Source organism: Prosopis cineraria, unplaced genomic scaffold (genome assembly GCF_029017545.1).
Source record: "Prosopis cineraria cultivar Desert tree isolate PC_DT_omini unplaced genomic scaffold, ASM2901754v1 PC4, whole genome shotgun sequence".
In the NCBI taxonomy this organism is placed as follows: Eukaryota; Viridiplantae; Streptophyta; class Magnoliopsida; order Fabales; family Fabaceae; genus Prosopis; species Prosopis cineraria.
Window position 1 is genome coordinate 3,722,950 of NW_026555335.1, and position 121,896 is coordinate 3,844,845.

Genomic DNA, 121,896 nt, shown 5'->3' on the forward strand with positions numbered 1-121,896 from the left:
TCCCTAATATTTTCCACACCCTTCCGGGCTCTAGAGACGAGAGTATGCCTCACGGGTCTTGTCTAATTTGGTGATAATATTTTTTATAGCTTGATTGATAGGGATCATTATGTTAAAACAAATTTTTCACTGAATAGATAAATATATGGGGCTCTCATGTGGTGTATTTAAAACTTATTATATATAATATAATATAAAATTATATTAAATAATTGTATAAAACATTTACTGACTTCAATAATGAATATTTGTTCTGGAAAAAGTAATTTTATTTTATGTAATTCATTAACTTATGGAGGTTGGCCGAAAGAGCTTACGGAGAATTCGAGATAAATAAGTTATTAGCTTCCATTTCAAACTATCGGGAATTTCGAGTGTTTGCAAAAAAACTCGAAAGTCACAACTTTTGTTTTGGTTGCGGGCTACTAGAACTAGTCCACTCAATTGCTTCGCCGTTACTCGGAGGAGGCCGGGATTTCGAATTAAATTCCTCTACACATACCAGTACATATTTATTTTTTAAGATGTTATGAAATAAAAAATATAAAACATTTTTAATATTTTAATATAGGTTTATAATAAATAAATTACTTTATATTTATTTTATAATAAAACGTTTTATTAAATAAAAATATAAATAAATTGTGTTATTTTAAAGAGAATTAACTATTTTATTGATGAAAATGAAATTTCATTAAAAATGCAAGGTATTTTTAAATTAAAAAAGTAGTAAAAAGTTATATATGAATGTGCTTATCTATAATAATAGCAAATAAAAAAAACCAAATAAAAAAGTCAGAATTTTGTTTATTAAAAGGCATTATAACTAGCACTATTATAAAAAAGGATTTATCAAAAAGTTATTTTTTTATATTAAACGGTTTTTAGTTGTTAAGTAAAGTAGCACTTTATATTTCCCGAGCATTTACTTAAAGGTTTTTAACCATTTAATAAAGAGATATATAGAACGTTTTTTGGAAAATAACCTTTGAATGAGGGGATCTATTGTTTTATTAAATAATTGGTAAATAATTGGGGCTTATTTATCTGTTATTTAAAATAACCATTTAATATTTGAAATTTTTAAAGCAGCCCCTGCATCGTGCTCCCAATATCCAAAAAAATGGCCAACGATGAGTTGAAGAAAATGTAGATTTGTATCACTTGGATCTCTAATCTCGGCTATGTATTATTCACATTTAAATGCAAATTATTCAAGATTTTAATTCTCACGCCATGACATGAGAATAATAAGTAATATTATAAGTGAATTACTGGTACTAGAAAAATTAGTTGTCAGTATCATCAAAGATCTCATACCCCAAAACAGAATGCATTTAAATCGCAAGAGTAATCTCTTCCTCTAACGTTGTGGAAGTTTTCAAATTTTACCCAAACAAACCTCTGACTAAGCTCATATTGTTGAAACTTTTAGATCTAAAACCTTAATTGCCCTTGACTTATTCTCTTGGATCTAGCTATCTCTAGCACCATCGTCTTCTTAGTCGTGTACGGAAGAATGAAGAAGGAAGTGGGTGACGTCCGACAAGCATGGTGGCCTGCTGAAACACTCTATTGTCGCCGGTGATGTGGGTGAAAGTGACGCTTGTAATATGCCGAATATAACTTAAAGATTAAATTGATTAATCAGATGATTTGATTAAGTAATTGGGATAATTGGAAGCTTATCTTTGGGCCCGAAAGTCAATTGGGTCCATGGAAACCTTTAAGAGAGTCGAATGGTGTAAAACAACTGTTTCTGGGCCCACAGTTACAGGCTTTAGTGAAACTGTCTTCACCACAGCAGAGTTATTGCATGAAAGCTTTGGAAATGGAGATGCAGTCATAGTTTTGAAGTTAATTTTCAAAAGCCTGTTAACCCTTTGACTGCAATCTTTGCTGCTTGGAGAAATTATATTAACAATAATAATTTGACTGATGAAAGCTGCTCTAAACCTTTGAATCGAGGACCTTCTTGGACCTTTCTACCATATGGTTGGGTTAAGTTTAATGTAAATGGGATTGTGTCTACCTCAAGTGGTATAGCAGGGTGCGATGGAGTATTAAGAGACAACACTGGGCACTAGATAATGGGATACTGTCATCATATTAGGCTTTGTAGTACTTATGAATCTGAGGAATGGGCCATCTGGAAAGGTCTCCATTTTGCATGGGATTTTGGTTTTAGACATGTCATTATAGAATCTGATTGCAAGAATCTCCTAGACAATTTGGCTGAAAAGAGAAACTGTCATTCTTCGGAGAATCCGAGGGGAGGCACTTAAACTCTACTAGAGTTCAATTGTAGTGAAGTTTTGGAGGCATTTTAATGTTCTTATATCTTGGTAAGTCTTCTATTTCAATGTTCTTATTTCTTTCTAAATCCTTAGCTAGTTTTTGGAGTATGATGGAGCTATCCGAAAATTAATGAATGAGACATTTAATCTTCCTAAATCCTAAGTCCAAAAATTGCAATGGGATATTTAATGATTTTTATGGCGCCTTAAGGTGCTCATAAATGTCATTAATGAATGAGTTTTGATTGTTGCTATCATTAAGTGTCATTATTAAGAGTTAAAGTGTTAGCCTTAATACTAATTAATTAAAGTAAAATTTATAAAGGAAGCCAATAAGGATGGTTGAGTCTAGTAAAAGTTAAACAAGCCAATAGAAATTAGTTTTGGGGTTAAATATGTAATATCCTAAATTTTCAACTTTAAAATTTTAAGTATTTAAGAAGGATAAATTAGTTAATATAAGTGATTTATAAATTAATAATGTTTATAGGTTGTTAATGAGGTTTTTGGATCACTGGACAATTTTGGAAGAATGATAAGTTGGAGTTCGTGCGGATCATCACACAGAGAAAGACCCGAATGTGTGATTATTGCATTTTAAAATGCTTTCCTAAGATGACATGTAAGAAGCAAAACACACACACACACACATATATGTAAACTGCTATTGTGAATAATGAATGTTGTTAATGTGATTCAAAACTTGTCATACAAATTTATACGCGCTTTAACATGCTATTTTTCTTGGTTATGGTTGAGTTGTTTGGTAATTGAGATTCTGATATATCACTTTTTATACTATATGTGCTTTTCAGGTGTCTATAGGCAAAAATGGAAAAGCGCCATTGAGGCAAGGGATTGAAGTGTTCGTATTATCACCTCCAATTTGACTCTGTGTAAGGTAATATACATATTTGCCAACATTAAGAACTTCATCAGAGTTGCATAATAAGTATATTGTGGTCATTTATGTCAAGCACATTAATGAGTTGAGTCACGAGAGGAGACACATGTATACGTGCATGGAACTTAATTGCTCTTGATGGTGTGTAGTATTATAGGATTTTCAGTTGATACTGGGTTAGGTTGGAAAGGCATCGGCAATGAGATAATTTAATTATGTGTGTGTAAGCGTTTGGATCACCTTCATGAAAGGTCTGAGTGTTTAAATATGCAGGCATGAAAGTTTTCTCCACGTGCTATATCATGATTTCACTAATAACGCAGGGTTTGTCGTGGTCAATGCGTGTTGTCTGTTGACACACCACTCAATTATTGCAACATTAAGATCCCTGAATATTTGTGAGGTTTTCCTTTTTTTATTTTTCTTTATTTTATTGTTTTTTAAAAAAATTAAAATCTTTTTAGCTTTTTCCAAAAGATGGACCATATAAAATTCACATATTTTCAACGATTCTTCCAAAGAAACTATCTGAAAGGAGCCAAAACATGGGCGTCATGGATGATGCGGCATTGCCCAGGTTCTTCTGGCTGAAATTAAACTTCATCCAATCCTTTTCTTTAACCACGAATATTCCATTAAAGTGTACCTTTCATTTTTTTAATTTTATATAAAACTTAAGTTTGATTTTTTAATTTTATAAAATATTTTTTTAATTTTTTAATTCTAATATTATTAGTTTCAAAGAATTATTTTTGCGTGAATCATTATTATTTAAAAAATTAAATTTAATATGTCAATATTTGTAAAATTATTATTTAATATTTAAAAGTTTAATTTATAATATTTTAATTGATAAAATTAACGATATTAGAATTATAAAACTGAAAAAATATTCTATAAAACTAAAATAAAATTTTTCATAAAATTTAAAGATCAAATATATATTTTACTCCGAATATTCTGTCGTCCTTTGGGTCGGCATGCTAATTAACTGTGGACGCAGTATTTAGGATCCTCAGTCGATCGGCTGCCAATGAAATAGTCTGCTTCCATATCGACTTTCCCTCCTGGCCCGAAGCAAAATACACATATATATGAAATTAAATAATTCAATCCATTATTCTAAATATTCTTTCTCCTTCACTGTATATGTTCTTTTATCTTCTTCCACCTGGATGCAATAAAAGCACCATCCCTCTTCAGTCAGATATCAAAGACATTCCATTTCCATCAAAGTCCCTCTGAAGTCTGATCCGTCCGATTCGCTGCATTATGTTTATGTCCCCGCCTATTCAATCTCGATAACCTCTATAGATATATTGGAATTGAATAATTAATTATATTATAATAAAGTTATTCTTTAGAAGCATCCCTTAATTCAAGGTATAATATATTGGATAAATTTTATAATTTTTTTTTGAGAACTATACCCTTACTTAAATGAAATTAATGTAATGAATGAGTAGCATATCTTCTGAAAATAAGGATCATCATACACGGCGCGCGCGCGCGCACAATGCGATGCAGTGTCAGGAAGCGACTTGCTAGATGGTCCTTTCCTTGACCTCTTCCGAGGCTATGTACTACTTGTTTCCAAAGAAAATGTTTTTCTGACCTAGCAAATATCCGATTTCACGTCTATTAATTAAACCCACAAAAACAAAAACAAAAAATTTAAAAGTACTCAATTTTTTAAAATTATCTCACTTTTCTAAAAATATTATTAATCAATAAATTTTAACTCAATTTCATTCATCTTTCCGTCCCTTATGTTTTGCTTAAATTAGAGACCTTCCCTTCCCTCCTCTTTTTTTAAAACTTAGAATGTAGTCCAATTATTAACACCATTAGAAATATTTTGTTAAAGATTCTAAAATACTTAATTTTTTATTTATAATTATATTAAAATTTTAAAATTACTATTTTACCTTTATAATCTAACTGTCCATTCTCTCTCTCTCTCTCTCTCCCAATTTTAAAATATTTAAATAATTTTGTCAATATTTAAATAAAAATTTAAAATTAATAAAATTTTAAAAAATGAATATAAATTATATTGAGGAATTTATCATGTTAGATCCTTATTTAGTTAAGTTTTTTTAACTGCATCTTTGAAATATATATTTTTTCCAATTTATGTATTTAAATTTTAGAATTACTAAATAAATACGTTGTTATAGCTAAAAATTTTAAAATATAAATAAAAAAGTAAATATATATCCTCTCAAGTTTTTTGGTAATTTTAATTATTGTTAGACAATATTTTTATTTAAAAAAGAGATTTTTGAATTCAATAAATGTGACTTGATGATCAATTAATATTTAAATAGATGAAAATAAAAAAAATGTTTGCACTTTATAACGATTTAAAAGGGAGGGAGTATGCTGCTGCACATTTTTTTCTTCGTCAAAAAATCAGAAAAGCCTGACTCGAGTTAGGACCACTATTAAAGTTATAGAAGTTAAAAATAATTTAATATTTATAAATTGCATTACTTTCAGTTTTAAAGAAACTTGCTATATATGGAAAAAGTTGGTGGGGGGGGGGGTCCTATTACCATTATTATTGTATATTGTATGGCTATATGATATCTCCGTGTCAGAATCAGAAGTGACAAGTCACTTTCGTTCATTGTAATGGGGCGAACCAGCTCCCGAGGGAGGAAGAGAGCCCCAGAACCAGAAGAGAACCCCGATCCTTCACTTTCGGCTCTCGAGTTCCTTCAATTGCCAGTCCCCACTTTCATTATTGCCTTGCTCTCAACTCTCAAGTTCTTTAAAAAAAAAAATTAATAAACATTTTTTATTTTCTCAAGAGGAGCATATTTAAATTAAAACAATTAATGCTACACAAATTTTTGCAAAATGACTGATATTTAGGATCATAAAATTCTTCTAGATGGCTATGTCCTATTCGTATATGTGGGATGAAAAGATATTTAGAGAGCAAAAAATAAATGAATAAATGAACAGCCATATATATGCTATCATATTTCGAGAGCATGTTGTTAATAGAAAATATACAGTGGAATATGTAAGACTTATACTTATGACTGTTGTATACATCTATATTTCGTCAGTTCTACCCTTTAAAAGAATAAAAGCTCCATGTTGCCTTGTTCAAAAAATAATTTAAACCAATCCTGATTAATTACAATTAAATCACCATTTAAATAGTATAAACTTTTTTCATACTTTAAATATTAGATTATATAATTATCTAAATTTAGTGTCAATTATTCCAATCATCCTAAGAGAGAGATAGGGATACAATAAGGTGGAGATGAACAATACACTGACTCTCTGAGCATACCCATATGTGACTGTGAACGCAGGCGGACATAGGGGACCCCAGAAGTTGTGGCTGATACAGAATTGGTTGGTCCAGTGTTGCGGACCCAAAACGAGCCTTCGTTTCTGACTTGAGCAGCAAAAAAGAAATGGTCCTGCACAGAGAGTTCTTCACAGTTGCTAGGGTTTTGTGTTTTATTCATGACTCACATTCCGTGTTATCCCCTTCTTTGAAACGATATAAGCTAGATTGATTAAATATTGTTGAAAAGTAGTCCCTTAAAATTGAAGAAAATATATTTCAATATGCAAATAAGAAATAGGTATTGATATGTGAAAATTATTTTCTAGTTTCAAGGGCCTTGTTTGTCATCTTAGCTTTTTGAGAAATGACATATTTGTCCATCGCTCAATTTCAATTTTCAATGTTCTTCTAACTGCTCGATGGAACTCTATCCATGAAATCTCAATGCCCAGAATATCCATTTGTACTTTTCAATTCCAGTGAACGTATTTAAAGGGTTCTTAAATGTTATCTCATCCCTAAAACAATCAAAATCCCAGTTTCCTCTGAGAAATAGTAGTGTGTATATTATTATTAAGAAAAACACAATCTTTAATTTTTATAATTTTATCGACTTTTATTTTTAGTCATTGTAATTTTTTTTTTGTAATGTTTTCAATCCTTAAAATTTTAAAAAGATTGGATGATCTTTATTTTTTAAATCCTATAGTTTTTATTTTTTAAAGGTTTTAGTTCCTATAGAAACTGAAAATATTAAAAAAATTATAAAAACTAAAAATAAAATTTAATAAAACTATAAAGAGAAAAAAATATGTTTTTCCTTATTATTATTGGGCTTTTCTATTTTAGTATTTTGTATCTGTTGGGTCTTCTTATAGGCTGTATAAGCTGACGTACAGTGTTTTGTAAAGTTGACTCAAATATAATTAAACAGTTTGATTCTCTTAAGGTTTAAGTCGTCCAGGATTACATCCTCAAAAAAAAAACAAAGAAAGAAAAAAAAAAAATTTCATACCAAAAACATCTTGCGCACTTGGGAGTGTGTTATCTTAAGCGACTAGTACAGTGTAAGTTTGAAAAGGAGGAGGGGAAGGAGGAGAAGGAGAAGAAGCATGATAGAGGATAGTGAGGAGTGGGTTTTGAAAGAGAAGGGATTTGAGCTAAGGGCTTTTCCTTGGATTTGGTTTGGGGTCAGGCAAGGGAGGTAAGGTAGAACAAGAGTAATGGCATTTATTTCACAATGATCCCCAAAGAAATTAGATAGTCATCCGCAAAATTTATGAATTGTGCAGCTTGTAATTCTCAATGGATCTTAAACCCTGAATGAGATTCGGTGGATGGTGGCATGCAAAAGCACAGTAATTCATCGGCAACTACTATGTTGAACAGCGGCTGCCACTAACACATTAACAGCTCAAACCCTGTGGAGAGGAACCTGGAATTTTTTCTAAGAGAATGTCATTTGATGAGATTAATTCAAAGCTCCAAATAACCAAGTTGCTCTTATGATTAAAAAAAAAAGTTGAGCAAAATCCTTTGCTACCAATATGCTACATAAGGTCCTTTGTTATCAATAAGTTGCACAAGGTTCTTCGTTGTTAATAATTTTATGTCAATACTTAATGCAAGGTCTTTTGGTAAAAATTTATTAAACTCTGAAGCACAGTTGAATTATATGCTATATATCTTGCATATTTTTTAATATCATTTTTGTATATTTAAATTTGGATATATTTGCAATGTTTCTTCCACAATATATTGTTGCCCTTTAAAGAAATGTGACTTTCTTCAATCCATTCAAATATTACTCTTGCATATGCAAATATCCCTTGTTAAAATCCTTTATAAACTCCTTTATATGCATATGCAATGTTTCTTCCAAGATATGATGCTAATCTTCAACAAATGCAATTTTCTTTCATACATTCAAATATCACTTCTATACATTCAAATACCTCATGTTAAAATTCTTTATGGATACCTTTGGATGCAAATACAATATTTCTTCCATGATATGTGACTAATCTTTAATGAAATGTAACCTCATCCCATATATCCAAATATTACTTTTACACATTTGAATATCTCTTATTAAAATCCCTTATAGGTACCTTTATATACATATGTGATGTTTCTTCCACAACATGCGACTACTATTTAACAAAATGTAATTTTATTTTATATATTTGAATATTATTACAGAATATTCAAATATCCTTTGTTAAAATTCCTTATGGAGACTTTTAGATGCATATGTAATGTTTTTTCAAGACATGTGACTGATCTTCAAATGCAAAATTCTAAAAAATTAACCCCTGATTAGTCAAGTTAAATGAGATTAATTAAATAAATTAATGTGATATGTGGTTATATAGAGTTAATGAATGTTTTAAATTGTGTTTTTAACCCTATAATTGAGTCCAGAGTGAAGTTATAACACATAAACCTCAATAAAGAAGAAAAATAAAGAAAAGTGGCTTTGTGCCGCATGTTGCGTCGTGTGTATGAGATGTCCACATCGTGGCACACAAGTCATAAAAAACAAGGCACATCTCTCTATATCACATGCCGCAACATGTGTGGCAAGCTCCATAGTGCATGATCGATTTCTGATTGTAATAAGGGCTAGAATCAATTTGAATAAGAAAAAGAGAAGAGAGAACGCCTCTTGCCCTGCCAAGGCTTACTATTTGGAAGGATTGGGAGCAATTTAGAGCTTGATAACACTTAAGGTAGCTCTTCCAAGCTTCTTCCTCCCTTCCTCTTTCACTTTTTTTTAGATTTTGAATTAAGGTTTGAGCTGAGAAAGTAATTTTCAATCCACAGTGGCTATAGATTCAAACCCATTGATTTAAATAAAATTAATGAGAGTTGTTTAAGTTATTTAAACCCATTTTTTATTGATTTATGGATTTTGTTTGTTAAAGGTAATTAATACCCAAAAATTGCACTTAATGAGGTTGTTAGGAGTGTTTAAAGGTCATAGTTGGGTGATGTATTGATGTTATTATGAACTAAAAGAAATAGTGGGTGATGTATTGATGTTATTATGAACTAAGAGAAGTTAATAAACACAATGAGTATATTTTAGAAGTAAGAGATTATGATTTTGGGAGTTGGAATTGTTGAACTAGAGAGTCGAGGTTGTCCTATTGAGGATATTAATGACTTCTGGTGTAATTAATTATAGATTAATCAATAATTAATATCATTCAAGCTTTGGAAGAGATTGTATTGAGGCACAAACTTTTAATCTCTCAAAGATTTAAGGTAACAAGGAGAAATTTAGTTTGTTCATTTTCTTATTCGATTAATTATATGTGTTTAAGAACTTGTTTTGAAAACCATGTGATGCATATAAGCTTGTTCTTTTAATGCAATTGTGGCAATTTGAGAAAAATTTTATAATATGTGTGATCGAGATATTGATTGTGAAAGTTAACATAGTTATGGGATATGCAAGACCTATGAATTTTAATTATGAAAATGTTTTGAAAGAAAATGTATAGTGCCTTTGTACTTGTATGAGTTAATGAAGACATGTGTAGATGCTGTGAGATACCTTGATGTGTGAGATAGTATGTGATGTATTGAGTATGGTGGTTGAAAAATTATATGCTATATATATGTTGTTGCAAATACACATGCAATTTTCATGTTTGAAAAATGTGCATATGTTTTGTTTGGATATAAGTTTTTTTACATGATCATATAAGGTGGGAGTTTGCCTATAAAGAGATGAGTAGATATTTGAAATCTATGTGGTATGATCACTATTCAATGCTTGATGGCTTACCTTTGATTATTTATTGTCCCACTTATTCTTTGAGGGACTATTTCACTTATTCAATGAGGGACTCAAATCTAATTAGTTTTCACCCCAGTGCATGAGAATGCTAGGTTAGGGATATGACACTTCATGATTGTTAGTATTGCAAGAAACCACAACTCATAGGTAAATGCAATAGCCTTAGCCAAGCAGCTCTTCACAAATAAAAGGCTTAGGTAGTTCGATCAAATGAACGAATCCCACCAAGTAGCAAACGATTTCATATTAAAGGTATCTGGAAGATATAAGAATGGTATTAATTATCTATATTATATGACCACATAGTTTTTATTATTATAGTCTTGCATAAATTGACATAGACACATGATTATTAGTATTATATTCTCTTATATGCATCGATGATTATTATTAATGTAAGTTTTGTTGTATGACTGTGCTCGACCATATGGTTGTTAATATTGTGATCATGGCAAATACTTTGAAAGAAAAGCATGAGCTTGTGAAATTTGAGTGAATGTTACATCATTATAATTGATTTATATGCATTTATATAAGTTAGATTAACCTTGATTATTGAGTGGTTGTACTTACCTCTCTTTCTTCAATACTTATTGGAGCTAGCTTGAGTTAGGCCGAGGGAAAGCACTAGAGGTTTAGGATCTGTCAATCCTAACTAAAGGCCTCTAATAGATTTAATGGGTTAAGGGAAAACAATGTCATAAAAGTTTTTTCAAAGGAGTACTCAGTACCCTTACCTCTTAGAAGGAGCAATGTTGGCCCGAAAGTGTTAAAAGTGGAGTAATATCACCCCTTTTAACCTTTAACCAACTTTTGGCTAAAAGAGGTTGAAAATTCTAATGTGGCATTGTAATTTCCATAGACTCTTGGACGCAATTTCAGATTTTGCTTTCTTTCTCACCCTCTCCTTCTCACTTCAAGCTAATCAATGTCCGCTCCTGTCGCTTCCAGTAACCCACGCTATCATCAAAAGTCTTTATAGACAACACCATTAAACTTCATCCTTCTCATATTTATTAAGTCATTGAATTGGGTACCCTTACCCTTAAGTTTTGTGTTGTTAAATAGCGTGATAGATAGAATGGTAGATTATGGAATTCATCAAGGTGTAAGTTTTTGCTTTGCTCTTTCTATGGGTTTGTGTAGTTTTGAAGTAATCTGTTGGTTATTTTTGTTTTGAACTATATCTGTTTGATTTTATGACACTAGCATAGATTTTTAATTCTCTTATTGCCTCTTCACTAGAGCTTTCAATATCTATATATGTGTTATGATTTTGCATGAAGAGAATAATTTAGGTGCTTTGAATTAGGATTAATGTGTTTCGAACAGTTTCTTATCTTTAGTAGAGAAGTATTCAGTATTTGGTTGTGTTGGGTGGAGGAGTTTTATGCGATACTAAGGAGGATGAAGGAGGTAATAAGTTTTGGACAATTGCATGTTTTCAACTTAAAAAAATTTATTAGTCAAACATTAGTCAAAGGTTGGGAAAAGGTGACATTACTCTGCTTTTAACATTTTTAAGGCAAATTGCTCCTTCTAATAGGTAAGGGTACTAAGTGCTCATTTGAAAAAACTTTCGAGGCATTTTTGCTCCTTAACCCTAGATTTAATTGTGTATTTTAGTTTGATAATTTTATAGCTAGTTATCATATTATTCTAACTTATTTACACTATTAGTTGATTTGATTTAAATGTGTATTTTGAGCCCTAAGTTATATATGACATGTTTGCAAAGTCTAAATAGGGTCAAAATATTAGTGCAAGTAAGGAAATATGTAAATGTATGGATGTAATAGCTTAAGAGTTAATTTTATGAGAATTTGTTTGCCCTTTTTTGTTTTTGTGATCAAAGGATTGAGCAATAAAAATATAACATGTGAGTTATTGGAATGCTATAGTGTGTCGCATAGGTCATTTTCAATCTACTGGGCGTGATCTGAGGGTGATTGTGAGTTCTTAATACTTGGTTGAGAACTTTTGCATCCTAGTTGTGTTTCAAGTGTAGAAAGGAATGATTTGCAAATGGGTATTCAACTTTTGATTAAGAAATAATTTAAATGTAAAACTAGTGCCATTAATTAAGGCTCAGAGAAAGTTTTTTATAAACCCCTAGATCACATCAATCAGATATCGTATGGAGAATTAGAGCGTATTAAAAGTTCACCTATAATGTTATCAAATGACAGCAACAGAAGCACCTTGTGCAATATGCCACGATGTGTGGACAATAAGGCAGGTGCCATTGTGCGTTGGTCACATGTCTCTGTACACCTCTTGTTCTTTGCACTAATGATGTTTTTTACTCTTAATGCAAATACTTTGATACAATTTGGTATCCCAAGCTTCCATAATCTTATTTTCCTCTAATTTGAATTTATGAAATGAGGTTAAAGTGTTAGGAGAATTATGTTCAGGTCCCACACAAGAAAATTAATTACTATAAGATTTATTAATTATTGTAATATGTGAAAATGGCCTTACTTCAATTATTAATGGACCTTGCTATAATTAATTTTTTTGTGTAGGACTTCAATATAATTTTCTCTACAGTGTTTTAAAAGTTTAAAAATTTGGAATCCCATTTATATGATTTTACAAACTTGATAATTATTTTGGGTTATTTTCATAATTACCTTGGTTTTTGAGTTAATTGTGAATTAGTAAAGGCAACCTTATATCAACAAAATGCAATTTCCTTTAATATATTCAAATATCACAAATGTTGAAATGCACATTTGAATAAATGAAAGCCAAATGCATTTCCTTAGAGGTTACTTGCATATAATTGAAGAAGGGTTTTATATGATTGAAGATACATACATACTATCTTACAACATAACATTAAGTATAAATTTTTAGATATCCAAAATGGTTATTGATATAAACAAAAGAAAAATTGCTCTTCCTCGAAATTTGGTTGCATATTATGAAAGAAGAGTCACATAAGATTAAAGATACCAGCATATGATCCTAAAACATGAGACTAAATATAATTTTTTATGATATCCCGAATGGTTATTCGAATAACTAAAAGTTAAGTTATATTTTTAGAATATTCAAAATGCATATTTAAATATGGTTTAGAATTTGTGGTTAAAATATTGCACTAACATTATGTTTTTAGAAAAATGCAAATTCTGAATTTTTTTTATTTTTCATGAAAACATCCATAGATATTTTAAAAGTGTAAATAGATATTTAAAAAATTTACTCATTTTTCATGAAAATACTAAATGATATTTTGAAAATATAAATGAATATTTTAATAATTTGCTCATCTTTTATGAAAACATGAAAAAATATTCTCATTGGTCACTAAATTTATATGCAAAATTCAATCATACCAATTTAAGACATAAAGAACAACAATTGAACACTGATGAATCCATTTATCATTATACAATAACACATTTTTACATTCCTTAACAATACAAACTACAGTATTTTACATTACAAGAATCCAAACTTATATAATGGCATGAATATTTAAAAATTGATACATGTATTAACACAAGAATCCGAATTTAACTTAACACAAGAATCCGAATTTATTTTTTCCTTCTTGACTCCTTTCCTGGGTGAAATACATGCCAGCACCTTCTCTAAATTTTATTCTTCCCATGTTATGTACTTAAATGGTTGTCCTTCTTAGTTGATTTGCTTGTTGCAAATCTTATATGAAGACCCTGAAATTGTATGCTTGCCAGAATAATCAATATCCCATGACGGAATAGCTACACAGAGCTTGTGCTGTAAAGAAAAGTACTGCGAGAACCAACATTGTCTTGAACCAAAAATAGGATGGGATACACCAAGGTATCTTCCTCATACACTATCTCCAGACCTCAAGAGCATGAGTGCGCTTGGATTTAACACCCAATGTCCCTTATCTTATTTCCTGGACCACGTGTTAATTAGCAAACCCACATGCTAGAATTCATATTGCCAAAAAGTAATTGAATTTGCGCACTACATCCTTAGTTTTTTTTCACCTAGACTGCATAATTTCAATTTGTGCATTCATTGCTTGATCATACATCAAGGACATATGTTTCTTACCAACTACGTATAAAGATGACTAGTGTAAATATATATGTATGTATGTATAGCAATTAAACAACTAATAGCATATATTTATTTTTCATTTGAAAATATTGGATTCATATATTTTGGTAAGATTTTGCTGTTATTTTTTAATTATTTGTCATTATTAAATAAATGCCACCTGCGACCATCCTTGCGTAAATATTTTTTTTTATATTGTTTATGAACTAAATTTTGGATCACATTCATGATTCACCTGAATTCGATTTGATCATACGCCAGACTACTTTTTTCTGTTGTTCTGGATATCGAAAGCCTATGTTGAACAATTTGCTGCTTTGAGTCAGGCCTAGATTCCTGTCAATTAGACATCTGGAAACTCTTCCTGGACTGACCCAGTTTGAACAGCCCGAGATGGTCCTTTTGAGAAGTGGACTAAGTTATTAAAATTTGGGATCAAATCTGGAGAGGCCTGATAGTTACCCAAGCCCGAGTAAAATGCTAGCAAGTAACAAACTCAGATCGAGTTATAACCTGACATGTGTGCTGGTATCCAGATTTTTAGTGGCGCGTGTGAAGAGTTATATGTAATGAAAAAGGAAATATTAAAATAGGAGTACTGGCCAAAGAGATAATAGAATTAATTTTATGGGTAAGAAATATATCTCTATATATTTTTTGGTCTCCCATGGGCATCCTATTGTTAGAGATAATCATATTCAAAGCATTATTTATCATTAAATGTGAGCACATATATTAATGAGGATTTAAATATTGATTTACTATTTTATAAAAGACTAATATTTTTCACTAAATTCAATTTCCATTAGTGGATAAGAGATATATTTTAAGTTTTTAATATATCATGGACAGTAATGGAGTCAAGATCCTAGATTGGAGGAGCTAAGACCTTGGTACAAAAAAAAAATTATATCTTTTATAAATTCATCATTTCTTTTTTTTTTTTACTTTATCTTTGTTTCTTAATTCAATTTTTAATTGCAGCCTTACAGGTGCAATGAGTTAATGAAAGGTGTTTAATAAACTTACTCTTACATCTAGATTTTTTATTTTGTGTTGCTTTTTTTTTATTAATCCTTGACTAATATTTTTAGAACAAGGATGACATAGGTCTTGTTTAGTTGGATTAATTTTTTTTCCTTTTATTTTTAAAAGATTAATAAATAATATTAGTATTTAAGTATGGTAAAATTATGAACTAATATTTTTTAGGCTTTGAGTTAAAAAAATTAAATTTTAGATATGGACTTAATATAAAATTGAAAGAGTTTAAAGTCTAAAATATCCAAAGAAAGGTTGAAAAAAAATAAAACAAAAGGGAAGCAAGCTACAAAATATGAAAACACATGTCCTTATGCATATCATTTTTCCCCAGGTGATGCCCCCTCAACAACATGTGGCTACGCTGCTTATCGTGGGAATTTGAACTTTTAATTACTGCCTATATCCCACCACATCCTTACTATCCAAGTTACTCCTGGGTGGAAAAGGAATGTATTCATTCAGGATAAAAAAAAGATAAGGAATATATTTTGGGCTCCTCGATATGAAAATGAAAGACAATAAAAGGATATATTTATTATTAAATTATAAAAAATATAGTAAATATTTCCGATCTCCGCGTAACAGAACGACTCTTTTCCCTGTAAGCATACTAATGGCGCTAAAGTATATCTACTTGAATTAATATTGATATTATAATAAAGGAGTGGAGATAACAACTTTTCTGATAGAAAAAAATATCTCACAAGAAAATGGAGATTAGTGATGTTTATTTCACTCGGAGTTTTAAGTGGACTCAAGTCTTAAGGTTCCTTTAATAATATAAAATTGCAACAATAATATACAAGGGTTAGTGACTCGAAGTTTTAGTCTTCGATGGCAAGAGTGAGATGAAATATGGCGAAAGATCCCATCTCCGAGACTTCAGGCAATTGTATAATTTAAAAAAATATATAAATATAAGTATATAACTGCTGTATGTTGCTTTGCTTGATTTCTCCCTTCAAGATTAGGAAAATTTCAGTTAGTCTCCTTGACTCAATTTAATTTCAATCAACCTCTCTGACACTCTTAAATTTCACTCCATGTATGAAGGATTGAAATGAAATTAAACATATAAATCAAATGACCTTGTTATTTTTAGTGAAACTAGATTTATGAACAATTTATGTAGGAAAAATGGACAAGTAATGTAAATAACAGCACAACACCATTATAAATTTATAATTCTTATTCCACCCGCATTAATTATTCATTTTTTATATATTAATTATTTATTTTTTTTAGACGGTTGCTCATGTGTTTAATTTCACTTGTTTATATTTATAATGTTATTATGCTATTAATGAGAGTTGTAAATTTTATTTATATCAGTTGTTTATTTTACATATAACAATTTATGTAGGGAAAATGGACAAGTAATGTAAATAAAATTTGCAAATTTTATTAATAGCACAACATCATTATAAATTTATAATTCTTATTCCACCCACATTAATTATTCATTTTTTATATATTAATTATTTATTTTTTTTAGACTCATGTGTTTAATTTCACTTATTTATATTTATAATGTTATTATGCTATTAATAAGAGTTGTAAATTTTATTTATATCAGTTATTTCTTTTTCATATATCAACTCTTTACTTCATTGATAATAATAAAGGTATTTGAGCCAATTCTTTAATTTTATTTTAAATTTCAGCATGTGGAATAAAATTACAGAATTTTTTAAAGTTAGCTAAAATTAATTTGGTCAAGAGGGTTAACTAAAATTTTTAAATAATGACAATAATAATAACAACAGCAGTAATGCTGGCTTCCCGCCATCTGGAGGCATCTAAACGATTGGTGTTAAAACGCCCAAAGATAAATGGGGGAAAAAAAAGGGAAAAATCTTCCATCTCCATCCATTCAAATATCTCCATGCTCCAAAATCATACTTCAACAGTTTTACTGGCTCCCACAATAACGCCTCCTCTCAGCTCGCTCTCAAAATGTCCTCGTCTCCCACACTTGCTCTCAGTCCAGCTGTGCCTGTCAAGTGCTATTTTCTCCGAAACCAATCGGCTCTTTCTCCGTTTCTCAGACCTTGCACCTCACTTCATGTTCCCTTCAGATCCCTCATCTGCCGCTGCTCCACCGATCGTGAAGAGGATCGATGGCTCCGTGAAGAGCAGCGCTGGCTTCGCGAAGAGCAGAGATGGCTTCGCGAGGAGCAGCGCTGGGGTCGCGAACGCGACTGTCTCCTCTGCGAGATTTCTGACCTTAAGCTCCAAATTCAATCTCTAGAACGCCGGATTTTGGCCCCTGAGGTGTCATCTTCTTCCTCGTCTTCGGTCTCCGATGCTATTTCGAATGTTTCGGCGTTGTTGCAGGTTTTGAGGGATAAGAACAGTAATTTGATTGCAGAGAGTGGGTCCAGTTCGCGGGAGATGGTGCTGGAGGAGAAGAAGGTCGAGCAAAAAGAGATTGTGAAGGAGGTGATGGTTGACGACGCCGCTAGGATTTCAGATACAAAAGTGGAGAAGAGGGTAGAAAAGAGGAGCGCCTTGAGGACGGGATCGGAAGGAGAAGAGGTTAGAGAGATGCAGGTCTGCTAGCAATATGTATTTCTACTTCTCTCAAATAAACGAAGGCGAGTTTGTGTTTTATATGCCCTGTTTGGGTTGATACTTAGGAATTGATACTGCTGGATTCTCAATGAAAATGCCTAGGATAGGAGGTCTTAATGACAAGAGTAGATGGTAAGTGCAATTGGAGATATAGAAAATGTGTTCAGAGTTTAGTCGCTTTAAGTAGGTGGAGCCCTTAATTCTGAAGAACTAACCATAGTTTTTTTTTTTAAATTAAAATTGATTTTGTTTTTATTCGTTAGCTGGCATGGACTATATTAAATTTGAGATAATAACTGTGATGGCTGAAGTTAGTTTCAACATTTTGCTTTTGCAATGGGTTGAATTTAACATAATAAACAATCATGCATAGTTTTGTCAACGTCATCTTTACTGCTTTACGCTAAATTTTTCTGGTTCATTGTGGCAAGTGTTCTTTTTCTTTTGTCTCATTGTAGTGTTAGTTCTATAGAAAGAATTTAATGTGTCGTCTCTGTGAAACTTGCACTGTTTTAGTTTTTGATGGTACTTCTATTATTTGTAAGATGGAATTAAGAACTAATGTATCTTATAATCTTGCATGATCTTAAACTCCTGCACTTCAACAGGAAGCACTGCTAAAGTTGGGATTTTACTCAGGCGAGGAAGACATGGAATATTCCAGCTTTTCAAGTGGAACTGAACGTGCTGTGAAGACTTGGCAAGTTAGTCTTATTTTGCGTAGTTTATAAATTGTCATTGGAGAGAGGAAAAAGATTTTTCCCCTTCTGTGCTTACCTGTAGAGTAATCTTAGTAGTGTTATACATGTAATTTCACTACATGAATTTCATGGTTCTAATCAGTATTATTTTCCAACAGGCAGCATCTGGAGTCCCTGAAGATGGCATCATGACAGCTGAACTCCTTAAAAAACTATATATGGAGATAAGGATTGAAGATTCTGGTGGTGTGAAGGAGAAAGAACATTATAATACTGTTTTATCCAAGGTATGCTAACTCTGTCTCCAGAACTATAATGTTACACTTCCAAAAGTCCTTGTATTGGATATGCATTTTGGCATGTGAGAAGTCTATGGCTTTGACAAGAAAACGCAGAAATGAAGCATATTCTTTATGTGGTCCTATTTTATTTGGAAATTTCTGTGAAGATTTTAAAGTGGTCCTGGCACTTGTGCCCCTGAACACATCTATAATCTATTATTAACTTACAGAATTTCCCTCCATAGATCCATAAAGGCTTCTATTTATCAACCTTCTTCCTCCATTGGCAGCAACAAGAACATAATTATCATATCGTCGATTAACCTGGCATTCATTGAGTCTCTGAAACTGTTGTATGCAATCTCAAGATTTTCCAAGACCTTCATTGGTCGGCAGATGATTTTGGCTCCTGTGAGAGCACTGTGTAGCGTTGAGCTCTTTATGATTTATTCTGGCTACAAGAATTCATGATACTTCAGAAAAACAGATTGGAATTGCAAACTAAGATTCTATTCACGCGCATGCCTACCACCTGTTTAGCATTTAGTGTACATTATTTTTTATTAGAGGTCCATGAAGATGCAATGTGTCTCAAAGAAGACACGAGACATTCAGTGAATTTGGATGGGTTGGTAGAAGTTTTCTCTTCCATACATATTTTGGGTAAATTCCTCGCCAGTTAGAGTATCTTCCATTTGTAGACTACATGTATTGTGCTGATACAGAGATGATGTAATGTGTGTCATCTTCTGGCTTGTTTTCCACTGTGATACAAGTATCTGATCATATTGACAATCAAACTTCAATATGTATAAGATGCTGAACTATACCAAGAGGTGAGTTACTTTTCATGCAGGAAGTTGCAAATGGAGCACCCGTTACTTCCGTGGCAGAAACTGAGTTCCAGGAAACTGTTGTGGGAGATGGTGATACAGAAATAGATGTTTCACATCGGCGGGTCTTCCTCCTAGGAGAAAATCGATGGGAAGAACCCTCGAGACTTGGTGCCACTAAAGCAGTTGAGAAGGGGAAGACCGGGGATGTAACTACAAAATGCCTTCAATGTCGTGGGGAAGGTCGCTTGTTATGTACAGGTATTATGTTATTTTCTCATATACTCTTAATCTTGCATATTTAAGTTAAATATTCACTGCCCTTAGTAAATCTATGTAGATTGTTATCCTGGGAGAGGAATGTCTCTGACTGTTTCTTAATTCACTTGTTCAATGCAAGTTGCAAAAAGGAAACAAAAGGCTACTTAAATGCTATAATATCCAATGTTATGATCAGCGGCAACAATTTTATATTTCTCTTCATTTAACTTCCATTTCTTTTGTTGCAGAATGCGATGGAACGGGCGAACCAAATATAGAACCACAGGTAAGAAATCTTCGTGCTGTTATAGAAAATTTACTTGTTATTTATTTCCAATGTCATACAAGATTTTGAAACTCACCGGTGAGTTCTATTCCGCAGTTTTTGGAATGGGTGGACGAGGGCGCTAAATGTCCATATTGTGAAGGCCTAGGGTACACAATCTGTGACATTTGTGCTGGGAAAACCGTAACATAGGTATGATATACGTTTCTTCAGAATTCAGATACATGTATGTCATTGTCTACATCAATGCGACTCATTATGTGATGTGATAAAAGTTTCAGCGGTAGGGAAGTGATCTATTTAATTTCATAATAGAAGGGGTTAAGTGTAGTATATATTGTTGAAACAAAATGTAGGATATTATGTTATCGTGTTTATAAAATTTTAGTGAGGAGTATAGAAGACTTGCTTAAATTTGATGAGTTGTACAGGCTTTTGCTCTTTAAATAGTGGTTAGGGGATTGATTTCTTGCCGCGATGGATTTAGAAATTCAAACCTCGGGGCAAATTTGGAAGTTACCTAAAATAGAAGGGTTATAATTAACTTTGACAATTTTTACAAATAAAATAAAAACAAATTTGAAAGAGAATTGAAGCTCCCATCTTTATTCCCTTTAGATTCGTCAGCCTATGTGGAGTGGGAGCAAAGCTTTTACAGTAAGGATCCATAAATTTTTATAAAATGTTTTAAATATTTTTTTATCATGTTATTATATTTTTAAAACATAAAATTTTCTCTCTTTCTTAAAGAGACAAACTTTAAAAAAATTATGAAAATCATAAAGCTTCTACCTTTTAGCGTTGGGGGAAGTATCACAATTTTTAATTTTTTTTTTAACCACAGTTAGATGCCAACAAAATATTAAAAAATAAGTTGCAAATATTTAGATAATTATAAACAAAACTTTCACGAATTATATTTAAAATTTAAATGTTATTATAATTAAAATTCTTAAATTTGTAACTATCTAAATTAACATTTATAATTTATTTTACTCAATTGCTGGCTGAAGTTTAGCCACTGTGCCTTTCTTGATACCTTTTCTTTCATCTAATCCATCGGGCAACATAATAATCAAATACATATAACCTCCTAAATGCAAAAAGTCAATTTTTAATTTTCATCTTTAAAGTATCACCAAGCATGTAAAACAACGCATTTTCAACTTATGATTACAAATTTGTCTTCGGCTTGCCATGACCAGCAACACGCCTAGTCAGTGATCGCATGGTCACGAATTCCTCAGCCGCAGACGGGTGTAATCCCACCTACATAGGCACATGTTAATACATACTTTGCAGAAAAGAGAAACTTTTTTCCCCAAAAAGAGAAGCTCTTCAAAAGACGAGAATATTCCGAAACACCAAATCTTGGTCTGCTTATTCATATCATTTTTAAGTATGCTATGAAAAACTACTCAAACACGAACGTGAATTTTATGCTAATAAAGCCAATAGGCGTAAAAAAAAAAAAAATCGAAGCCTGATACGAGAACCGGTACCTAATTTCAGAAGCTAGTGATTCAAAAGAAAAACCCTTGAGAATTAAACTTCCATGTACTCACTTCATGTTACCTTTTTGGTACAGAAGAGATCCATCTTAGGCAAGGAATGAAGGTGCAAGGATCAAATCATCAAAAACCTAAGGCGCATCAAGCTTACCTCAACCTTAGTCTTACACTCAGATTGGTCCCGTGAAATATTCGCTCATTAGTGTGCATGATTAAATTTCATTGTAATCTAAATAACTTGCAATTGAATTAGAGGCACATCTTTTTAATTTTTCCAGGGTTCATGTATAAAATAAAATGAATAAAAAATTAATAAAATCTTACCAAGAGATCCCAGGGCAAGGTTAGGCTTAGGAAATATAATATTTTTGAGAAAATTAATTTGTAGATTCTTATAGTTTATTTTATTTCAATCAAGCTCTTATAATTTTATTGATTAAATATGTAAACTCTGAAAGTTAACATTCTTGAATTTCTTGAATTTTTCTTTTTTAAAAAAATAAGTGTATAACTTTGGCATTAATTACATAATTTTTATACATATAGAATTTTCGTAAAAATTTAATAAAATGCAAATATTGTATTAAAATTTTATTTTTCTTTTTGGCCAAAAGTATTAATTCAAATTTTCTATAAATTTTGAAAGTGTTTTTGTTTCGAGAAAGTTGATCATTCATTAATAATTTTAACCTATCAAATTATAAAGGCTTGATTAAAACAAAATAAAGGAACTTAATTCAAAATTGAGAAAAATTACAAAGCACGCAAATTAATTTTCCCTAATTTTTTTTTAAAAAATCGGACCTTTCAATTGAGCTCACATGCTCAATTTTCTAGCTCTAGGTAAGGTCCTCCCCTCCATCGCCCAAATATTCGAGATTCTAGCCATGTTTCATCATAGCATTTGAACTTTGAAGTAAAATAGGCAACCACCGTCATATCCAGAATCATAGGAATAAGCAATAAAAGCTGTGTACTTACCGTGCTATCAAATTGTGCCTTAGTAGCTCCACACTTCAAAGCAACAGCAAATCCCTGGAGGTGACCACCAAATTAAGATAAGGAATTCATGGTACAAGAAACCATATTCAAATAAAGTGAAGATCACCAAAAGGCAGAAAAAAAATCTAGCCATATAAAGGTTCGCAGAAACAAGCACAACACAGTCCCACGAGTAGTACATTACAGTTAGCTCAACCCCAAAAAATGTATGCAACAGCTGGCGTGAAACCATACCTGAATAATTTCAGGGGCATCGGGTCCACACATTGATGCTCCAAGAACTAGATCTGTCTCAGCGTCAACAACAAGCTTCATAACAGTTTTTTCTTGCCGCCTAGTTAAAAAGAATCATCAGAATTTAACATGACATATTGATAATAAGATTGTCAACCATTAATGTCCAGCACAGCAATATAACTGCATGCCCTGGGTTCTTAAATTTTATGTATCTATCATTATTTTAACAACTGGTGTTTTCTGCTCTTAGAATCATGAATTCAGCATAATATTTGAATAAATGTTCGAGTGGGCGCAAAAATCCACATCAATGCACATACCCAGAAATGGTGTTCTTCATTGGATTGAATGTCGATGTAAAAATTAAAATATCACCATTTGCTTGTTCCAATGCCTGTTCCTCGCTGAGACCAACAACAGAAAGTGGTGGAATGCTGCAGAGGAGAAAAGATCAGGAAGATGATGTGGTGCAGAAGGGAAGGAGACATAGCGTTATCACAGGTTTCCCATATTCAGAGCTTCTAAAGTCTGTTACCCAAGGGGAACTGTACCTGAACACTGCACAGGGGACATTACTGTAATCTGGCTTGCTTGGCTGCCCATTAAATACTGTGTTCTGCATGAGGCAAAATAAATGAACATGTCAAGTGTCAGCCCCTACACAATATACTAAGCCACATGGAACACTTACAGCAAAGCATGTTCCCTCCATCAATGCCACAGGAGTAAGGTTCATTCGATTCGTTACATCTCCCACAGCCCATATGCTAGGAACATTGGTCCTTGAGTACTCGTCTACCTAAATGGAGTGGAAATGGAATGTGATAAGTTTGGTCTTGAGAATGTCACAACTTACAATCACTGTTTACGAAGTCGTCATTAAATTCATCGTCCAGAAATTGGCTGAAACAAATCACTTGACGCATTTCAAAACTACCATGAAAAAAATATAAGGCGTATTGGATCCACTAACTTCTACCTGCACACACGCATTTTCTTACCAGTCTATGTTCCTACACATGTAGAAACTAACAAGAGAATATTCAGTCAAACTAGGAAATTGGGCAAGATGCCATACTTCCCTAATCCTTCTTATAGGCACATTAAAAAAAAAAAAAAGTGAAGCATCTGTTTTTTTTTTTTTAACTGTAGAGACACATAGCCTAACAAACTTATTGTAACTCCTTTCTCTTTATAAAGGAGGACAAAGAGAGCGACAAAGTAACCAACATCACAACAACATCATAGCCATTTGCAATTCTATATTGCCTTCTCAACCAAACGAAAAGATAATCCTGGGAGAATTGAGACGTGACATGTCTCATGAATTTCAAACAATATGCAATATGAACACAAAAAGATGCCGAACCTTTATAGCCCGAGTGTTGTCAAGCTCCACACCAACTGCTTCTAAATTCAACCTCTTAGTATTAGGAGTCCTACCTGCAGCCAAAAGAAGACGACTTAGCAGTTCCAAGAACTTTGAAAACTTCTAATACAAGTTTAACAAGCTGCATGATGCATTTGGCTTCCAAAGCCTTTTAATTATGCAAGCATCATTTTTCAACAACAAGCAACCAAAAAAACACATCAACATGGATTCGGGTTCCAGTGCCTTTAAATTTCAGGGTTTCAAAGCCCAAAAAAGCATATGAATCTCCTTTTTTTTTTTAACTAGAGATTATACTTGTTCTTACCGGTGGCAAATAGCACAACATCAGCCATCAGCTCCTCACCATGGTCTGTAACAGCCATAATTCCATGCTCTGTTTTCATCAACTAGAAAATAAAATTATTGGCATTAGCTGAGCCTCAACTAAGAAACAACTGAGATTTGAATATTCACAAAAAAATTAGTTCACTGTAATGAGAGTCCCAACAAAACCCCAAGGGAAATACCTTTGACAAATTTGTTCTTGGGTGCAGATTAATTCCCCGGCCTTCAAGATTTCTGGCAACTACTGCTCTCATTTCATCATCGAAGCCTCTGAAACAGAACTCATTTTCCATTAGCAATATGTTTGGGTAGAGAGCAATGAGGTGAATTGGAGGGGCAGGGATCACAATCTGCAAGGCAAATAGGCAAAAGTTCCCCGTGTAATGGAGATAAAAATTTATGAAAGCAAAAAGAAATCAAGGGGAACGTTCCCTCTCCTTTCTCTACAAACTCGCTTGAAACCCTTTCCAAATTAGAGGGTATAACAGGAAAGAAAGAAAGCAAGCTTATTTCAAAAAATTGCAATTTACTTTGGTGGCCCAAACTATGTATGATAAAAAGAATATTATCGGTTAATAGCAATCTTATATTGGCGAACATCCTCTTTGAACATCACCCTCATTAATAATCCAGACCATTCATTTTATTCCCATTCCATTCCCCTTCTCTTAAACTTCCAGCGATATCTTTAATGGGACGACATGACAGAGGAAGTGATGTTAATGAATAATTACTAAACCTGTCTGTCATTCCTCCGTTTGGACTTTGCAGGGGAAAACTCTTCCCGTCTGCTAGAAATAAACAAACCTCCACTGCCCCATCTCAACAATCAGAATACATGCACAAATTCTTTATTCTCATCTAATCTCCATTTACCCATGGATTACGGCATTCTATTATTCACAAATGGCCCAAATCTGCACATAACTTTCCAGATCTAGGAAACAAGCTCAACAAAAGCATACATTAACTGCAAAAGATAACCATGAGGCCAATTATGACATTAAATCTTACCTTGACTAATAGCCAAACACCCCCCCAAAAAAATAAATAAATAAATAAAATTTTGGGGGTGGGGGTGGGGAAGGCAAAGCCAGAGCCAAAGATTCTCTCTCTAAGATTACAGTAGACAACATGGAAATTAACAGTGAAGAATGCACGTAAGAGCCAAACCTTAATGGAAGTTCTTTTCTGAAAACTAGATCAACTGTGGAACCCATTCCTCTCCATATAGAAGCAAACTCAACTGCAATATAACTGACAGTACAGAATATAAAATCAATAACTATACACCAGAATGCTTGAACTAACACACACAGGATGACAAGAGAGACACACCCTCCTCCAACCACCACAGCACGCTTAGGCAACTCCTCCAAACTTAGTGCTTCATCAGATGTTATAGCCAACTCCTGCAAGATAAACCCACCGCCGAAAAAAAGGAAGGAAGAAATAGTGTGAATGAGACATCGAGAACACTCGATTAAATTGTTAAGAAGTAACATGTTAACAACATGATGGCAGATGAAGTAATATGAAGCAAATACATATAATAATGATAAAAGTTGGGAGGCAACTAACTTGTCAGAAAGATTATTTGCAAAAAAAATATCAAAACATGAAGTTCACCTTTCCAGGAATATTCAGACCCTGAGCCCTGCTCCCAGTTGCAATTAATATGTGCTTGGCAGAATAGGACAATTTGGTGCCATCCAATTGTGTCACCTCAACTTCATTTGGACCAGCTACCTTACCCTCACCTTCAAATAATTTAACCCCAGCATTGGATAACAGCCGCTTGTAAATTCCATTCAATCTGTTTATTTCATCAGTCTGAAGTTTGCACAAGACTTCAATTAGTTAATGAAGACAAATTTAATCTTGATTAAGTTCTGAAAAGAAAATTAGAGATGCTACTCTTTTGCCACTGGAAGTGTTGTAAATATAATCATAATAACATGAAGCCTTAGATAGAAAGCTACTAATTTCAAAATCACAGAAACCTTAAAGCTACCTTCTTTTGTAATAGTTTCTTCCAATTGAAATCAACCTTCTCACTCAATTCCCACCCATAATTTCTGGCATCCTACAGAGGCAGTTGTGTTCATTAAATCGTCAGTAAACAGAATAAACACAAATGATAATACGGGCAGCACAATATTTTTATATTAGAGATTATAGAGAACAGCTACTTACTTTCCTATCTCATTCACTGTTCACTTTAGTGGTGGCATAATTTGTTGGGAAATTTTCTTAGCATGGCCATTTCAATAGTTCTTCATTCCAATTTCGATTGATCTTTATATAAAATTTGGAAAGGTGTTTTAAAAAAAAAAAAAAAAAGTTAAGAGGGCACTGCCATGCATGCACTTGCAAGCCACATGCAAACTACTTACCATAAGCAGTTAAGAACAGAATCGGATAGAAAGAATGCATAATGCATAAATGTATATTTTTTCTAATTCAGCTAAACATCAGAATCTCTGATGATATAAATCACAATTACAAGCTCTTTTAGGTTTAAACTCTTATGAAATTCAGAAATCATAACCACACAATAAGGGGGGAAATAAGATTATAAAGAAACTGTAGTTTAAAAATCTTTTTGACAGGGGTGATTCCAAAGGAAACTAAATGAAAGAACCCATTACAAAGCAATTCACTACCATGCTTGGTACTGTGAGCTTACAGATCAAATCCTTACCTCAAGGTCACCTCCATAAGATGCTCCATAGACCAAAATCTTTTTTGGAACACAACCACGAATAACACACCTGAGAAATAAAATATAAATGGTTCTTCATGAATCACTTTGTGGTTACTAGATTAAAATTTCTGTTTCTTTTCAGGGAACTTAAAAGAGAGCGGGAGAGGGAAGTGGAGGAGGAAAGACAGGAGATTGACAAGTTACATTTAATTATGCATCTAAAGTATTAATTACTCCCTCACAGAAGAAAATATTATTATGCAAGTTTGCAAAAATTAAATATAATTAATCCATCACTTCAGCATACTCTGCTGGCTATAGGTCACGAATAGACCACAGTACATCTGGTTGATTGCGAACAAAAAAGGCAGCACATCAAATAGCAGTGGAAAATTAGGGCATGTTATTACAATCTATAAAATATGAGAGGAGGAATGATATTGGATCCAAAGCTGTATGACACAAACAAAAACAAGTTTGGGGATATAGCTAAAAACAACACAGCCAGTTTAACTTTAGTTGTGATATCAGAAAGAAGCAGACTACAAATAAATGAATTAACAAACACTTATTGGGTGAATCCTAGTTTAGAGTTTCGATTTCCTACCAACAACATTTCCATCTAAGGAACAAACAGCCAAACAAGTGGTTAATGACATTAATATACATAATAAACACATCTAGATCTTTTTGGAATTTGTAAATTTCACCTAAATGTAAGATGCTTTTGCAAAGAATGCATAATTCATGAATCGTGATCCTCCCTCTTTTCAGGATAAAAGAATAAACAATTAGAAAAAAGAGCTTAACAAATCAAGAAAGCCAGGAAAATGCTAAAAAAAATAACAAAATAAAGTCAGAAACACAACTGATAGCTACGATAACCTAATATAGAAGACAATTCAAAGGAGAAAAATTTGACAAAGGAAGGAGTATTGAGTGCATAAGTTTTGATGAAATGAACTCACGTTCCACCTACTCCTCCAATCGTTTCTGAGCTAATCGGATGAAATGGAAGTTCACAAATCCCCACCTTGTAAGACAGATTTCAAGATATTAGAAGGTGACAAAACAATGGAAAACATTCGAAAAAATTTAATCCACCAATGATCGCTAGAATAGCTGGCAAAATTAGCAATAATAAGCATATTACAAGCACTGCTGCTTCTAAAGTTAGAAATCATAGAGAACAACCAGTAACTCAAAATTATCCATCGAACTACCAGGTTATTTACTGAATAAGAGAATGTTTTTCATACCTTGGCCCCATAATTAGCCGAAAATCTGGAGGCACGAACTCCACCGCTTCCCGCTCCAATAACAAACAAGTCGAAGTCATAGTTCTTGTCATCTTCACTAGGCTTGGCCAATTCCCCATCGATAAGCATCTTTCGCGCCATCCCTACTGAACTATCGAGATAAAACTGCATGAGAGAAATCATCGTCACATAAAAAACAATTAAGAGATCAAACATCATGCGGCAGACTGTTTGATAATTGACAGACAATAAACAAAATCGATACACGAACCAGGAAAAAATAAATTGATATGAACGCACCACGATCACTCTGTTTCTAAGTTTAAAAAGGAATTAAGAGCTGAAATATTTGCGCTGTAACGCACTAACGGGATACTCGTATAAGAAAATACAAATTCAAAATTTCGGATCCTACCTTGATTTAATATGCGAGATTCCAGGGAAACGAAATGGAAGGATTGGTTGCGGAAGCGTTACTTGGATGAAGAGGAAGACATGAACTATGGTTTTCTAGGTTACAGTTGTGATTACGTGTGTACTGATGGGCACAGAGACACGACCAAAGTAGAGAGGTCAGAGATCTAGAAAACAACGAAAAAACTAGAGGGAGGCACGGAGGGCGAAGCATTAAATGCCTAGACCCCAGAGGCAGGAGATCCGCTGAGGCGCTAATAACCACAGCAATGTGTTAGGTCCATGAAGGAAGGACTTCCAAAATTGGATGTATTAATTCCTCATATTGATATATGGTGAAAGAGTTTTTGAAAGGAAAAAAAAAAAGGAGTTGAAAGCGATCTGATGCTCCATTTTGTATGCTGGAATTGAGGTCAAAGAAGTGAAAGTGAAAATGAAATCCTTAGGTTGTTTGGTGCAATAGAAATCACTTCCATATAAAACTCACTTTCATCAAATTTAATTGAATTGGTTTCATAGTTTATTCTAAAGAATTGGCTTGACTTTTTTGCAAGTAAAATTTTTTTACTATTATACTCTTAAATATTTTATTAATATACAATTTTGTCCCTCGATAATTATAACCTATCATCTTCCTCTCAAGTCGACGGCCACCCTCTAACCATTCAATGTGACTTATGCCTCTCCTTCAACATTGCGCTTACTCCCACTTCTTCATCTTAAAGCTTTTCTTTTGGTCTCGTCTATCCGTGCTTGATTTTCTCCTTCTTTAGATCTTGAACCCAAGTGTCCATTGCTTTAAAGCGATGAGGAGATGCTATTGTCAATATCGATGATGAGGATACTAAACTCAACCTTCGACACGAAGCTTGAGATAAAAAATCTATGCAGGAGATCAATGATAAAAAAAATGGTGTCTGATGGCTACTCAATCGATTTTTGGATGTTTGTGAAAATGGGATTAGGGTTTTTTTTTTTCATTTTCAACAAATCTAGATTTGATTAACGTGAACTAAGATTGATTTTTCAATTTGATTGTTGTATTGTAATGGATATTATGTTGTTGGGCTTGATTCCATCGATGATGGAGGTTTTTCCAATGGCAATGAATTTATGCTAGAATAGAGATCCTTCTAGAAGGTTAGGGCCATTGAGGAAGATTAGTGGAAGGGGTGGCTTGGTAGCAATTCAAACAACAACAGTGACTCCCCACCCTACAACCACTCATGGCCATTATGCTGTCAGAGCTTCTTGGGGAGATCCCTTGCCGTGTTGAGGCCGCCGATCTGGGGTGGTGGGTGAGGTTTTTTTCGGCAAGGGTATATGAGTCTTTTTATGTTATAAATGGTTGTATTAATTAAAAATTTTCTCACACTTCCATCAACATATCAAACACACTTTTAATTCCACTTCTACTTCCAACTCCACTTTAATTGGTGCACTGAACATTTTATTTTACTAGTCTTTTAGAAGAGAGTAGTGATCATGTAACAAAATAATATTAGAGTTAGATTCAGGTTTGTCTAGTTAATAAATTCTTCTAGTAGGCCACGCGTGATAGAGGCATTACAGATTGGCTAGGAGCTGCTATGTCTCACAATGGAAAGACTTGGGAAATATTTTGACTATATAAGTAGGTACGCTATTATTTTATTAAAGTATTTTTTTTTTGAAGAAAAGGTAATAATCCTGTGACAATTGGCTAATTTTACATTATGTTTTCTCATTTATTTTCATTTCTCGGACACCAATACATTTGTTTTCGTTTACCCCTTTTTTTTGAAAAATGATAATAAAATCTTTTAAATTATAAAAATGATAATTTAATTTTTTAAAATGTCATAATTTTATTAAAGTCTATAAAGACTTCTGTGTCAATAAATTTTAAGTTGAAAAGATTATTTTGCATTTATTGACAAGTTATGCTTTATTGTTTAATTATTGTGATTCTTTAAATAAAAGTTATTATTCTTTAAACAAAAATTATGAATCGAGTTTGTTATTTTAAAAATTTATTTTTTAATAATAAAAATTATATTTGATAAGTTGTGATTTTTTATTCAACTCTTATGATTTACAAAACAAAAGTCATGATTGAAGTTTATTTTTTAATAATAAAAATTATATTTGATAAGTTATAATTTAATGTTCATTTATTATGATTCATAGAACCAAAGTTATTATTTCTAAAATAAAAATTATAATTAGGATTTTTTATTTTTAATAAGAGTAAATTGATTTTTTCACTTTAAAATTTATTGATACATAAATTCTTAAGAATTTTCATGAAATTATGACATTTTAATGGACTATATTGTTATTTATATAATTTAAAAAAATTTTATTATTATTATTATTTTTTTACGCCACTTTCAGTACATGTACTTAAAAAACAAAAGATAAGTATACGATTCATTGTTTATAAAAATGATTAGTATACGATTGTTTTCATATCTAATAAGATTTTGTTCAAACATCAATAAAAAAAGAAGGAAAAATGACAAAAATATACATCTAATATATATAAATAACAATTAAATATTGCAAAATATGATAATTATTTAATCTTGAGACTTGTCTAATATTTTAATTTTTGATGAAATAACATGTTTACACTCATTGACCATTATATGAAATGATTACCTTGATTGAGTTATTGGCTAAAATGGGATAGAGAATGATTGCATATATTTTGTAGATTTGTTTATCAATAAAGTGTAATTAAAATAGTAATTTTATAAAAAGAAACTAGTTATTTTCAAGAAGAAAATAATCATTTTCTAATCAGTTTATAAATCACAAACTTGCATAAAGAAAGTACTCACTTTTTATTTTGTTTTAGTCAATAACATTTTAAAGTAGTCATTTCTTATAATAATCACTTAAAATAAATAGCATGTCATTTCACCAAAAATCAAAATTCTAGACAAATTTGAAGACCTAAATATTAATAATTATAATACTTTGTAGTATTTAATTGTCATTTGTCTATCAAGAGCTTTTTTTTGTCTATATCCATAAAATTTTTAAAAAATAAGATACCAATTTTCAATTTTATACATACAAAAAATTGCAGTCATAAAAGAAGCTTTGACATAACAGAAATAACTATACTTTTAATTTATCATGTGATGGATGGAGATACTTTTAGTGCTTGAAATATAGAAATGGGATCAAGAATAATAAACAATTTATTTTATTTTAGTATTTGTCACTTCCAGTTATACTTAAATACAAAGGACAATTTATTCTCCAACGCTCCAACGATGGAATCTATCGCCAACAACGGGATTTACAAAATTACAATATATATTGACATTGAGAGAAACTAACCCTGGTCATATCATTTTTTAGCCTCCGACTGATAATATAATTTTAAAATTATGCAATATGTGAACCAATGTAGCATTACAGACTACAGTTGACTTGCATATTAATTTAAAATAATTAATAAATAATGGCCATAACAGAGGCACTCGATCAAAATATTAGCCAGCGTGTGAGAAACGATAGTTCGAGACGGGGTCAACGCAGCCTATTCTCTCCCTCCATCACCTGCAAAAAAGGGGGGAAAAGGAGTAGAAACGAGTTCACTAAAGTTGGTTAAATTTGCTGTTTGAAACTTTTTGTTGATATGAAATGATAAAAGGGGACATAACCAAAATTATGGACTAGGTTAATGACAAAGGCTTAGGGCAAAAGTTCTGAGAGGAAAAGGGAAGATTGGGGTTAATTGGTTAAACTGATGATGACATATGCGCATGCGTAGGAGTCATGAGAAACTGCTTTTGAAAGCAACAAGGTCATCGATCGCCATGCATTGCTATCCACAAAAAGCGCAACTACTAGAAAGATGATGGCTGAGCTCTTGGAATGGAATACGAATACAATTTGCCTTTCACAAGTTGTTCTCTTTGCTTTTTGTTTTGCTTTTTTTCAATGATTCTGACAAATTTGTGTTCAACTTTTGCCATATTGTGTTTATTTGTTTATTTTTATGAAGTGTTGTGGTTACTTTATTTACAGACTCTTCAACGCAAAATTGGCCCACGGCACGAAATTGAGTGACATGAGACTCCCACCATCAAATATGGACCCTGAATATTAAACTCTTTTTCTTAAAAAATTAGAAGGTTTCTATAATCATTTTTAATTCAAAAATTAAATCGACTAAAGGCATTATTTATATTATATCAATAATATATATGGATTATCAATTACCAAATATTTCTAAACTCAGTAACCCTTGTCATTCGCCTAAAAAAAAAAACGATATTAAAAGTTAAAAAAGCGGCACATCAATTTCGTTTTTATTTGGATGCGTAATATGAACAATTCAAGTTTTGTTTCAAATTTATTTTATTTTTACTATTAATAAGTTTATATTAAAATATTCTTTTCATTCTATCTATTAATTCTTTTATAATAATAATAATAATAATAATAATAATACCGGTGTCCTGCATTAATAATAAGTTTAATCTACGTTTTCTTTCTCCTTTAACCTTATGCCATCGCCAATATTCATTCGGCCCACCTAGCAACTTTCTCGTCCTTAATTTTTTTTTTCCGACCTTTTCCATGCAGAATGGAATAAAATAACAAAGCATTAACTACATAAAACCACATATATTTTCTTTGATGAAAATTAATAAAACAACAATTATATAGATATAATAAATAAGAAAAATTACATATAGGTCTTGTAAAATAGTCAAGTCCCTTGAGACTTGAATATAACTTAAAATTAGGTTGCAAAGACAATAATTCTCTTATAAAACATATATCACATCAATCAAATGATTAATTTATAACTATTTTATCAGTAATTTATAATTATAATTTTAAATTTTAAAAACAACTGTCACTTCACATAATTACTAACAAAGGTTAATATTAATTATTTACAACTATTTAATTAATAATGTATAATTATAATTTCAAATTTTTACACTTATAACTTCACATATTCAATAGTTAAACAATTAATTTAATTATTATATATATATATATATGAAATTACAGTTATAAAATATTAAAATTATAGTTGTAAATTACTAATGAAATAGTTATAAATTATTTAATCGATGTAATATAAATATATTTAATAGGGACATTATCATCTTTTTATCTCAATTTTAAATTACACTCAGATCTCAAGAGACTTAATTGTAATTTCTCAATTTTATAAAATTTATTTATAAATAAATTTGTTCTATGAAATTTATATGTAATTTTTCCTAACAAATATTACATCTAAATCGTTCAGGATCTCTTCTTTCGTTGTTTATACCCAGCGGCCGAGCCTGCACTAGCCAGAGATACAAGAGCCCAAGAATTTATGGATTGTACGACAAAATAAATGGTGGGCGAAAAACAAACAACCAACCAACCATTTTTTTTAAAAAAAACATGATAATAAAATTCTTTTAAATCATATAAATAATAATTTAATTTCTTAATATATCATAATAAATCTCTCAAAACCCCTTTATCAATAAATTTTAAATTAAAAATATCATTTTATCTTTTATTAATAAATTATAATTTTTATATAATTCTCACAATTCTTTAAATAAAATAAAAATTATAATTCTTTAAATAAAAATTATGAATGAAATTTATTATTTTAAAATCTTATTTTTTTAATAATATAAATTATATTTAACAAATTATAATTTTTTATTCAATCCTTATTATTTAAGAAATAAAAAATTATTTTTTCAATAAAAATTGTGATTGAATCTGTTTTTTAATGACAGAAATTACACTTGACAAGTTATAATTTTTTATTCAACTTTTACAATTTACAAAATAAAAGTTGTGATTCATCAAACAAAAATTTTCAGTAAAGATAAAATAATTTTTTCACTTTAAAATTTATTATTTATTATCACATAAGCCCCCAAAGACTTCATTAGAATTATAACATTTGGTGAAACTAGATTGTCATTGATATAATTCAGATATATTTTATTATCATTTTTTTCAATTTGTTTTTAGCAGAATTCTAATATTCATACGTAAACGACAAATTTGATTTAGCACCATTCGAACCCCTTGCATCTCTGTAGGAAAGTGCTGGTACCTTAAAAGAAAAAATCCTACGTTTGGGCGTATGCAAAATACGATTTAAATTACCTTGAAAAGAATTGAAAGAAGAAAAAGTGTCAGAATTACAGAGACAAGCCTACATGGTTTAAACTAAGGCCACCAAAATGACAACTCATTATTTACGCAATGACCACTACCCAGAACTTGACCATCATTACTAACAGGCAACATAGCTGGACTGGGAATTGTTTCAATGAAACATACCTGTACAAAACTGTTAAATATCAGCAAGCACAATGAAACACAGAATTTCCAAAGCAGCCGGATTTTGGCGCAATCTTTCTCACAGTAGTTTCATTATGAGAGAATCCTCCAATAGCAGGAGATATGTGGATCCTGTCCATGATGTTGATTTTTGGGGCCTCAAGAATTGCCTTAGGCAGATTCAATGCATACTGCATACCCCAAATTGCGAGGGGCCTCATATATATAAGGGACCGGTAGTGCCCATCAATCGTCCATCCCTCTGGTGTCTGGAACCAATACCTATTATGGAGCAAAGGATATAAATTAAGTTTTTGAAGAACAAGAAAACCTAATTATATACACAGTGAGTTATGATTTAACCCCTCATATTCTGCCCAAAATCAGTCTGTCACCATGTACTATAAAGGGAGTTAATTATCCGATATTATAAGTTCAGAATCATAATAGAAAATCATGTGTACATTAAAATGATATTCATTGTCCAAAGCCCGTTGTTCCTTCACAACATAGTACAAGTCATTGGTGATATTAAGTTGCCAATTTGAAATTGAATCTGTCAACTTAATTGTAACAATAATCTCTGAACACTAAAATTGTACAGGATACAAAGTGAAACATTTAACAATGCAACTGAAATCACATAATAATTATGTGATGACATAACAAAGTAGAGCAGGATTAAATGACGCATCCGAAATCATAAAGGAACAGACTAATTTTGGGCCGAACCATCAGGAGTGAAAGTGAAACTATAATTCACTCGTACACAACACACACCACGTTTATATGACAAACAAAAGGGAGTTACCCGTATCCTTCTTCAGACCAGCCTGCTATAAATATACCCTCAGCAGCTGTGAAGGCGTCCTCTTCCATACCTGCAAGGATCATTGTAGCAGCAACACCATATGTCACCCCTGTCCATATTTCTCGAGACTGCATGCAGGTCTCATCCACCTTTCCGTTGGGATGCATTCCATTCACAGCACCCATCCTGCCACCTTTAATTTTCATCACATTGAAATCGAAGATTTTCTTGAGAGCACTTCTAATCTTGAAATCATCGAAAAGGGGAGACAACCCTGAGGATGCAGTATACCACTGCCCAGCCAGTTGATCTGCTTGAATGGATTTACTGTTACTACTTGACCCACTGTCATAGTTAAAATAAGTGCCATTCCAAAGTTTTTCTTCAAATGCAGGTTTAGCCTTCAAAAATTTTCTTTTGCATGTCTCAGCAAAATCTGTGTCACCTAATTGAAGAGCCATTGCAGCTGCAGCTTGAAGAGCCGCAAGCCAAAGACAACCACAATATGCACTCACCCCATGAACTGTCCACGTATCATATGTTTGATCAGGGAATCCATCGTTTTCAACAAGACCATCACCATCCCTATCAAATTGATCCATGTACTCCATTGCAGTTCGAACAGCAGGCCATACATCAACTCCAAATGACATATCACCAGTTTTAGCAAAATCTCGGTACACTTGAAGTACAAATTTTGGGTTCAAATCTTTCCACTTACTAGTATCATGGATGTTATATGCATTCATTTCGTTCCATGGATCATGTGTCCCCAGATCATGAGGCACAGCTCCTCTAACTTTACGAATCCCCCAATTTCCCTCCGCCAAATACTTCACTTTTCTTCCATCTTCACACAGGACAGCTTTAGCAAACTCACGTTGAATATTCAGCTCAATCTTAGGAAAGAGCTCAAGAAGGGCAAATGAAGCATAGAAGTGGACATCATATGTGCACCACATGATATATTCCAAACCTTCCAGGTACAAGAACCTGCCCACATCCTCGTCATTGCTATCACATTGCTGGTCCATCATCGTTAAGGTCTGCAAAGTGCCAGTGGGATTTTCCTTTCTGAGAGGAGCCACAAACTCATCCTTGTGATTTTGTCCTGTTGTAGCAGTATTTTGGGCACTATCTGTTGTGCACTCAACAACTGCACCTAGTCTGTTCACTCGAGCTTCAGTTACTTCCACATTTGCATTTTCTGACTCTGTTACTTGATATGGCTCACTTTTCACACAAGCAGATCGCAAAGAAGAATCTGGCACAAAGATCAAACTAATCTTAATGCTTCCATGAAAACCAAATTAAAAAGAAGGATCCACAAGATCACATAATGCTATCATGAAAATAACTCAAAACAGCAATACAACATGCATAGGTTCACACATACCAATCCAAATTGTTCCACCAGCAACCAGAAAGTAGAGTTCATTAAACAATGTGAACTTGTACCTGAATAGAAAATGCCTTATTAATCTGCCATTGACAAAATAAGGTAGAAAAGAACAAAGACATTTACAACAAAAGAAAATACAGTATATTTATCTAAATGATACAAAACGAAAGCTATGGCCTGGTAAGAACTAGAGTTATATTTAGCCCAAGGACTACTAAAAATGAGATGTTTAGATCAGATGTATGGAGAGAGCACTTTCTGATATAACAAAAGACAAAATGAAGGAAGAAATCTCTCTGCTTTGAAAGTGAGAAGTTTAAGCAATCATAATGCAGCCAAAAGCTGTAAATTAGGCATATACAAAATGCAAGTTTTACTTTATGGCTTCAATTCAGCACAGTTTTTTATAGTGGCAATTAATTTATTACTGAAGTTATAATATTACCATTCTGGAAGCTTTTCATCCTCAAGAACAGGACTTTGCCATTTCTCAATCTCTTCTTCCCACCGTTTGTAATCTGTCCAGATACAAAAACAAAAAAGGGTTTTAAATAATATATCTTAATCTAAAAACAAGTTTGGACATGTTTTCTTTTCAATATTCCCGCCTTTCTAGATCTCGCAATATAAAAAATTCAAGCAGGCATGGACAAATAGCACGATTGGCAATGCAAATAAACCAGAAATTAATCATGCAAGTAAAACAGGCCTGATGAATATGAATTTAATTAAAATCAGAATGCATACTTGTCAAGGCATCATGCACCAGGTTCATTGCAGCTTTCTCAGAAGTTCCATAGAATTTTGTGTATCTCCTGCAGTAAAAGATTTGAACTCATCAGGAAAAAATGCTATAAAAAGAAAATCAATTCCATTCCAGTAGTTTCTAACAGTAATGTTAAAACTCCTAACGGTGGAGGGAAATTTTCTGTTTGCTGTTTTTAGTTTCACTAGTAACAGTAAACTAAAGAAGTAGTTGATTCAGTCAGAAATTATAATTTAGAGAAACACTCTTGGACATTTCAAAATACATGCATGGAAACAATAGACTTTTACGATAACTAAAAAGAGTCAGAATTTAAATCCCTCAGATTCTTGCTTGAGCAACCCCGCGTGCTTTAGAAGAAGACTGTTGGAATAAGTGATATGTGTAGAAATTAGTGAGCCTAAGCACTCACAAGCACTACCAACAGAATTCAACATATTGCAATTACATCAACTCAAAATGCAACCCATGATACTTCTCTCAAACTAGTATTAAACCAACAAAGACCAGAAATAGCTCTCCTACATATGTATAACAAAAACACATGCAAAACATTTATTTATATTTCACACATCTTAAATTTACATGAATTTCTTTCAAAAATATACAAATGCCTAAACAATATCAGAACCTGAAATATAGTACCTGTTGAAAGTGCTGCCTTTCACAAACTTTACTTTTGGAGATGACCATGCAAGAGCAAACGCCACAGTGCACTTTCCATGAGGTTCCACCCATGTAGAAGCTGAGACAGCAGCACAGAGCGTCTCTCCTGGTGATGAAGGCATGCTAGGTCCAGCATTAAAATTCTCCCGGTCAAATTGTCCATCCTTAGCATACAATTACTTCAATTAGTATCAACCCTACATATATCCATGCTGGAGATATCTGGGCAAAATGCAATGAACAAAAAGAAACTAATTCAGGAAGCGCAAATGCTCGAGTAACCAATACCTGCACCATTTTACCCCACAAATCTTTTGCTGTTGTGATACTTCCTTCAGACAGCCCAAAACATGGTAAAACAGAAACGCTTACATTCTGTGTTTCGCAAGCAGCTATGGAGAATGTAACAGGAGGGTTTCCCTTTGCTGTCCTGCAATATTGGAATATCCTTAAGAAAACTTCCGCCATGAACTTTAGTTATTTTGTGATATGTGAACCCAATCATAAACGCATAAGAAAAATCCAGGCATGCTCGTCAGGACTGAAACTTCCATTAGAAATTAGAAAACAAAGTATAAAGTATAGACAATTTAATTGCTTTAAAACCACTTAACGTGGTTGAAAATTCTCATTTCATTTGCCAGAGCGTTGAGCAACAAAACCCCCCCCCCCAAAAAAAAAAGATCAACTATAGAAAAAATCTCATTAACTAATTTATGCCAGGAATGATAGAGAACTAAATTTTGATCTCTTCATTTTTGCAAACGCAAGGCACTTTTGATCCTTATGTGGATTATAGATATTTCGAAACAATCATTTATCATTTGGGGGATAACTAAATAGCATTTCAAGCCTACAAATATGTCAGGCAGATCAGCTTATTATTATCCCTTTATTTATTTTTCTTCATAAGTAAAAAGTTTTGGTGAATTTGGTTTTAGGACTCACTAGAGCCAATGTAGGTCTGTTAAATCTTAATAACAAAGTAGGGAAGTTAATCTTTATCTAAATCTGAACAAGGATCTCGTTCAAATTAGATAAAGCCAAGAGGCAGAATCTCCAAATAAAGAGTCAGAAATCATCCATATCCATTCCTTAATTAACTTACAATTAAATAACACCATGAAGTGGCAGTTACAACCATAACTTGACAGCCCACACAAACTGACGTCCTAACACTTGACAACTCAGCATTCTTAAGATAAGAAACATAAACTGCAATATTAAAATACTGACAGCACATAAGTAGTAGTTATTCAGCATGAATAACTCCCTTATCAACTAACTCCCTTGCTGTATTTTGATTTAAATCCTTCTTCCGTCTTTTATATACCAATAATGGACTTCTATCAGTATCCCCCCTTTAAAAACAGCCTTGTCCTCAAGGCTGAAATCAGGAAATTGGTCCCGAATCAGGTCATATTCCTCCTAAGTTGATTCATCTTGAGGACGGCCAAGCCAAGAAACAAGTATTTCAAGGATGTTGGAGCTGCCTGAAGAAATCCAGCGATGAGAAAGGACACTGTGAGGTTGTAACTGAAGCTCCCAAGCGTCTGAAAGTGGTAGAGGAGGTGATGTGGAAGAAGAAGGAGTGCCATGAGCAGGGCACAGCATTGAGACATGAAAAATTGGATGAATTTTGGCATCAGGAGGTAGGAGCAACTCATAAGCAACAGATCCCACCTTACGAACAATCTGATATGGGCCAAAGAAGCGCGGAGACAGCTTCTCATACTTTCTCTTAGCTAAACTGAATTGGCGATAATGCTGGATTCTTAGACAGACCAAGTCCCCGTTCTTGAAGCAAATATCATGTCTGTGAGCATCAGCTTGAGCTTTCATTCTGGATTGAGCTTTGAGGAGGTTATCCCGAATAATCTGCAACATGGCATCTCGTTCCAAAAGTTGAGTTTCTAAATCAACAACTTTGGTTTCACCAGACACATAAGGGAGAATAGGTAGAGGAGAACGACCATAGACAATCTGGAATGGAGTGAAGCCTGTAGTAGTATGAAAGCTAGTATTGAAAGAGTAGTCGGCCCAATGAAGATATTTACTCCATAATTTCGGTTGTTCATGTGCAAAACAACGTAAATAGGTTTCGACACAACGATTGACCACTTCTGTTTGACCATCACTTTGTGGGTGATAAACTGTACTCATCCTGAGTTAAGTGTGACTAAGACGGAAGAGTTCTTGCCAAAAACTACTTAGGAAGACCGGGTCGCAATCTAAAATGATGGAAGTAGGACACCATGAAGTTGGACCACTTCACGACTAAAAACGGCAGCGACGGACTTGGCAGTAAAAGGATGAGAGAGGCCAATAAGATGAATGTATTTGCTAAAACGGTCAACCACAACAAATATGATATCTATTCCACATGACTTAGGTAATCCGGCAATAAAGTCCATGGAAATATCTTCCCAAATACGATGTGGAGGGGGAATATGCTGAAGTAATCCTGCTGGAGACAAAGTTTGATATTTTAAAATTTGGCACTCATGGCAATCTTGAACATGCAGCTTGACATCTCGCTTCATATGAGGCCAAAAGAAATGAGTTTGTAATTGTTTGAGAGTACGAAGGTATCCTCCATGCCCCCCTATAAGAGATGAATGTGCATCTACCAACAACTTGGATTTAAGAGTAGGATGATTAGGAATGACTAAACGCCCATCATAAAACAATTTCCCATTGACCAAAGCATAATGTTGAACAGCAGTAGGGTCTTGAAGAATGGATCTTTTAATGTGTTGAGTGGAAGGATCTTGATCAATCCATGCTTCAATGTCATCAAAATCTGTACTATGTGGAATAGCAAGAGCCATAAAATCAACATGTTGAGGTTGGCGTGAAAGAGCATCAGCACCACTATTATTACAGCGACTCTAATGTTTGATGGTAAAATCAAAGGGTAACAACTTCATTATAAGCCGCTGTTGATCCAGAGTTGAAAGTCATTGATCCATTAGATATTGAAGGCTGTAATGGTCAGTATAGATGTCAAAATGGCGACCAAGGAGATAATGACGCCACTTTTGCAGAGCTAATACGAGAGCTAATAATTCTCGGTCATAAGCAGATTTGACACGATTAGAAAATGTAAACCCTTTACTGAAGTAGGCAACGGGATGAGTATCCTGGATAAGGATGGCACCAATACCTAAAGTTGAAGCATCACATTCTACGATGAAGGGCTTGTTGAAGTCTGGTAAATGGAGAACTGGTGCATTAATTAATGCATGTTTGAGTTTATGAAAAGATTGTTCTGCCAAAGAAGACCAATAAAAAGCACCCTGTTTGGTGAGGTCATGTAACGGACGAGCAAGTTGGCCATAATGATGCACAAATCTTCTATAATAACCTGTAAGACCAAGAAATCCCCGCAATTTAGTAATAGTAGTTGGATTAGCCCATTCCAACACAGCTTGTATCTTGGAAGGATCCATAGCAACCTCTCCAGATGAGATGACATGCCCTAAAAAATCTATCTGAGGTAGACCAAAAGAGCATTTCTTCCCATGAGCAAAATAAGCATCCTGTTGTAGTCTTGAGAGGACGGTACGAAGGTGTACTAGATGGTCAACCATTGTAGGACTATAGACTAGCATATCATCAAAGAAGACAAGAATAAAATGCCTTAGATATGGTCGAAAAAGATCATTCATAGCAGATTGAAAGGTACCTGGAGCATTAGTGAGACTAAAAGGCATGACTGTAAATTCATAATGTCCTGAATGAGTCCGGAAGGCGGTTTTGTGAATGTGCGTTTAACTCTAATTTGATGATATCCGGAACACAAATCAATCTTTGAGAAGACAGTAGCCCCATGTAACTCATCAATGAGTTCATCAATATTAGGAATGAGGTATTTGTCAGGAATAGTTAACTTATTTAATTCTCAGTAGTCAATGCAGAATCTCCAAGAATCATCTTTCTTCTTGACCACTAATACAGGACTTGCAAACGGGCTTTCACTGGGTTGTATAAAACCCTTGGCTAACAAATCTGCCACCTGGCGTTCAATTTCATCCTTTTGGTAATGTGGGCATTTATATGTGCGAATATTTGGTGGTGTAGCCTAAGGTTGCAAATTACTAGAATGGAATTTGTGCCGAAGAGGAGGAAGAGCCGTAGGAGTATCAAAAATAGAAACATACTCATCAAGAAGGTGTTGTAACGACTGTTGAAAGGCGTCTGAGTCTATAATAGGTTGTTGAGACATCGAACGCAAACATGCTTCTGCTTGGTTGCCCGTGCGGACTCCTTAGAGTTTGTACCTTTTGCCATTGACCCAGAAAACCATGAACATCCGTTGCCAATTTGCTTGAACTGTATTCAGAGAAGATAACCACTTGATTCCCAATACTAGATCAACTCCACCCAAAGAGAAGGGAAAAAATTCTTCAATAATTTCCAATGATTGAACTCGTAAGGTGACTTGAGGACATATGTTATTACAATAAATTATATGCCCGTTGCCAATTTGAACTCCAAAAGAAGGAACCGGTTTAGTAGGAATCTGCAAATTTTGCACCAATGTAGAAGATATGAAGTTGTGGGTGGAACCACTATCAATCAAAATAAGCACTTTATGATGATTTACAATGCCTTCCATCTTCATGGTAGTACTCGCAGGGTGTCCTAAAATAGCATGAAGTGATATCTCTGCATGCACTTCTTGTTTGCCCTCTAAGTTCATTTCTTCAAACCTCTCTGCTTCTGTATCAGGTTCTTCAGTGATCTCCATGAGAGTAAAATTAGCATTTTTGCAGCGATGGCCTGGAATAAATTTATCACCGCAACGGAAACAGAGTCCCTTATCTCGTCTTAACTGTTTTTTTGCATCCCAGTTCGTGTTTGTGCGGTGTGAAAAAGTAGAGGAATTAGCCGAAGATTGTGCTGTTGCTGTACCTGTCGTGCGAGTGTCTTTTGAAGGCCATGTGGTTGCTGCGTACGTGCGACTGCCCTGGGAAGTTCCATAAGTCTTGGGAATTTTTGCAAATTGTAATTTGGACTCATATTCTAAGGCTAAACTCAAGGCTTTGTAAATAGATCTAGGCTTTTGAATTCTAACATCAACCCGTAATTCTTCTTTAAGCCCATTAAGAAAAACCCCCAACAAACAATGTTCTAGCCAATTTTTTACTCTAGCAGATCTCTTTGCAAATTCAAGTCGATACTCTTGTATTGTTCCAGATTGCTTAATTCCACACAAGAATTCATCAGGGTTTTGAAATTCTGCAGGACCGAAATTCTCCTGAAGAGTGCGCACAAGATCTTCCCAATAAATTATTGAGCGTTCAGAAGTTGCCCATGCAAAAAGATCTAATGCGTCGCCTTCTAAGTACATGGCCGCAACATCAACCTTCACATCCTCGGGAGTTTGGTAATATCTGAAATACTTTTCTGCTTTAAGTATCCAACCTCTAGGGTCGCCTCCATCAAACTTTGGAAAATCAATGTGGTCTCCTTGTGGGGTTTCGAAGCCACTAAGGTATGTTTCTCTCGTCTTCTTCATTTGCTGCAGAGTATGAGTTCTCGGGTTGTTTGCCTTTGTTTCGAGAAGATTGCCCAGCGTCATCTAAGATATGTTGCTGCTGTAATTTTACTGTTGCTATTTCTGTAGAAATCTCATCCACCACATTCAAACGAGAAGAAAGTTGATTTAGTTGCTAGACTATAGATTCTAATAAATTGGAGGTTGCTGGAGGAGCAGTAGGATCAATAGAACTGTTTCTAGTACTCACCATCCTGGGGAAAACCAGGCTCGGATACCAAAATGTTAAATCTTAATAACAAAGTAGGGAAGTTAATCTTCATCTAAATCTGGACAAGGATCTCGTTCAAATTAGATAAAGCCAAGAGGCAGAATCTCCAAATAAAGAGTCAGAAATCATCCATATCCATTCCTTAATTAACTTATAATTAAATAACACCATGAAGTGGCAGTTACAACCATAACTTGACAGCACACACAAACTGACGTCCTAACACTTGACAACTCAGCATTCTTAAGATAAGAAACATAAACTGCAATATCAAAATACTGACAGCACATAAGTAGTTATTCAGCATGAATAACTCCCTTATCAACTAACTCCCTTGCTGTATTTTGACTTAAATCCTTCTTCCGTCTTTTATATACCAATAATGGACTTCTATCAAGGTCTCACACCTTAGAACTTTTATAAAAATACTTATAAATTATCCACCAACAAGATCCTTATATTAAGTATGAAATTTGAACACATGCCCTCGTGGGATATAAACTAAGTCCTTAGTCTTTACCATACCAACAAGACCAACCTCTATTGATATCACTATATCTTTATTATTTCCCTAGTATTTAGAAAACAGAAACCAATTAGGATAGCAGACCGTTTATTGATTCTCGATAACAACATGCCAAGGACAAGTCAGATATCCCAGGAATGATAAGACTGCAAGTATATCCCAAACAACCGTAAATCTCTCGCTTTGGCATAAGATTCTAAATGCCCATTTGGAGCAAGTTGGACTAACTTTTGCATTGAACATTTTCAATATAAAAGTACACCTAAAATCCTTAGACCAAAATACCCTCACTTTGCAACAGATTATACATAAATGAACATTGAAAATATTGAAACACGGCATTACATGGCTCCACAACCATACAGAGACTCTCTTTCAGTTCCAGGTGCCTTGATTTTGCCTTCGCTACAGTTATTTAGCAGCTATTTTACCCTGCAAATTACAGTCACCCTAGTTGTCTCAATGAGACTTTAAATGCCCATTTGGAGCAAGTTGGACTTGCTTTTGCATTTAACATTTTCAACATAAAAGTACGCCCAAAATCCTTAGACCATAATACCCTCACTTTGCATCAGATTATACATCAATGAGCATTGAAACTGTAGAAACATGGCATTACATGGCCCCACAATTATACAAAGACTCGTGTCCTTGTGATTTGAGAATTCATCTGCACAGTGGAATAATGCATTACACACAACATTTAATATTGGGTAAAATGGAAAATTTGTCCCTAAACTATAGAGGTCCAAGAGCATTTAAAAACCTAAACTCATTTTTGATGCAATATTCTTCCCCAATTTTTGAAAACGATAAAATATTAACCTACCATTAACAAAAATTAACTTTAACCATTAGTTGACCAAAAAACAACAAAAAAGGAAAACAACTATAGAAAATAACCACAAAATTATAGAAAAGGACCCAGAAATTATAGAGAAAGACCAAGAAATTTTCTTGGTCCTTTTCTGTAATTTTTGAGGTCTTGTTATGCCATTTCCTAGTCAATCAACGGCCAAAATTAACTTTTATTAATGGTAAAAGTGACATTGTACCATTTTCAAAAGTTGAAAGGAAACATTACACTAGAAGTAAATTTATTATCCCAAAGGCTCTTGGACATATAGTTTAGGAGCCAATTTTTTCATTTAACCCTTTAACATTTTTAATATTGAAATTTTATTTTCTAAATTTTGTATCAAAGAAATTTAACTATAAATAGCTTAATCATTTGATATTATATATTTTTATATCTATATATTTCTCATCTAAAGCTGTATACAAATATTTATACATTGTTTATTTGACAAATCAAATTCTATATCATCAAATCCACGCCCATTTTAGTAATTATATATTTAAAAGTACTTTTGATTTATAATATCTAAACAATTTTCATTTCACCAAACTAACTGCTTAAAAAAATATCCAAACATAAATCTTGTTATAATAACTAACTTTTACCCAAATTTCAGTTAAGCAAACTTCAGTTTGGCAAACTGTAAACCAAACAGACCCTAAATCCTCTCACTTAAAATGGCCTGAAACCTAAGTTTTTAAGCTGAAAGATTCTTTATTCAGCTGTTTATATCTCTAAAGATTGAAACCTCCAAACAAACATTCCAATAACCAAAGTACCAAAGAGAGCAATAATATTCCATTCAACCCACTACATTGAAGCCCCAAATATGAACCATACATAGGAACTATAAAAAATTGTCCTTGAAATTAGAGGTAAACCACAAAGAAATCTTCCTTATAGTCCTATTCTTTGTGTGCTTCATCACCAAACAAGATAGATATCAGATGCTTTTTCATACATCTCCACTATGCGTTAAAAACTACAAAGGTTTAATCATTTTGACCAATGTAATGTGACCTGCGCCAAAAATTGAACAGCATAACAATGACATGCAGAGACTTATTTATCAGAAAGTATCTGAGCCTCTGACAATTTGCATGATCTTCTTTATCATTTTCAAGATCAAATGTAAAAACATAAACATTTCAACCACACTGCAAGTTACCACAACAAAGCCCAGATGACATCAGATTTGAGTCTTTATAAGCATGTTTTTCCTACATTCCCATCAGTAGATCATTAGGCTTTGAAACCCTTATTCAATACTATAGGGAGAAGGAGCCTATTCTAGTTCATATTGGGCTCAGCTTGCTAATAGGGAGCAGAGCCACACTTAAGTCTTAAGCCTGAACAGTGAGAGCAACTTCAGACTTCAGAACCTTCTCAGTTCTCATCACTGAAAACCTTGCTTTCACCCATTAATCATTTAGGTATAAAGAGAAATCTGCAAACCAACCGTCATATATAGCTATAAGGTTTGATGACTTGCTTGTGATGTAGAAGTACACCAGAAACTCCATCTTCAGCTCTATGAAAGAGAGGGAAAACAAGTTAAGAAATTGTACACAAACGCATTTCATATACACAAACATACTTCAGAAAAAAACACATGCATATACTCACATGAATGGTTCATTCACATGATCTCCTGACAAATGTGAGACTCCACCAATGGAATTCTGCAGATTACAAACAACAACGACTTACTATCCAAGACCCAGCCAGTGCATTCTTTAGTTTGAAAAAGAATGTTAATTGTATTAGTTCCTTTTTTTCCCTCTTCCTATATCTTTTTGTAACAAGTGGGTGCAGTAACACTTCAACCCGAAATAAAATCATACCGCCCAAGTAAATAGAAGGCTGACTTTAGCTCTCTCCTTGCCAGTGTTTACCAACTACATAAGAAACAATTACAAGCGTGTGAATCTAGGAATAACAGTTAAACACTGATTCAACAGATAATATGAATGAAATGCATAGCCACAAGATATGTCAGCATTGTAGAAGAAAATTACAAACCGTATAAACAAAAACAGCAGTAGGAAGACTACTTTCTTTATAATTGTGTGGTATGAATGGGGATATCTGCCGGCAAGACACTTTTAGTTCTGGGTCCGGCTCACCTAAAAGAAGACAACAACTATTAGTCAAGAATTTACAAAAATCACATATATTAAGTAAAGGAAGAGGAAATGCAATACCATCATATATCGTCCAAGCTCTTGGGAATAGAGCATGATAAGTTGAATGCTGGCCACTCAGATTCCAGCCCCATGATGATATACCATGATCATCGCCCTTCTTGCGAGACCTAAAATGAGACTTAACATAAGCTCTTGGCTTTTATGTATACTTATCTAGATACATCATAAAGCACCTGCTTCTTTCAAATAATAAAGCCAAACAAAAACATAAAAATTGAAACAGTTGGCTGTTTCTGAAATATAATTGCCAGACAAAAATACATGTAGAAAAGTGTCTTGCAACCCCAACTTAGAGAACAAAATAATATTCTGCAAAGCTTGGTAAGAACAACAGTCACCTCAAACTTTCCTCCCAAACGGAATTGAAAATTTTGTTTAGTACATCATTAAAATGTCATGCAGAATTCTGAGTCAGTTTCTTTAAGGTTTACTTATTGTCAAAAACAGTAGCACATTTCCACACTCAATGCTAAAAATTACTTGCAAATGATTGCCCAGCCATTAGGAAAAGAAAATCACTCGGGACACATCTGATGTAACCATAAAGAGAGCATTAACAATATTATTATATTAATAGTTTCAAGCTACCATTGCACAATCATCACTGCAATGTTACCAGCATTCTCAAAGAACCTATTGAACTTTCAAATTAATTGTGTATTATCTTGAGCTCTACAGTCAGAAAAACAAGGCATAGGTGTAAAAAACGAAAAAAAAAATTATCCATGAAAATCGAAAACACAAAATGAACTAAACTTTTGGCAACCCAGAACCAGTAACTAAGTGAGCCTGGCTGTTTGATAGAAGTAGCCTCACTTATCTTCATATTTTTTTAAATAAACATATACAAAAAGTTGTTTTTATAACGAGGGAGTTAATGCTAAATTTATCTAATTAAAAAATCTATGCATAAAAGTTGAAATACATTTTAACATCCTAACTTTTAAGGTAACTTTTCAACCAGTGGTTCATGCGGTCTCCAATTAAATAGCATAAGTAATACCATGTATGGAGCATTGCAGCACCCACATAGATCGAGAACAATTGTTTCCAGACTTTGGCAGATTTAGATTTTCCTTACCCTAACCCTTCATGCTGACCAGGAGCCAGAACCGATGCAAAGCTTTTGTTCCCTCCATCTCTGCTAATAAAAATCTGAAATATAGATAGATATATCAGATCTGAACTAAAAGGCTAAAGGAATACAATAAGAGGAGTGCATTGCAGATTGATAATAAGTGAAAGAACAGGGCTGTACAGAAAACTGGTTAGCCATGACAGGTGAAGCTTCACATAAACCAGGTAAAATTTGCCATTGTCGGAACTCGCCTCTGAATCCTCTTGATATGCTGCCGCTCCTGTGTAAGTGACACAGGCATGTCTAAATCAATAACATTGAGAACAACAAAACAACACAAATCAGGTGAGGGCTGAGGGTGGATGAAGAACCACAGCATACCCCATCCCTCCAAGTGGAACTCCTTGAGATGCAGATGGCTTGCAACTTTCTCGAGTGAAAGGATCTATAGGTGCTTTCTGCAAGAACCAGAACATGAAATTTATACTTGAGATCTTGTGTTTGCATATTATAATCTCAACTAGGTTTATAAACTCTGCTGTCTTACAAAATAAGATACGCGCGCAAGCGCGCAGAGAGAGAGAGAGAGAGAGAGAGAGAGAGAAGAATAGCCACCAGACTAATGAAAATGAGAAATATACCCTTCCATGAGAAGCCTCTTCCCTGACATATGACCATATCCGTATGCCTAGTCGAACCTGGAATATTAAAATTTACTTGGCAATCAGAAAAAAAATACGAGACAAACTAAAATAAGAAAAAAGAGGATAAAGGAAACTAGTCATGGACATCAATATATACGAAGGATTCTACCAACTAAACCAGTCAGACCAAGCATATAGGTCGTATAAATAAATTAAATCACTTGCCATCTTTATTGCTTCCATAAAAGTCACACTAAATTCTTTAAGGATATTGGCATGGCTGTTTAGTCTTCTCCTCCAAGCTTGTTCGGGTGGGGCAGCACTATCAAAATCAAGCTGCAGAAGCAGTGTAGGAAATAAATCAGTCAACGAAAAAATCTAGCAAAGTACTAAATACAAGTGGAATCAGCTAAAACACAGTTAACTTCACAATTTTCCGTTCTTAATTGCAAGGGTCCAATTAGACTGGCTTTAGCCTCAATTTTAGCAGTCTGTATGAAGCATAAAGAATTTTAAAAACCCTAAAAATATTGTGTCCTGATCCTTGGTCGTTGCTTCACTATACTACTCTAAACTTCATACTATATAGTTTCCAAACTGAAACAGGTTCGACTATAATAATCACTCAAATAAAAAAGAAATGCCTTGAAAAATGCCCCCGACTCCTAGGCTCCTAGCTTGCATTACTAAAGAACTCAATCTGCATGACAAGGCAGGATAACTGCGTCACCATGCAATAACATAGAAACTTTAAAAAGTCAAAAAATTAAATAACCAAAAAACTATGATTTGAATGTGTCGTAGAGATTTAAGAAGAAGAAGTTATGTCTATGTTTTGCGCTGAAGAGTGATATGCAATTAACGAACCCATAATCCAAATTCCAAATGCAATCATCTTCAAGTGCAGCATGAAAAAAATTGATCAGCAAGTATTACAGATTTCATGAAATGCAATATTTTGCTGATTCCCCGGAAATATTACATATACAAAAGCTGTTTCATTATTGAGGAAAAGGTAAAACATGCAGGAAATACGAAAATTCTGTGTCTACACTTTATATCACATTTGGCTATAAAAAAGCAATCCTACTACATATGGATTCGTCAAGTTTTTTTCCCCTTTATTGAAAATAATCGTATTTCAAATTAATCAAATTATAACAAATCAATCTGCAACCACCCTTCATGTCATATTTCTTGCGTCCCGCAAAACTGAACAACCATGCAGAAGCCAAGAAATATTAAAATTCACAGGTATCTGATTGGAAGCTTACCAGCTGTAAAGTGAATTTACTGATATACTCTTCAGGCGGCCACGAATTCTTTCTACAGTGAAAAAGATTAGTGGTCATCATGTTGACAAATAGCAAATCTACACAGAACCAAGAACCAAGGAAACCTCCGATCACTGACAGATCACAAATCACTAGGAAGAAGCCGTCGTGGAATTTTATCCAAATCTATTGAACCAAATAAACAAGCCCCTTTCAGCGCCGTCCAGACAGAAAAACACCAATGGAAGCGGGGTAGTGAAGCCACACAGCAACCATCGCGGATGAAAAGACCCCACTACCCACCACTTACCTATCCGAGATCTTATCGTCCAATTCAATCAAAATCTTCACAGCTCACTGAATTTCCCTCCCAGAAATTCAAAAAACTAAAAATAAGTTTGCCTTCAAACTGATCAAATCCGTACCCAAAGGCCTCCAAAACGAAGCAGTTTCAACTTTCGAATCGGACATTGACAACAAGGATCGAAAATCTAGCGGGCTGACATCCCCCGTTATAGAAAAACAAACTCGATTGGTACAAGAGAAAGGAGCGACAATTGAGGGAATAAAAAAATGCCGAACAGGCACAGTTGCGTAGATGCGTGGCGAGCAGAGAAGAAGCCGCCTGTATCACCGAGTCACTGGATTTCGAAACTCGGATCGCCAGGAGTGATTCGAGAGACCTCTTTCCCTCCCAATAAGCTGATAATCCCTGGCCTTTTTCTATTTTCTCGCCCTAAAATATTTTGGGGTGTTTTGCATATGGGAGGGAGGTTTCGTTGATTTGGACTGTAGCGTGTATGTCAGTTGGCGCCGATCTCTTTCATGCGATGATGATGGATGAGAAGAGCGTGTCGGCTTGCGACTTTTCTCTTTTTCGACAATTAGGACTATAATCTTTTCGTTTTAATTTGTTTGTTAATTAATTTTTAAAATTTTAATTTTTTTTATATTTATGATTGTATTAAATTCAAGCATTGTTGGTCTATCGAGATTAGTTCTCCCAAATTCATTTTCTAAATACTCAAATGCCATAGACTCAAACTCGACTGGGACTGGTTAAGATAACATAATCCCTTATCAATTAAGTTGTGTATTCAATGGTGTAACCTTGTTTTATTTTCATTACCTGCACATAAAATTTTTATATTAATTATTTAAATTTAATAATAGTAGGAGAGAATATTAATTAAAATACTAAATTGAAACCAAAATAAATAGATAAGTGAAATTCAACGTGGATTAAAATAATGAGACCAGGAGATAAAAATAAAATTTTAATTTGAATGAAAAAATTAAACATGTACTTGCCACTACCTTTTGAGTCACTGTTTGAAATGGACAGTTTTTGAAGACTAGACTTTTACTTATCCGAAATATACGGTGGAAAATTTTGGGTGGCTCACAATGTGGGAGAGCGCATGGCGCATACGAAATGAGTCACGATCCACTAAAATATGAGTTAGAGGTGAGATGCTCTGGAGCAACCCAAAAAAAAAAAAATTAGTGCACTCACGTTGTTCTCTTTTTTGAATTCCTCACCCGGCATCTGACCCTTCGGGCCGACTAATCCAAATTGGAAGAACAATTCTGGGTGATTAGGTTCCAGCCCCTTTTCAATTGGCCCTGCAGGAGATTGAACTGTAGTCCGCCCTACCAAGCTCAGCCCCAATCACCACTGAGCCAAGAACCCTTTGGTGACTCACGTTGTTCTTTGAGTAACTTTCATGTTTCCTCGGGAATCAGAAACACAAACACCTTCTTTGTATAATTGATAATTGATTATGGCTAAAAAACAAACAATAAATGGATGAACCCAAATAATTCACTCCATTTTGGCTCTGTTCGGCACCTCCGTCGACCGTACAACTCCACCGACTTCCTATTAAATTAAATTTTACATATTACATGTTTTGCAACTCGGATCATCTCAGCTGTTCTGTCGGGCAGTACCTTATTTTTGGATCTCTCCTCCCAATTATTGACTTTTAAAATAGAACTAAGGGATCGCCCTTCAGGATATATTATCAAATGAAAATGAATACTTTTGAGGTACAATTAGTATTCTTTTTTTTTTTGAGTAAATATTGGGGACCTTCATTCGAAAAGAAAGTGTACAAAAGAGCAATTTAGGAAAAACGGAGCCTAAAAAACATCAAAACCAAACGCCCAAAAAGAAAACAACCCCCAATGAAAGGTTGATAGTACAAATTGAAACCGTCATTATTAAGACTAAATGTTAATTTAACTAAGAAATCAGCCATCCTATTGATTTTTTTATACAAAAAATTAATCTAGACCTCCCAATTTTTGATCAAAAGTTTCTTAGTAGATTCGATAATTTGTTAGAAAGGATGATAATTATGGTTGTCTCTTGTAATTGCAGATGTAGCATTCGCTCAATCACAAAAAACCTCCACAACTCGAAAACCCTTTTGCCAACAAATTTCAAATCTTTTGAAAATGCCTAAGACTTCGATAATAGTGGGCGGTAATTGCCCCACTTTTCAGTTAAAATTCAGGATTCAATCTCCATTAGAATCACGCAACACCCCACCAATAGCACTATTGTCATTCGAAATTGTAGAACCATCAACTTCTAACCTCATAACATAGGAATTGCTCGTTTGTTGGAATTCAGCCTGTCTAATGCTATCTTGCTGCGGTAATTGGGATTTCAATTTTAAATCTGTAACAACCTTAAAAAAGTACAATTAGTATTCTAAAACTTTAAAAGGTGCAATGTTTATCCTTAACTTTTAAAACTAATGCAATGTTATTCAATTTTAACAAATTCAAACATCTGACCATTTGTTAACTTTGCTAAGCTCAGGTGAAATGTCCATGTGTCATCCCCCTCTCCTTTCTAAGTAAAGTTGACAACCACGTGGCATGATTTGATAATTAAAATTAAAAAGAACCAAGGAGGGAAAAAAAATAGATCCATTCCACTTCAACTTCTTGTCCCTTCCTCTTCTTCATTATGCAACCCACGTTAATTTTGATTGACGAAAACAAATAGGTCGATTGAATGAGGAATGGTAATTAATGTTATCCTCATCAAGAGATCTTCAAAAAATAAAAATAACACGAGTGACAAGGGAAAAAATAATAGGGCAATTGAATTGAAATGTTTTGCATTTTTATTGAGGAATAGGATATGTTTTGGGAAAGAGATTTATGCTTTCAAATCACAATTAGATCTGGACAGGGAAAAATGTTTAATTGACATATGAAGGGTTTCAAAAGAAATTAAAGGGACGATTGTAAAGAGGATTACAGCTTGTAAGACCAATTAGATAGGGGTAGGAAAGGAAATCCATAATGTATTCAAGATAATAAATAAAGATGACCAATATGAAAATGAACATGACCTTTGAAAAAAAGTGAATCAATAGCACTGCAAGGTTTAGCAACTCTAACTAGCCAATTTGATTGCATCTCACTACCTCACATATGATTATTTTTACTCTTTAACTTATTTGCACCTGAACTAGAAAGAAGGTCCAACTACCCCAAACCCTTTAATCTGAAAGCAGGTGCATCTTTAGCCCCCGCTCTATGTCTCTTCAAATTTGACTTGATGTTTTCATACGTCCATTTTAGATCTAGACTTATGCATGTGCTCCTCCTTTCTCTCCCTCCATCTTCATTTCAAATCTACCAACAGTGTTGTATGCTTCAAATCTATTAGTTTGATGTTTTCAAACTTCATTTAAATCTGGACTTGTTGCATATGTTCCTGGCTTCCCTCCCTCTATCTTCATTCCAAATCCACTGATGGTTTTGTATGCTCTTCATCCTTTCCTTTTTTGGGTAGAAAATTTGGTTTTTTTGGTCATGAATATGTTTTAATAAAGGAAGAAAATGACAAGTATATGACCAGCCAAGCATTCACAAGGCATGCCAACAAAGAATGGATAATCAAAAAAATGTATGTTAACAGTCAACATTAGACGTCTATCAATTTTGGGCAAAATTACACTATTTTTAAAAGTATAAGGAGAATATTGCACTTTTTAAAATTTTAGGATACCAATTGCACCTTACAAAAAAGTTCAATAATAAATTTACATTTTAACCCTTAATCCAACCATTTCAACATGCATAGTTTAAACATCTAATTATTATTTCTTTTACAAGAAAAATTTAGATGAGTCAAATCACAAAGATTTATTAAAGTTAAGGCATGTCCGTAAGTTGAAAGAAATACTTACAAATCATCAAGCAATAAGATCTTTGCATTCGCAACATGATTTGAGTCATAACTTCATAAGTTATGGACATATCTTACCAAGTGGTATAACCAAAAACAAGTGCCAGCACTTATGTGCCTTGCTCACATGGGCTCAAACCCATAAAATTGATTAGACTGAAATCAATCAATTTATCAAGTCTGACCCTTTTTAACGAGTTGAGGGCTAAGATTGCAAGCCATGTTTTTTAAAGTGTTTATTTTCTTAAAAAATTAAGTTTAATATTATAACATTACGTATTGAAATCTTCTAAAATCCATACTTGTAATCAACAGGGTGAATAACAAAGTTGCAATGCTTTGAAATGGTAAGGGCGATATGGGGCTAACTGTTGAGCTTTTTGGCAGTGTTAGGGAACATAGCAATGCAAAGGCAACTAGGATTTTGCTTAAAATTCTCGACCGGAGCATATTAACTTTGAAGACCAAGGGACACTAGCACTTCCATCTTGGGCTCATTACACAAGGACCCTGACTGAGACTTGGTGAGTTGGTGGGAGGGTGGCTGAGGTTTGACAGTTTGAGAAGGAGACATAGGAGTCATGCGTATATGATGGAGGGTGGCTCAGTAGGAGTTGGCTTCTCTCTTTTGAAAAAGGCCTCCTTTACCTCAACCTTTGAGGTAGAGGTAAATCCAGACCGTTCAGATTAAAATCTGGATGGTCCAAATTTAATAGTTTTATTTTTTATTTTTTATTTATATTTTTAAAATAAAAATATATCATGGATGGTTCAAATATAATATTTTTAATTTTAATTTTTAATTTACATTTTAAAAATAAAAATATATCATGGACGGTTTGAATTTAATATTTTTATTTTTTATTTTTAATTTATATTTTTAAATTAAAAAATATATAAAAATTCTAAAAAATAATAAATATAGTTATGAATTTGACAATCCAGATTTAATATAGATTCTCTAAATTTAATATAAAAATTTAAATTAAATTTTTAAATATATTTTGGACAGTTTAAATATATTCTGAAGAGAACAGTAAATTTATTCAAATTTAGAGCATTAGTATTAAATTTGGACTATTAAATTGATAAGTATACTTATCAAATTTTTTACAATTTTTACATATCTTTTATTTTTAAAAAATAAACAAAATAAATCTGGATGCCTCTGCCTCATAGGAGAGAAGCCGAGTCCGGCTTAGTGTTGGTGGGAACAACAACATGGAGAGTAGAAGAAATATATATATTAAAAAAAATCGTGCAAGATGTCATCAAAACATGGATAGCACTTTTCTTTAAGTTTAGCGCACTTTCACCTATTATAGTTTTCAAATGCAAATTGGGTTGATGGTACACTTTCTTCATAATACATAATACAATGAAGACCCAACACAATATTTTTTGTTTCAAATGACAATATTGGTTGTAATAGTTTTAAAAGTATTGCTTAACGTAAATATAAGCAATAACTATTATATGTTGCCATTGATCTATACTTCAAGTAACAAATACTTAGTAACATTTATAAAAATTTTCTTAATATAGTACAGGTAATGTTTTTTAAGTGTTGAAACAAAATTTTTTAAATAGGTGACATAAAAAATTGTTGTCTATAAAGATATTTTTCTCACAATATTTTAAAATTATTCCCTATTCTAATCTGTAGAAAAAAATAAAATTGCTTATAAATATTCTTTTTGTCAATATTTAAAAACTGTTGCTTATTATTTTTCTACTATTAAGAACTTATTTTCATTTTTTTATAACTTGTCTATATTTTTTATTTATTGATCAGAAAAATTTAAAATTTAATTTAACAATTATCTATACATATAATATTTTGTATTATAATAATTAAAAGTTATGTTGAAAAAATGGTTAGAGTCATTTCATTTCTTTGAGAAGATCAATGTTCAAATTCCAAGCAAGGGATGAAATATTAATTTGTGACTTTTTAATATTTTCACAATAATTATTAAGTGTTGCCTATATTTATATGACAAGCAATAGGTAAAAATCGTTGATTGTTTTAGCGTGCCAAAACCATTGCCTATTGTTTTATTATAAGCAATGATTTCATTATTTGTGCATACAAATATGAAAAGATCATTGTCCTGGACTATAAGTAACTAAGGGGCAAGTTATGCGATCAAAAATTGTTGCCTATACTCAAAGCAACAATTTACCTGTTGTCACATAACAAAAAAGTTTGACTATCCGTTGAATATGTATTGCACCTTCAAGACACGAGAAAAGGCAATAGTGGCAAAGCCAAGAGTTTAGGTTGGGAGGTAGTAGCATAATTAGGATTATCAACATAATAAAAGCCTTTAAGTTTCTTTCAAGTACACTATTTGTTTTTTCTTGTTTCTTTTCTCTCTCTTTGTTTTTTAATTCAACTAGTTGTAAACTTGCAAGTGCAGTGAGTTAGCAAAAGATATCCAACGAGTTTACTTGAACCTTGAATTTTTACTCTTCATTGTTTTTTTTTTTTAACTAGTCCCTAACTAATATTCAAGACAAGGACAACTCATATCTAGTTTAGTTAAATTAGGTTTTTTTTTCTGTTTTTAAAGGATTGATTAATAATATTGTTATTTAGGTATAGTGAAATTATAAACTAATATTCACTGGCCTTTGAATAAAAAATTGAATTTCAAATCCAGGCTAAAAGTAAAATTGAAATAAATTTAAAGTTTAAAATATTAAAATAAAGGGGTGCAAAGTATAAAGAGAGAGTGCAAATTATAAAATATAAAAACTCATACACCCACACGTCATTTTTTTCGATTAAGCCCCACTTGAATTACATGTAGCTTCCCTATGCAAGACAACAATTTTTTCTTTTTAAAGTGACAATTTGACTTTATTTTTGGTGCATTGAAAGGCAAATACAATGAGTTTTAATATATGAATCTTAGTGTGTTAGATACTGATTTTGATCATCAAAATGAATAATAACAATGAATATTTATAGATACTAAAATAAAGTTTTGAAGTGATACCTTTTAAGTTGATGAATATTGATCTTGATTATTAAAATGATCGATGATAAGTGATATTTATTGATATCAAAGTGATACTTTAAAAGTGTACCTCTTAAGCAATGTAACTTTACTTAAAAGTTTTAACATATGTTGGTTTATGACTCTATGTTGGTTCATCAGCAATCCTATGTTAGTTCATTAACCATCATAGTTTAATAAGCAATATTAATCAAAAGTTACTTATAATAATTGCTTATGAAAATAAACATAATATGTAAAGTTTTTTTTTGAAATACACTTTCTTTTATCAAGTGATACACTTTAGTTTTATAATCTATCAAAGATGCAGGTTGAAAGGAACAAAATAAAGAGAAAAAAATAAGCATGTTTATACCTACCGTTATAATATGTTTTCCGTGTACAAAACTATGGGTAACAAATTATTTTTATTACAATATATACTTAAAAAAAACTCTTATTTGCTAAAGAGACGTGATTCATATATAATTATCCTTAAACCAATTGAAATATAATTCATTTTGAAATGTCAAATGAAATTTATTCTTTATACTTACAAGAAAAAACAGTAGGAATTAGAAATGATATTATTTAAGTAAATGAGAATTTTAACCAAATTATCTGGTATAATAACGGATGGGCATAAATCCCTTCGAGGGCATGCAATTCGTGAGATCGAGGACGTGTAGAGGGTTGCGTCGTCCGTCAATTTCAGGAAGCTTTTTACTCCGTCTTGAAGCGTCCAATTTTATTATTCCGTTAGTGCAAATCTAGAAACTTTTCTTTTTTATTTTTTTAAAGGCCAGAAGCAAATATAGAAAGCTTTTATATGTTCCGTTTCATATGTGTGTGTATAATGTTTTCCTTGTTTTATTATTGCTTTAAATAATTCTTCTTATTTAAAAAATAAAGATAAAACAATCGTTTTTATATGTTTAAACTGTCTTTACTAATTTGTTTTGTAATGTCAAATAATTTGTCAGCGTCCTCTGGAATTTAAAAAACAGCAATAAAAATCTTGTTCTGTTTTAATTAATGGAAACCAAGAATTCTGAGAAGGGCCGAAAAGGATGATTTGGAAAAGGCCAAAAGAAAGATCAACTTACATTCATTTGATGATATTAGATGCTCAGTGCATGACCTTGATTTATGACTTTTATAGTTCTATTATGCAAATGAACCCTTTTTCCAGCAACATTGACCCAAAATTTATAAAGTACTTGTATTTTTTTATATGACTACCTAGCTGGATTAAATTCAAGCACCATCAAATCCAAATAGAGATATCTCCCCCAAAAAATTTTCTTTACATTTGTATAAATTTAAACTCGAGATGCTTGTGCTAAGTGGCCATGGCCCTCCTGTTAAGAACAACGTCTATTGGTATAATGTAAATTTTTTTTTTTGAAATACAATATAAAGGTTTCTAAGGTTATAGATAGATGTTTCTTGCCCGATAAAAATTTATAGATGCTAAACAAACAAATAAAAAAAAGGTAAGCGAAAAACATAAAAATAAACCACTGAAAAATATTCATTTTGGAGGTTGAGAGGCATAAGACTATTGAATAAATAATAAATCCGAAGGAATTATTTTCGAGAGATTACAAATGTTCACGCATATAACTTGTTGTTTGCAGCAATTCTTATGCGCACACATACCGGCGTTGCTTTCTTTCAATATTATGTGTGTTGCCATTTTAACTAACGTAAACCCAAAATGATACACAAATTTTAAAAAAGATTCACACTATCATGATTTATGAATATTATAATATAATATAATCTGTTAAAGTTTTTTGTATCATGTATACATACAGACACTGTCAACCCAATATGCAAGGTTGTCACACTATCAACCCAATATCAAACCAATATGCAATATTATCAAACTCATGACAAATATGTAAATTTGAAACGTAAATTTAAATTATAAGCTCTCAAAAGAGTTTATCTCTATTAATAATTAATCTTTTAAAACATATGATTAAATAATTAAAATATAAAATATGATCATAATTTAATTTAAATATATTTCAAGTTTATATAATTGAAGTTAAATTTATCTATATTCATAAATTATTATACTCAACACAGAAATTTTAAAATAAAGCAACCTATTTTTGATTTTTTATTTTTTTATTAATATTAGTTTTTGTTTTTTATTGAATTGGGTCTTACCATTTTTATAAATTAAGTTTTGCATAGTATATACCTATCTTGCTTAACAAATTTATGAGTGAATTGATATGATTTTAATTATAAACTAAAAATTTAAAAACAAAAAATTTAAAAATTTAATTCATGAATTTAATCGAGTTTTATTCAATGTGAGTTTATGAGCAAGTTAATGTAATTTTGTAAGTTAAAAATGTAAAAATAAGAAATTTAAAAAGTTAATTTAAAAATTTGACAACAATGATTATATGCGTATGAAATGAATGTATTTTGATTAAATAAAACAAAAAAAATGCATTAAGAGTGCTTTCCTCTTATTATCCAAAAAAAAAATGCAGCAAGAATGGCGAAATATTATCTAGGCTTGAACTTTGAAAAGTCAAGCTCTGCGAACGAACAAACAAGCAAGTAAAGATATTCAAGATCACGAGAGTAGTTTTTCTATGCTGGTTGAATATAAAATGGTCGCAATCAAAATGAAGAGAAATCGATTGACTAATCTTTCCAAACCATTTCATTTACTTAATAATGTTATTAATATTAATTTATATGATCACGGTATTAAATTCAAAGTGCTGGTTGAAAATGCCGTGACAACTTTTTTCAAAAGGTGATGAACAAATATCTGGAATTTGTAGCGTTACTGATGAGAAGAGATATAAGATTTTTAAGGTTTAAGTATTTTTAATATAAAAATACCATTTAGAATTTAGAATTAAAACAGCGTGAGGAAAATCTAAAAGACAATTTTCTAAGAGAATAATTTATGGTAGCTACTCTGTGACTCCGTGAAAGCTTTTTTTTTTTTTTTTTTTTGGCCCGTCGAAAGCTGGCATTTAAGGGAAAAATAAAAGAGGCGGAAGAATAATTGAAGGGGAAGAATTTCAGAATTTTCTAAGTTCCCTTGTGTCTTGTTGCATAGATTCGCGTCCAGCCTTTAAATGCATTACATCTCACGCTTCATTCATTCCTGTGGCTTGGCAGCTGTGGAAGTTGTAGTGTAATCAAATATATCAATTTATATATAATTGAATATAATAAAATTAAGTAATTTTGTGCATACTTGAGGAATCAATTAATTGCTTGAGAAAGCTCGATTATCTTGAGTGTAAACATATACACAACCTACTAAACTTCAGAGTTTTCAGAGAATGCAGAGATAATAAAATAGAGAAAAATGTATCGTGTGTTTATAGTTATCGACTGATCAATTTATAAGGATCAAATCAGTAACCGCCTTATTAAATAATTATATTCTATTATTTTTGACTCAGTCAATTAAGAGATAGAGAATAACTGATGGCTACTGGATTGTGGGTTGGGCCTCTGCCTATTAAGCTCACTTGTGTGGTTTACCTATCACGATCCATATAAAATTATAAAGATCAATTTGTTTGAACTTATTAATTAATATTAATCCATAAACAAATATTTCAATAATCAGTGTAAATGGAAATTGATGTGTTTTATGCTTTCGTTACTGAGAGATGAAAAGGAATTGGGTGTGTGGGTTAGGAAAACAAAAACCGATTATTTTTAAAAGCAATTCAATCCACTGTATCTCCAAACTTCAGTTAAAAAGTTTGGTTATTTATATATTTATATATAATAACCTTGTTAAAAATGACCTACCATTTACTCTCACACAGGAAGAATTTTAATTGTTGGTAGATCCACTCCATGTGCTCAAAAAAGAGAGAGAAGTATGAATCTACTTTCTCTACTATATATATATAGATACATGTATATAGATCATAATATTTATAATAAATCATATAATTCAGCCTAACTATTTAAATTTTATATAATTTGTTACCGAAAATGCATTTTTTACACTGCAACGGGAAATTTTTTAGGGCATTTAGTGGGATTCAACTGTAACGTCAATTATGACTTGCTATATGATCCCACAATATTCCCACTTTTTTATTAGCCCCTGTTTTTTTATTTACCCTGTATGATTACAAGTATCTCCTGTCTATTCTCTTTATCATTTTATGTTATTTGGCTTCTGTAGATTGTGAAAAGATGAACAAGAAAATAAATTTCAAAAAATAATTTTATTGATACACACAAAAGTAATTAAAAAAATATTATTAAACAATTAGTTAAAACAATCATGGGTTATGCGATATTATATTAGCCTGGATAAATAACTTCAAAAATCAAACCAGTGATAGATATTGGCAAATTGTAGAAACCTTTAAATTTTGAGACAACGTCCCTTAGCGTTAAAGAAAAGACAAGTCCAACTGCAAAAACGAAGTTCTATTCTATTGTACATAACAGTGACAAAGATACTTGCAAGTCTTTGATGTAACTTTTTTTCTTGCTTTTCTGTTGTTTTAGCTGGTGTACACAGTTCATTGGCTTAATGATATTCCCATTTCCACTCAAAAAAACAGTGACAAAGAAAATATAGAAAAAAAATGCACTTATATGATGACAACGAAAAGCATGCAGGTTCCATCAACAAAGACAACCTTTTGATAAAGTTAGATAGATTAGATAAATTGAACCAGACGCAAAATGTTGGATCTTTTTAGTTTTTTTTCCTCTTTCTTTTCCCCTTATATCGTCTCCTTTCTTTCTAGTATCGGGGGGTTTTTTTTTTTTTGTTTGAAATAGAATGTGAATATCCTCAATTCATATCTCTCATTGTCAAATTTGAGCGTAGACATTTGTTATAACTTTTTAAAATAAGACGTAACCATCTAAATTGTTTTTATTTGTGCCATAATTTTGTTAAGAATTCCACTTAACTACAGTAAAAAAAATGTACTTATGTTTATCCTATTTTGTTTTAAATATTAAATTATATACTTATTATCTAATTTTTAAAAAAATTTTATTTACTTATTTTCTATTTTTAAAACTAATTACGATTTTTTTTAAATTTCACTAAATTAAATATAATTTCCCTCAGTTTTTACAACTTTCAAAAATATCTATTGAAAAAGAGATTACGAAAAAATTGTTCAGACTTCAATCTTGTCAAAACTACATATATTTTTAAAAATCGACACAAACTTTAATTGAAAATAAAAATTATATTTTTTTTTCAGTAAAACTCAAGAGATCTTTCATTATTTATTATTCACGTTGAAAAAGAAAATTTCGCAACTTTAAACAATTCAAAGGAAATTTGTATACTTTATTTTTTATTTAAGAAAAAATTCATGTAAGTTTAAAAATAAAAAAAGCCATGTAATTTTAATAAAATTTTAAAAAATAAATATAATACTCCTTCCGTTAAAAAATGTAAAATATTTTTAATTAAATCTTATCTTTTAATAAAGTAGTTACCTATTTTTCAATTAACTCCATCTTTTCATATTTATTCTTATTAAAAATTTCATAATAAATATAAAGTCATTATAAAGGCACTTAAAAAAATAATGATTACATTTTAAAATATTAAAAATATTTTATATTTTTAAACATTTAATTTTTTAAAAATATTTAATATTTTTAAATAGAGGAAATATATTATTATAAATTTTTATATGAAAGTAGTAGTCAGGAAACTGTGGACTTGGTGCCGTCCAGTTTGAGAGGCAGTTGAAAAATGAAAAAGGAAAGGGGATATCCATTGAACATTCAAATTTCAAAAGAAAAAAAAAAACGGTGAGAGGGAACAAATTGAAAATGATTAAAAGTAGAAAGATGTCCCTCTCAGTGCCTTTCATATTTTTGAATTTGATTTAACATTTTGAAATATTAGTGTTCGTGACAATAAATTTTGTCAGGCCCTAGCAGTTAGACTTATGCGTCAGTCTTTGTCTAATCTCCCGCACGGAATTTTCAAGCACTTACACCTTCCTTTATTTTAACTCTGCCAAAGAAAAGAAAATAAAAAGTAATACCACGAAATTTCAAGAGGTCAGATTAATTGATAGAAATTCATGGCATCTTTTTAATTTAGTGTCTTTGTTTATATGAAGAATGTTAGTATATTAAAATTTTAAATAAATTACAAAATAACTGCTTTTGGATTTCACCAAATCTTATCTCAAAACAATCTCAAGAAGGCACAATTTACTTTATTTTTCTTTTCTTGAAGAGGGTGCCTTTGGGTCCATCCAAAAGTGAGAAAGACGTTACGTATAGTATTATTTTCGGCCAATGATATAATGTAGTATTTGAATTTTGAACTCCAAGATTCTAATGCTGTAATTAACTTCAGTTTATAAAACAGTATCTTGGGCCTCACAATGGCGTCTTCTTTCTTTTCTTTTCTTGTTTTTGCTTTAACTTTTAAGAAAAAATTACAGCCAATCCCCTTTAAGAAGATAAGAACTAACAATAAATTTTATTAAAAAAAAGTCATATTTTATATTTTAACAACAATCTGTTTCACATTATTTTTATTTGTAATTAATTTTTTTGAAAGAGAATTGGCTATAATTCTCAAAAAAAAAAATGGAGGAAGGGCCTACTATAACTCATTTATATATAGACATTTCCGCTGAAAATTGAGGACGCCACAAAAAACAAAAAAAAAAGACGAGAGCGGGGGAATTTAAATTAGTGAAGCTTGGTTGGTCCGACCTAATCACCTGAGTCCTAAACGAGTCAAAGTAGTTCAGCTTATAACTCCTATGTTTTTATTTTTTTTTGACTTTTTTAAATAGAAAATGTCTAAAGCCATACACATCAATTAGTAAATTGTTTCGTGCTAAAAATGCATTGGCTGAAAATCTACCACTCTTGTATTCACTGATTCATTCCACGCATTGCATTCTTGACAATTTAAATGATGAAAACGTTGTACTTGTTGGCCAAAAAATGGAATTTATATGCTGTTTTGAGCACCTACCCAAGTTTACAATATCATGAATAGCAAATTGAGCAAGGGGTGGCAGCGCAGTTGACCTTGAAGGACGTCCATGATGCTATTTTAGACTACAGAATGGCACTAGGTGACTGAAATTACTCAATTTAGTCCTGAAGATTTGACAGAAACCATAAAATTCAAGTGACGTTTTCATCTGCTCAATTATCAATCAGATAAGAGGAACTTAAATTAATCAAATATGGAACATATATTGTATAAAGTTTGCATGGATTTTAGTATATTGTGAACGTATATCACATAATATTAAAAAAAAAAAAAGAATGAAAACTTGGAAAGGCCATGGCCATGCTGGTTGCCCTTTTAACACCAGTTAAGCTTGAGGCACAGCACAGAAGCAAAATACTTACAAACAAAAGCTAGGTAAAATCAATGCCAATCAACAATCTCTCCAAGTGAGGCGGACCCCACCCCTTCCCATACTTCATGGAAGCCCACTTCCTCGTTGTCAACACCTTCCATGTCGCAGTCCCACCATCCACAGCCATTTTTATCTATTCAACATGAAAAATTAAGCAATAATGTCTACTGAGGTTTTGAAACACTTTCACCAGATACAACGCAATTTACATGTCCAAATGCAGATGGAACATACAGTGATTGTAAAGCGGTCGGGGCCTTTTGTTGCTTGAAGAATGAGCAGTAGTTCTTCTAATTTGCTTTCTAGTTGATTCACCTCCAAGAATTACCACTTGCCTTTTAACGGTCTGGTTCTCACTCAGTCCTAGCAGCACACAGAATAAGAAGGTCCAAGACGAAACCAAAATGCAAAATGAATAAATTCTTAGAAAAGGGGGTAGCATTTTTATCCTATATAGACTTCGCAAATTTGAAAGAAAATCTTAGACATCCTTTTGTTCTCAGACTAAGAATTGAGAGCATAGTGTCACGGGGCTAGTCTTTCGACCCGTGCGGCACTTAGACAACCTTCACTGGAAGTCGCTAAGTAAGCCTAACTCGTATGAAAGGAGGATGCTTGGCTAAGAAGAGGAAAGGGAAAGCTTGAAGGCAAAGGAGAGTAGAGAGAGAATGTGAGAGTTCTATAGCTTTGAGAACTCAAGGATGATTTACAAATGAGGAGGGGTGAGGTATTTATAGGCCTCCCCTTGGATCTAGAATGTTCCCACCTCCTTAATGGACGGTGGAGATTAAATCTATCCTACGGTTACAATTGATTCTCTAGAATTCTCTTAACAAATATCTAGATATTTTAATGGAAGAATCTAGAGACAATATTAAAATATTGAGGCTAGAGTTGTGTAGGCTTCTCTAGAATGTTCTTGCACTATCTAGCACTCTTAAGGTTAGCTGGGAGCCTTCTGGAGGGTTCTGGAGCATTCCGGACCTCTTTAACCTTGTGAAAAATGACGAAACGTGACAATAGGCTGTTAATATTTATTTCTCCACCGGTTCATGCAAGGGCCTTTGCATAAAATGGCACTCAGTTTACCAAAAACAATGAAGTTATCCGGATGACAGATTCTATGAAGATTATATGCAAATAAGCAAAACCCAGTTCATGTTAGATTTATGTGCATTAGCTAATTATGTTCGAAGGCACATGCCTGCAAGAAAAAAAGAAAGCAGCAAAGAAAGAAAAGAAAAGAAAAGGCCTAGGCGTTCTTAATGTTTTCGTGAGTGTGAAGTTGTTAAAAAATATTTTTTACCCAAAAAAATTGTTCAAGGATTTTAACAATCAAAATCCACCAAAATTCAAACTTCCAAGCTTGTGGATTACGATCTGCTTGAGCTCACAAAACAGTAAAAAACACAAGATATTTGAACACTATACATAATACTTAGATGAGATGCCAATCACAAATATGCAACTATCGTAGCTGTCCCTGTATTCAATGAATACAATCGTCACTCAGGGTAATCAGAATTGAAAGATAACCTGTCGAAATGGTTTTCCAGCAACAGCATAGGCAAATACAAAACTACGTATGTTTGAAGTTCCAACCTAACTCATATTTCAGGCTAGACAAACTGGAAACAAATCTTAAATCATTTTATATAGCAGAAGTGCCTATAAGAAGCCCATGAACAGGGAACACAAGAATTAAATCATAAACACATTCTTTAAGTTATGAAAAGAAAATAGTACCATCAATCGAAGCTATAGGAAATGACGCGAAAAAAGAGGAACAGAAGCAATTGTTATCATGACATATACACAGCACCCATATAATCACTTCACCTATCTCCCATCGAACAATCATAAAAATAAAATTTGAAAGAAAACAGCGATAAAGTTTAAGTAAATGTGCATCACACATGACACATGTTAGACACTTGGTTATTTCAGTTCCATCAGAGAATTGATCAAACCTCAGTTCTTTCTAGTCACTGCTAATCTGACATTAAATAACTCATGTACTCATCCTTCCGCAGTTTTCATTGAATACTATATCTTTTTTACACAGTTTAGTTACTTGTTGGAACAAAGTGACATTTAAACTGTTTGAGGCAGTGTAGTTGACCTAAAGATTTTCATAAGCTCAAAAGTCAAGAACAAGCCAAGAGTGAACAAAAGACAGTCATCTTTCAGCAAACATTCAATCTATACTAGCCAAAAAACATCCTAAACTTCAACAGATAGATGCACATAAAGGATCCTATACTAAACCTATGACACTTAATTCTCCCATTTTTATAGTTGTCCCCAAAGGAACCTATGATACTTGAACTTTCACAAAGATTGTTGTGAGAAAATCAACAGAGATTGTTATGCCTTGAATCACTGATTTAACCAAAGATGCTAATATCCGTTGATTCGTCAAGAAAATAACGGAGAAATAACAGCGCAAGGGAAAAATCCTTATCTCGAGGACTTTCTGCTTTAATTTATAGGGAAAGGAAGACAAACCTGCAAATGCATTCTTTCTTTTCCTTGACTCTTGCATATCATCTTCGACGGAATTTTCTGTCTCGTTAACACCACTTGGACCAATGAAATCTCCCTTCTCTTCATCATTATGCTTGAACTTTTCAAAGATCACTCTATCACTGATACTCTTTGTCTCTTTATCAACTTGTTCGATGGTCCCTACATCTTTAACTTCGGATATTCCTAAACCCAGAGGAGATAAAAAAGGCGTTGGTTTACCCTGTAACGAATAGGATAAATTATTTTTAGAGATTCAAACGCACAATGGAAGCAACAAATAAGCGTGAATTCAACAATTATCCGTCATTTCTTTTTAGTGATTCCAGTGAATCTATCTTTGAGACAAAACCCTAAGTCACCGACATCTCAAATTGAGGTATACCATTCCCTGCTTCCCCAAAGTTATTAGAAATAACTTTTATTCTCCGTGAAAATAAATAACAGGATTTTATGCATTCATCCGGAAATGGCTCAGCTAAGTATAAAATAAAAAAGTAAAATACGAAACAGAAAGCCTAAGATCACCTGAATTCTTCCGAGAACTACAGAAGATTTCTGCAACTTGCGATCGAGGAAGTCTGAAAGCGAGAAAGGGATGCTCTTGTGTGAAGCTTGTCTTCCCTCATTGCCTTTAAGATCGTTGGAACTAGTTGAACTAAGAGTTTCATCCCAAAATGGGAAAGAAAGGGTAAGACGTAAAGGAAACAGATACATGAAATTAAATAATCTATTAGAGGGAAGAGAGCGGGGTTTGTTGTGCTTACGAATCAGAAGGGAGCTTACGGAATGTTGAATCAATTGATAGCTGGCCAAAGACCCTAATCGGTTTCTGTAGTTTGGAGATCATATTCAGGAATACGATTGAAATGCCAAGTGCTTTGTTCTGTCCAGGCGTGGCGCTTGCTTGATACGATATGGCGGAATAATGACGAAAATTTGAATGAGCATTGTATTACGCGCCAAATCCCAAACCCACAAAAGGCAAGTGCAGAATTCTTTTTTTTTTTTTTTTTTTTCAGTTTGAGCCTTGAGGTTTACTGGTTTTGCCGTTTAGGTTCCTGGTTGTCACGTTATTATTGTGCTTCTTTTTTCCTTTCCCTCAAAAACTTCATTATTCTGCCCAAAAATATTTTCGTGTGGCTCTCTACGATATTATATTTATATTTAATTATTGCCATGTTTGCAATCTTAAATTTAAACAGTTTTGAATTTGCAAATCCAAGTTTGAGCCAAGGGAAACTAATGTAATGTTTAATATACGAACTTAAAAAAAAAGAAATAGAAAAATGCATTGCCCTACAATAAAGCAATGATAAGATAGTGTAGTTTTTAATTTTCTTTAAAAAAAATTTTCATATACCATAATACCAAATATTACGCAAGTTTAAAAAGCAATTTCAGTTTATGAAACAAAAATTTCGAAGCAGTTAAATTCAATTTACGTTGAATTCAATCATAAAAATAAAAGTTGCATAGTTGTTACTACAGTGTATGCCTGACTTTGAAATTATGCATAGAAATGAAGGTTGGTTGAATAATTATAAAAAAATGACAATATATTCGGAATCTTATTTGATAAAGATGTCATCAAAGATAATACTGCTATGAACCCTTTATATATATATATATATATATATATATACTGGCTAACATGAACTTTATTTTTATTGAAAGACTTCATTAAGTCGAAACCAATGACTATGTAGCTAACAAAAGGAGTTCTCCACGATTTAATTCAAAAAATATGATAGAATAAATTGAATTTATTCACCGATAATTCATTTAGCACGTAGGGACAATGACAAGTGGCCTTAATTTGTCACATTTTGATCCAAAGAGGATGTTTAATTTGACCTTAAAAAGAGTAAAAGAAAATGCAATGAAAGCAATACTTTTTTATGATTGTTTCTTGACGAGGAAATTGATACCAGTCAGCGTAACAGAACAAATACCATTGTGCGGCACATGTAACTGTTGAGTATCGGCACTAATTATAGAGCTAAGTTGTCTTACTTTAAAGAAGGTGCTTATAAAAATACTTTCGTAAAAGATACGTTAAAAGATTTTTTTCAAGAATTAAAAGATAAGACTTATATAAATTCATTAAATTTTAATATCAAAGTCATTGACAAAAGTATGGAAAGAATTGAGATGTTAGATTTAAAAAAAAATCCGTTAATGATGTTTTTATTGAAATAACTTGCAATGAATAATTTAAAATTAGAGTTTATTCCATATTTTTATGACATCACCCAAACCGCATATAATTAGCAACTTCTAGTCCTTCAACTGATGGTTTCAAGCATTTGCATGTTGGTCAAACAAAAGGCCTATATAACCCACTATATAAAATCATTTACATAATTGCGGAAAGCATAGCCATCACATTAGAAATTCACGAATACGAACAGGCCTCTTGACAGCGTTGGTGAAACCCTGCATAAGAAAAATAAAAGTTAATGACCTTGTTTTCTTGTACAAAAACTAAAATAAAAACGAAGAGCCTCATGTTAATGATACTTTACTGTGATGCATGATAAGATGAAAGCAATTAACCATTCAAGTTAAGCGACCAAACAAAAATTAAAGTTACGTTTGTTTATTAAGACAAGGAATAGATTAAAAAAAAAAATCAAAACAAACATGAACTAAATCACTCTTACTCCCATGACAAATATAATAAAACTCACTAATATATACTACACATGTGAAAATCATCACATCGTCCAAAAATCTTATGAATTATGATTCTCAACTCCATGAATTAAATTACTTCTTCTCCCTTAGAATGTACTCACCTATCCCATTTAATCATCTTTTTTTTACAATAATTTTTTCAATTCATTCCATTCATTTTCTTTCTAGTAAGCAAATGAGGCCTAAGTAACTTTTTTATAACCATCCTTCTCATGTAAATAGACAATAAGTACCACAATAGACGTGGTTTCAATCAGCCGCCAAAATGATGGAAAACATGAAGTCAATAATCTTCCCAGCTTGATGAAACACCTAAAATGGAAGGTCTGGATACCAAAATTTCACTCAGTTTTGAAAGAGTCAACACGAATTTAAGTACAATGAAGAGCATGAGAATCTACACGAATTTAAATACAACTTTTTTGCATCACTATCAAAAACAAGATTGCTATCAAGGGACCGTCAATTGCTATGGACTCATGTTTTTCCATTGTCCTTTCAAAAAGCAGAATGTATGCTATGTAAGATTATTTTCCAGACATATCCAATGCCCTTAAATGGTAACCTTCAACAACACGGACGATAATCTGACCATCTAAGTGTGAGGATAAAACAAATATGTACAGAACTTAGAATCTTGTTCATTACTAAAAACTCTATTAAAATAACAGCACCATACCTCGTTAAATTTGAACAGTAATGGGTGTAGAGCTTTCTCCAAGATTGCTTCTTTCTGTTCAGTTCTATCATCACTTTGAAAACCTTTATTATTCGACTTTCTAAACCTGCTCTTGAACCAAAGTAAGATAAACAGAAATAAATAATCATCAATCAAGAAAAGCTAGTCAACCACAGATCTGCTATATATATGTCACAATAAATCTTAATTTATCTTTGGCTTTAAAATGGTACAAGACCAAAGGTTGTCATTAACTGATTTCACATAATAGTTGCTTTGTCAGATTTATAGAGATTTAATGTACCATGCCAACAGTGGATGCCAAAAGGAATAATATGTTGATAAATCCCACGAAAACTAATTACATGATGCTCGTTTTCAATAGCCAACATATCTGTCTGTTTTCTTAAAATTTAAATGGGCAGCAAAACTAAAACATGTAAATTGCTGTACATGGATAAGAAATGACGGTTTCTGATGAATTGATAAGAATTTCTTATTAAAAAAATACAAAAATAACACTAAACTGATGCTTACAAATTACGATGATGTTTGACCAAAAAAAATTACGATGATGATGACTCAGTTTCAAACGCAGAAATATACACAGCACTTATGAGGAAGATTTACCTGTCAAAGAAGGAACCACTGGATGGCTTTCTCATCCTTCCTGTGTTTTGCGCTTTCATATTGTCCGCTGCCCCTTTATCAGGATGCGAATTCTGTGAAACTATAGTTGCATTTGCATTATTTTTCCTTGCTTTTGTGACATTACTTTCGTTTTGAATGTTTTTAGCAGAAACTGCAGCTGGGTGATTGATTTTGGATGATTGGGCATTGCTAGTTCCAGCCTCAATGAATTCAGGCCTTCCACTGCTGCTACCATTTCCTAAAGGTCTATCAATATTAACTTGCAAGATCTTTTGCTTTTCAACCTGAAACACGTGAGTTTGTGAGAAATTTGTCAGAGACTGAGTCCCCCTTGCATATGTTACCATACTTTAAAGGAAACAACGTGAACCAAAAAATGTTCTGCATTATACCTATTGTGGCTAAAACGAAGGATAACAATCCAAGCTTGCTAAGGCCTACGAAAAATCCCAGGGATAGAAAGGACTCGATGAAATTTCCAAGAACCAGATAGTTGTCACATTTCCTTTTTATGTTCTTTTGCTGTTTATATTTCACTATTTTAAATTTGATTCCCTGTGCAAAATGACCTCTCAGCCGATGGAAATAAAGCAATAATATAAAACAGTAAACTTGGCATAGATAAGCAGAATACGAAGGAGGAAAGAATATCTTCCTTAAATAAAGTAACAAAAGAAAATAAAACTAAAATTCCAACAAAATAAAGGGCATTAAGCTCACACCTCATGCACAAGAATCTGCTTGACAGCTAGAGCAAGCACATAATGATTTGAGGTATAATCCTGCACGTATATAGAGAAAAAAAAGTATCAAGTCAGAATCAGAATCAGGTACTTAACATTGAACATAGAAGTTGCGAAAAATGCTTCAAACCTTAAAATTGATGAAGTCACAGATTGGCGGATCAAATGATAATGTTAAGTGATCTGCTACTTCATGTCTCAGGCTATTAGGCAGCATATCTGATTTCATGTTCTTATATGTTACAGAGTAAGATACCATTGTGCTAACCAATTGAGCAAGATCATTTTTCTCTTTATCAGACAGCAGTTGTGATGCCACCTGAACAAAAATATTAAACACATTTGTCAGAAAAAGGAAACATTCTCAGGGATCAATCTAAAGGAGACTGATGACAAGCAAATCCAGAGTATAGATAAGTGAAGCCTGTGAGAGCTCTGACAACTCAGCTCAATTATCAATCACAGCCCTCAAGAACTACAGGTCTTTACACAAGCGCCATGAGTATAGAAGTTCAAAACCCAACTGAAACTCAATAATTCTTAACCCAATAAAGAAGAAATATATAAGAGCAAAATGTCATGGTCTTGGAACTTCATCAAATCCTAAACCATAAGAGCCTTAACATTGATCAACCTCTTAATCCTTACTAAGTCAGATGAACTCTCAAAGCACGCAAGATGAAGGAACAAAGGAACATAGAGTTTGGGGAATGTGACTAGTATCAACACCAAAGTATAGAACACATTGGTTGATGTTTCTTGGATGATTACAAATGAGGAGGGCTGAAGGTATTTACGGACCTCCCCAAATTTTAACCTTCCCACCTTCTTCATAAATGGTGGAGATTGATTGCATCCAACAATCTAGAATCACCCTCTTGATTGACCTACTAAGATATCTACAAAGAATCCTCTAGATATTACAAGAATATCTCTAGAATAAACAAGAGACATGTGCCCAGAATTTTCTAGACCAATCTAGCATTCCCTACATAATTCTAGAATATTTTGCCCAATCAAGAGCTGTCTGGCCCCTTCAAGAATACTTTGGCCCTTTCTGGAAGGTTCTAGATTCTTTCTAGCCTTCTTAACCTTGTAGAATTCGTGGGCCATCACAAGAAGTTGGATGATTTCCTCCAGTGCAATAAAACAAAAAAGCAAGGAATTACAGACTGTCAAAATATTTTCTTACTAAAATGCCACAAAGGAAGAATATGTTGTTTGACAACTGTCAAAATTGGCCAATGAAGACAGGATTTTAGGCTTCAGTTTTATTTGCTTCAATGTATAAGATGCGGCACTAGAAAGTCTTCCAGAGATGATTAGATCTGATAAACTAATAAAAATTTGAATCTACAAAAGACCTCAGATGAATCACCCCTCTGGACAAGAAATCTAGTTTGGAACTCAAAGCAATAAAAATAAGTGCATTAGACCAACACCACAATAAGCAGCTTTTCTCAGTGAAATAAATCAACTAAATAAATGGAGTAGTCCTTAACAGCAGGGCGAGATGTGGTGCACTCAATGAAATAAGACCATCGAAATATTGCTAGGCTAGTTTCAATTTGCTTTTAATGTAGATCATGCCAATGTGTTAGTTGATATAATTTTTCGTTTGACATGAATAAATCAAGCATAAAGGTGTTTAAGGGCCCTTCAAAGACAGGCACAATGGTTTCAAGAGCCCCCTATACTAAAAGCAAGGCCCCTCATCCTCCACCATTTTATTGTTAATTATTATCATGATAAAATCTACTCACATTGCTTTCACGTAATTCATAAGAACAAAACGGATTTAGTCAATTCAGCCAGTTTAAATTCCACTAACAGTTTTGAAATCAAATGATACGGCTTGAATATATGTAAAAGATATAAGTATGAAACAGTTACAAGAAAGAAGCACTTTGTTAGGTTATTCATCTTCAAAACAAACTTATCAGGTTCATACTGCTAGGGAGGGGAATCAATGCTCAAAATTTAGCAAATTTCAGTTTTCATCTTGGACCAGGTACTCATGTCCGGTGGCAGGTTATTGACAGAATCAAGATGGCTTATTTTGCTGATGGATGTGGAATCAGCTTTGGGAGCGGCAGCTAGTTGTTTTTTGCTGTTTGTTTTGTTTTTCTGATTTTGGGCCTTTCGGCCTGTTTCATGTACTGGGGGAAAAAAACCTATCAGGTCCCTTCTTCAGCCAAAAAGAAATCCATTTCTTCACAAAAGTTACTGTTCAAAAGAATAAAGTAAGACATACAAGAATCAAATGCCCAAGTATAGTGGATCTGCCTTTTGTTCCTGTTCGGTAATCGTAGAGAAGGAATTGGGAACAAGGAATAAATAAAATGACTAGTCAAAAATTGCATGAGCTGGAATCAGTTGATCACCGGTTTTATAGTTGGAGGGGACAGGATATGTAATAATGGAGAAATTAAGTCTTCCACAAAGGAACTAGCTGATAAGTGCCTTGCAATATATGGTGGAATTTTGTAGTGCCAAGTATTCAAAATGTCCATCTTTTCTGCCATCATTGCTCGATACCTGGACATTCACATACAACAGAGCAGTAAGACAATACAATCTCCAAAATTAAGTTCTACTAGCACAAGATATACCTTTGGTAGGACCTTGGCCATTCAATGTTTGGCTTCTGAATTTGAGCTACTAGTCGATGTATTGTAATTGCTATGGGTGGCAAGTAAACTGAAGAAAAGAAAGAGAGAATGAAGAGTGTGGTTTTATTTTTGCAATAACATTTACATGGGCAAGGTAGTCTTTTACCCAGAAGGGGAACTTGTTGTGTACGCATGATATATTGATGCAGTAGATCAGAAACTCCTAGACTATTCAAGCACTTGACCTTCAACCAGATAGAGTTCAAAATCAAGCTTCCCACAGAATATATAGAATCACTGTAATGTTCGATGGGCAGTAAATGCTTACAGTTTTCTGCATCACTGGGTCATGATAATTGAGATGTAAAATGTTTTCATGAATTCCATCAAGAATCAAGTCATAATCACCACTGCACATTAATTGGCAAGCACTAATGAGCATGCATTATTTTGAACATTAGAGGACAAATGATTTTCACAGTAATTTATGACATACCGGCTTGATACAATGGAGTACAAGGAGTTAACTTCAAAAAGCATGCTATTGTCATATTTTCTTTCTGTCTTGATTTTTTTCCTTTGAAAAACCTAATGAGAGGAAAACATCCAAGAAAAAAAATGTGTTGAAATTTAATACTCTGGGACTCTTAACAATTTCAACAGGCTATAGCAAATCACCTCCTTCCAAATGTCTAGAACATTCTTTGACATGTCTTTCCGGCCAACCACTTGAGAACCAATATCAAACTGAGCCATTAAAGCACGTGATTGTCAAGAAAGCACTAAATAGATAAAAAGTTTCACAAAAAGATAAAAGACAGAGTTCTTTCAAGCTATTAAAAGGCACCCTACAATTCTAAGAATTAGGGCCCAAAGCCTTAGTAAACCCGATAATAGAATTCTTCACGATATAAACTTAGATAAAAAAATTATTGCAGCTAAAAATGTTTTCTTTATAATCAATAAAAGAAGCCAACACTAGGCATGTTTTTAGATGTATACTCCCTCTAATATGTTAGATAATCCTCCAAGTTTTTCAATAGCAAACATCAGCAAATGCCAGGATCAGATTAGACATTCTTTCTCGTATTATAGTATTTTTAAGGCAGAAGTTGTGAGGAAAATATGGAAACAGATATTTGTGATTAACTAGCGCCATGCTTGCCTAAAATTTTGCAACTATAGCAGACAAACAGCCGGTGAATAAATATATAAATATTGCAAAATGCTATCACAACTGTAAGTTAGGATTGATCTATGGCTTAAAACAAAAAGATATTTCCATGCAGCATAAATGCATAATCATCCTATATGAATTGACGAGTCCCAGAATTTTCTTCTGAATTGCTTGTTCAGATGAAAATGAGAAAGTCTTACCACATTGAGGGTTTCTTTCTTCTTGCTGAGAAATTGGAGGGTATTTAAGCATGAACGTATATCACATTCTGTAAAGCAATGCAAAGAAAAAAAATAAAGAATCAAAATTGTAAGGTTAACTTGTAAAATCTAAGCTGCAAAAGTCATGATAACACCTACAGACATCACCGAACAAAAGAATTAGCAAGGATTGTCTGCGCATTATGTGGGAATGATTTTAACAAAATAATATTAACTTTTCATTCAATTTGCAAACCTCAAAAAAGGAATAAAAAGATGCAAGAAAATCGACCTGTATATTCTGCTAGGGCAGTAAGTGCAATGGCATTAGCTTTCATCCCCTCCTTGTTACATATGTATTTGAGCCTGCAGCCATTAAAAAGAAAAAAATGCATAGAAAAAAGTTATTAAATGCCTTGCTAGTCACAATAAGTTACAATCTAGTATATTTCCCTTTTTTGGTGACAATCTAAGCTGGTGAATTTCTAGTGGAATACAAATAAAACCCTCCCGTGCTCAATTATCTATATCCTGTTCTTTTTTTGATAAACTATAACCTTTCCTCAAGATATTTGGATGGCACACTCTCCCACATCAGCTTGGTAAAGAGAAGTAGCATCTCCTCTAACCAAGCCAAACCATCTGATTAAAATTATCAGTATCTTAGTTAACATATGTGTTCTTTGGCTTAAAAAAAAAAAAACCATACCTGCGTTCTTATCTTATACAGCAAGCAAGTAGAGATGGAAATTATAACCCAATCATTTAATCAACTTGGTTTAACTTTATTACAACCCAACTATACCCAGAAATTTGAAATAATGGATGTAAAGGTAGAGTCATTGGCCAAACTTCTTAAGTATTGATTTTTGTGGGTTAACCCATGGATAACTCCTCATTGCCTGATTCTTTGTGATTGTGAAATAAACTATTATAACCTAACAAAATCTGAAATGTATTGATAAAAAAATTACATCTATAATAGCTTTATGAAACCTATGTTGGTGAGGTGAGTTCAAAAGGAGTTAATTTTATCAAATTGATCAAACAACTCAAAAATGATTATTAGAAAAATGGTAAAATGATCCAAAAGCAGCGAACAGTTGCACTATATAATTTAATAAATAAATAAGAATATTAGATACATACAGTGGGTTGAAGGGTGGATTAGGGCTAACCCTAATAAATAGGTCAAGGGTCATTTGATAGCCTATCAAAAGTTTTAAGTGGATAAATGGTTAAATAGGTCACAAATGATCCAATCATTTGCCATCGATACCTACAAGTAACATCAAGAGACTATCGGAGTAGGAAGAAAAGAGATAACATTCTTGTGATTGACCCAGTATAATTAGAACCATAACCAAATTCAAGCTTGTCAACTACGAAATTAATATCATAAAATACAACAAATAGTTCTTAAATAGTAAAACTACACCTGAAACCATCTTAGATATGGAAAAAAACTGACATTTAACCATCACCTGCTTACCACACGACTGACTGTTGGTTGAACAAACATGTGAACCCTGCAAATAACATTTTCCCAGTATAAACACAGAGTATTGAATACAACGAAAAACATAACCGGCGCAGAACAAACTATCAAGCAGCATCACTAATATTCCAATCCTCAATGAAACCAGAAGCCAATTCATGAAAAATTTTGTGAAGGAAAAACTTAGTCTACGTAAAAAAAAATATTAGTATGATACAAAAGTGAACTGAGTGCACAGACTTACTTTGCTACCTGACGCAATGGTCTCAGGGCAGGGGCATATAGGTCATTGCAGATGCAAATTACCTATATTGACAACCCATATTAATACTACAAATGACCACCTAGTGATAACATATGAGAATTCAGCATATAAATCTCACAGGTCTTGACAGTGATGCTTTATTATGTCCCTTCTTTGAGGACCTCCTTCCCAATTGCTCTTTTGCCAAATTTTCCTTTCCCGCATCAGACTTCTTTTCAACAGAAACCTGCATGAAGCGGAAATACTTAAGCTACATGAATTCCCACAATAAACCTTTTCAACAACAGTCCATTGTAGTACTTTTTGGCGGAGACAAGGTACATAAAGTTTGGCATTTTGTGCAATTTACTTAGAAGAAGAAATTTTTAGTAGGGATAGCAAAGATATAAAAATTAGAGGGAAGCTGTTAGAACTCAACAAACAGGGTAGACAAATAAATCTTTATCTAAGTCTGAACAAGGATCTCATACAAACTAGATAAAGCCAGGGAAGGAGAATCTCCAAATTATAAGTCGGAAAATATCCATAGATTTCCCATATAATGTCTTACAAATATATAAAACCAAAAAGCTACAGTCATAACCTAAATTGGCAGTACACACATACTAATATCCTAATTACTTGACAACTCAGCACTCTTAAGATAAGAAATGTAAACTACAATGATAAATTCCTGACAACACATAAAATGGTAGTTATTCAATATGAATGAATAAATCCCTTATCAACTAATTCCATTGTTGCAATCTGACTTGGATCTCTCTTGCACCTTTTATATACTAATAACGGACTCCTATCAGAAGCCAAGAGATCCACTGAAAAATATAACAGAGAGCCAAAGGTGTTAAAAGTTTAACAAAGATGTGTGATCTCTCAAGCTTTACATATAAGAAATGAAGACTCCAAAGAGAAGACACGTGCAGTCCTAAAGATAACAATGCAGGGACAAAGATAAGCCCTTAATGATGCAGGCATTTGGCTCCAACCAGATATACCAGACTCGCAAAAACAATTGGAGTTTTATTTAGCTACATTCCAGCTTTACTACCAGCGCTAGTCTGACTTGTACAAGCTATTCCACTTATTGTAAAAGCTGTAAACTCCTAGTAAACATATTTGTATAAGTGAACATTATCACTAAAAACATTATGAATTTCAAGTTGTCTTTTGCATTATTTTTCATAGAAGAATTTCAAGTTCTCTTTAATTTATTCTCGTTTTCCAAGAGTAAATAATATGTAATTATAATAAGTATGAATCCTGACCACCACAAACTTGAATTTACCCGGAGAAGCACATTTGGATGCATAAAACCTGATAAGTATTCATTATCAACCTTTGTATTCTGATTTTGCACTATGTTTGTAACGGCAATGGTGTGAATGCAGCCGGTGAAATGAATGAATCAATGGTTACATGACAAGACAAAGCAAGATTCAACAAGCTTGATAGAAATAAGAATTTCAAACATTCAAGAGAGGAAAAACTCAACATGACTCCATCAAAGGTCTGATTAGACAAGTCTTATTGAAGGATATCAGTGATGGAAACAATCTATAAACTACCATCTTTAAAAGAACCTCCACAGCACCCTTTCCATCGGACAGAGCCCCATCAATTTCATCCACCACCTGAAAAGCAAACCATAAAGTCAATATTTTTTCAAGTCATGCAATACTGCTTGCTGCAAATTAAACATGTTCGAAGTCATAATCATACCAGGCACTTCGGTTTTGAATCAGACATGACAGAGTTCATCTGAACCACATCAAGGATCTTAGATTCAATTGTTGATGTACTACGATCATCACTAGCATTAACCTGCATAATTGAGAGATAAAGATAGATAGTAAATAGTGAAAAAGATAAAAAAAAATCATGTTTTGAAAGCCATACTGAATTACAATTTAGAGGTTGAATTATGACTAATCATTTTTGTTTTGTTAAAAAAAAAAGTATGTCACATATTTGATATAAAAATGACAAATGTAACTTCAAAAAAGAATTCTCATATATGTAATTAAATTGGATTATTTAAGAATTTTGCATTTGATATTTTTCTGTTAGAATATTTTAAACTATTTGATTAAAACCTCACTAGTGTAAAATTAGCTAAAAGGGTACAAAGTAAAAATACAATTTCAAAGCCACCTGAGGCTAGCTTAGATGGCAAGGGTGGGAGGAGAGGTGGGGATAGTGACTTGTGTTAAAATCCTCTAATGTGACCAAAATAATACATCTTTTAATTGATCTATTTATTATCTTAAACATATAGTATAAAATCATAATACACTATGAAATTTGGCTATAACAGTAAATCAGGGAATGCAACTTGAAAACTTATGCATGTTCATAAAACTATAGAACCATACCTCCACCACATGATATCCACAATGACTAGCAGCTACATGTGCAAGTGTAGTTTTTCCAAGACCCGGAGGACCACAAAGCAAAAGGATCTGGAGTTATTATGAATATAAAATCTTAGTAACCACTGCCTTTCAACAATCATCACTTAACCCAAGATGGTAAATAAAAAATGTAAATTAACTAATGAAACTTCTGCATAAAAAAGAAAAAGAAGCATGCAAATTGAATGTGTGGAGAATCTAAAAAGTTGAAAATATCCTTTCCATTGACAAAAATCGTACTTAAAACTCAGTGAATAAGGAATCTTTTGGGGGGGGGCATTTAAAGTCACCAACACCTTGCAACTAAAACAAATGATAACCAGTAATTACCTTCTGTTCTGGTGGACCAGTATGCTTTGCTTTCCTATTCAATATACCCTGAAAGCTATTTGAATTACCACTTTCATCCATGCTTCTAGAATGTCTATATCTCTTGTTACTCCATTTAGGGCCTCCACTCATTCTTTGAAATTTTGAATCTAAGGGTTTCTGATTTTGGACAATAGTAGAATGTCGTTTCAAGGCAGACAGAACTTCATCTGACGTGCTGCAAATATCAGATCCAAATACACTAGAATCCCATTGCTTCAACCACAGGAGTACCTGTCCTAGGACGACAATCAAATCAATTAGGGACAACAACTGAAAAGGAAGCTATAGAAAGTAAAATTTAACTAGAACATTCGTCATTAATGGGGTTTGAAATGCATGTGCTAAATATGTACCTCACGATTTGTATGTTCATCACTAAGAAGCTCAGTGAATGAATTTGGAGTGTATTTATCAACCCAAAGTTGCTCGTGGATGATTGGTTTTTCAGGAACATCCGGAACATTTTGGCATTCAGAACTAGCTTTCAATGTCTTCAGCATCATGAGAATTAGCATTAGAAATATCATTAAGTTATTTTTAATGAGAATCTCTAGAAGTTATTAGGGTAACAAACCAAATTTTTAGGCACTTCAAGCTGAGAAAAGACAATTTAAGATTGCAAACCTTAGTTAAAGCCTCTTGATCCAATTTTTCAAATAGAATATTAATGGGTTCTAATATAAGACCTACAAGCAGAAAAAATCCAAGTTATCGACTGCATCGAATAAGAAACTTTAAGAATATTGAACACGTTTTTATATGCATATGGATTCTTATCTAATGATAAGCATGGCAAGGAATTGACAAGGTCTCCATTTTTGGGTGCCTTATCAAAAAATGCAGTCTGCATGGTTAATGCATTGATGGTATCAGATCTCTAAATAAAGTTGAACTTCAGAAAAACAAATCATTCTTAAATTGCTAGGATACAAGAGCAATATGAGGAAATGTTATGATTTATAAGGATAAAGCAATGAGGCAATGGCAGAGAACCAGGCTACATTTGCTGCTTGCCTGCTTTAAGTTGCAACATATTACGCTCCCCCTAAAAAAAGGTCATCAACCTGGAAGCATCCAAAACTTTTATGATATTCCATTGAACCAGATGTATTACTAGAAAATTTTACTGCCATGAAATTTATTACTGAAGGCTATAGTAAAGATGATGTGAAGCAGGACTAGAGAACAAAAACAAAAAATAATGATGAACCATGTCTTCTGCTGATTTTCAAATATAACCCACCCGTGCATAGACAGCTATGATGCATGAAGATTTGAATTTGGATTTCAACAAATTCTCCATTTGGATATATAAAAGTCTATGGATTTAGATTTGATCAAAATCTAAATCCATGTTTTATTATAATTATAATTTCTTTGTAATTTTAAACTCCCTTTAAACCTTAGTTATTTGAAATTTTAGCTACTCTAACTATGTTTTTCACATTTGCCTCTCCTCTCATCTCTCGTTCTTTTCTTTCACCGATTGAAAAATAAGGGTAAATTCATATATAAAAGTCTATGGATTTAGATTTGATCGAAATCTAAATCCATGTTTTATTATAATTATAATTTCTTTGTAACTTTAAATTCCCTTTAAACCTTAGTTATTTGAAATTTTAGCCACTCTAACCATTTTCTTCACATTTGTCTCTCATCTCATCTCTTGTTCTTTTCTTTTACTGTTTGAAAAATAAAGGTAAATTCATCACTTTCAATTTTCTGTTTCTTCAAATCTCATCTCATCTCTGTTACACCCTTAAAATTTTTTACACTGTTTAAATAATGAATTTTAAATATCAGATTTTAAATCTAAAATTCAAATTCAAATCATCAATACAAGCACTGCTAAAAAATATCAATCATATCCAGGCCGACTATCAGTTTTCACATACAACGAATGTTTATAAAACCCAGGTGTTGCACGTCTAACGACCTTAGATATCTTTGAGAAGGCACGACACATGTCATGTAATACTTTCACTTCAAATATCTCATGACTGCTTTCAAGATGGGCCTTGAAAGATAAAGAATGTAATGCATCAGGAATGATAGTGTATGAAATCCTACCGTCAGAATTTGCTCTCACATTCAGTTTCTTCGATCTCTGGTCCCCTTCTAACCTATCTAACTTCGCATAAACCCTGTCGCCGTTGGGTGCAGTGACCGGTATACACTCTCCATCGATTTCCGACGCATACCTGGATAACATTTTCTCCTCCACAAAGCTCGCTTGTTCTCCCACTACAGACTCGCTACCCTTGGGTGGCGAGTAGCGAAGCCAATCCTCATTAGTCGCTCGTGCCGACTCGTCAGTCCTGCACCTTTTCTCCTCTGACAGCTCCGCAGCTTCTGAAAGTGATCCGTTGGGACTAACCGACCTTGATCGCTTGTGGCTGATGACTTGGATTTCAGAGTCAAATTGAAGATGTGGGGTTGATGGTGGTTGAACCGCTGGTGGCGCTTCTTGGTCTTCGTACGGGTAGGGTTCCGGTGGCTCCAGGTCTGGGTAGTCTTCGAGAAGACGAGCATTGGATTCCAGCAACTCCAGTTCTTCTGGAACAGGAATGTCCATATCCATGTCCATTTGAATTTGAGATGGAAGACAGCCGACGGTGACGAGAAACTTACAGGTTTCAGTTCGGAAGAGTGCGAAACGCATACAATCGAGAAAATAGCGGGCAAGAAATATTTTGGCGGGAAAGAACCGGGGCCGAAAGAGGAAGTTACGAAATTACGAAACTACCCCTGCTTCGAGGAGAGGGATTGTAAACCTCACGGCCAGTTTGCCTGTTGAGGAGGTTTTTTTTCTTGGGGGGACCAGTTAAGGAGTTACTTTTTCAAAAATTATCTTTTTGGCTCTATAATCTAACAATATATTGCCCCGTTTTTATTAGTATGATTACCGGTGGCTGATTTTGGGAGATTTGAACACCTGCGCAGTAGTAAAGACAAGGTAAAAAATACACTTGGGAAAATCAATCTACTAATATCAGATTGGATTGGGCTTTTAGCAATTTAAGTTGGGAATTAAAATAACCCAATTCTAGGGTAATTCATCATCTAAAATATTGCTTTGACCAGAGACTCCTTATTGTTAGAAATATTAAGACTTCTAACTTCAACTCTAGGTTGAAAAGGTTTTATTGTAATTCCACTTGATTTCTTGAAGAGGAGTTTAGTAATTTAGTAGGAGAAGTGTGGAAGGATTGTAATTGGCTCAAAGGTTTGCACAATTTTTCTGCTCGAGCTCAAGTTTGGAATAGAGAGAAAATTGGACATATCCCCATAAAGAAAAGATATGTTATAAGAAGGTTAGAAGGGATTGATAAAGCTCGGGTAAATAACAATAAAAATGGGTTTCACAAGCTAGAAAGACAATGTTGGGGTGATTACCGCAAGCTTTGTCTCTGAGAAGAGCTTGTTTGATTCCAAAAGTCCCGTGTTAATTAGTTACAATGAGGTGATAAAAATACAAGGTACTTCTATGCTTATGCTAAAGTCAGAAGGAAGAGAAACCAATTCTTTGCTCTTAAGAATGACCAGGATGAATGGTGCAACATCTTAAATTCCTAAATCTGAAACCAATTGCCAATTAGCGATAAATTAGTAGATTAGTGAATGATTAGAGTTTTGGATGATAGCTTGGTGTTTTGACTTTGGGGAATGTTGAATGAGCAAGTCTAATTGGAAGAATTGTATTTTAAAATGAAGCGTACAAGCACAGTGAGAATTTCCATCACTGTGCCACGCGCAACGGCACAAGCTGCATGCAGCCATGCACCACAACGCATAGCACAGAAAAATGGTTAATAACTACGTGTATAGCTTGGGAAATCAGAAAGGAGAAGGCAGGAGACGTGAGCAAGAGAGAGAGAGAGAGAAGAGAGCAAAGCTCTGTTAAGGCAAGAAGATTTGAGGTTTTGGGAGACATTTCCAATTGATAACTTGCTAGGTAAGTTTTGTATCGCTGCTAGCTTTGATTGTACACTAATTTTCCTCGATTTATATAATAAAGAAATTGAATTGAAAAATTTTAAAGGATTTGTTTCTTACCCTTTAGTAATGAAAATGTTTCTAAAAATTGAATTAAAGTTTTACAACTATTTTTGAGTTAAACAATAAAGTTTTGAGATTGTATACTTAAATTGACCTTAAACTAAGAGAAAATGAGAATGGAAATTTAGAAGAAGGTATGTTAGAACTGATAAAAGTGATAGAAGGGATGAGTAGGGCATAGCAAACCTAAACTAACTAAGTGAAAGGAAATAAATAGTTAGATGTGATTTTAAGTGATAATTAGTACTTGTAGTCAATTTTATTAATTAACTAATAGCACTAATTGTGCGTAGATTACTGTATGGTGTGTATGTATTAGGAGAGAAAGTGTGTGGGGACATTAATTGTTAGAGAGATCCACGGGTAACCCTTTATTATGACAGAAGGATTGAAATAACTAAATAACTTACTCTATCTAATTGTCTACTATAATTGTTTGTGAGTATTATAACTATTGCATAAAATTATTTTAAATTATGCATGTTTTGAGAAAATAAATGATTGTTACATGAAAATGATTTCAAAAAAATGAGTTTGTGAAAATATACAACTATATAACTATATCAATGGATTTAAATACAAACAAATGGTTTGTATGTGAGTATGATTATAAGGGGGTGAGAGTTCACCTATAAGGAGAAGTAGCAAAGTTCATATGACATTTATTCTCCTTAGTACCTGACAGGGTGCGGTGTTAGAGAATTTCATCTCTTTAGTGCCTATTGTAGTGCAATGTTAGAAATTATCCTCTTAGTGCTCGTATGAGGTATAATGTTAGAGATCTGCGCTCCTTAGCATCTGTGTGATGTGGTGTTGGAATAACGACGCTCATTGTGTGTGGTAGGAAAAACTCATAGTCTGGAAGTGGGATAGAATACCTTTGACTAGGTGATTCTATTATTAAAGGCGTGCTTCAGTTAACGAGTGTATGATTTGCCTATTACAACCTATGGTTTTAATCGAGATGCAATGGAGACTTTGATGGTGGTTAATCATGCTAATGGTGATTATTTGATGCAAAAAATGGTTTTTATGAAGTGAGATTTATATTATATGGTTTTACTTGTTTATGTTTAAGAGGTATTTATTTACAGTTATATGTGATAATTAGTAGTAGCAAGTTATTCTATTACTACCCCATGATTATATTTTTACAGGTTCAGATAGTGAGTGAGGCAAAATGAAAGAGTCATGATTGGCATAGTGAGGTTGCTTTGTTGTAAATTTATAAATGACTAAGTTGTCATAAGATGCATATACATACTTGTTGTCATATATGATAATTTTGTGAATCATAGCCCGTTTGTGTGTGAATAGTAGTGAAATGTGACTATGGGCTAAGATTGTAATATATGAAGATGTAAATATGCATGATAATAGTGATTGTAGTACAAGTCGTGATGTATTGTCCTCTGTTAAGAATAATTATTTGTCCTTGATTTATGTTTTAAAGGATGTGAATGCAGTCTTTTTTGTTTCCGCTGTGCATTGATTGATATGAGATCGATTTCAAATGTTTTTTTTAGAAAGAAGTATTAGGTTCCTAAGTAATTTTAAAATTAATGTTTTCTTTAATTTCAATGATGTGATGTGGTGATTATGTTATTCCCTTCTAATATCATGTGAACATTGAGAAAGGTTACAAATGGGTTACTAATCAAGAAGAGTTAAAAGTTATAGCAAGGGACTATTTTAAGAACTTATATTCAAGAGACTAATTGGTTAATGTTGATCTCGCTGTACCTATTAATTTTCCTCCTATTGAAGAATCCGACCTAAGATAAACCCAACATGTTAGGAGTTGATTATAGATTCAGATATATCCTTGAAGAAACTAGGAGCCTGATGTGTTCTGATTGGGTGGTAAATATTTATCCAGCATATCAAGAAACTATAAGGATGGCAAACTTCCTTATAAGGAATGCTCATGGAATGGGCTAGAATTTGATATCAGTGCACACAATCCTTGAAGTTTGTAGGCCCTTAATGTAGCGTGACTGTGAGTTTGGTTAAACTTTTGTTGATCTTTTTTATCTAACTTGTGCAGTTACGTTCCCTAAGCATTGGGCTTGTATACTTGTATTAAAAAAAGTATTAAAAGGCACTTTCAACTGCTTTACTATAATTAGTAAATGATAGTTGGCTTATTAAATATGTTTTAAAATAAAAAATACAACTTTACCCTTATTAAGAATTGGGAAAGATATATACAATATGCAATAAATCATAAAATTAAACTTGCAATAAATGCAAAATTAGACAATTGTGATAAAAAAACTCTCTATGTGTTTTATATTAAGAGTCATAGAATTCTTTTAAAATGTGCTTTATAATAGAGATCGGAGGAAATATATAGCAATGATAAACTTGCTCATAATGTAAAATGAAGCAATTCAATGAGATGAATGCATTAATAAAACTAAAAATTAATAATATTTTTAGTACGAAGAATAGACATTGCCAATGGTAGAGATTTTCTCCGTTGAAGTACTAAACACACGAGATAGACCCAACACAGTTGAGTCACTACATATATAAGGGTTGGCATTCAAATTCTTAACCACTTATTTAAGAGATAAAAGTCCTTACCACTCATGTTAATTTGAGTTGGGATAGAAAACTATTTAGTGCAACTTTGCCTTGCATAGATAATTGAAGTGCCAACTCAAGGCTTCGGTAATAAATCAAATCATAACCTTAGGTAGGGCTCATTTGATATGGTGAAATTGAGAAGGTGGGAATGGATTTAGAAATGTTTTTATATTTGGTTGGTTAAAATGAGGTTGAATTTAGCTTCCATATAGACATCATTTCCATCCAAATTGATGGAGTTAGGTTCTATAAAAAAACCTTAGTTTTGCAATTCCATATCTCTTTTTTCATTTTTTACCCTTCCTCTTTTGTCCCCTCCTACCTTCTTATGAACATTAGCAACTTAGGCATCGGTGCTAAAGACTGACCTCCAACATTCAATCTTTAACCTTTATTGCTTAGCCATTGTCACTTGTGCTATTGCCTTCACCAACATTGAGAACCTCCTCCCTCGCTGATTCCACTATTGCTACCTTTATCGCTTTGTCTTCTTCCCCCTCCCTTATCGATTTACTGTTAAAACCCTATCTTTAGCTTTGACCGTAATGACATCGACAAGGGAAAATCTTTGCCTCCTCCTCCACCATTGGGAAATTGCCATGGTAGAAGAGGGATAGGGTCTCTATTTAAGTTGAGCATGGTCATTTCGATGGAGGAAACCTTGAGGAATTCACATACAAGTGCTATCAATTCAAGAAGGAAGAACTCCATCATTAATTAGGTGGTGATTGAGTTGTTACCCATTTTTAGATTTGGATCATCGAGATGCTAAAAGAAGGGGCTTGAATGCATTATTTGCCTAACCCAATTTGAGTCCATGGAGGTTCTTTAGCTATTTCTAAAATTTCTAATGAGTTGCAATTTTTGATTGATTTCTATAGAAATGAAATGTATTTGATTGATTTTTACTTATATGATTTTTGCTTTGATTTAGGTTATTCAAGTTGGGGCAGAGTTTTTTGGGATAAGGATTTTTCCTTAGATTTGAGTGTTTTAGTTTGAGCCAAATTTTTTTAGATGAGAGCATTTTAGTATTTTTCATATTTTTAACATTAATATTTAATAAAAAATCTTTTAATTTCATGAACATACCAAACATAATTTTAAACTTCATATCTATCCATATTTGTATATCTATCTCTACTTCCATATCCATTTTTATCAAAATCATTTCCACTATGTTAGACGGGGCATTGGATATTCAGCAATCTCTTAGTTATATGGAAAAAGCTTTTCATCTTTTAGTTCATCAATCACACTTGCAGAGCACTAGCAAAATCTTCACAACAAACTCAATTGCTCCCTATATTTCAAGACTAAACTTGACTAATATTAACTTATTCTCTAATTACAAACAAACTAGTGCATGTTTGACATTGTAAAGGATACTAATTAATACGTGCTTTTATTGCACTATCGTATTATAATCCATTGAACTAGAATTCTAAAAATGGTCTGGCTGACCCATATGGCTCTGTCCATAAATCTAGTCACCCTAAAATCAATAATTTTTTGAAGCCTGGCTCTTATTTAAATAGCTCAGGGTAGAGCTTGTAAACAAATATTTATGTTTTAAAATTTTTAAATTACAGATTATAATGTTCAAAATTTAAAAATAAATAATAGAAATTTTAATTCTAGAGCATCAACATGATAACATATATTATAAAATTTAAATTTGATTTTAAAATTGAAAATTTTTTGGCAAAATAAAAACACACCACTTAAGCCTTTTTATCAAGGCATACCAAGGCGAGGAGTCAAAGCCTGATTTCTCTAGAAATGTCAAATTTTTTTCCAAAATAAACTCTTATAAAAATGGATTTGACTTCTTTCCATTTATCCTATCTTCACCTCTCATCTCAACTCTTAGGTACATTTTTGAATTGTTGAGATTTAACATTTCAAAATAAATCTTGAATTGTAATTTAGATAAAATTAGTTGTATTTAAAATTTATTTATCATAAATTTTACATTTTAATAATAATTTTATGAAGTATTAAATCTTAACCATTTAAAAATGAATCCAAAGGTTAAGAGAGGAAGTGGAGAGTGGATAAATGGAGTAAAGTCAAGTCCTATAAAAAAAAAGCTTAAATAGGCAGCCCACTAGGCTTGACCTTTATTTTGGACTTTTATGTTAAGTATGGATGCCATACATTCCTTTTTAATATAGGCATGCATTAAATGTGAAAAGCCTATTAAATAATTTACTATCCCTTACACTTTAACTATAACAATTAATAGGGAGTGTTCTCTCTCTCTTTTTTGAAGCCCCCTCTCTTTATGCCTATTACTTTAGCAACAGTGTTTATTTTCATCTTACCTTTTTCTACCTTTCTAAGTCATCTTTTTTGATCTTTCATGGCTGCTTCTTCTTATAACAAATTTCCAAATCATGATTGGTGTAAAAATCACTTTGTGAAAGTTTATGATCAATATTAGTTTCATCCATCAAAGTTACAGACTTTTATCTTAAGTTTCTAAACATCAAGAGGATATGTTAGTGCTGTTCAATGTCACTCTAATCAGTTTCTTGTGTTTTTCAGTAGTTCTTATGACAAAAACTACATGCTTTAAAATGTTCCATGGGTTTTTGATGGCAGTATGCTGATATTGCAAAAATTGATGCCTTTTTTAAGACTTCAAGACATCTCTTTTCAATATATGCCTCTCTGGGTTCATATAACTAGGTTAGAAATATAGTTTTATACTAATTATTATGCTTCTTTCATTTGGAATTCCTTAGGTTCTTTTCTTTATTGTGATCGAGCTAGTTGTTTTCAACACTTTGGCACGTGCATTTGTGTTTTAATTAATATTCAACAACCATTAAAATTGCAAGGAGTTCTATCTTTCTCTTTGAGATCAGAGTTTGGCTTTTCAATCCATTATGAAAGAATTCATTGACTTTGTTTTAACTGCCATTACATAGGACATGTTCATTAGAATTGCTCAAATTTTCTGTCCTTCTCTTTCATTTCTTTTGCTCAAAAGTGGTTTCTAAAATACTCTCATAAAGAATCAGTTAAAATGACTTTTGATTGGTTGGATTTTTCATAACATGTTTTTAATTGGAGGCCACTTTTGATTCAAAATTCTTCACTTTTACTGACCTTTGAAATTGAAGATTGATCGTAGACTTTGCATATGCAAGATGAGACACAAAATACTTTTTTTAGGAGACAAATGGTAACTGGCATGTAACATCTCTAATGCTGCATTGTCAAAAGAGAAAGCTCTCTTGTTTGATAGACAATTCTGATTCTTTTGATGATAAATGTCTCAAATTACTTTCTCACAATTTACCACATATGTCCGATGAACCATCTCTAACTCAAAATCAACAAGTGTCTATATCACTAGAAATCACTATGGCTAATTTAACAATTGTGAATACAAGTTTAACCTCATGTTGCCACATCGTTAAATTGCTTACGTCAGACTTAACATCATCAGAAACTCCTATATTCTCAAGCTTCATAAATTTAACTTCGTTTTCTCACCTAATGTGATGTCACGTTACATGTCTTTAACCTAATTAAATCTTCCTCTTTTAGCTCATGAGTGGCGTAGTCATTGAGTTTTATAGATTAGAGTCTCTTGTGGAGGTTTAAACATTTTAGTTAAGCATAATATCTTTCTACAACAACATAGAATTCACATCCATGGCTAGCGTCATCTTAGAATTAGGTCTAAGGTTTGGCTTGAGCCTCGATTCACTTGGGTAAGATGGTTTTATAGAGTTTTACATAACTATGGTTTTCTTCTATCTTAACTGAGAAGCAAATGGAAAGCAACATTATCTACCTCTTAATGAATGTTTGGCATATTTTAGCATTGTCATGGGTTTTGCATGTTAAGCCGTAATGACATATTGTGCTAGAATTACTATTTCTGCTTTTAACTTCAATTTGATGTTATCTTATCTTATATGATATTCGTGCTTTCATATACAGGTTTTGTTTTGATTTTAGTTTATGAAATTATTTTATGGCATTTTAAATTTTGAAAACTTGAGGTCCCATTTATGTAAATTTTATAAACTTGATAATTTATTTGGATTAGTCCCTTAATTACCTTAATTTTAGGATTCATTATAGATTAATAAGGGAGACCTTACACACGACATCTTCCACAACGATAAACCTTCTTGTTTTGAAATTGAGATGCGTGTCCTTTCATCCTAGGCATTCCTGGAGGCCTTTTAGTCTTTGATGGCTGCAAGAATATTTAGGTTAGCATATTGGTGAATATCAATGCACCTGAACATGAAATATTATGTGTGGACACTTTCTTTATTTATATCTAATTAGATGTTCTACTCTATTATCCTTAACAAGATCTATAAATGTGCTTCTGTTGATGCTTGTCGTGAATTTCATTTGACTTCTATTGTTTTCACATCCCATGATTAATGATAACATTCTTCTTAACTCTTCATATGTTGTCCCTTTATTTATTATTCTTATTCTTACACTCCCCTTATATATTTCATTATAGATTTATTTGCTCAATTTAAGCTGTGCAACATATTGATAATTACTCATAACATAATAATAATTTATGCTTAAACGATTAACAACACATTTTGCCATTTCATAATAGATTTATCAACTTAACTTACACTATACACAACATATTGACAATTGCCAATAGTATATTGACAACTCACGCTCAGAACTATTAACAACAAATTTTGTCATTTCATAATAGATTTATCAGCTCAATCAAGTAGCACTAAAATATCAAATGCACTATTATAAATGCAAGGTCAATGATTGCCTACCACAAATATAAATGTGCTTCTGTTGATGCTTGTCGTGAATTTCATTTGACTTCTATTGTTTTCACATCCCATGATTAATGATAACATTCTTCTTAACTCTTCATATGTTGTCCCTTTATTTATTATTCTTATTCTTACACTCCCCTTATATATTTCATTATAGATTTATTTGCTCAATCTGCGCTATGCAACATATTGATAATTACTCATAACATAATAATAATTTATGCCTAAATGATTAACAACACATTTTGCCATTTCATAATAGATTTATCAACTTAACTTACACTATACACAACATATTGACAATTGCCAATAGTATATTGACAACTCACGCTCAAAACTATTAACAACAAATTTTGTCATTTCATAATAGATTTATCAGCTCAATCAAGTAGCACTAAAATATCAAATGCACTATTATAAATGCAAGGTCAGTGATTGCCTACCACAAATATACCCCATAAAAAAAGAAAGAGAGACCACCTACGACTGATATACCTATAAATAGAGAAAGAGACAACTTATATGACTTTATTCTACTAACAAACAATAAAAGACCAAATTAAATGATTAACAAGGAATACATACAAACCAATTTCATTATTCACCTTATTCGGCAAGGTCACAATAACACTAAATTTGAAGGTTGAAGCTGGGCTTTATTCCTTAGTGAACTCGTACACTTACAGACATTAAACATACTTATAAGATTGAAAATGCAGTAATATTGGATGAGAGAATTTATAATATGTTCACATTTTAGCTACAAAATGATCCTATCTAGCTCAATTTTTCGAAGATGATTAGGAGAGCTTAGCTCATTACTTCCCTCACGTTGAATGCTTTCTCTTTCCTTCATCCTTTCCTTTTGATTCAATTAGGAAAAATGAGTAACTTTACTTGCTAAATTATTCATATTAAAGGATCAAGGGGCTACAAAGTATTTTCTCCACTTAATGGGACTTGTTTTATAGGACCTAGGTGTGATTTTCTCTTACATTTTTTCACTCCATGCAATTAATACGAACTATGGTGAGTTTTACTTTTACATGTAAAAAACTAAAAAATATAATTTATCAACAATAAATTCCTTTAATAACAAGATGCTTCTAAAAGATTTAGAATTTACATTTAATATATTTACTCCATATTTTATAAATTTCATATTTAAGTCACCGCATGAACTACTCTAACAGTCATTAATTAATATTAAATTCTATCACAAGCAAAATAATTATTGAAAAATATTTAAATGAATTGGGTGTTTCATGTCGTTTGTAGTATGTTCAATAAAAATATAATATTTATATAATATTAAATATAAATTAATTCTGATATTAATGATAATTTAGAGAGAAAAATATAGTAAATCAAACATGCATTTTATTATAAAAATAAAATTAATTTAAAAAATATTATACAAAATTTTATTTAAAATTACTTAAAATATTTTAATTACACAAATCACAAATAATGCAATGTACCCATCGCATCTTTTTCCCAAATAATTGACACTCTGCCTTAATACTAATTTTTTATTTACACTGTGTCTATGAAAACAATTTGACAACATCACGAATTAAAATTTCGAGGACCGACTTTGACATTGTCATAAGCACAAATCAACCCATAAACATGCTATTTTAAGATTAGATGTATCACCCTCCATCTCGTTCCGCATGTTTCTCACGTCGCAAACATAATTTGCTCATCCATACACAAAACGAAAATCCAGCATCTTTGTTCTCTATCCATGATCTCTCTCTCTCTGGTTCTCCTCCTTTCCGACCGATCGACCCTCTGTGAATTTCTTAGATTCATTGATTCGGGGTCGGGTTTTTTGAAGACATGGGACAAAAATCTCTGATCTACAGCTTCGTGGCTCGAGGCACCATGGTTCTCGCAGAGTACACTGAATTCACCGGAAATTTCACAACCATCGCCTCTCAATGCCTCCAGAAGCTTCCTTCTTCCAATAACAGATTCACTTACAATTGCGATGGTCACACTTTCAACTACCTCGTTGAGAATGGCTTCAGTACGTCACCTTCATATTTTGAATCTTCATAATTATTATATATTATTGCCCCTTTTCGCATTCGGCATTTGCTTTCTGGGGCGTGTCACTGCCTCCCCCTTCAAAATCTGATTGCTTGTATTTTGACGTCATAAATAAATTTGACTTATTCATCTGGTACTTCTGATATTCGTATTCACGTTGGCTAACAAGTATCTGAAAATAATGGAATTGAATGAGGCGAGATAATCTTAGAGATAGACAAGATTGAAGTTACCTTGGTTCGATCAAAATTTTGCTGTTTTATTTTTGTTATTGATTTAAATATGAAACACATATGGCATGTTATAACTGAATGTAGACATGTTTGATTCCTGATACATTATGATGATCATATAATTTTCCTTACAATCTTACATATTGTTCGACACTAGAAGAAAAGAAACCTAAATGATTAATCATTAATTAGTTTATTCAATATACAAAATGGAAAAGCAATTGATGAAGAATGCACAAGGTAAGTCGAGGGATACGTGTCAGAGAAGTAGGAAATAAATAAAAGAAGAATGATTTGAAATGTATATTGGTTGCATCTAAAAGAGATAAAAATGATGACGGACTTATATATTGTAATTGATTTGGTAGCCTATTGTGTGGTGGCCGTTGAATCTGCGGGAAGACAGATTCCCATTGCGTTTCTGGAGCGCATCAAAGAAGAATTCACAAAAAAATATGGCGGAGGCAAAGCAGCCACTGCTTCAACTCGTGGCCTCAACAAAGAATTTGGGTATATATATTTATATATCAACCATAAAAATTAAGTTGATTGGTGAATATCCGTCAATCATTGATTAAGGCATTCGCTAATTAATTCTAATGAGGATGATGTGTTAATTTGTAGGCCTAAGTTGAAAGAGCAAATGCAGTACTGTGTGGATCATCCTGAAGAGATAAGCAAGCTTGCGAAAGTGAAGGCTCAAGTTTCTGAAGTCAAGGGTGTGATGATGGAGAACATTGAAAAGGCAACATTCTCACTATTAATTACTGGTTTCCACGCTCTAAATATTTTAACCATCATCGTACAGTGTCTCGGATTAATAAGAGTTTTTTTTTTAACAGGTTCTTGACCGTGGAGAGAAGATTGAATTGCTAGTGGACAAGACTGAAAACCTTCGTTCACAGGTTTGTGCGTGCATTGAGCATTTATAGCGATTTTCAATACTTTCTTCTTATTTAATTAATGAATGATTTCATGGATCTAATTAATCGTTAATGTTGGCGAATATATGTTATATGCAGGCACAGGATTTTAAAACGCAGGGCACAAAGGTGAAGAGGAGAATGTGGATTCAAAACATGAAGATGAAGTTGATTGTTTTTGGTATCGTTATTGCCTTGTTTTTGATCATTTTTATGTCTGTTTGTCGTGGATTCAGCTGCATAAGTTGATTCTAGTGTTCTTTCCTGCTCCCTCCCATTCAAACGTATCATATTCATTTTTGTTCCTTACGCACGTTTGTGCCGCTGTTTCTCATTTTACAACCTCTGTTGAATATGTTCTTTTGTTAATGGTAATCAGTTCCTTCTTGCTCTATAAACTTAATTCTTTTTATTTTTACTAATCAGATTATTATTCATACACACACAGGATTTATATACTTATTCTTATATGCTTGATCTACTATCATCTAATTAAATCATGACATATAAATTTTAACGTATTAATAATATTAAAAATAAAAATTTATTATAAAGTAAATAATTTATAATAGATACATATATTTTGATTTAATTGAAAATAAATATTTTAAGACTAAGTATATAAGTTTTTCTCATATACAAACATGTCATTTGACAAAATCTAAAATGTCATTTAGTTCTTTCTATTTTCTCTACAACCGGGGTGAATTAAATGGATCGATAAATGCAATCAGCTCCAAGCAAATTACCTATATATAAAGATTTTTTATTCATCCATCTAATTTTAATTGAGAGGCATCATTTCTAATATACTCAAATTAACTGAGTTGAAAAATATTTCAGTCTACTTAACATTATTCAACGATTTAATGTCATAAATGATTTTTGAGTGGCATGAGTGCGTGTGCATATTCGTGAATCACGATTCACCCATGGAACGAGTGGCTTGCGAAAATATTCGAGAGGCCATCTTGTCGTGTTTCGACATTCCATGTCTCCCATTCATTATTTCACGGCCAAGCCAATTGCGCCAGTCGCGATTCCCGGGCACAAAAAATGACGCAAAATATAAATGCAAATATGCATGCATCAAAAGAAAATGCGTATGAACAAATAAATTTTCCGTCGCTCCTTATGGCCACGTGTCTCCTCAACGGCCACCCTTCACATCGACCAAAACGGTAGAACATCTTGCCCCTTTCGCACCACTTTCGGTAGTCCACTCACGCATCTCCACCACCATCGCTACCAAATTCTACTCCCTCTCTCTCAAGTTTTTCCAAGCTTTCGCTCACTCGTAACAGGTTGTACGGTTCCACCATGGACGCGGCTTCACAGCTCGTTTACTGCGGAATCGATCCCCTTCGTCGCTGGTCTCCTTCTCAACTCTCAATTAGCAGGAACAAGGTTCGGGTTCACCGACGGCTTGGTCGGGTTACCGCGGTCTCTGCCGAACCCAGGCCCACAAGAACTGCGTCTCGTCCGGCACGTGCTCCCAATGGTTCTTCCAGGTCTTCGCCGCCTCAATCTGTCAATGGTGTCTCTACGGTAACTTACTAGACCCTGAATTTGACTTCTTTTTTGGGTAGATATTGCTCTCTGGAATGTCAACGTATTCGCACTTTTAAGAGGACTCCATATTTAATTCACGGGATATTACCATATACTGCTTTAAGCCACTTCGTGGTTGAGTATATATGTTTTATAATTTTTAGTTAGGCTCTCGCGATCATTTACTTTGGGACATGATAATCAGTTGGCTTCTTAGCTTATGGAGCTTTAGTGCCTCTTGTTGTTAATAAAAATGATCGTGGTTCTACCTATACTGTTTTTGATGTAGTGGCTTGTTGTTTCCCTTCTTCTCATTCTTCGTTAAATTTATTTTTATTTGATCAGGAATACAGCTATCCTTCTCACGCACTGTTACCTCGCTCTTTTCAATAAGATTTCCTCTGCTATTTTAAATTTTCTGGGGTTTATTTTTAAAGTTATCGCCTTGTCGGTCGGTTGAATGGATGGTTTGATTTCCCGTGTTTGGGTTTATATCTAGTCGGTGTTGGATTTAACCTGAACTAACTCCTTGCAACCGGCAGAAAATTGGCGATGTTTCTCAGGAGATTAAAAGGGTCAGGGCACAAATGGAAGAAAATGAGCAGTTGGCAACACTCATGAGAGGTCTTCGAGGACAAAATTTAAGAGATTCAATGTTTGCTGAGGATAATGTTCAGCTTCGTCTTGTTGAGGTATTTACACTTACAAATGTAATGTCTAACTCTAATAAACTAATCATGATCTCGGTCTAACTACTGAGTGACCTTAGCGAGTCTTCTATATTTGCACATATTTTGTTGTGAATCTGAGCGTGTAATTTTGTTGCAAATGAAAGCCATTTGGGTAATGTATTTTTTTTTTTTAGGGGGGGGATAAATTGAAATCATCAGTTTGCAATTCATATACAATTGAATCGTGACTCTCGTACATTTGAAGAGAGAAATCAACTACATTCATCAACAACAACAACAAGCCTTTATCCCACTAGGTGAGGTCGGCTATATGGATTATAAGACGTCAATATGCTCTATCATTTATCAAGCTTTCGGAAATATTATTAATTAAGAGATTGCGTTTAACAATTTTGAAGAGTGTTCTCTTGGGCCTTTCTCTACCCTTCTTAATAGGGCTCAAAATTATATGCTTCACTTCTCACTGGTGCCTCCTGTGGTCTTTTTTGTACATGCCCAAATCATCTCAAACGATTTTCTACCTTTTTTTCTCAATAGGTGTTACCCTCACTTTTTCGTGTATACGTTTATTTTGAATTTTATCTTTACGTGTATGTCCGCACATCCATCGTAACATTCTCATCTCTGCTATTCCAACTTTATGTTCTTGCTATCCCTTTAGAGCCCAACATTCACTACTATATAACATAGTCAGTTTGATAGTAGTATGATAAAACTTTCCTTTAAGTTTATTAGGCACCTTACAGTCGTAAATAACTCCTTTAATTTTTTTCCAATTAAACCACCCAACTTAAATTTTATGTGAAATATTCTCACTGATTTCACCATCATTTTGAGTAATGGTTTCCAAATATCTAAACTTTTCTACTTGAGATATAATTTGATTTTCCAATTTCACTTCCAAATTACTGTCGACTAGTCTCTTACTAAATTTATAATGTAAATATTTCGTCTTACTCCTACTCAAACGGAAACCTTTCGACTCTAATGTCCTCCTTCATAACTCAAGTTTACAATTAACCCCTTCTCTTGTCTCTGCTATAAGAATTATATCATCTGCGAAGAGCATACAATTGAAAATTTCCTCTTGAATATGTTCCGTCAAAACATTTAGGATCAAGTTAAACCGATAAGGACTCAAAAATGATCCCTGATGTAGTCCATTCTTTATAGGAAAGTCCTTTGTTTGACTACTAGACGTTCTTATACTAGTTTTTACCCCCTATACATATCTTGTATGACTTTAATATAAATAATCTGTACTCCCTTCTTTTTCAAGGCTTTCAAAAGCACTTCTCTTGGTATGCGGTTATAAACTTTTTTCAAATTAATAAAAACCATGTGTAAATCTTTATCTTTACAATGATACTTTTTCATTAATCCTCTTAATAGATAAATCGCCTCTGTAGTCGATCTACCTGGCATAAAACCAAACTGATTCTCAAAAATACTTGTTTCCAATCTCAACCTGTGCTCAATTACTTTCTCCCACAATTTCATTGTGTGGCTCATGAGTTTAATCCCTCTATAGTTAGTACAATTCTGAATATCCCTTTTATTTTTATAAATAGGAATTAATATACTTCTGCTCCACTCGTCAGGCATTTTCTTGGACCGTAAAATCACATTAAATAACTTAGTTAACCATCTCACCCTTTCTTCACCTAAATATTTTCACACTTTAATAGATATACAATCAGGTCCGTTGGCTCTACTATTTACCATTTTTTTAAGAGCTTCCTTGACTTTCTTATCATGTATTATTCAATAGAATGATAAATTTTGTTCTCCTTCACGGGTTACTAAATCCTTCAAGTTACTAGATGAACCCTCTTCATCATTGAAAAGTTTGAAAAAGTAAGTTTCCCATCTATTTTTAATTTCATCATCTGTAACTAAAATTCTTCCCTCTTCATCCTTTATACACTTTATCTGTTCTAAATCTCTTGATTTTCTTTCTCTACTCTTAGCAATCTTATAAATGTTTCGTTCTCCTTCCTTCATCTCAAGGTTCTTATAAAATTCTTCAAAAGCTTTAGAACAAGCTTCACTTACAGCTTTCTTACTTTCCTTCTTAGCCGTATGGTACCTCTCTCAATTTTCTTCATTGTTACACAAATGCATGGTTTTAAAACAGTTCTTCTTGTGTTTGATTTTGTCTTGTACACTATTATTCCACCACCAAGACTCCTTATCTCTCGGACCAGAACCTTTTGATTCCCCCAAAACTACTTTTGCAACTTCCCTTATTTTTTTAGCCATATCCTCCCACATGATATTAGCACTTCCCTGAGATTCCCAAATTCATTTGTCCAAAAGATTCCGCTTGAAAATATCTTGCTTCTCATCTTTTAATTGCCATCACCTAATCCTTGATGCTACATTCATCAACAAATAGAATAAATGCTTACAGCTGAAAATCGTATAGAAGCCAGCGCAGGGTAGATCCTGGAATGTTTAAAGTAGGACAGTGTCGGCTCAAATTTGGCTAATCAAATAAGTAGCTTGTATGAAACTAGCTAAAATAGGAAGCCAATGCTTTTCTCATTTCTCAGGCACATAATTTGCATTTTATTTTAGCTCTCAGATTATATGTTTAATTTTTTCTCTTTCCTCAACAGACCTCTCTGTTTGCTGTTTATCATTGTGCTAGATCTTCTACAGACTGTTTATTAATTTTCAAAAAGAGAATAATACAGGACTTTTTCTGACATCATTTGGCATTGTGTTTCTTTAGGTTGATGAAAGTAGTGAGTTCTTGCCTTTGGTTTATGATCCTGCCAGCATTTCTGCATATTGGGGAAAACGGCCTCGTGCTGTCGCTACACGCATTGTCCAGTTATTATCTGTTGCTGGTGGGTTTCTTTCAAGACTTCTCTTGGACGTTATTAACAAGAAGGTTAAGGAGGTCAGTTTCTCTGTCATGCTATCTAGCATCTGTGCTGTTCTTGCATTCTGATACCACATATATTTTAGTTCTGTTGATATGATAGAATTTGTAACTAACCTTTTTTTTTTTTTGAAGTAGTCACTTGTTTGTAAGTTATGGAAGCAATATTGGGGATGGAAATAAAACTATAAGGGGAGGGAAATTAAAAAGTAGGTTTTGTTAGTTGCTTTTTCTTGTTAAATTTCTTGAGAAGAGAAGAGGTGACGTGTGATGTGTGACACTACCAGGTCTACTGAATCCACTTCCCTAGTTCCTTGATGGGTACATTTTATGAGAGTAACATGCACACACAGAACTTCTAAGGCGAGTTCTTTTCTTTTCTTTTTTTAAGCATTGAGAATGAAATGATCCCTTATACACAAATTACGGTGGGCGCAGTTAAGTTCATTACTGTTTCCTGGGTAATTGCCAATAATCATAGTCATGTACAAAAGCATCAGTGCCCTTATATTTCATAGCCATGATATAAGTTGCATTTTTCACTATCATGTGGTGGCTATTCTGATTTACTTTTTCCATAAACAGAATGAAGTTGCTCGGGCCATTGAATTACGGGAAATTGTAACATCTTTGGGTCCAGCTTATATAAAACTTGGTCAAGCATTGAGCATTCGGCCTGATATACTGTCACCTGTTGCAATGACAGAGCTGCAAAAGCTTTGTGATAAGGTAACCCTAGTGCTCCTTCCATGCCTCGTTCTCCCTCCTTCCCTCCCCTGCTTATGGTCTTGTTCCCTTTGAATTTGATGCACACTTTCTTCGTACTCAGCATGGGGACAAAAATGATATACTCAAAAAAAGTAAGAAATTTTATTAGTCAAGTGCAGTGTATTCTTTAGTCAAAGCCACTTCAGAATCATAAGTTAGGGCTTAGATTCAGAAAGATGAAACTCTTTGGTTTAAGGTCCCAATTTCTCCAGCAAATCTAAAAATCTGCGTAATCTTATTCAGTTAGAACCAAGATCTCTTGCCACTACAAGAATTTTCGAGTCAACTGATTATAGTATAGTGTCCCATATTTTGGGAATTGCTTCTGATGATATTCTTCTTCTTTTAAAGGTTCCTTCATTTCCAGATGATATAGCAATGGCTTTAATTCAAGAGGAGCTTGGTCAGCCCTGGCAGAATATCTATTCTGAACTTTCCTCTTCTCCCATAGCCGCTGGTAGCTCTCGAGACAACCAGTTAGATATAATAGATTCTTAGTAGAAAAGTATAGCCTCTCTTTGCAAGGTTAATTAAGTCAATCAATATGCACGTATTAATTTTTACGAAAATGTATACAGCGTCTCTTGGACAAGTATATAAGGGCCGTCTAAAGGAAAATGGAGATTTGGTAGCTGTTAAGGTTCAGAGGCCTTTTGTTCTTGAAACTGTTACAATTGATTTGTATGTTATTAGGAACCTGGGTTTGGTTCTCCGGAGGTTTCCTCAGGTTAGTTAAATTCTTGTAAAGATAAGTTGACACCTTATCTTTCTATTAAATTAAATCTTGATCTTGATTTCTTAAAGTGACAACACTGGTTGTCGACAAAAAAATTAATCACTAATTGTCAATGTCTTCCTCTCAACTCAGTTGCTTTCTATCTATATATTTTCAGGTCTCTGTAGATGTGGTTGGCTTGGTTGATGAGTGGGCTGCTCGCTTCTTCGAGGAGTTGGACTATGTTAATGAAGGTGAAAATGGAAACCTTTTTGCTGAAATGATGAAGAAAGACCTACCTCAGGTGAGCCTGATCACTTCTAATCTAGATTTTCTTTTTGTTGCCATTATATTATGCATAAAGTATGGTTAGTTTTACCACAGTCAACAACAAATATTATAACAACAGTCACTAGGTCCTGGAGAATTTGCATCCTTCTTCTGACAGTTTGAGATATAGGTTGTCATACCAAAAACATATGACAAATACACATCAAGGAGGGTTCTGACCACAGAATGGATTGAGGGAGAGAAGCTATCACAGAGCAGAGAAAGTGATGTTGGAGAACTCGTTAATGTTGGAGTTATCTGCTACCTGAAACAAGTAATCTTTTATGCTTTGTTCTGAAAGCTTTTAGATGGCTCTAGATTTTGAAGGCTGCCATTTTTCTGTCCTAGTTATTGTTGTATTAATTTATTTTAATTTATTTTATTTTATCAGCTACTCGACACTGGATTTTTTCATGCTGATCCACATCCAGGGAACTTGATCCGTACTCCTGATGGGAAACTTGCCATACTTGATTTTGGTAAACTTAATATTGTCAGCATCTGGTGGAATATTGTATTGTTTATCTTTCTGCATCATGTGTAGTATTATTTATACCCATTGCATTTCTTTTTAGGATTTGGTTTCCTATGATGCGTCTGACTGTGAGTTTAAGAAAATACTTTAGGGAATGTATCCTCCTTTTCTTCATAGGTTAATGTATAAGGTTACCTTATAGCTTCCTGTTGATATTTTCTTTTACTTTTATCAATCATATTACCATTTTTCTTCCTATGTTGAAATTATCCACTACATCTGAAGGCAGTTTCTCTTGCACAAGGCAGATGGTTTTTTCAAGCATTGTCCATGAGGATTGTGAAGTTAACAGGCAGAATATTTTGTCACTGGGATTTGAACTTGCAACGCTACTAGTAACTGTACAAGTATGCATGGAATGAAATATTGTTTTGGTTTTTTGCGTACCACTTGTTGCCTATCTAAAAGCTGTTAGATTAGTTTTCTTTCCTTTTTGCATACGTGTTAGTAAATTAATCTTATTTTAATGCACATTATGTCCGCAATAAACTATTTTGTTAGTCCCTTCTTGTTACGCTGCTTTAAATACTCAAAATTTTATTTTATTTCCTAATAATTTAGACTGATTTTGTAAGTCTTTTGCTGCTACCAGGGCTTGTGACGAAATTGACTGATGATCAAAAGTATGGAATGATTGAAGCAATTGCTCACCTCATCCATCGGGACTACCCAGCCATTGTTAAAGACTTTGTTAAACTTGGTTTCATTCCTGATGGCGTCAATTTGGAGCCTATCTTGCCAGTTCTGGCTAAAGTTTTTGATCAGGCACTTGAAGGTGGAGGAGCAAAAAATATCAACTTCCAGGAATTGGCAGCAGATTTGGCGCAAATTACATTTGATTATCCTTTCAGGATACCCCCATACTTTGCTCTTATAATTAGGGCCATTGGGGTTCTGGAAGGGATAGCTCTGGTTGGGAATCCTGACTTTGCCATTGTTGACGAGGCCTATCCATATATTGCTCAGGTATAATGTTCTATGGTTTTCTTTTGTTTTAGGCGTTCTAAAGCTATCTGGCTTGTATCCTTTATATGTGGGCTTATGCATTGGTTATTGTTTTGGGGACTCAGAGAACAGTCTACAGTACTTGAAAAATGTGCGGAAACCAAAGTTTATTCTAGATCATCACATTGTAACTGGCTAGTGTTTATGTATGCTATTTAGATTTTTCTGGGTAATCTAAGTTTGGTTTTCATTATGTTCACTGATAGAGGCTCCTCACGGATGAATCCCCTCGGCTGAGGAATGCTCTACGGTACACTATATATGGGAAATCTGGAGTTTTTGATGCTGAAAGATTCATTGATGTCATGCAAGCCTTTGAGAACTTCATTACTGCAGCAAAAAGTGGAGGTGGAGAGAATCTGAACGGAAATATGGCTGAGCTTGGAATTCTTCCTAGTCAGACACAGTATCTCTTGCCTGGATTCCAGTCTGTTGTACCCCAGTCACAGCAGCCAGTGCAAACAAGGGCAGCTTTAGCATTTTTGCTCTCTGATAAGGGCAATTTTTTCCGAGAATTTCTTCTAGATGAGGTTAGTATGGAAGTGCTGAAGCATATATCTTTTATAATATATATTTGGTTAATAAGTGCGCGCTGTAGATCTCATGATGCATGAAGAATATCTTCTTTTGGCCAAAAATGAATGAATAAATGAAGAATAGCCTCTTTTTTCGTTAATATAAATTTTCTTATTTGTTTGCCTAATCCTGTGGGCAGATATAAATACTGGGAATCAGTGACACTTTTTAAAGAAATTAAGTTGGTCTAGTTCTTTAAATTGGTCTAGTTCTATGCTTGGTGACCGGAGAACATGTGAATGAGCTCACGTGGGAGCTTGCTTTTAACGTCAGTATAAGATAGTTGTGTAGGCTCCAATGTTAGATTTAAACATAGCCCTTAACTTCTGTGGTCAAAAGAAAAAGAAAAAAAGAAAAAGCCCTTAACATCTATCTTGGATCTCCTAGTCCTGGATCCCCTTTATCATAAGCAGTCGCAAATTATTTGTTTCATAGTCTCTGATAGTGTTTTAATTTAACTTCGTATGATAAACACTCCAATCCCTTCTATTTTCCTTATTTTTTAACAACGTTTGGTTATCATATATTTTACTCACCCTTTTTGACCATCACATTATTGCCTGTGGAAAGCAGGTTGTCAAGGGCATCGATGCTCTTACAAGGGAACAACTTGTAAGAATAATGTCAATATTAGGAATTCAGAATGCTACCCCGGTTTTTAGTATGGTACCTACCGTTGGGCCGTTCAAGCCTTCGGCTCTAATTCCTACCATAACCGAAGAGGATGAAATCATTCTGAATAATGTCCAGAAAATAGTGGAATTCTTGACCGCAGGGAGTTCTTTATCAAGCAGCTCCAATCAGGTAATGAAGAATCTAGTGCTAATATACTTTTTTATGGACCTTGTTTAGTCTATGTTTCTTAGATGTCTACCTCATTGGATTATGTATATATTATTTGATTTCGGTTACAAGATTATTTGCATATTCATTTTATCTGATCTTTCTTTGTCGGTGGCAATTGGCTCAGAATGTTGTTCAGATTATTCAAGAACTCGTACCAGTGCTGCCGGGAATATCTGTCAAAATTCTTCCCGAAGTTGTCAACAGATTATCTTCTCGGGTATTAGCCCGATTAATACGCGATACATTTTTGTGATTTTTTCGCCACCCGACTCCTCAAGGCCCCCCAATTGTGTATATTGAACGGAATGCACATTTAACCATATGAGATAAGCGACACGTTACATTCTTGAAAATTTTGTGGATAAAAAGCATCGATACGCAAGTTTTTGGCTTTATATAAAATGAATGAGAACTATTTATGGATTTTTTCTTTGCCATTGGTGTGTATGTTTATGATTTGATTGTTTTAGGTTATTAAAAATGAATGAAATGAATTAAATTAAAAAATAAAATAAAAATAAATTAAATCACCCTCTCTCATGGTAAGAATGAAAAAATTCATTAATATATATGATAAATGTAAAAATTATCACTTCTTAAAAATTTTATAAATTATTCCTCTCTTTAAATGTAATTTACCTATTCTTTGTAAATATTTTATTTTTACTTTTATTTTTTTTAATCAATTTCATTTCAATCTTTTCTAGCAAGACCTTGATAAAGTTCAAGGCTCAAGTTTCTAGACGAGATTTGAGTAGCAAAATCCTGAGTTGGAAATTCATCATCTGTACCTATTCAACATAATTTCAGTTATCACCAAAAACAGATGTTTACATTTTCAAATATTTTGGACATTATAGCATTATCAATTTACAAAACGTTTTTTAAATGAAAATTGAAACTGAATCCAGATAACGTACGATGTGTAACACTAATAACGAAATAAAAGCACTAATGTCTCAAGGACTAGGGCTTGTGAATATTGTTGGATGGCAAAATTAATCATCGTGCGAACAGCCCAAAAGCATAATTTTAACGGGCTGTTCATTTCTCAAGTGAAAAGGGGCAATTTCTGTTCTCCTGAAGCATACGAAATGATACTTCTTTTGAGTGGCGATATATAGTTCGCCCCCCAAAAAGCTGCTGCTCGCAATACATTCAAAGGTCCAAAATCAAATGAGTAAGCTTTTTGACAGCTCTCAAGGATCGCCATCATCATAATATTTGCTGGTTTCCTCTCTGTTTCGTACCTCTTCAATAAATGTACCTGTAGAACCACCCCCTATTACCTTAATGATGCACATACAGGTTATAGTAAATCCAACATTCGATTCTAAACATATCTGTCATAAAAATCAATATTATTCAGCAAATAGATCTAATTATCAGTGCAAAGAAAAGCAACTTCTTCGGTCACACCATTTCTTGAAGTAAATTGCCTATATCACCACGTGAATAGATGATAATACCATCAAGATTGGTCACCTTGCCTGAAGAAACGGATAGTGTGGGGTATTAGGTATACGATCAATGGGTGGCCGATATTTCAGAGCAGGGAACCAGGACCAGATGGAGCCTACTTTTGTCGATGAATCTGATACATTTTCCTATATTTGACTTGCAACCAAGGAACATTTTTTTGATCAAATGTACACCTAAATCAAAATTTTCTTGATGGAAAAGATAATACCAAAGAGAAGCAATAAGGTATGCACACAATGACGAGATTGAACGCCAAACACATTTGAGTGCTAGGATGCTCTACAACATCTAAAACAAAATACTCCCTACAACTCTTCAAGAGGCTCTAGAAAAGATGAAATTTGAGGCCTAAGGGAGGCTTCGAATTAGTTGCTCATCCCATCTCAGGTTCATTCTACCACAGATGATACTACAATTGGTCCCTCCTTCCAGTTTTAGCATTGTCATAAAGACTGATCAAATGATACATCCCAGGTCTGAGGGTATGGATCAGGTTCGGGTAAGTAGCACCACAAATTCAAAGGAAACTGGTGAGTGTGTGTTTGATCTAGGTTGATAAAGAAAAACTAGTTCCCTGACAGATAACTATAATATTTAGACTAGTGACGAGCGCTCTAGTAAATTCTACTAATTCATAAAACGGATATAAGTTTATATATCATCAGAGCGAAATCAGAAACATAACCAACCTCGCCAATGTCATTGCCCAAAGCAATGCCTTCTGCAATAATTTTCGAAAGAGTGAATGCATCTCCAAAACCTAAATTAACTCCTTGACCAGCAAGAGGATGGACAGTGTGAGCTGCGTCTCCAATTAGTACCACAAGCTTCGATGCATAGGTGTTTGCATGCCGTAAGGACAAAGGAAATACCATTCTTTGAGATGCTAATTTCACTACTTTAGGAGGAATTTCGAAAAGCTGATTGGCTGAGGATGTTGAATCCATTTTAAGCCAAGAGAAAAAGTTACCGGTTTCCATTAAGCTAGAGTTAGGATGAGGACCATAGCCATAATCCAAAGCACAATTGACATCCTTCACAAAATCATCACCATTCATTGATTTACGGTGGTCTGACTCTGATGGGCTCATGGTCCAAACAATATTGCTAAACTGGTCACCAATAGGCAAAAGTGCAATTGGACCAGAAGGTAGAAATCGTTGCCATGCACAATGGTTTTCAATGGAATGCTCCACTGTACAGATGATTGCATTTTGTGAGTAGTTCCATTCGGTTGTTTTGAATCCTGCTAATTCCCTAACACGTGATTTACCTCCATCAGCCCCAACCTGCAACATTATCATCTAAGTGATCAGACGCCAAATGATTTATATGACACAGCAAACTCAGACAGTTGATGATATCCAGTACAAAAATTAGCATCATTGTGCAACCGGTTGTATCGGCGTATAACACATTCATATGGAAGTTCAAATTACCACCAAATTTGCATATATGCTACTGCCATCACTAAGTTCTAGCTTTGCTAGATTCCTTCGAGCTGAAGATGACGCTCTTGATGATGTATTCTCAACCACTGTAGATGTCGAGCCTGGTTGCAATGTCATTGAAGTTAAGCTCAATGGATAGATTGTTTTCTGAAAATCAGCAGCCTGTCAAGGAGTTCGCTGTTCTTAGTTGAATGTACTATCAAACCAAATAGTGAAAATTTTCATCTATGAATTTTTTTTTAAAAACAATTTCATTCATATTTAATAATGTAACACTAAAAATTCCTGATGGAAATCAAAGCAGAAGCTAAAAGATAGGTAGACTTGGTGACTCGAATCCTAACATCCCAAGCATCTATGTAAACTATACAGAAGCAGCAAACATAAAAATTCCAAACACACCAGGACGCAACACTTCTTCACTTCAGGTGCTAGCTAGTTTACCATCCAAACTCAGCAATTCAGTACAATATTTACACAAATAAATAGAGACAACATATAAAATTAGAATCTCTACTAAACTCCAATTACTGGTTGAAAATATCATAACCTATAGATGATAATGCAGCCCTTTTTAACATAAATCTCATGAATGAAATGACACTTCTCTACTTTTAACGCTTTTAGCACCAATTTGTCTGTATCAATTAATGCATATACATTGATTGTGCAAATGTGCACAATCGGTAACATAAAGAACCTCTGATTAGGAACATTACCCTAGCAGTATACAACATATAACAACCATAATTGTGCAGCTCTATACCTCTATGCATAATAATAAGGCATTATGAAGCACTTTATTCTCCACCACACACCTGACCAAAGAATTTTCGCGTTTAGTAATAGATAATGTATGGAGAATGTTTACTTTTACACACATCTACCCCTACCCTAGGACTTCTTTGTTTACATCTCTTGCATCGTATCTAGTATATCCTAAGCCAGTATAATCCCAGACCTGCAAAGAGACAGAAGAATGCATCAAATTTAAACTTATTCCGGAAGAAGATTATTTTATAAAAAAACATAATGCAAAATGAAAGAGAAAAACCTTCATCCACAAAATTTAGGTTGCATTCCATATCTCCAGGTAATATATATGCATCATAATGAGTAAGAATATCACTTAGTAAAAGATAACGTGAACCAACAGGGGTTGGGAGTGACAAACCAAGGTTTGAATCCTCGCTGGAACAGATACCCACATTTAGTGCTTGACCATACCTCAACAGGATTGCCTCCAATAGGAGGGAGCAAAGATAATGCAATTCTACCATAAGCAGTACCACTGGGTCCTAGGACACAAATCCTGTTTCTCTTTAAATGGATGGTGTGCTTATGCTTGTACATAGTCAGTAAAGTGAAAATCACTATGCCATTTTCTATATTTATAAAAATGAAGCGAAGCATCTTGGTCAATTATTCAGCAATATCAATTATTATTCAGTGGATATCAATCATTCATCTAATGATGAAAACTAGCTTGGAACACTATTCCTTTTCCCTAATCATTAATCAATGGCAACCGCACCCTGTCACAACAGGGCAGAAAAATACTAACTAAATAAATAAAAATTAATGATATATGATCATTCTCACAACAAAAATAGATAGTGAACCTTCTATGATATATAATTAATAAAAATAATAACATAAATTTATTTATCTGATTTTAGTTTATGTAACGAGAATAAAGTCAGTCACAATAATATATTGCATTGACGTATATGCTAGTTTGCTTATATATATACCAGTTGAGATGATACTATTTGATTCCAAATAGTTAAAACTACAGCGGCTCCTGTACATTAGCACGGAACCTAAGATAAGCTGCGTTGTTCATAGCTTATAACTTTTATAGATGTATTGATATTGATGGTTATGAGTTAATAGTTTGTAGGCATGATAAAAATTTATTCAATATCCAGCATTGATCAGCTCATGACCATGATACAATAATATAGATAACAAAGGTAACTCTGGTAAAGACACAGAAAACAAATACCTGCATTCTATCAAAACTAGCATGTCTGCTTTGCTCAACATATTGCCAGGCACCAGCATCTGGAAATAGACAAATTATCAAGGGTCACTAAGCAAAGCTCAAGTTTTCGTCCTTCATATACAAGCATGAATCCTAGAAATTTTAATGCTCCAACCCCATTTAAAGCAAGAGATTTTTACCATTGCGTTGAAAACAGTAAAAAACATGCATTCTTTGATATGGTTTAATTTAGATGCAAGAGAACCAGTCAAAGTCAATGCCAACCAGCCAATTCAACAGTGAACTGCTCAAATAAACCCAGTTCTGCAGGCTAGGCCAGTCCTCAAATCTCTTGCATTTAAGATCTCATGAGAAAGAAACTAATCTTACTTAAAAATAATTACTGATAGCTGCAAAAGTGGATCTATTTTTCTTACACATGATGCCTCAAAAAAATGTCATGCATTTATCCAAAGCATGATCAACAAGTGGCAGATGACAAAAATGGTGATACAACAAATAACTATACTTGTGTACTATCAGCACGCATTCCAAAAATACCAGGCGATAGAATCATGAGCAGGAAGCTGAACTCATGAATGCATCCCATGAAATGCAAAGATTGAAAATCATTACCACAACTACTGCAAATTCAATATGGCTAGATACCTCGGAGAAAGGATATAGTTGCAGGAGTTACAGTGCTAACTCTTGGATCAGGTGGATCATCCTTCTTGATGAACAAGTTACTCGCCAGTGCAGGATTGCTATCAATAATAGCAACATTCAGCTGCTTTGTCATTGGCAGGCTTGCTAAAAAAAAAAAATGACAGTAATTGGCCCAAGTCTGAAATTTTAATGGTTTTGTGCCAGATAAGAAGTAATTATCTTTCACAGCATCAGCAACCAGGTAAATGTCTGCCTTCATTTGAACAGCTAAACATATTTGCCAAAATTTTGCTAAGTGCAATCATTCTTTTACTAGCCAATAATAAGCATAAACTTTATGTCTGTCAAAGAAAGATATGACAATACAAAAAATGCATGCAAAGATCCACATAAATTTTACCTACCCAAGAAACAAGCTAGAGCCAATCCAACCATGCCTCCTCCAACAATAGCAATATCATACTCTTGAAAATTATTGCTGATAGTCAGCTTCTTCTCATGCTCCTACAAATTTTTGAAAAAAGTGCTATTTCCATTCATTGTTCTATTAAAATGAGAGAAATTATGAAAATGAAAAAGTCTATAAAAATAAACTGCAACAGAGAGATAGTAATAGCCAAGAGCTATAAATATACTACAATACATGACATTTTACAACAGTGAACAGAACGAGGAAGGCAGATAAGAAAACTGACTCTTAAAATAGTGAATAAAGAATTTATATCATCACAAGCTGTAATTTTGACACCAATTATGTTGTATACGAAGAGGAGAAGTGATCTTTCAACTCTGGATAGGTGATCTTTCAATTCTCCACGCATAAGCCTTTCATTCCACCCTCCATAATTAAGAGACAATTATGAACAGGGGAAAAAAGAAAAAACAAGAAAAGAAAAACTCAAAATAGTAAACAATGTTAGAATTCATTAAATTGAGCCCCAATGAAGAAGGACTAACCACCATAATTAAATGAAATTACAACTTCCATGCAAAACCATTTTTCAGCATTCCATTCTATGCACCTGTCAAGAGACTACTTTATATATCTCAACCAAAAAAAGAGACTACTTTATACCTATTATCTAGACTAACTCACTTTTGCCATTTATTACCTATAAGTATTATATGAGATAAGGCTCCAGATCATTGAATTATTAAATGCAGTAGTCCTCACTCTGCTGGAAATCAATTTTTACTGAGGCATATTGAATTGTCAATACGATGATGATATTCATTTTTTCTCAAACAGATGATCCATATAGGGAGTACAAAGATTTTTTACAAAGTGAAGTCACAGAAATTAATCCCACGAGGCCAAGTTTTTTCCCCTCAAGATGATATAGAAAAAAATATGATTCCCAAGTCGATTTATCGAACTATCAATTTTTTTTTTTTATCACGTCTAAATGAAGCCGTTTTGTAAGTTTAAGCTAGTGAAATGCAATTAAAACAAATAATTCTAGACTACATTGCGCAATCAAATAATACCAAAAAAATAAAAAATCAAAGAATGCAAGAAGCAGTGATGTCAGGGATAGTTATTTCCTTACATTGGAATGTTTTCCACTCAAAGAACCAGCAACTTCAGCCACCTCTGTACAGAAGGACTTTTTGGGCACATTCATCCTAGAGATACTCGTAACAAGCTTCCTCGCAAGCATCCTGTTAGAGAAATATCTCTGTTACATCCAACAAAGCATAGGCAATGCAATTTGAGAAAGAAAGCCCCGTCGCTTATAAAATTGTAGGTGCCATTTGCCAATTAGAAGCTAAAAAATGCCCTACCCGTAAAACCACCAATAAAGGGACGACTAAATTAAAATTTGCTGCAAAACGACAAGACTCGAACTTGGCTTAATCCTCATGAGGTGAATCTCATACCTGTTCATCCTTGGCAGAAGGAAAAATTGGCAGCTTATTCAGAGAGGATGAAACAATTTGGCGCCTGAAACAGATTATTTTGGCGGATCAAGTTGAAGGAAGAATTGAGATCGAGCTATGGCGAAGACGGCATGCGCAGGACACGGAGTGGGCAAAAGTGCATGTTGCCGGTGGGGTTGAGGAAATATGTTCGATCGAGATTAGGCAAGGAGTGATAACTGAACTTCGCGGCTATGTTAAAATTCTTCCCTGCACTGACAATAACTAATAAGAGTATAAAAATGCATAAAATCGCCATTTAATAGTAAATTTGATCGTCATTTTGTTTAATCGCACACCTATCCTCAGTTCTGAAGAACTTCGATTTTGATCCAATCCAACCAAGCACTGACATGTTAAAAATAAATTTTTCAGTTATTTAAAGTTCTTCATAAATATTAAAGGCTTGCGTTGTAAACTTTTATGATTTCTTTTTTTTTTTTGCCAATATAAATCTTCATGCATGGTGTCCTTTCATTTTGCAACATGTAAATTTGAGAAATGAATAGTATTATTTATGAATGAGATATAATTAGTTAAAAATTGTGTGTTATGCATATTAAATAAATAAGACTCGTTATAATTTTTTTTATGTATATTAATGATAACGATGATTATTGTTCTGCTAATTTGGTTTATAGTGTATGTAAATACGACTCGTAATAAATTTCTTAAATTTCTTGATTCTTGATATGCTAATGATTATTTTTCTGCTGATTTCGGTCCCTCGTGCATGGTCAGAACATAGACCACGTCACTTTTTGGATGGCTGCATCCCGCATATGTCGTTTTCGAATTCGTAGACAATTGAGAGTTAAGACTACTCAGTATGATCATCCCTATCTTGACACATTTATTTCCAGCAAAACATTTTAATTTGAAATTATAAATCTAATTCCCTGGGAGTTTACCGGCCCTTTGTATATATCTGTATGAAAAAAAACACACTTTCCTTTCATATCTATTTCTTCTCAAATCCTTTTATATTTTTTCCTTCTATATCTATCTACTTGTAGTCTATAGTTGTGGAAGCTTTAATCAATAAAATAATACTGTACAACGACGAATATAGGCTTATTGTAATTTAATCCCTCTTTTTAATAATGAAAGTAAATTTGAGTTCCAGCAGGTCAAATTTTAAGAAGAGTAAGCGGCAGACAAGGGAGCAAAAATGGAATCAATTAATAACAGCACAGTTGAAAAAACAGCTTATGATTCATGCACACATATACCTGTATTTATAATATATATATATATATATAGATAGATTTCGTTTGCTTATTAAAATAAAATAAAATAGAATGAATTAAAAAAATAAAAATAAAATAATCACATGAGATAAGTGAGTGCATTTATAAAAAGACAGAGTAATTTAATTTATAAAGTTGAGAATTATAATTCATAAAATTTTTAAAGGGTGTAATGATTCTTATATTTATAATATGTATTAATAATTTTTATCATATTTATTATAAGAGAAAAGATAATTAAATTTATTTTTATTTTAATTTTTTTAATTTATTTTATTTTATTATATTCTAGTAAGGGAACATCACCGTAACGTTTTGCGTTAGCTTTGGCAAGAACAACAGGTGTTGTCGTGTTGAATGCTGACGGTGAGGTGGCAATCATCATCCCGGGGATAACTTTTCTTCTTAAATTACCCGAGACACGTTCTGTTTTCTATGGACCATTTGACTGACATTACAGCGAAGCATATTCGATAAAAAGGCACTGTTGGGGCCCATAAACAATGAAACACCCGAAAGGGAGAGATGGGTGTGTGTATGCATCTTTTAATATGTTTTTTTTGGACCAGCGATCTTTTTAAAAATTGAATGATGAATGATTGCTCTTTTTACCCCCCAAAAATAAAAGAGATGAAATGATTGCTCATTCAACCCCATGGATTGAGTCAAATCGTGAATTAATCAAATTTGATCGACGCTGTGACCCTGAAAAGGAAATAGGAAGGCAGGTTCCATCCATCGGGCCTCACATGTTGCCTTCCCATTGTTATGGACCCTCTGGCTCCATCTCTTTCCCTTTCTCTTTCTCTGACCCTTGACTTTCACTTTCCCCGTGTTTTCAAAAGCGCATGGTTCCACTGAGCTTCAACAAAGTGCTTTGGAGCCCCCCATTTGAGGTCCCTCTTTTACTGCTCTATCCTAATTAATTTTCTTCTTCTAACCTGAGATGGGGGAAATTTCATCTTGCCCTTTTCTTTATGTCTTACATGCACTTCCTTAACGGATTAAAGTATTATTTTATTTTACTTCCAATCATCTTTTATCTGTCTCTGAGTTTTGGTTCTCTTTTCAGCTATGCCTTTATAATATAAACAAGTTCCTTTCTTTGCTTGAATGGCGGGGTTTCATTGCTCCCTTGTATTCCTTCCTTCATTCTGTAGCCTTTTCTCATCCTTTAGCGAATTCCCTTTTGCCTTCTTCTTCGCTTTTTAAAACCTTTTATAGTTTTTTATATTAGAATTTTGCTGCATACAACCACATGCATGTTCTTATGTTTGTCTGATCTGGATTGGATCACAAGGATCTTTGCTGTTTCCCTTTTTTTTTCTACTTGCGGAGAGGACAAGCTGGGGCGGTTGAGTACTCGGTTCTCTTCGGTTTCAATCTTCTAGTCCTCGGGACTCATAGAAGAAGTAAAACAGCAGAGAGGAAGAAGGTAAGCATCTTTACTTCTTTGATTGCCTGATCTGAAGCCACGCGCGATACTTTCCTTATAGGTGTCAATTTTCTCTTTGATTCTGATTCGAATTGGGTGTTTTTATTTGTGGTTGATAGGGCTTGAAACTTGAAAGGACAATTTGTCAACAAAGTCTGTTTCATTTGTTGAATCCAAGACTCCGATTTGCCTGTTCTTAGTATTTGATGTTTTAATTATGCAACTTTGTGTTGCAAAATTTCAATACTCTGACAGTCTTGATGTTCAAACAAGTTACAATTGATGGTATGAGCACAAGCTTGTAATTGTTAGTGCTGGTTGGTTCCTTTTACTATTGAGGTATGGCCGGTATAGATGTTACAAGGTATGCTCATAGTCCTGTGCACAAGGCCATCATTTTGAAGGATTATGCTGGCCTCAAGAAAATACTGGGGCGTCTTCCACAACTTGGTAATCCATCTAACATTCGCACTGAAGCAGCTTCAATAACTGAGGAAGAGAAGGCTGATGTCATTTCTGCTGTAATTGATCGGCGTGATGTGCCAAATCGTGATACCCCTCTTCACCTGGCTGTAAAACTTGGTGATGAAGTAGCCACTGAGATGCTTATGGTGGCTGGGGCAGATTGGAGTTTGCAAAATGAACAGGGATGGAGTGCCCTTCAGGAAGCTATATGCAACAGAGAAGAGGTTATTGCCCGGCTGATAATCAGACATTATCAGCCTTTGGCATGGGCAAAATGGTGCAGAAGATTGCCTCGCTTAGTGGGGACCATGCGAAGAATGAGAGACTTCTATATGGAGATAACGTTCCATTTTGAGAGTTCTGTGATTCCTTTCATCTCAAGGATTGCACCTTCGGATACTTACAAGATTTGGAAAAGGGGAGCAAATCTGAGGGCAGACATGACTTTGGCTGGTTTTGATGGTTTTAGAATTCAGAGATCAGATCAGAGCATTTTATTCTTGGGCGATGGATCTGAGGACGGGAAAGTCCCTCCTGGGTCACTCTGCATGATCTCGCACAAGGATAAGGAAGTAATGAATGCTCTAGATGATGCTGGCTTTCCTGCAACTGACGAAGAAGTTAAGCAAGAAGTGGCTGCAATGTCTCAAACTAATATATTCAGGCCTGGGATTGATGTTACCCAAGCAGTCCTTTTGCCCCAATTGACTTGGAGGCGACAGGAGAAAACAGAAATGGTCGGTCCTTGGAAAGCCAAGGTGTATGATATGCACAATGTAGTTGTAAGCATTAAATCTAGAAAGGTTCCTGGTGCTATGAGGGATGATGAATTATTCACATCTAGCAATGAAAATGAGACAGAGAGTGAAGAACTTAGTGACATTTTGACAGAGGATGAAAGAAGACAACTGGAAGATGCATTGCAGTTGGATTCAGCAGAAATGAACCATGAAAGCTGTGAGGAGATCATTGGTCATCGCCACAGTTGTTATGAACATAGGGATATTCCCATTGAAGATGCTAACAACTATAAAAATGGAGAAAATAAGCAGGACAAGAAAGGATGGTTTGGTGGATGGAGAAAGAAGGATTCTAAACATGATGCACAAAAAAAGATTGCTCCGCCAAGAAGTTCCCTCTGTATAGATGAGAAGGTGAGTGATCTATTGGGAGATTCTCCTTCAAGGAATCAGATTAAGCCAGGAAGACATTCTGTTGAGATAGCTGTAAGGGGTGATGAGCAACGGAAGAAGAAAGATGCCAGAGCTACTTCTACAAATTCTGATAGCAAGGGTCATGCAAATCGTGAAAGTGAGTACAAGAAAGGATTGAGGCCTATTCTGTGGCTTGCCCCAAACTTTCCCCTCAAAACTGAAGAGCTACTGCCATTACTTGACATTGTTGCAAACAAAGTTAAAGCAATTCGACGTTTAAGAGAACTTCTCACAACAAAACTTCCAATGGGAACCTTTCCAGTAAAGGTATGTGCTTGTAAGCTCCTTCAATTTAGGCCTGTCATTATAAATAATATCTGGGCACAATACATAGAAAATATTTCTATTATGCATAAAAATAGAAGAAATGATAAAAATATATAGAAAAAAGGAAGTTGAGAGGCAGGAAATAATTGTCTTAGTATATGGCATGTGATATCTTTTTTCAGCTTCTGTAGACAGTAAATCTCTAGAATTTGATGTGTATATACTGAAAAAATTTGCTTGTGGCTCATCTTAAACATTATGAGTGAGATAGGAATCGATTATAAATTGACAGTTTTTGGTTGCTCTGCTTTTCTAGAAATAATAACCGTTGCCAGGTCTACTCTGATGATGCATGAATTTAAATTTTGTTAGCATTGCTCGATCATTTTCATTTATAAATAGTTTGAACCTGCCATTTAGAAATAAATAAGTTAGCAGTTCGTCCATGACAAGTTAATGGTTAATGGTCCTTGGTGTTCAAATCTGGGCACTCGAATATTTGAGAATAGGCGTTGCTTCTGATTTGTGAGGTTACTGTGTGGAAGTGTGCTTGCATGATGGCACTGGTTTTGTGTGGATTCACTGGTGCAACGCGATTTTGTTTTGAATTGAACCTAGGGCATCTGCCCAAATTGTTACCGGCCTCCTGAGCTTGGTCCCCAGAAGCAGTTTTGTGGAATTTGTTTCCTGTGTTGAGAGATGGGAGAGCATCACTGGTTTGTTACTTCTCTGAGTCAGTTTTTTGTTTTGCTGTTACTTCTCTCATGGAGGGCGCCTTATTATCTGCCTGTGTATCTTTCTTTTCCTTCTTTTTGTGAAGGCTTCTTTCATTACAAAAAAGAAAAAGAAAAAGAAAAAGGAGAAACTATTGACTCTGTTATCTTGAGTCAAACGCACCGAATAGCTCTAGCTGTTACTGTACTATGCTAGAGAGTGATAACAATTACTGCTGTTACCATCTTCTACATCTAATTTGATTTTATGTTTTAAAATTTTCTTTTTCATTTGAGAGAAGTTATTAAACTCCCAAGGATTTGCAGAGTAAAATTTTTTCTGGTTCAAGTTCATAGAATGTTGGGTTAGCTGTCTGCTAAGTGTCTGGTTTGACGTGTGACGTGATTTCAAAGGCTTGACTAGTGCATTATAGAGTTGAGAGTCCTATGCTTGTTCTATGTCAATGATCAGAAAACAAGTTGTAAAAGTGTTGTTGAAGTCTTCTATAGAAACGCAAAATTGACATTACCAGTCACCATGGCAACAAACATCTTCCCTTTTCTTTTCAGTCCAATATCCAAATTGCTGTTTGGGAACTTGAGTTCTCATTTGGTTTATTAGGTTTGGTTGATTTGGATTGTTGGCCTTGAACTGAAGCTTAGTTATTGTGGATGTAAAGGTGTAAATGATGGCTGTGTATTTTTCAACCTGTTATCTCAAGTCCTGGGTATCAGAGAAATCATTTCACCCACCAAAATCTTCCTGTTGAAAAGCTTTGATCGAGTTAATATAAATCATCTGACTACAACATTCCTTTTCTTAGTAGGCATGGATGTGTTTGCCAATATATAATTTAGATTTTAAGTGTTGATAATTATATCGAGTACAAGCCCTTTTGCTTCTGAAAAAAAATAATGTAAATATTTTAAGTACAAGTACTGATAGGGATCCCAGCCTCAAGGATTGTGCTTCGGTTCTTAAGTGTATTATTGACTAATAAATCTTGCATATCTCCGTACACTTTGCAGATCTTCTGACTCGTGGCCTGAACCCTCATGTTATGCCATCTTCAACCTATTAGAGCTAGCCAGGCTGTAGGTTTTTGTACAGGTTCATCTGATCAATATAGTTATTGAGATGATTGATTCATTTGTATGGTTAAAACACACACACAATATATATAGATATATGTTTATTAATTATTAATCAAGATACAATCTTAGCAACTTTCTTTATTGTTTGATCAAACAAGATGTTGAAGTCCTTGTACTGCAGTAATCCTTGCCACCTACTTCACAGTTCACACTAGAACCACAGCTACAATGCCTTCCCTCTTTCTTGCGAGTAACTTAAAAGAGATTTTAAGCAACCATGTTTATTGGACTTGAGTTATAAACTTCCATCGTATTGTAATTTTTGTTTTCAAATTTTGTTGTTTTTTCCTTTTCATTTGTAAGTATATATTGTAGTAACTCACAACTCATTCATCACCCGTGCACATTCAGGTTGCCATCCCTGTGGTTCCCACTATCAGAGTATTGGTCACTTTCACCAAGTTTGAAGAGTTACAGCCATTAGATGAATTTGCAACACCCCCGTCAAGTCCTTCTGCTACAGGCCGTGAGAGCCCTGCAGTGACACAGTTCTCAGCTTCATCTTGGTTTCAGTGGATAAAGGCTCCTTACCATCGCCCCAGCTCATTGGCTGCAACTAGTTCGAGCAGTAGCCGGATAGAAAATATTCAAGACCCATTTGCAATTCCCTCAGACTATACCTGGATCACTGCCGAAGCGAAGAGAAAGAGGATGCAGGAGAAGAATAAATCAAAGAAAGGAAGAAGTCATAGCTAATGATTTCATGAGTAACCTCTAAACTTTGGAGGAAATGCTTCCAAACGGCAAAAAGTGTTTCTTCCAAGCTCAACAATTGAAGTGTGTAATATGGATAACCATTTGGGATTATTTTCCCCTGTATTTTTGGGGAGGGGAATGGGGTTGTGGCATAGGGAAAGATATTGTGATTCTTGCTTCATTTGCTGAACATTGTAAGTTTAAATCATAGATTTGTTTACTCTTCTTTTCAACATGTGACAGCCATTAACACAGTAGCTTTGGGCTACTTTTGTCAGTGTGATTGGGTGCTTTTTAAAAACTATTTTGATATTTTCACTTAAATTTGTTGATGTAAATAAACTGAAAGCCAGCTTTGGGTTCTTTGTATCAGAATACTTTGCCTTGTCTGACTATCAGAGCAATAACTTCGTTCTTAAAATCTACTGCATTACTTCCTTTTGAGTTAACTGTTGTCTCTCTAACTTGACCTTGAGGGCGCTGTGCGCAACTCGGCTTGATATTTTGTGACGTGTGAATAACTTTACCAACGGGGTTTAAGTGTAATTGAAGTAGTTAATTTTTTATGATATAGCAAATTTAAGTTCAAATCTCTGCAAAGAGAGATACTTGCATTTAATTATGATATA

The 121,896-nt window shown here is 33.4% G+C and overlaps 9 protein-coding genes across 14 annotated transcripts; 4 read left to right on the forward strand and 5 right to left on the reverse strand.

Moving 5' to 3' along the window:
* Nucleotides 1-17,319: 17,319 nt before the first annotated feature.
* Nucleotides 17,320-21,849, forward strand: LOC129308169 (protein disulfide isomerase pTAC5, chloroplastic). Its single transcript, XM_054949209.1, has 6 exons — nt 17,320-17,990; nt 18,620-18,715; nt 18,871-18,999; nt 19,850-20,087; nt 20,336-20,373; nt 20,470-21,849. Exons 1-6 carry the CDS (start codon nt 17,394-17,396, stop codon nt 20,563-20,565), a joined length of 1,194 nt encoding a protein of 397 aa, XP_054805184.1. The 5' UTR covers nt 17,320-17,393; the 3' UTR covers nt 20,566-21,849.
* LOC129308167 (glutathione reductase, cytosolic) lies at nt 21,343-29,516 on the reverse strand. Of its 2 annotated transcripts, none has more exons than XM_054949208.1 (17): nt 29,222-29,516; nt 28,807-28,952; nt 28,516-28,580; nt 27,545-27,614; nt 26,855-26,926; nt 26,470-26,673; nt 26,179-26,252; nt 26,014-26,097; nt 25,023-25,110; nt 24,821-24,902; nt 24,493-24,566; nt 23,815-23,922; nt 23,675-23,739; nt 23,444-23,557; nt 23,121-23,220; nt 22,866-22,919; nt 21,343-21,642 (listed from the first exon to the last, which is right to left on the reverse strand). In XM_054949208.1, the coding sequence occupies exons 2-17, from the start codon at nt 28,945-28,947 to the stop codon at nt 21,547-21,549; spliced, it is 1,491 nt and encodes a 496-aa protein (XP_054805183.1). In that variant the 5' UTR covers nt 28,948-28,952; nt 29,222-29,516; the 3' UTR covers nt 21,343-21,546. The 2 variants fall into 2 exon arrangements, with proteins under 2 accessions (XP_054805183.1, XP_054805181.1); XM_054949206.1 differs by having other exon boundaries at nt 28,807-28,971; nt 29,222-29,515.
* A 5,821-nt stretch (nt 29,517-35,337) lies between these two features.
* LOC129307648 (uncharacterized) lies at nt 35,338-52,345 on the reverse strand. 2 transcript variants are annotated; one of them, XM_054948500.1, is made up of 19 exons: nt 51,856-52,345; nt 51,546-51,731; nt 50,497-50,607; nt 50,269-50,325; nt 50,009-50,085; nt 49,808-49,907; nt 49,631-49,704; nt 48,547-48,656; nt 48,365-48,468; nt 48,187-48,240; nt 47,969-48,024; nt 47,835-47,873; nt 39,472-39,613; nt 39,163-39,347; nt 38,499-38,566; nt 38,197-38,269; nt 37,746-37,807; nt 36,350-37,613; nt 35,338-35,820 (listed from the first exon to the last, which is right to left on the reverse strand). In XM_054948500.1, exons 2-19 carry the CDS (start codon nt 51,624-51,626, stop codon nt 35,559-35,561), a joined length of 2,919 nt encoding a protein of 972 aa, XP_054804475.1. In that variant the 5' UTR covers nt 51,627-51,731; nt 51,856-52,345; the 3' UTR covers nt 35,338-35,558. The 2 variants fall into 2 exon arrangements, with proteins under 2 accessions (XP_054804475.1, XP_054804476.1); XM_054948501.1 differs by lacking the exons at nt 49,631-49,704; nt 49,808-49,907; nt 50,009-50,085; ... (2 more) ...; nt 51,546-51,731; nt 51,856-52,345 and adding an exon at nt 49,553-49,581.
* A 13,605-nt stretch (nt 52,346-65,950) lies between these two features.
* Nucleotides 65,951-69,704, reverse strand: LOC129308280 (uncharacterized). The gene is made up of 5 exons (XM_054949351.1): nt 69,454-69,704; nt 69,215-69,344; nt 68,669-68,909; nt 66,395-66,523; nt 65,951-66,293 (listed from the first exon to the last, which is right to left on the reverse strand). Exons 1-5 carry the CDS (start codon nt 69,534-69,536, stop codon nt 66,169-66,171), a joined length of 708 nt encoding a protein of 235 aa, XP_054805326.1. The 5' UTR covers nt 69,537-69,704; the 3' UTR covers nt 65,951-66,168.
* A 1,164-nt stretch (nt 69,705-70,868) lies between these two features.
* LOC129308225 (uncharacterized) lies at nt 70,869-84,674 on the reverse strand. Of its 3 annotated transcripts, none has more exons than XM_054949282.1 (23): nt 84,065-84,671; nt 82,619-82,680; nt 82,348-82,485; nt 81,953-82,225; nt 81,584-81,670; nt 80,931-81,032; nt 80,777-80,842; nt 79,330-79,437; nt 79,191-79,252; nt 78,933-78,977; nt 77,741-77,814; nt 77,449-77,516; nt 76,750-76,818; nt 76,568-76,659; nt 76,400-76,481; nt 76,238-76,316; nt 76,072-76,159; nt 75,844-75,997; nt 73,590-73,778; nt 73,439-73,498; nt 72,696-73,000; nt 72,066-72,176; nt 70,869-71,125 (listed from the first exon to the last, which is right to left on the reverse strand). In XM_054949282.1, exons 1-23 carry the CDS (start codon nt 84,654-84,656, stop codon nt 71,077-71,079), a joined length of 2,955 nt encoding a protein of 984 aa, XP_054805257.1. In that variant the 5' UTR covers nt 84,657-84,671; the 3' UTR covers nt 70,869-71,076. The 3 variants fall into 3 exon arrangements, with proteins under 3 accessions (XP_054805257.1, XP_054805256.1, XP_054805258.1); XM_054949281.1 differs by having other exon boundaries at nt 72,066-72,171; nt 84,065-84,667; XM_054949283.1 differs by lacking the exons at nt 70,869-71,125; nt 72,066-72,176 and adding an exon at nt 73,109-73,271 and having other exon boundaries at nt 72,864-73,000; nt 84,065-84,674.
* Nucleotides 84,675-95,067: 10,393 nt separating this feature from the next.
* LOC129309666 (putative vesicle-associated membrane protein 726) lies at nt 95,068-97,047 on the forward strand. The gene is made up of 5 exons (XM_054951324.1): nt 95,068-95,476; nt 96,101-96,242; nt 96,357-96,477; nt 96,575-96,637; nt 96,755-97,047. The coding sequence occupies exons 1-5, from the start codon at nt 95,287-95,289 to the stop codon at nt 96,902-96,904; spliced, it is 666 nt and encodes a 221-aa protein (XP_054807299.1). The 5' UTR covers nt 95,068-95,286; the 3' UTR covers nt 96,905-97,047.
* A 760-nt stretch (nt 97,048-97,807) lies between these two features.
* LOC129309647 (uncharacterized) lies at nt 97,808-106,986 on the forward strand. Its single transcript, XM_054951302.1, has 13 exons — nt 97,808-98,203; nt 98,749-98,898; nt 101,636-101,806; nt 102,374-102,517; nt 102,908-103,013; nt 103,135-103,283; nt 103,450-103,575; nt 103,732-103,875; nt 103,993-104,080; nt 104,729-105,102; nt 105,348-105,671; nt 106,291-106,521; nt 106,688-106,986. The coding sequence occupies exons 1-13, from the start codon at nt 97,976-97,978 to the stop codon at nt 106,814-106,816; spliced, it is 2,364 nt and encodes a 787-aa protein (XP_054807277.1). The 5' UTR covers nt 97,808-97,975; the 3' UTR covers nt 106,817-106,986.
* A 406-nt stretch (nt 106,987-107,392) lies between these two features.
* Nucleotides 107,393-114,475, reverse strand: LOC129309443 (uncharacterized). 2 transcript variants are annotated; one of them, XM_054951024.1, is made up of 11 exons: nt 114,372-114,475; nt 114,034-114,287; nt 113,703-113,814; nt 112,557-112,656; nt 112,153-112,296; nt 111,505-111,563; nt 110,390-110,457; nt 110,263-110,314; nt 109,485-109,658; nt 108,735-109,334; nt 107,393-107,830 (listed from the first exon to the last, which is right to left on the reverse strand). In XM_054951024.1, exons 2-11 carry the CDS (start codon nt 114,039-114,041, stop codon nt 107,615-107,617), a joined length of 1,533 nt encoding a protein of 510 aa, XP_054806999.1. In that variant the 5' UTR covers nt 114,042-114,287; nt 114,372-114,475; the 3' UTR covers nt 107,393-107,614. The 2 variants fall into 2 exon arrangements, with proteins under 2 accessions (XP_054806999.1, XP_054807000.1); XM_054951025.1 differs by having other exon boundaries at nt 114,034-114,282; nt 114,372-114,455.
* A 1,548-nt stretch (nt 114,476-116,023) lies between these two features.
* LOC129308733 (uncharacterized) lies at nt 116,024-121,659 on the forward strand. The gene is made up of 4 exons (XM_054950065.1): nt 116,024-116,218; nt 116,623-116,757; nt 116,877-118,703; nt 120,923-121,659. The coding sequence occupies exons 3-4, from the start codon at nt 117,099-117,101 to the stop codon at nt 121,265-121,267; spliced, it is 1,950 nt and encodes a 649-aa protein (XP_054806040.1). The 5' UTR covers nt 116,024-116,218; nt 116,623-116,757; nt 116,877-117,098; the 3' UTR covers nt 121,268-121,659.
* The last annotated feature ends 237 nt before the right edge of the window (nt 121,660-121,896 follow it).

Coding starts and splice junctions, on each gene's coding strand:
- LOC129309443 (XM_054951024.1), bottom strand. Junction 112,657..113,702: donor TGAGTGGAAAACATTCCAAT/GTAAGGAAATAA, acceptor AAAAATTTGTAG/GAGCATGAGAAGAAGCTGAC. Junction 110,458..111,504: donor CTAGTTTTGATAGAATGCAG/GTATTTGTTTTC, acceptor GTCTCTTTGCAG/GTCTGGGATTATACTGGCTT.
- LOC129308167 (XM_054949208.1), bottom strand. CDS start 28,947: ATGGCGCGAAAGATGCTTATCGATGGGGAATTGGCCAAGCCTAGTGAA. Junction 23,558..23,674: donor GTCCCCTGTGCAGTGTTCAG/GTACAGTTCCCC, acceptor TCTCCTCTGCAG/CATTCCACCACTTTCTGTTG. Junction 23,221..23,443: donor ATGAAGAACACCATTTCTGG/GTATGTGCATTG, acceptor CTTTTTAACTAG/GCGGCAAGAAAAAACTGTTA.
- LOC129308169 (XM_054949209.1), top strand. CDS start 17,394: ATGTCCTCGTCTCCCACACTTGCTCTCAGTCCAGCTGTGCCTGTCAAG. Junction 17,991..18,619: donor AAGAGGTTAGAGAGATGCAG/GTCTGCTAGCAA, acceptor GCACTTCAACAG/GAAGCACTGCTAAAGTTGGG. Junction 18,716..18,870: donor GTGCTGTGAAGACTTGGCAA/GTTAGTCTTATT, acceptor ATTTTCCAACAG/GCAGCATCTGGAGTCCCTGA.
- LOC129308733 (XM_054950065.1), top strand. CDS start 117,099: ATGGCCGGTATAGATGTTACAAGGTATGCTCATAGTCCTGTGCACAAG. Junction 118,704..120,922: donor TGGGAACCTTTCCAGTAAAG/GTATGTGCTTGT, acceptor GTGCACATTCAG/GTTGCCATCCCTGTGGTTCC.
- LOC129309647 (XM_054951302.1), top strand. CDS start 97,976: ATGGACGCGGCTTCACAGCTCGTTTACTGCGGAATCGATCCCCTTCGT. Junction 98,204..98,748: donor CTGTCAATGGTGTCTCTACG/GTAACTTACTAG, acceptor TGCAACCGGCAG/AAAATTGGCGATGTTTCTCA. Junction 104,081..104,728: donor ACTTGCCATACTTGATTTTG/GTAAACTTAATA, acceptor TGCTGCTACCAG/GGCTTGTGACGAAATTGACT.
- LOC129308280 (XM_054949351.1), bottom strand. CDS start 69,536: ATGATCTCCAAACTACAGAAACCGATTAGGGTCTTTGGCCAGCTATCA. Junction 68,910..69,214: donor TAGTTCTCGGAAGAATTCAG/GTGATCTTAGGC, acceptor TATTCGTTACAG/GGTAAACCAACGCCTTTTTT. Junction 66,294..66,394: donor CCGACCGCTTTACAATCACT/GTATGTTCCATC, acceptor CATGTTGAATAG/ATAAAAATGGCTGTGGATGG.
- LOC129307648 (XM_054948500.1), bottom strand. CDS start 51,626: ATGATGACCACTAATCTTTTTCACTGTAGAAAGAATTCGTGGCCGCCT. Junction 48,241..48,364: donor CTGCTGTTTTTGTTTATACG/GTTTGTAATTTT, acceptor TTTCTTATGTAG/TTGGTAAACACTGGCAAGGA. Junction 38,270..38,498: donor GGTGCATGATGCCTTGACAA/GTATGCATTCTG, acceptor GTATCTGGACAG/ATTACAAACGGTGGGAAGAA.
- LOC129308225 (XM_054949282.1), bottom strand. CDS start 84,656: ATGCGTTTCGCACTCTTCCGAACTGAAACCTGTAAGTTTCTCGTCACC. Junction 82,486..82,618: donor ATCAAGAGGCTTTAACTAAG/GTTTGCAATCTT, acceptor ATGATGCTGAAG/ACATTGAAAGCTAGTTCTGA. Junction 73,001..73,438: donor AGCAGATTCTTGTGCATGAG/GTGTGAGCTTAA, acceptor CACGTGTTTCAG/GTTGAAAAGCAAAAGATCTT.
- LOC129309666 (XM_054951324.1), top strand. CDS start 95,287: ATGGGACAAAAATCTCTGATCTACAGCTTCGTGGCTCGAGGCACCATG. Junction 95,477..96,100: donor CCTCGTTGAGAATGGCTTCA/GTACGTCACCTT, acceptor TTGATTTGGTAG/CCTATTGTGTGGTGGCCGTT. Junction 96,243..96,356: donor GGCCTCAACAAAGAATTTGG/GTATATATATTT, acceptor GTTAATTTGTAG/GCCTAAGTTGAAAGAGCAAA.